This window comes from Sorex araneus, chromosome X (assembly GCF_027595985.1).
Source record: "Sorex araneus isolate mSorAra2 chromosome X, mSorAra2.pri, whole genome shotgun sequence".
In the NCBI taxonomy this organism is placed as follows: Eukaryota; Metazoa; Chordata; class Mammalia; order Eulipotyphla; family Soricidae; genus Sorex; species Sorex araneus.
The window spans coordinates 195,199,851-195,344,029 of record NC_073313.1 but is presented as its reverse complement, the minus strand read 5'-3'; the positions used below and the strand labels follow the sequence as shown (position 1 = coordinate 195,344,029).

General features: G+C 38.3%; 2 protein-coding genes across 2 annotated transcripts; both read right to left on the bottom strand.

Annotated features, from left to right (window-relative positions):
* Positions 1 to 15,047: 15,047 nt before the first annotated feature.
* Positions 15,048 to 23,291, bottom strand: TBR1 (T-box brain transcription factor 1). The gene is made up of 6 exons (XM_055122914.1): positions 22,439 to 23,291; positions 21,663 to 21,817; positions 21,162 to 21,283; positions 20,413 to 20,571; positions 19,279 to 19,340; positions 15,048 to 16,050 (listed from the first exon to the last, which is right to left on the bottom strand). The coding sequence occupies exons 1-6, from the start codon at positions 23,128 to 23,130 to the stop codon at positions 15,192 to 15,194; spliced, it is 2,049 nt and encodes a 682-aa protein (XP_054978889.1). The 5' UTR covers positions 23,131 to 23,291; the 3' UTR covers positions 15,048 to 15,191.
* A 5,293-nt stretch (positions 23,292 to 28,584) lies between these two features.
* PSMD14 (proteasome 26S subunit, non-ATPase 14) lies at positions 28,585 to 132,573 on the bottom strand. The gene is made up of 12 exons (XM_055122775.1): positions 132,418 to 132,573; positions 119,644 to 119,769; positions 116,682 to 116,733; positions 70,838 to 70,909; positions 70,509 to 70,628; positions 67,890 to 67,960; positions 66,355 to 66,505; positions 52,868 to 52,975; positions 48,516 to 48,590; positions 43,575 to 43,700; positions 31,408 to 31,470; positions 28,585 to 28,998 (listed from the first exon to the last, which is right to left on the bottom strand). The coding sequence occupies exons 3-12, from the start codon at positions 116,727 to 116,729 to the stop codon at positions 28,900 to 28,902; spliced, it is 933 nt and encodes a 310-aa protein (XP_054978750.1). The 5' UTR covers positions 116,730 to 116,733; positions 119,644 to 119,769; positions 132,418 to 132,573; the 3' UTR covers positions 28,585 to 28,899.
* Between the last annotated feature and the right edge of the window lie 11,606 nt (positions 132,574 to 144,179).

The window sequence follows — 144,179 nt, the reverse complement described above, 5'->3', positions numbered from 1 at the left end:
AGGAAGTTCATCTCTACTATAGTAATACTACAGAGACACACAGACTGGATATGTACTGCTGTCCATTACTACTATTGTCTCATCTAGTACTCAAGGGGTGAGAGAGGAGTAGTCAAACAACCAGTTTGGATATCTATTAACAAAACTCAAATGGTGGGAATTCCTGGGATTTGGTTCAGTTATTTCTAATATGTGATATTCAGTACAGTAAATATACCTCCCTTGGGTTTCTGTGACATCTCATGCAATAATGTTTTCAGTTTAAAAAAAAAAGCTAAAGGGGCTGGAGTGATAGCACAGTGGGTAGGGCATTTGCCTTCACGCGGCTGACCCGGGTTCAAATCCCAGCATCCCATATGGTCCCCTGAGCACCGCCAGGAGTAATTCCTGAGTGCAGAGCCAGGAGTAGCCCCTGAGCATCACCAGGTGTGACCCAAAAACCAAAAAAAAAAAAGCTAAAAGTTCTTTTTTAATTGTATTTTGTCTTCAAAAAGTTCATATTTGTATCATCCTTATCAAATTGAGTTCACTGATTAAACAATATCCTTTTAACTATCCTTTTGTTATCTAGTATAAATAAGAAATGAAAATAATCAAAAGATTGGCAGATGGAACCAAGTGAGAAGCAATATACACAGATAATCCAGAAATAGGAAATGCCTGAATTTTTTAAAACTTACGATACATAATTTCTAGGAAGCATATTAACTGGACAAACAAAATCAATAGCCTTTATACAAATAAAACCTGGAGTTCTCTTGGGGTCAGAGCACAGTAAAGCAGGCATGGGACCAGAGAGATAGATAGTCCAGCAGCTAGAACATTTGTATTGCACGCAAGTGATCGGAGTTCAATTCCTGACATCCCATATGGTCCCACCAAGCATTGCCAGAAGGATTTCTTGACTGCAGATCCCGGAGTAACCCCTGAGCATTGCCGGGTGTGATCCAAAAAAGGAATTAATTAATTAATTAAATAGTAAAGCAGGTAGGGTGCGTGCCTTGTACATGGACAACCTGGGTTTGACCCCAGGCACCATATATGGTGCCTTAAACCCTGCCAAGTGTCATCCTTGAGCACAGAGCCAGGAGTAAGTCCTGAGTACTGTTGGATGTGGGCCCCTCCCCATCTCAAAGAAGAAATAAAAACTTGGAGATCTAAAAAAAAAATTCTAGTGTACTTATTTAACTCTCCAGAAAGTTAATACAGTATTATCAAAATATGAAGTCTAGTTTTTAAAAGTATATGGAATTCAAAACAAGGAGTAAACTAAAAACTGTGCATTTGTTCTCTATCCCTTTACCATTTTTCAATCTGGGAACATTTCTAAATTTAGGAGTGAGCTATAATAAACCACGGTCAGATGACTGCCTAGTTTCTTGAACATTAATAAATACTTAATTCCAGCACAGATGAAATAATGTGTTTGGAGAGATGGGTAGTACACAGTGTGAAAAACAAGTAAAATCAATAACATTAGCTTTTTTGCTCCTTGGTTTTCTTTTACTTTATAGTCTCAGAACTTGCACAATTCTAAAGATTGAACAAACCAAAATGTTTGTACATAACAAAAACTATGCCTTTTCTAATACATAAATTTAACAAATCTCAAAATATATTTAACAAAGCTTTTTTCTTTTAACCTGTAAATTTCCCATTTCTAGTCCTAGAGCTGATGAATTTTCATATTTTAAATATTTCACTCAGAAAGCATATCTAATTTCATTCTATTCTCTAAACATTTAGGTATTATATAATGAGAAAACAGGTCAATTCATACTAATTCATTATTCTTAGGTATAAAATAATAGCAACTAATAACTGTACTTTAATGGATTTGAATCTGAACAAAAAATGTTTTAAGTGTTTAGTTGATATTTCTATTACAATACACTGACTACAACTCTCAAATATGTAAATTAATTTGTGACTCAGTTTGCTGGGTGATGTTCATATCATGACTCAAATGGAAGCAACCACTTGAAAATGAATGACTTGGTAGGTTGCCATGGACTATGAAGCTATTTGAGTAAGTAAGCTGCTTGTATCTGGCCTATTTAAGGGGAAAAAATTTCCATCTAACACATTTTGGAGGTAATCCCTCTATAATTGAAATGAAATATGGTTTATAGCTGGCTCTGCTACACTCACTTCCCACTCTAAAATTCTGTATTTTTTGTTCCATGGATTGGGACTATTCTGGATACTCTGGCATTTGCTCTTTTGAGAATGATATCAGATGTCAAATACACAATATTTCCAGATGACCTTCTAATTTCAGTCTACACAGATAAAGGGCACCTTATGGATCACTGTAAAGTTTCCAGAGAAAGCACTAATCACCATGTTTTGATCATGATAGGATGGAGGCATACAGATGCTGACTTCATGCAGAAAGTGAAGAAAACTCTTCAGTCATTTTTCTCTTATAGTCAAGGGGATACACTGTTTCTGAAACACTACATAACATCACTGTTATTTGTTATTTTTAAATCTATTATTTTTCTTTTATAGAAGTCGCTGTTAGCAGAATCTATAAAACAGAATCCATAATGGGACTGGAGAGATAGTATAGCAGTTAAGGAATTTGACTTGCACACTGCTAACCTGGTTTAGATCCCCAACACCCCATAATGGCCCCCAAGCTTCACATGAAGTGAGAAAGTGGTCCTGAATGCAGAGTAAGGTCTGAGCCCAGCTGGGCGATGCCACCCCCTCACCCAGAGAAGAAGGGAAAAAAAAAACAGAATCCATGAGACGTTAATAGACGTCTATTAATTTAGCAGTTACTAGACATTGCTACCACGTCTAGTAACTGCTAAATTGGGGGGGAGAGGGGAGGATGGGAAGTGGGGGAATTTACTGAAATACATAATAAAACCATTTTACCTTTTCTCAAATTAAAAAAAGTAATAAATCAAAGAGAAACCTAAAGCGGTAACTCTCGGATTCTGCCACACATAAGAATCACTTAACAATCTTTAAAATGCACTCACCCTGAGCCAGAGTAGGTCCCGCAAGCCTATCAGGAGAGAGTCCTGATCTTAGAACCAGAAGGAAGCCCTGGACACAGCCAAATTTGGCCCAGAAATAAACCCAAAAAAAGCACTTACTGATACCTAGTTCTAGAACTAGACATTCACATTCTGATATATTTGGAATGGAACGTCAATCTGGACAACAATTTTTAACAACTTCCCTGGTGGTTCTAATGCAATGTCACTGAAAAGTTGCTGCTACTCTCCTTTCCTCTATCCAGCTGTGCCTTTCAAAGAAAAAAAAAGGTTCCGGTGTGGGGGGACTGGGGAAAAAAAGGTCAGGGGCGGAGCAATAGCAATAGCAATAGCAGGGCATTTGCCTTGCATGCTGCCTACCTGGGTTCAATTCCCAGCATCCCATATGGTCTCCCAAGCACTGCCAGCAGTAATTCCTGAGTGTATGAGCCAGGAGTAACCCCTGTGCATCATGAGGTGTGACCAAAAAAGTGGAAAAAAAAAAAAGCAAAGCTCATGCTGAGTAGGAACATGCTTATTACAAAGATTAGCAATGACCCTATTTTTTACATCAGTATTTCAGATTTTGTTTTTGTTTTTCTAGGGTGTTTGTTTTTTGGTTTTTTGAGGGGTGGGGGGTGGGGGTGTTGGCTATACTCAGGGACTACTATCTCTCTTTCCCCTAAATCAGTACCTTAAAGTGTTTGCATGCAGGACACAGTCAGAGATCAAGAGAACACCAGAGAGAAATGCTACCCGTTCTGAAAAGTCTCTAGGAGACTAGCTCCAAGAGCTAGTGCACATGCCTTCCATACGTGTCCCCTGAGCACCACTGGAGGGACCTCCCAACCCTTGCAACAAGGTGAGAGCCCCTGACCACTGATGGGGGTGGCTCCCAAACAAAACAGAAAGGAAATAAAGGTTGTCTTATATAAGGATTACTTAATTTTTTAAGGATCAGAGAGGTAAGCACAGGGTTAAGGTGCTTGCCTTACATGCAGCTGACCCAGGTTGATCCCCAGCACCCATGTAAGAGTCGCTGAGCCCCTCAAGATTGGACCCAGAGCAGAGCCAGGAGTGAGCCCTGAGTATAGTTGGGTATGGCCCCAAATACAAAAGCCACAAGATTACTTTTAACTGCAGATCATAATGGGGGGGGAGGGGCAGGAATTATAGGAATTATACAGGATAGTCTCCCCAATCTTTAACCAAATATCACTTATGTCATATACTTAACTACACTATCAAACAAGTGATTCACTCTATCCTGTTAATACATTTAGTCTGGTATTCTAGAAAAGAAATATCAAGATGGTGCCAAAGCAACAGTACAGTTGATAGGGCACTTGACTTGCATGTGATTGACCTGGGTTGATCCCTAGCACCACATATGATTCTCTGAGCCCCTGAATGCAGAGCCAGGATAAGCTCTGGGCACCATCAGGTGTGACCCAAACACACACAAAAAAATTCTATCTGTAGAGATATAAGAAAAAAAATGGAGAACATTGTAGTCAAATTAATAGTATCACTATGCCAATGTTTTTTTTTCCTGACCTTGAATCATAGTGCATCAAAAAACCATGAAATGAAATTATTAACTAGATAAAAATCAGTTTTTGATTCAATAAAACTGAACACAGTAGATAGGGCCTTGCACGCGGCCAACCCGGGTTCTATTCCCAGCATCCCATATGGTCCGCTGAGCATTGCCAGGGGTAATTCCAGAGTGCAGAGCCAGGAGTGACCCTTGTGCATCGCCGGGTGTGACCCCAAAAAAAAAAACTGAACACAAAAAACAAAAGCAAAGTGTGCCAAATGTGGTAAGGTATTTTGTGAGACTTAGGAAAACTTTGAAAATCACTACTCTAAAGGTAGTTCTGCACAAGCTCAGAACATCTTTAATCTATAACAGGAAGTAAAGTCCTTTAAAGCTAAAAGATACATGAAGATTTTATTATAATTTCATTTTACATATAGGGATAGTAAAAGTTAAATAAAATGTCTTGTTTGCGTTCAGTGTTATTATACCTTAGAAGTCAAGCTGCTCCAAGATCTACATTTTCAAAACAAATCTCATGTAGGTGTTTTCATACTAAATTGCCATGGCACCAACTACAATTTTTCAGTTATTTTCTGTGAATATTTCTTTGACATCATAGCATTCTCATCAACTTCTTACTCAAATAGAAATTACACTGTCTGCAAATTGAGTAAAAATGTAAAGACTTACTTTACTGTGTAGAAATGAAAAATAATTTTCATAGATAAAAGATTGATAAAATGGCACTTCTTTAGGCTCCAATAAGCACAAGCTCCACAAAGCACACGCATAAAATCACAAAGTCGGGTGCCAGGAGATGGCTCTGTAGCTAAGCACCTGCTTTGAAAATGTAAGGTCTTGTCCTGTGTACTGCTGCATGCACCAACTGCAATGCTGGCAGCTCGGCTATTATGCCCAGCACAACAACTAATTTCCAGCCACACCACAGTCAGGTGTGTATAAGCACCACTGAAGGAGGTGGAACCTAGTGAGCACCACAACTGAAAAGATGTGCCAGCACCACAGTCAGGAGTGCAACCAACCTCCCAATGAGTATATGCATGAGAACCACAAAGGGGAACAGCTCCACCCCAACCCCAGCACCAAGCACCACACCATAGCCAAGCATGTGTGCAACCTCGGGAACCAAAACATCATCAAAGAAAAGGGAAGAGGGTGCAGAAAAACACATGACAGGGCAGCAGAACACAAAGAGCATTTTTTTAAATTTCCCATCTTTTTGTAATTGTATATTCTCAGCACTAGCCTCATTTTGATACTATTACAGACACATATACAGAGTAAAGGACTTTAAAATTAAATTACAACTTGAATAGCTTCAAACACAGGGACAGTTTCCTACTGAAGTGAAAGTATTCACTTTGACTTGATGATCCACTTGATGATCCAAGTAAAAGTATTCCTTTTGTTCTCTACTCTCGACTATGGTACTTAATTTTTTGTAGTTATGTTAAAAAAAAGGGGGGGGGAGGGAGCTAATACTGAACGCTTAATAAGATATACATAACTATGCAGCCATTTTAGTGTGTGTGTGTGTATGTGTGTGTATGTATGTGTGTGTTGCTTCTGGCAGTGCTCTGGGGTTATTCAGTACGCTCAGGATGAATCCAAGGTTCCTATAAGCAAAACTGTGCTCCAGCCATCTCTCTGGTCTCTGTACACTCATAAAAATAAATAAATAAAAACCTTGCCTTCTTGGGCCATGAAAATGGTTCATGCTTTATAAACAAGAGCCCCATGTTCAGTTTCTGGCACCACATGGTCCTCCAAACATAACTGGGAGTGGCTCCCGAACCTGTACTAACCCCACCCCCAAATAACCTCTTAAAGACGGTTGGCATGTATATTTCATCTTGGGATTTCTTCAGGGAGTTAAATTAGTGTCAACTAAGAAGAATTCAATTTTGAAAAAAAAATTATTTTAATCTTTCTTTGTTAAACTTTAAAGGAAAATAGAACATAAGTTGGTATCAGATGGTTCAAGGAAGGACAACAAACCCAGAATGTCAAATAAAATGTATCAGGCTACAAGAAATAAGAAACCACATAGGTGAAGACTTTTAGACAAAGGTTTATATTATCAAAACTAGTACCTGATCAGTCTTCCACCCCCCCCCAACTTCCATAATACATGCCTAGCCAGTTTTCTTAGAAGAGGTCTATAAGCTGTGAAAAACAAACCTATAGAAATCTATAAACTGCGTAAATTAAACAGAAATGCATGAAATAAAAGCTGGAAGAAAAAAGGGAAAGCAAGGAATTGAAGACTGTAATTCTGAATCACCCACAGAGCTAATTATGATTTAAAATAGCAAAGAGAATCAAGATTAGTCTGTAATAAGGGCATTATATTTGATTAAGAGCATGCTAGTAAATGTAGTAGAAAGATTTTAATGTCTGTGCAAATGAGGAAGCTGAATTGAAAAGGATCAAAGAAAGCATTGAAAGATGGGTCCTAAGTACAAAAGAGAGCAGGGCTAAATGGAGAGAGAGCCCACATAGCTAAGAATGCTAGGGGTAAAGAAGAGAACAGAAATACCAGTAAGAGACGAATATATTCAGTTGTCCTTTCACAAATACAAAAAAGTAATCAAGATAATAAGGTGAATATTGAGACATGGTGTGATTAAAGAAGCATACACGGGGAAGCACAAAACTTTAAGAAACCAATGTGAGAGATACTAAATTTAAAAAAAAAAAAAAAGATATTGTATCTGATGCTGTCCTAAAAATTCCACAATTGCTTTTGGGGAAAGCATAAAAAATTTGACCTAAAATTAGCAAACTGATGAATCAAGCATAGATTTTAAAAAGATTCAGGTTCAGGGTGGTAGCGTGAGAAAGGGAAAAAAAAAGGGTATGTTAAACGGGAAAAAAAAATGTTGTTGGCAAGAGAGTCAACAAGGGCAAAACGAGTGTCAGGGAGACAGCAGAGTTGGAGGAGGAAAGAACAAATTTGTTGAGGAGGAAGTCAGTATGTTTCTTTGACTTTCTCCACAGGAACAAAGCAGGATGTGAACATAAATTAAGAGAATGAGTCCCAAAGGTGAGTGATTTCTAATAGTTATTTAAAATACAGTAAATAACCAATATTTAGAAAGGATACCAAATTAATACTGAGGTAGAAAAAGAAACTATTGTAACAAATATATAGCATTCAAGAATAAGTAAACAGTTAAAATCTAAGTCCACATTACAGCTTCTATTTTCTCAAAGGAAGGTGCTGAGTAGTAAACATTGCTGGTATTTGATAAAATTATATCCAAAATTATGAATCTGAGTTCAAAGACACAACAGGTCAAAAAGTACTAGTTATCTTCAAAACATTTTAAATTAGAAATCATGATTGGGCCTTTGCTAAATTTCCAGCTAAGCAAAACCATTCAAAATAAACTATATATAACTAAAAAGTTCTCATAAATATTATTACTGGTTGCAGATGGCCTAAATTCAATCTATATAACCTGCATATATACTTTATTCATTGACATTCAAGGATGTTGAACCTAATACATACATATATATGAGATAGCTTAATATTACAATTATAAATATTAAACTAGTAAAATTATAATTCTCCAAAAAGCCCAAATTTGACTATTTATAAAGGGGGGAGAGATGATTGTGCTAATTCATATTTTATAAATAATCAAAGAAAATATTATATCCTAATGCAGAGGGAAAAAAACATATCCTGAAGTCTAAAAAGAATAAACTTTTGTTGACAAACAATAACCAAATCTGAACGTATACAGATCTGCATATCTCACTATTCAAAGAGAATACTTAGAATGTACACAAAATCCAAGCAGGTATATCTGAAATGGTAGTGCCTTCTACCAACTTGCAAAAGCAGCCTATTTGTGCCCACAAATGGCAGCCCAACAGGCAGTGACATCAAACTAGAAATGATGTCGCTTGTATACTATGCAGTGAAGTGCAGTGCTCTACTTGTTTGCAATGGTTTTATTTTTCAACTAGTTTTTATCACACTTGGCATGAACAAGGGAACATGTGCTTTGCTAAATTTGAACTTTTAAGATGAAACTGAATTAACTGAGAACCAAAAAATTGCTTCTGAATTATCCTAAGATTGAAAAATGCCTTCCCTTTCTTATAGGAATGGCAAACTAAAAAAGACAGACACATCTCTAAGTCTGAGTTAGGAAGTATGAACCTGGAAGGTCCTATGGTTTGAGATCAACACTATTTAATTTTTTTTAAGAACCTGAAATAACATTGTAATGAAAAGACATTTTCCCTTACAAAACCACTTGCTAACCTAAATATGCACTACACTGAAACTTAAATAAACCTAATATTAGCAACCAAACCTAATATAAGTGATATCTGCTTTGTATTTTTAAGCAAAAGTTTCAACTAATTTGTTATTTATTAAAACCCACTATAACCATACATGTTTGTATAAGTATATCTAAACATAACATTATAATATATAATAAAAATGCTAAGTACAACCTTTGCTCTAAAACTTAAGCTTATATTCTTTTCCCTACTAATATGAGACAAAATTAATATATCTCCTAAAATGATCACAGGCCTATTCCTAGAGAGGTCCTCTGCTTCTTTTCTCCTTCTTCACAAAAGGTATGCCAAAATACCCAAGTATAAATGCTGTCGTGCAGATAATTTTAAAGAGTTGAGACCCAAAATAATTTTAATACAAAATTCAAGCTATAAAGCACAGGGTTGTCTTTATAAGGAATCTAGTGATAAGTAATAGGTCAAGCAACCTGAATGAAATCAGCTTGTGGTGCAAGCTTCATTGTATTAATAATGTCACAGTTAGTATGTTTATTAAATTAAATATTACCAGCAAGGGTCTTCTAAATGCCATGTTCCTAATACCAGATTACATATTTATTTCAGAGTTAGCATAGTAAGAGGGGGAGCTATCACTAGAAGGACTATTAAGCCATGTTTTTTTTTATTATTATTGCTTTAATGGAGCTATTCAAATCAAATTTTTCACGCCATGCCTTGAACACCGCTGCAAACCATACTGTGGGTGTAAAATACATGCAAGGCAGATATAATCATTCCAGATGAGACCGGCGACTTGTACACCATCAAGTTTACTTTATTGTGAAAGCAGTGGGGTTTTCTTTCATGTGAATATATTTTTAAATACGTTGCAACCCAATTTACAAGCTGGAGAGTGGAATCAAGAAGACACAAATCTCAAAGCATTTGTATTAAACCAATGGCCAAAATCTTGCCTAATTTGCTTCTGTCTTCCCTAACTCACTGCATCTTGTTCTGGCAAAAGAAAATCTCACTATTCAAAAGCAAATTTTGTACTTGAGTTGTCACTTCAGTATAACATATATATTCAACTTGCTTTAAGTCTCGGCTATCTTTTACGAGCACCGATTTTACTGAGAGAAGCTAAAAATTTAGTCTTCTGCCTATTAAAATGAGTCAAGCAATTCCCAATACACTGAGTAAATTAAATATCTTTTAAATGGAAGCCCAAACTTGTCTTCAAAGTTGCTGGCTTCTTCCGAAATTCATCAAAAATTAGGAACTATTGACTGGGGGTGGCGAAGGGAGTGGAGATGGGGGCGGGGAGGGTGTCTAAAATTTGGTTTGTCTAAAAAAGTGATCCTACCTTAACACAGTATCTTAAGTCTAGTTTTCCGTTCCTATCCCCGCAGTTAAAATCATTAAACCATACACTTCACTTTTTTTAAGTTGAACCTAAGGACCGCCTAACTATTTATAAAGTCACTTGTGAGCACAAGGACGTTGTCCAAACACCGTTATTTGAGCGGCTTAAAGTCTCCCGGGAATCTAAATGCCCTCTAGTCAACAAGGCTTTTGTTTCTAGCCTGCACCCTAAACAGGAGGTAGGACATCTGAACGCAGTCACTGATAAAATACTTCACATCATCAACAACAACCCCGAAAAGTAGGTCAACCAAGTGCTTAGGAAGTAGGCTTTAAGAGAGGGTCTATCTGCAGGAGGCAAGAGGATCAGGCTCCCTACAGGCGATTACACCGGGAGAGCTCGGCTCCGTGCGGGAAGACCTAGAAGGAGGCGCAGAAACTGTTATTTTTGAAACACTCTTTCCACCGAACAGAAAAAAAAAACAGTGCGACTAGTCCGTTTCTGTTCTGCAGAAAGGAGCTTTCCCTGTCCTAAAGCCCTGAAGTCCTAAAGGGCGAGGTGACCCGGCGGGTGCTCAGCGCGGGAAGGTCACTGCCGCCTTCCCCGCCGCGGCCCAGGCCCGGGGCTGCCCCCCATCCACCCCCCAGCCTGGGCCGACGGGAACGAGGGATTCTGAGCACGGCCGGCCGGGACTCGGGGCCAGGATTTAGGCCTGGGCTCCCCGTCTACACCCACGGGGCCTGTGTCCCGGCCTGCACCCAGGCAGGGCCCGAAGCAGCAGGCCCCAGCCGCCCGCCGCACGGCGAGGCGACAGTGACTCGGGCCTCGGGGACGGCCCCCGCGCAAACGCCCAGGACGGCGGCGCCCCGGCGGCCCGAGGCCCAGGCCAAGCCGCGGCCTCGCCTGGCCGGGCAGCACCACCCGCGCCCTGGGGCCGCAGCCCTCGACCGCGCCGTGCGTCCTGCAACCGCCTCCAGGCTGCAAAGACCCGAGGCCGCCGCCGCCGCCGCCGCCTCCCGGGTTAAAGCATCGCGAGCGGGGCCTGCCGACTGCCGCCTCGCTCAGCCCCGGGCCGGGTGCTTGGGAAAGTGCGTCAAGATGGCGCAGGGTGTGAGGGGCGGGCGGGCCCGAGCCCTAATCCAGGCCCATCCCAACGATCGCCCTCCTTCCCTCTTCCTCCCTCGCGTGGAGCACACACGGGTGAAGAGGCCTCGTTGAACACCAGCGGAAGCCAGTGGCCGGGACTGTGCCTCTCCTCCTCCTCCTCCTCCTCCTCCTCCCGTCCTCGACCCCGACCCCGCTGCCTTCGTCGAGATGATTTTTACAGGAGCATCTCGCAATCGGCCGCGGGCCTGGGTTCCCACGGGCCCTCCCGAATCCCAACTCGGGTTTCCTGGGAACTAGCAGCAGCCGCGGAGACCCCCCCCCTCCCCGGCTCCTAGTGTCAATTCAGCAGACATCCAAGACTTCTTGGAAGCCAGGAGAAACGCTCGCGCCCGCGAGGGACAGGAACGCACAGGGCCTCCGAGGGGAGTGAGGAGCTGCAAATTTACCTCACGCTGACTCAGTCCACACAGCAGATGGTGGCGGAACTGCCAAGGAGCCGACCTCCCCAATTTTTTTTTTTCCCAAGTACTCCCTAATAGCTAACGTGCGTCTTTCGGTGGAAGGCACCGAGTTCCTGTGAAATCAGTGCTCCGCTTCTCAAAAGCCCCGGTTCCGCCCAGGACATCGGCTCCTGGACTCGCGGGGACTCTGGCGGGACGACTGCGGGGCCGTGCAGAGCGCGCTCGGGTGGGCGAGGCCCGCACCCCCGAGGCCTCCAGGCTGGGGGCTCGGGGAGGTGGGCGGGGGGCGGGGGGCCGCGGCTCGCGCACCCCGGAACCTTCTTGCCGCACGTGCGCCCGCTCCACTGCGGCCCTGGGCAGCCAGGCCGCAGGGGGCTCACACCCAAGGACGGGGGGACACTGGGAGTTTTAAGAAGGCACTGTTCGATCTCCCTCGCTCTACAAGTACCGTGTTTTGTACTTTTTCGTGCTCTTTTTTGGTTCTTAGGTGCGGGGAGGGAGAAAGAAACACAAAGGAAAATCAGCCATCGCTGTCCCAGGTGGCAGACGAGACTCCGCGGAACGCCGTCTAGTGGCGAGATTGTCCAGGCTAGGCGAATGAATTTGTGCAGCCCCCGCCCCCGCCTAATTTTCGTTTAATTGAAACTTCGAAGCTTCTTTGCAGGTCAAATTCCTAAAGGGACACAGGATGGATAATGGTAAATTGGGTCCCGTAACCTTGGGCTGGCCCAGGCTATGCCAGGATGTTGAGCTATTTGCCACCTCTTTCCTGGATCTATCTCCTCTGTCTGGAGACAAAAGTACCCCCCCCCCCAAAAAATAAAAAGAAGCAGCACGTCTCCAGGAGGTTAAGTCAGAGCTCTGAGCACTCCTTGACCAAGTTGCAGTCACCAGCTGAAACGTTTGCAGGTCTGCATTTGTTCTCAAGGAAAGGGGATCTCACTTGGCCAGAACTGGCATTGGTATTCCATTTAGAAGGGAGAGAGTCCCCCTCCCCCACGTACTCCCCAAAGCAAGTTTCAAGTTCCGTAGCTAAAAACGGACCGTTCACGAGTTTGTTCTATGAATCCTTCCCCCACTTCAACTGCGCCCCACCCCCAACCCTCCACCCGCAAACCCAAACCATCAACACCAAAAATGTAGGCCATTCTGTGTTTGCATTGACAGATTCGCCACTCGCCTCCAAGGCCTTGTATTTAAAGACCGGATTTTTCGACATCTGCCTAAAGCTGCGGTCAACAGCCTATTTTGACATGCATTTAAATGACGCCGACTCTTGCCCAAAGCCTTCTGCCTTGCTTTCTGAAATTGAAAGAAATTCCTAACTTCTTATTAAAGACTCCGTATCTGCTCACATTATTCCTAACTTGAAAGAATCCGATAGAAAAGATGGGGAAGTGCATATATTTTCTTGAAGGGAAAAGAGAGAGAGCACGACAAAGTGAAACAACTCTTAGGGAACTAAGTAATTGTAAATCACAAGGAAAACGTAACCAGTGATAGTGCTTTCAAACAAACTTAAGAAGAAAATGTGAGGAAGTTCCATTTAACAGACTACCCTATGCTGCAGTGGAAACCCACTATTCTTCCTTAATCCTCAAAAGAAGTCACCTATAATAAATTATTTTCAAACTGTAAACTGCTTTCAAACACCATAGTGTTTTACCAGATTTATTTTACTTGTTATACACAGACAATACAAACGAGCAAAAAACAAAACGTTTCTCAATGGAGTGTGTACTTGTATAAATTATTCAGTTCACAGACAAAACAAAACAAATATAAAAATCACAACAGTAGATTTACAGAAGAGCCAAAATATACACACGTTTAGACCCTGAATTCCTATTAGGAAAAAATCCCCCCATGGATTGGATTCTAGATTGAATATTGTGTATGATGCATATTTCACATTAATTTTAAAATACAAAAAAATTATAGGTTTGCTACACAACATTAGAAATCCTACTAATCTATTTCCAGGGGGTTGAATGCTTCTTATCAAATATAACAAGACTTAGAGTGGGAAAATAACCAGTCTTACTTGCATTAATGCTAAGTGTTTTCCCAAGGAAGTCAAATTTCAGCTGTTTCTAGGTGGCAGGGAAATCATTTTCAAAACTAAAATGCAGTAAAATATACAACTCACACAATTCATCTTCACTAGACTACACTATAGTTACCAACAATTCAGTCATCTATATCATTAGTAGAATATTCATTACAAAGATTTACAGCATATAAAGTAGAAGGGGGGGACTGAAAAGATATTCAGAAACAGTTTGTCAGCATATTTGGCACCTGCACAGACCAGTAATGAATTTGGCACTTTGGGGAAAAACAAATAAGGCAAAATAATATTGCTGATGTCGAGCTATTCTATTTAGAAGGAGGGGGAGGTGAGAGGGACATACAACTCTAGTTAACTTGGCTTTGCAGGCATCATGCCACTAATCGGCTTGCCTATGAAGAGACACCTATCTTTTACAGGTGTTTTGGTCAGATTCTCCTTAGCTATTTGTGCGCATTGGAGCACAGAGTAATTATTTCATGCAACGGATTGTGAAGTGAGAAACCCATCATTATCTATCAAGTATTTCACGTTTCCAGAGCCTCTTCGAATGTTAATTATCTCACAAGGAAATTTTCGGGAGGGGGGGCGAGGAAAAGGCAAAGAAATAAGAAGAGAAATGAATGAAAAGGTTAAGCATGAACTGGTTTTGTGCCTTGACGATGAGAATAAAAACTAGCCATTCATTACAGTAAATTAACACTATATACAATCATTTCACAGGCTTTGTTCCACTAAGATTATTAACATCCCTACCATCCATCCATCCATCCACTCGGGGATAAGAAAGGACGCGCTGGGTGGGTCCAGGTTCTAGAGTCAACATCCTATGGTTAATGGGGAGGCTGAGGCTTGGCGGGTCGGGATCTCTGCGGCCTGACCAGACTGCTCAGGTCTCCTGAAGGGGAAGAGTTTTCATTAGAGAGAGAAAGAGAGGGAGAGAGAGAGGGAGAGGGAGAGAGAGAGAGAGAGAGAGAGAGAGAGAGAGAGAGAGAGAGAGAGAGAGAGAGGGAGAGAGAGAGGAGAAAAGAGAGAGCAGAGGACGGTAGGGTGAGAGAAAAGGGGAAAGGCGAGAGAGTTAGGACTGTTAACTTCACTGAAGGAGAGTGAGTAGTAGGAAAACCAAAGAGGTTGGAGGTTGGTGCGCTAACTGCAGAAACTGCTGTGCAAAAAAAAAAAAAAAGTTAAGATCACACTTGGAGACCTGTCCTTGGTCGCTGCAGACGGTAATCGAGGGTCAGATCAAATGTAGGGGGATGCGCAAGGCGGGGTGTGGGGAGGAGGAGCTGGGGCCGAGCTGCGAGGGGCTGGCTTGGGGGTCCCGGGCGCGGTGGGGCGCGGGGCTGGGGAGGCCCGGGCCGGCCTAGCTGTGCGAGTAGAAGCCGTAGTAGCCGCCTATGTCCTTGGCGCAGTTCTTCTCGCAGTCCCGCTGGGCCAGCACCTCGCTCTTGAGCGGGGACGAGCTCTCGGACACCGGCGTGTCGGCGGGCGAGATCCGCCTCCTCTTGGCCTGCTCGTAAATCCCCGAGTCGCTCGAGTCGATGGACTTGATGGACGAGGGCGTCTCGATCCAGCTGGAGTCGGACAGGTCCTTGGGCTTGGCGTCCTCGGCGGCGCCGGGCGGCAAGGGCGAGCGCTCGGCGGCCAGGCCTTCGGCCTCCTCGCCCAGGTAGGGGTTGGCCCCCGCCATGCGCGCGGCGGCCGCGGCGCTGTTGGGCCAGCAGGGCAGCACCGAGCCCGACTTGGCGCCGCAGTACTGCGGGGGGCTGCGCGCGCCCCAGCCCGACGGGTCGGCGTAGTAGCCCAGCGGGCGGCCCGTGCAGCCGGCGGCCTGCAGCGGCAGCGCCTTCACGCCCGCCGCCGCGTACGACAGCAGCGTGGCCGCGTTGCCCGCGAAGTCCGTGGCCGTGTCGTAGGCCGAGGCGGCGAAGTCCAGCCGGTTGTTGGCCGGCGTCACAAACCAGCGCTGCGGCGACGGGGCGCCCGGGTCCTCGGCCTGCTGCGGAGACAGCAGCCCGTTGGTGTGCGGCACGCTGCGGTCCGTGCCCGGCCCGGGGCCCGCGCCCGCGCCCGGGTGGAAGCGGGCCTTGGCGTAATTGCTGACGAACTGGTCCTGCAGAAAAGAGCCGGCCATAGCGTAGCGGGCCCCGGGCACGATCTGCGAGCGCGGGGAGTCGTTAGGCGAAGGGGTCAAACGGTCCATGTCGCAGCCGGTGTAGATCCTGCGAGGGAAGGACAGAGAGAGAACCGAGGGGTGGCGCGGAGGTCCCTGGAAAAGGGGTGGGGTGGGGGGGCGCAGAAAAGAAGGCCACCTCCACTTGTCGCCCACCCCTGCGCTCTCCACCTGCAACTGTGCCGTCCAGGATGGAGGCAGACCAAAGGTCACAGTTTTTGAAGTTGACCCCAAATAAATTGTGAAAATGGAAAGGGACAATTTGAATGTTTGAATGTGTCTAGTCATTGTACACATCAAGAAGACCTCTCTCTCTCTCTCTCTCTTCTCTCTCTCCTCTCTCTCTCTCTCATTCTCTCTCTCTCTCTCTCTCTCTCTCTCTCTCTCTCTCTCTCTCTCTCTCTCTCTCTCTCTCTCTCTCTCTCTCTCTCTCTCTCTCTCTGTGAGGCAGGACAGGAGTACAGTAGGGAATTCTCGCCCCACACCTCCAGTATATGCATATGCATTAAGGTGTACTGTGATTTGCCCAGGGACCAAGGTGGTGTTTGCCCACTGGGCCTTTCCTCTGGTGAGAGTTTCTAAGCAAAAATTCTAAACAAGACACCCGCTCCCCCAACTGCTCTCTTGTTTTTCAGATCGCTTTCTGCCACAGATATAGGCAGGCTGGCCATCCAGGTAATCATGATCAAAGGTGGCCTCTACCTCATCTGAGACCCTAGGGTTGCTGCAGGTTGCCCCCCACAGTATTTGTCTATTGTTTCTCAGATGTGAGCCTTGAACCCACATCTATTCAGGATACACACAAGAAGACTAGTTGGAAACAAAGTCATCAATCAAGAAAATTCTTTTACAAAGAAGAAAAAGTGTTTCTTGCACCTCTACCCAGCTTCTAATCTGATGCTCTACAGGTAAAATACACTCAGGCAAACAAAAAGAGTCTTTGGGACAAACGATGACACTCAAGACATCACTATCTTCCAATCACTCTCTCATTAACTAACCCTTAAATAAGTTGACGATGTGCCAAGCAGGCACTATTCTCTGGGACTGAGCTGAACTCTCAATAATTTATTGAACCATTTCAGTAAGCCTCTAAAGTAGGTAGCATTATTATCCCACTTTACAGATGAAGTAATTGAGGCAAACAGAAGTTTGAGAAGCCTTAGCACAGACAGTACTCTTGTTATCAAGAATTACCTCCACTGAAATAGTCAAAGAGTAACTCCAGGCCCTAGGCCTAGAAAAAACCCATTAGATTTGAGAGGAAATCAGAGCTGGATCAAGATTGGTAGAAGTGTTTTCTCATACACATAAGCACATGCCTCCCTTTTTATTTAACTCACACATAATGTTTCAATCTTTAATCAACAGACTGTTTTGAAAGAGAGCCTCAGTCTTGTCAGACCTTAATCCTTTGGGGAGGAGATTCCCTGGTGAGTGGCCAAGCAACTCCCTAGTCCCCCTGAACTCTCATTGCTCTGTTTCTCCAAAAGTGAGCCAGACCCAAATAACCCAAATAAAGGGGAGAAGGGAGGGTACCATAAGTCATTCTCCTTTTTTCTATGCCCTAAAACCTAGAGTATCATTTATATATGCAAAAAAGGCCTTTTAGATTATATACATGTACTTATATAGCTTATTTATGCACATATACGGTGATTTAAGAATCAAAGGGAATTGCTTTTCTTAGGGAAGTTAGCCAGAGGAGGGGCAGGTGAGGGTTACATTGCAGCTGCTCGGGTCCATCTGCTTACTATACAAAATTTCCCTCCTGAAATTTCATTCCAGTTTCACTAAGAAAAGAAGAGGGAAGCAGGAAGGGAACATAATCAACAAGGAGCAAATATCTTCTCTGTTTACCACCACAATCTTTTAAAAAGAAAAATAGCAGTCTGCAGAAGATACAGTTTAGATGCCCATCCAGATCCCAACCCACTTGGGATTACCAAATTAATTTGTGCAAAATAAAATGCTTTGGAACAGATGTTCACAACAGAATTAAAAGCTCAAAATCTACAAGACCCCCTAGTATTGAGACCAATATCTCTGGTCTCCTGGGCCACACACTTTCTGCTGTGCCGGGTCCACATTTTTAAATTGTGAGGAATAGTGAAGCCAAGTTATTACTCTGGAAAACCATATTGATAAAGCTTGCTTCCTTTGAACTATTTTTAAGGTACGCACACGTTGGCTACAGAGTGTAATGTCAATGTCTCTCTTTTCCCTTTTTGTTATAAAAGCATCAGGAGGGGAAGCTGGTGTCTACCTGGAGATGGAATAGAAGGGCCACTTGTGTCTTCACATATGTAATCAAATTCTGGTCAAAGAGCTTCAACTTTGTAGCTCTATATCTCAGGCTCTTAATGCAAACTATGAGAGTAAAACACCCTTATTTTTTGTAGTCAGAAGACAGGTGGGGAATCCCTGCAATCTAGGTGTAGATTTTTGCCATGCCATACTATCTGAACTCTTAAACATTATCCCTGAACCATAAGCAAAAAATAGTAGAATATGTCCAGAAGGCATTCAGTTTACACCTATTGTTGCCCTCAAATGATTGAAAAGGAAAGGAGATAAGAAAGATAGGTAAGATTAGCCTGGAGCAAAAGGAACCAACACATTGAATTAAAACACATACCTCAGGTTTTTTTTTTTTTAAGGGAAAAAAACCCTTTTCTCTGAAGCTTATAAAATAATATTTAGCAACAGCAGCTGTGTCTTTCCCAAAACCTAAAAGGACTGTAACAGCAGCTCTGTTCATGAACTTGTCTGTGGTGGGTGCACATTGTTATTCAGTCCATGGTAAACTTGCAAAGGAAAAGCTATTACACAAAACTTGGAAATGGGTAAATAAAAGTCACATATGCCAAGGAGACTGTAACAACTGCCAGAGCCACATGCACTTTCAGGCAGAATCGGGCGGTTTCAGACATAGACAATCTGAGCTGAGCATCTGCAGCGACATATAACAACTCCTGCACCCAGGAAACCGGGGCAGTTTCCCCAGCCAGCCAGCCAGCCCCAGAGGCCCGCCAACAACTTTGTAATTCAAAAGAAAGCTAATTATAAGCGGAGGAAACATTTGACCTAAGTCACAGAAATACCAAATCAGAAGGTCATCACAGAGAAGGGGAACCATCCAAAAGGAAAGGAAACATCCCCAAAACAACTGCCTTCACACAAGTCTAGCCTCCATAAAGTCTTGTACATAACAAGCCATCTTTGACCTATAGCTCAATTCCACAACTCTTTGCAAAAAAGGTGCAAAATTACTTACGTATCATAATTATCCCGAAATCCTTTTGCAAAGGGGTTGTGATCTATTTTCAGTTGTGTAATCTGGGAAAGAAGAAAAGATTAATATAATCTCAATTTCTTTACAAGAGGGGTAGGTATTTTATGAACATGTCATTTGCCACTTTATATGGGGATTTAAGGGCCTACAATTTTATTAAATAGTAGCATTTTCCTAATTGAAAATTTTGAAGGAATGGATGGAAAAAGAATACAGTACCATGAAAGTTATGAGGGACATGTTTACATAAATGGTGGTTAAAACTAAAGGACTACTTTACCATGTGCTCTACCTTGCTTCAAATGCACAAATTAGAATCATTATATATTAAAATTATTCACAATGCACAACTCAGACAAAAATTTTTAAGGGGAACTTGAATTTATCACCAACTATTACCTATTTTAAATGTTTTACCATATTTCAGAAGCTTGATCACTTCTCATTCATAACTGGAATAACTCAGAAGTTACATTATAAAATTAGTTCTGAATTATAATAAAACTGTTATTCATTTCTCACATTTTCATTTGACTTTTTATTAAAAACCACCTTTATTTTTAGTAGTCAAATATCATTAAATTATTTTTGTGAACTTGCAAAAGCTGAAGAGGTAGGCACAGGGCTGCAGAACTTTTTTTCATAGCTCCCAGTAATTTGATTTATTGTAAATTTCACATATATGAATTGTGCACTTTTTATCATTCCCAAGTGAAGTTTATTTCATCTACCAGTTCTAAAACAAATTTTAAGGCAATGTCAAAACTTGCCAATAATAAAATGCACGGGAAAATTTTTGTTTTCTAAGGAAAACTGAGTTATTGCTGCTTTTAAATCGGATATAAATAATTTGAGAACTAAATTAAAATTCCCAATTCTAAGTGGACCTAGAAAACCTGGGCCACCAGTCTTAGTTCAGGTGACCCGAGACGGAGAATAAGAAGCATTTTCCCACTGACTTGGGGCTTGCGGGAGATACCCAGCAGATCCCCAGTCCTAGAACTAAAACGCGCAGCAGAACCAGCTGTTGCTACGGTTCGTTCCCCCACTCCCTCCGGGTGCCGGGAGCAGCCGCCGCCTCCCGCCGCCGCGCGCCCAGGTCCCTGACTTCCTTACATCCGTGTTCTGGTAAGCCGTGACGGCGATGAACTGAGTCTCGGGGAAAGTGAACGTCTGCACGCGGCCGGGCTGGCTGGTGTCTTCCGTGCCGTCCTCGTTCACTTCCACCACATGCAGGCGGGGCTGGTACTTGTGCAAGGACTGTAAAACCACCATCTGTCCGGCGGAGAGAAAACGGGGCGTAGGGTGGCGCGTTAACCGGGTCGGGGTGCGCGGGGCTGCGCGTGGCGGGCGGCGCTGAGCGGAGCTCGCTCAGCGGCCGCGGGAACCCCCGGCCGGTGACAGACTCGCTGAGCAAACCGGTTCTTGCTCCTCTAGAAGCAAGGGTCGCTCATGCCCGGCAGAAAAAACGCACCCACGACCGCGCAATTCTTTGGGTTCCTGTCCTAGGCTTGTTTTAAAGGAGAAACAAAGATATTCACACCTGCAAATTCTGTGGGTTTCCTAATTGAAATAAATCAAGATTGTGTGCCTGGGACAGTCAGGAAGTCGGGGGGATTGGGCGGGGTCCAAAGAGAACACCTTTACAGACCATTTGATATGATTTTCAAGAGAGAAAACAGAGAATTTTAAGTGTTTTTCATGAAGCAAAGAAACGTGAGTCCAGTTTCTCATGCTGATTTAAAGGGATGAACTGGATGTTAGGGAGGGGCAAGTGGTGTGTGTGTGTGTACGTGTGTGTGAGTGTGTGTAAGGGGATGGCTGTGAGAGTGAGAGATTGAGAAATGAGCGCTTGAGCCACTGACCTGCCCATTGTTGTTTGAAGCTCCTTTGTTGTTTGTAAGTTTTAATTTTCCGAAAGAGATTTCTTGACGCATCCAATGAGCCCCAGTGTTGGGGGAATCCGGATGCATATAGACCCGGTTTCCTAGAGAAAGAAATACGCCGTTTACATATGCCCCGGGGCACTGCCCAGTCCCAACTCCTCACCACACAGTGCACACACACGCGTGCGCGCACACACACACACACACACACACACACCACAGCACCCCTTGTTCCACTGTGAAGCCCATTAACTGGGGCCTTTTTAGGCCGCACATTCTTCCTATTAACTAGAGATGATTAAAATAGCTTTTGCATAATCCTCCCCCTTCTCGCAGCTCAGTCTGTTCCCCTATCCCCCTCGTTTCCTTTTAGAAGTCATTGGCCGTTTTAAAAGTCGCTCGAGCCAGTCCACAAAGGCTTTAATTAATCATTCTCACCTAAATAAGTGTCAGGGAAACGTGTTAATTGGAAGGACTTGCCTTGCACATTGGTGTCCGCTTTGCCGCAAGGAACCCATTTGCCTCCTTGAAACCTCCAGTGATTGGGATCCGCCAAAATCACATCCACAAAAATATTGTAATGAGCCGTGGGATCGAGACCAGAAATGTTAAAACTTAAAAAAGGAAACATGCGCCTATTTAAATTAAAGGAGGGGGGAGAAAACAAGGGGGAAAAAACATAAATGTTAAAGATTAAATACAAGAAGCGCGGCGCCAGATAGCAAAGCAAAACTTGTTCTCGGTAGCGTCGATGAGCGAACGTTCGCTGGTTTTGAAAAGGGGTGGTAAAGAGGCAAAGTAGGACTGTAGTCGGGGAGATCGGCGGGTGAGCCCGAGTGGGCAGTCGGCAGGAATTCCTGCCCAGGTGGAGAGCGAGGTCGGCGACCCGCATCTGCACCTGTCCGTGCAGCGGGCGTGATGCGTCCCTCCCATCTCCGGCAGCCGATGCTCCCCTCTCTCGCTCTCTCCCTCTCGCTCCCTGTCTTGCTTGCCTTCCTTTGGCTACTGCCGGGGTCTCTGACCACATTTATAGAGCGGGGTTCCCCCAGCCTTCAACAGCACCACGGCAGTTAGACCTTCCACATCCCCCCTTACCCCAAAACCAGCTCACTTCGGAAAGCCCCAAAACATCTTCCACTCCATTCCCGACCCCAAATCCTCGCTGCCGCCGCCGCCGCCGCCGCCGCGGTCACAACCCGAGTGCACTAGTCCCCGGGTTGCGCCTGGAGCCGCGGCATCCCAGACTGTAGTATTACCTTCCCTGTTTGGTGATGATCATCTCCGTTTGGTGCCGGTGAAATTTCAGCCAAAGGGGCCTGTTGCACAGGTACACCTGCGCTTTGCCGGGCACTAGCCCGGGCTGTGTGGAGGAGAACTGGTAGAACGGGGCTCCTTGGTAGGAGTGGCCGTACTGCTGTGGGTAAGGGTAGCCGGCCGCGGGGTAGCCCTGCGGTGAGGAGTTGGACAGCAGGCTGTTGTAGGCTCCGTTGGTGATGACCGGGTGGTGAGCCATGTAGCGGCTGGGGCTGCCGATGGAGAAGGCGGGGTGCGCCGGTCCGTGCTGGCCGGGGTACGGGAACATGGCACTGGGAGCAGTGGCCGCAGACTGTGGCTGGCTGGACTGAGAGAGGAGGTAGCGATCTGCAGCAGAGCCATCGAAACTGTGACGAAGCTCAGAGACCCCGTCCAAGACAGGAGAGAGTTTACTTCTCTGGACGTCCCCTGGTGAGTCCTTGGAGTCAGGAAAATTGTCTGTATCTGACTGATTCGTCATCCCCCTGGTAATTTTTTTCAAAGGTGAACTTCTCTCCAGGTTGTCAGTGGTCGAGATAATGGGATGATCGTGCAAGACAAGCTCAGATCCGCCTGAATGTGGGTAGCTGCTGCTCACATTGAGAAATTTCTTGGAGAGCATGATAGAAGGAGAAAGGCAGTGCTCCAGCTGCATAGCTCTAGAACCTGAACACTCGCCCTCCTGTCCCTGGTTTTTAAAGTCCTATTTATCATAAACTAGAAATCCACAGACCCCCTCACTAGACAGAAAGCACTTCAACCAGCAAATGCTTCTCAAAGGTTTGATTTACTTTTTTTTTTTCCCTGGGAGAAGAGATTGGCCAATTGACACTATGCAGCAATCAGAAAAGGCTCACTTTTGATCTCGCTGCTTGTGCAGCCGATGAAACGGCTCCTGCCATTGGTTAACTGCTGACAGTAATTTAATTAGATAGACATTAATTAGGATAATCACCTGGCTCCTGGTCGCGACGATCATGGCAAATTGAAGGGGATGATTTTATTGTTGGCTTGGGGGATGGGGAATGTGTGTTGGTTTTACGTGAGCACTGTTGTGTCACCTTTAAGCTTTGTGACCACTGCTTTAGGAAGATTCAAAGATGTGCAATTTACTAAACATTTTCCTACCTTCCCCCCCCCCCACACTCCCTCCTTCGGAGCTGAGGGGCGGAGGAGGGAATTCAATGATGCTAGGAGACTTTTCGGATCTGAATGAGCCAAATATTCAGTTGAATGTAACGATTTCAAGTGCAAAGTATACAAAGCGCGAGCCGGTGGCCTCTTCTCGCCCTGTAAAAGTTCCAGAGTCTGTCTTTTCCAGTTAATATAGAAAAACACAACACCTGAGCCAGTCCTTTGTGAACAGGTCCTGCGTGTCCTCCACAGCCCCCCTCCCACCCCCACCAGAAAAAGAAGCACACCTTTTAAATCACACAAATAAACAAATTACTGAGGCTGAGAGTCACAGCATGAAAGTGAATGGGTGGAGAGGCATATGGGGGCGAAACCCAGTAACTCACCCACCCATCCACCCACCTCAGGAAGGTTCAGTTTCTTGGTTGAGCACAGAAACAGTGACAATCTATGATCTCCTTTTTAAGTTTTGAAATAATCATAAGTTGTCAGGCTAGAGTGCCTTAATGTATTTCCAGTGAGGATTACTAGGTCTTTACTAAATATTTTATCAGCGAGCCTGGCTGCAGATTATCAGAAGAGCATCTAACTGGGGTAGGCGCTGTGCATCCTAGCATCCCACTGCACTTCCTTCTCTCTGAGGTACTGGCTTGGCGACAGGTTCAAAAAGCCTCGCCAGGAAGAGAGGGCCGGCCGAGTCCTCAGGCACATTGGGTTAATAAAATGCACTGATCTCTGGAGACAGAGTGGAACTGGTGTCAATACAGTGATCTCTACTTAAGACTCGTGTGTGTGTGTGTGTGTGTGTGTGTGTGTGTGTGTGCTCTATATAATCCGGAGAGGCGAAAAAGAATCCATGCCAGTAATTTTAAAAAGAGGGAAATTCTAAGGGGGAATAGAAAAAATAAATAAAAAATGGGATGTTGGCACAAATAAGTAGCACGAGGTTCAAAGCGACCCCGAGGTGCAGGAAAAGCGATCTCCCCGTACTGGCTTGAGAGAGAAGCCCAGTCCTCAGTCTAGATTAGAAGGCCAAGAACCTTTAGGTTTATCCTAAAGGCTTTATCCATTCTAAATTGCTGTTAGTGGCCCGACAAACGCCAGCCTGCCCTCCTGCGGCTTCCCTGGAACGCGGAGCGGCGCGGGAACGAGAGGGAGCGCAGCGCGCGAGCCAGCCGGCCGACAGGCAGGAGGACTCCGCTCGGGGACACTGCTGTGGCTGCGGTGGGGAAAGGCCACCCTCACGCCCACCCCATCTCGGTGCCGCTCGCTCCGACTCAGACCAGTGACCCGGCTCTGACTTGTATAAGATCTCGGGGCGGCACACGAAGTCTTCCTGGTACCCTGGCGAGCCCGGGAGGCAGCCGCGGCTCGGGAGACAGGGAGCGCTGGGTGAGCCGTGTCTGGCGCAGATCCCAGGGGCATACCCTACCAGCGCTGAGGTTGGGCCTGGCACCTCTGCCCAGGGGAGCCTGTGCCTTGCGAGGTCGCGTCTGCCCTCCTAGGGCCTGGCAGCTCCTAATGAAAAACTGCGCAGGGAACACTAGGTGGGTCCTCGGGGTGCGCAGGAGTTAACCAGACTCGACCTACGCCTAAGCGGGCGCGTATTTAGAGCTCTGCCTTGGTGGGCTAAGCGGTCCGCGCTGAGCCAGAGCTGCACCTCGGAGCGAGGCTGGGCGCCCTAGTTGCAGAGGGTACTAGCTATGTCCACCAGCAAGGCCCTGAAAGCACCACGCGGCCCTGGGCTGGGCAGGCTGGGTGGGCGGGCCTGAGCCTGGCAGTTTGATGACCAGATGTTCCATACTTAAGCCTAAAAATTTGGGGGAAAGAAAAATTATGCCTCCCTGATCCGTTTTTCCTTTCGAAAGCGAATCAGTTTCTGGTCAAGTAACTCATTAACCATCAGGTCCCAAGGCGTTGGGAATTAGCCTGAGGGGAATGGACAATAGGTAGCTATTACTTTGACATTTAGATTTCCTGGCCTTTAGGAGAATCCACTGCCATTTCTCCTGGAGGCTTTGCTCCATTTGGGATACGTTTTCTCTGCTCATTAACTTCTCTGTGCCTCAGTGCCTTTCCGATATTGACTGGATTGTCGTCATCCTTCCAAGATGCTACAATGACCCTTGAATATGCTGTCAAGCAAAAAGTAGAAATTTCTCCTAGGCTCTTTTTGAGACTTGTTATTCCCAGCGGCCTGAATTGGCTTATAAAAACTGGAAATGTCTTAAAATTAAATACTAAATTCATAAAATGTATTGATAGAAAAGGAACAGATTACACTTCTCTTGGAGATTTTTAAGGAAGTGGGCTGAGATAAATGGACACTCACTTTAGATGATTAGTACTCAATACTCTGATTCCTTACATAGAAGAGGAAGACTTAGAACTCCTTCATGCTTGAAAAGAAAAACGGAATCTCCTGCAGGATCAGCACACCAGCTATAGAGCCACACTTTTGTTGAGGGGCCTTCTCAAACTGTAAGGTGCATATGAACCATACAAGGATTCCTGATTGTGATTCAGGTCTGGAGTGGGTCTTAGATTCTACATAACTCCCAAAAGACCCAAATGCTCCTGGTTCAGGCGGATCACACTGAAAGGTAAAGCCAGAGCTTGCGATAATCACTAGTGTAAGTGAAAGCAGGGCTATATCACTATACTAGAAGCATGAAGAGTAGTGTTGCTTTAATGTAGGAGGGTAAATAGGTAGATAGGTAAAGATACAAAGTGCAAGGGCGTGTGTGCGTATTCACATACATAGTATGCGCGTGAGAACACACACAAGTCCTTTCAAAATCCAATGGTCTGGGTCATCAGGCTGCTGGTAAAGTAGCCAAACATCCAAGAGAAGCTTTCTCTCAGGGGTCTAACCAAACCAAAAAAGAGAGGGGCTAAAGAGACAGTACAGTAGGTAGGGAATTTGCCTAGCAACATGGTAGATCCGGATTTTGGTTCCTGCCACCCCATATTGATAGAATACATTCTATCAATACATTCCCGTCAGGAATGTTTCTTAAGAGCTTAAGAACTAGGAGTTAAGCCCTGAGTACCTCTAGGTGTGCCCACTACCCGCCCCCCCCCCAAAAAAAAAAAAAAACTAAAGAAAAGTTGGGTTTGCTATTCCCTCCATCTGGCAGTCCCAAATCCTGGAGATCAAACCCAAGGCCTCCAACATGCAAGTTAAATGTTCTTCTACTGCTGAACTACATCCCCGGCCCAGAAAATAGTTTTTACTAAAAAAGATTTTGATATTTTAAAACTGATAACTCTAAGTAAACCAAGTGGGGAAAAGAGGGGGTCTAATATGGTAGGACAATCAAGAACAAAAGGCAGGCACTGCATTAAGCCTTCTCAGTAACTGAACTCAGTACATATTTTCAAGAGACTGAAGAGGAGGAAAAAATGCAATTTAAGGGCCAGAGAGATAGGACAGTGTATAGAGTGCTTGTCTTGTTTGAGGCCAACCTGGGTGTAATCCATGGTACCACATATGGTCCCCTGAGCACAGAACTAGGAGTAACCCGAGGGCTAGTCGGCAGCTCAAAACCAAAACCAAAATCAAAACTAAATCAAATTGTTTTCAATCTGAAGGTTGAGAACAGCTCTTGGATTATTGCGCTCGTTTAAGAATATGTATGGAAAAATAATTCATTAATTTAACAGAATACCTGCCAAACAAAAGAGAAATCATACATCCAAAAAATTGGCCAGCAGAGGTTTAAATTAGTTCATAGGAAAACTTGTTTCCTTTATATCTTAGTCAAAAATGATTAGCAGATATAACCCTAACAATTAATGCATACACGTCTATGTAAAATAAACTATTATATTTAAAAGAGAAAACATGGGACTTGGAGTCTCAAAATGCTTGATACCATAAAAAAAATCAAATAAAGATGGAAATATACTGGGAATTCGCCACTTACATATTTTCAGTTTCTTACTTGGTTAATAGAACCCAGAATCATTCAGATAAGACAATAAGGTTTACTAAATTAACCTTGAGAGGTTAAATCTAAATTCTCAACCCCTAGTAAATATTCTTCTTTAAAATGTTTTCCCATATTTCTGGTGTTCCTGACAGACACAGTGATCTAGTGCTTGAGCTCGCCAGAACCATGCCTGCCAGTACTGGAATGAGGTGGAGGGATGCAGTACTGGAAATCTAACTTAAGGTCTAGGCATGCCCTGCATGTACTCCAGGTCTCTGGGATAGTTCCTTAACTTTAGAATCAAATATTTTACTTTTTCAGAAAATGGGGCTCTTGTAATTCTAGGAAAATGAGAACAATACAGTAACAAAGCTACTGTTCATATGATCATGATATTAAACTCACAGAGACTGCTTTTTTCATTTTGTTTTGAATACATTATATTTCTTCTATGGCTGTAGTAGTCTAGTTAGAGTTTGCACCAGGCAATTCCTAAACAATTGGAACACTTTTAGTGGAATGTACTTAAAAGATTCAGGATCAGTGAGGTAGTACAGATGGTAATATGTTAGCCTTGCACACAGGCCCACACAGGTTCAATTCCGAGCATCGCATAAGCACTGCCAGGAGTGATTCCTAAGTGTAGAGCCAGGAGTAACCCCTGATCATTGTCAGCTGTGGCCCAAAATCAAACAAAAAAGCCTCAATTAAAACTCTTAAAAAAAAACAAAATAAAACCAAGCAACAAACAAATCCTGAATGTATATATTAAGATACTAAGCACATATTACCTTGTGAATAGACACTTTTAATAAAATTTGTCAACATTTTTCCTAGATTCTTCACTAATGAGGTGACTGTAATGGTAATTATTTTACATTTGGAAAGTTTTGATACTACACTGGTTTATTGTATGCGATAAGATCTCAAAATGCAAAAGGAAGCACTAAGCTACCAGAACCTAGAATGTAAGATTTCTAGAATACTGTCAAATGTTACTATGTCAATTTCACCCAGTACCAAAAAGATCTCAGAAGACATAGATTGTAAATGTATTTTATTTTGTAGACAACAATCAAAATATATTTGTTACTGATTCTTTCAAATATTAAATGGGATCTTAACAAAATTTGTCCGCTTTGATGTATTCTTATACAACTTTGGAATCTGTAAAGACTCTGACTAAAGAAACAGACGTAATTGCACAACTGAGACTGAAGGTGTTATAGGGCTGCAAATGATGCCAGATGTCTTACATTTAACCAAATACACCTTCAGAGGTCCCTTGATTTTGATCATTAGGAACAATAGAGGAATATACACTGAAAGTATCACTAATAACTTTTTGCATTGCTTTATTTAAATACGACAGTATCCAACATAGCTGCTAAACACTGGACAATATTTGAAGTCATAAGTACATCCACATGTTCCTCCAAATGACGTTTGGGGTCCTGAAAGAAAGAAGGAAAAAATAAAGAACCATATTACTGATAGGCAAATTAGTTAGGTTTTTCAGAAGCTGATGAAAGAGAGCCAGACATAAATTTTTATGCATGTGTTGGCTTTCCTAATATATTACGCCATTCTTAAGATTTCAAAATCTCTGAAGTTAAAGAACTAATAATCATGCACTGAGATTTACATAATCAATGACTGTACCAAAAAAATAACCAGAAATTCTCTATAGCCCATAATCATCAAATTTAAAAAAACAATGAAATTATAAGCCTGAGTATGAATAAGCTAGTCATATATTTTGAATATCTGAGGGATCAATTAACTTAAAGCAAATAAATAAGAATTTATTGTGCACTGTTGTAACCATCTTACCTAAACTGTAATTTAAAAACATTTCAATGGAATTTGTATTAATTCCTCTATTAATTCCTGTATAATTTTATTATTTAGGAATAGTGTTTCAGTAATTCTAGAAATAGTCTTACATCAAAGCATTGTGAAAATTTTAAATATTTGAATAAATTCTAAAATATTAAGAATATCACATAGCATTTTGAAAAAATATCAAATATTATATAGGTAGAATTCATAAACTTTCACTGTAGCAAAAGAAATGAAATGAAAGTACTTAATTTGTAAATAAAGCTGAGGTAAATCAAGTATTCCAGCCAAATCAAAGGATTTGAAATAAATACGTTCAATTAACGTATTTTTTAAATACAGTATTAGAAAATATCCAAATCCAAATATTAAATCAGTATTAGAAAATGCCCAAAATTCCTAACTTGAAACAAATCTTCATCACTTGAATTTATTTCTTGGCTTTCTGGAGGTTGTTTTTTCTAAACTACAATTTCAACATACTTGATTTCTTTAAACAACCCAGAGATACAACATGCTACAAATAATTTCAAGTAACCAGACCATAATATTAAATTCTCTTTATTTCAAAAATAAGCCTTAAGGCATTTTAGGTGACGAGACTAAGAAGATTGGCAGGATAAAGGGATATTGGTTTGCCTCCATTATAGACAGTTTTGTTTTTTACCAAGTAGTAGGCCAAAGCAGTAAAATGCTTTATTTAAAAAAATGATTCTGATTGATATTTAACATTGCCAATTATGTATTTGAGTTTTATTTACATTTATACCCTTTATTTGCTGTTAAATAAAACTTATATCAGGAAACGATGGCCTCAGAAAATGTTTTATTAAAATAAGTTAGCAAATTCTATAAACAAGAGCAAATTGGTGATCTAATATGTATTAGCCTAAAATAAGTAATGGGAAGACAACAAGGACAAGTTTATCACACAGAATGAGAGAATAAGACAGTTAATTTTGGTTTTAGAGTTCTTGTTGATTTTAAATGATAATATTCAGAATATAAGAAGGTTTGATTTTACCAATTATGATAACTAAGTCAGAACTTTGCCCTTACTACTCTGTTGGGAGTAACTGATTTTGCAGTGAACTGGTAATATACTTCCCTCAGTTATCTATATTACTTCTTGTGGCAGCTGGGTGATTCTTAGAGATTTTCCATCCAAGAATGGTCCTGGCCCAAACCTACATAGCTTGTGAGATGTGATGGGATCAGAGCATATGGTAGGATGGCTGAAAGCAAAGACAGCTTAGTGTCTTGCATCTGAAATATCAAGATTCTGCCAACATCAGCAATATGATAACCATGTTCCATGAAATGAAAAAAAAAATGTAATCAACATTCTTTAAAAACAGTCTAATTAATCTGTAGATTCTTTTAATTGGATGGTGTGTTCCCCCATCTTCAGAAAATAGGGACTAAATTATATATTTATCTCAGAAAAGTGAAGAGCAAGTATTTAAAACCCTTAGTTCTTCAAGAATTAAACCCAAGAGTTCTAAGCTTTCTCAGAATATTAGTTATATACTTTAGTTTATATATTCATAAACAATAAACTTTTAAAATTAGCCTTTATATATGAAATACATCTACCATTCTATTAACTTTGCTGATATGATCGTAAGTAAAATTATTGGAAAATATCTCAAGATACCAGTTTCCTAATTTATTTCTAGTGAAATATTTTCATGATGGAGAGGTTTAACTGATTTACTTCTGTACAGTTGGCAGAGAATTTGACATTAAATAACCCAGTGGCACAAGGCTACTGAGATAATACAGGGGATAAGGAATCTGTCTTGTGCTCTGGTTTCAATACCTGGCACTACATATAGTTTGCTGAGGAATGATCCCTCAGCACAAACAATTCAGTGACCTTTAACATTAGCATCACGTTTACATGGCAGAAGAAAAATATAGAGTGAACAATAGAAAAATTCATATAAGCCCAGATAAAGTTTTAACTAGCAAAGAGCAAGTTATTATGCAACAGTATAACCTAGTACAGTATACCTCACCTGCTTGCCAACATTCTTTATTGCCAGCTGTTCAGGTGTCATCTTATCTTCTTCTTCTACAGCCTGTAAATGAAACACAAAGGACAGTTTTAAATCTAAATTTACTTTCCTCACTGCAAAAAAATCAACAAAAATAATGGTGATCATAACATTCATTCATAGAACACTTTATTCCGTGAAGAATTTATTGAACAAAAAGCAACTCTTCTCATCTTCAAACGACCTCAAGGGTAGTAAAAGAAAAAAGAGGGTACTAATAATTATTGTCACTATCATTTTGAAAACAGACTTAAGAAATATGTAAACGTTACTGAAAAGAAATCAAACTGATTTAGGGGTTGGAGTGATAGCACAGTGGGTAGGGCATTTGCCTTGCACGCGGCCAACCCGGGTTCAATTCCCAGCATCCCATATGGTCCCCTGAGCACCACCAGGGGTGATTCCTGAGTGCAGAGACAAAAGTAACCCCTGTGCATCGCCAGGTGTGACCCAAAAAGGAAAAAAAAATCAAACTGATTTAGATGCAGTGTCAATTATTCAGGAGATGTTTCTGAATTCTCTGAGGGACAGCTAAACTGAGAAGAGAAGTGGCCACTTCTGTTTGGTCTTCTTTCAAGGCCTTGTCCTTTTTTTCAATAGAGTTCTCCAACTTCTTATTCTTTTTTCCTGTGAAATCAACTTCTGCATACTCAGTATTTATTTACTTAAGAACTGGTAGCGGTTAAGATCAAATAATTACTGACTTTCAATTATTCTTTTTGGTTTTGGTTTTCAGGCAACATGTGGCAACATTAAAAAGCTATTTGGGCTCAGTGATGAGGGTTGTTCCTGGCAGTGCTTTGGTGGACCATGTGGTGGAGGGGAATTGAACCCAGGCTCCCGTATGCAAAGCAGGTGCTCAAGCACATCAGTTATCTTGCTGGCCCCAATTTTTGCTATTGACTGATAAATCATACAACTTTCTCCCCTAATAATATCATATGAGGCCAGAGAGACAGAGTACAAAGATTAAAGCCCTTGCTTTGCATGTCGTCAATCCTGATTAAACCCTTTGCACTCTATATGGACCCCTGAGCACCCAACTGGATGTGAACTAAAAACTCAAAATAAAATACAATAAAATGACTGCTCTCAATAAAAAACTACCAGGTAACTTAAATTTCTAAAAGTAACGCATGTATTCAGAAAAAAATATTTCACAAGTGCTTTAGTAATCATAGAGAATAATTTAGAATTTTCAACATAAAAATTACTTAAATTAAAAGCAAAATCAAACAAAACTTAAGTAACCTAACACATTATACAAAAAACAGTATCTTACTGACTTAACTACAAATTCTTACATGCACAATTATAAATTTTTCTAGCAGTTAATTCTGAAATATGTACAATAGATTAGTTTACCAAATTCCCCTTTCCTGATAATCACACCATCATAAGAATCAGAGAATTTGGGGCCAGAGTTATGACCCATGTTTGATCCCTGAGACCCCAAATGGTCCCTTAAGCTCTGCTTGGAGTGATCCCCGAGCAAAGAGCCAGGAGTAAGGAGCATCACCAGGTGTGGCCCAAATATGGCAAGGGGGGAGGGGAGAAGAGGATATCAGAGAATTTATTGAGAGATTAAGAAACAGCTTTCTTTGTAGTGCTCAGGGTTCTAAGTTCAGGGATCACTCCTGATAACTCTGGGAACCATATGTGGTAAGGTGTCTTACCCACACTGTTTAGATTTGTCCATGTCTGAGAGTGGGATGGGGGTGGGGGAGTCTCTCCATACCCTACAGTTTGGATTTATTAGTGCCTGAAGTTAGGATTCTGCATCAGGTAAAAATCCTAGTCTATCATTTATGCATAGCATCTAATAAATGGAAAACAAATAAAATATGAGGATTACCACCAAGATTAAGAAATACCACACCACCACATCACTTACCACAAAGATGGTTACAAAATGAGTGAGATAGCTGTGATAGAAATCAGGGAACCAAAATCCCAGAGAGGGTTAGATTTGGATACTCTAAACTTAATAATCTCACAGCTGCCAAATTTCTTCATGTGTGAACAATGAACACGTAGGAAATGCAATCATCAGACATTTCCCATAAACTAGGAAGTTTGGCTGCATTTCACACCTTCTTAATAGTTTTGTAAACAGAGAACTTGAAAATGAGCAAAGATGGCAAGTGTCTAATTTTATAAATGGACAAACTATCTAGAGAATTTTCCCAGTAGATCCTACTTAAAGAGAAAAGATGGCATTTTATTGACTGATTTATTAGGATACTTATCTATTTCATATCATTACAAAATAAATTTGATTCAAAAACTGAAAGGAGGAAAAACAAGTTAATAGAACTAGAAATCTAGAATTACCTAGACACAGAATTTGTTGATTTTCAGAATCAGATGTCACTCCTATTATTCTCAGTTGGTTAAAAAAGTATTTACTAAAAGTAAAATTCCTTCTCACAATATCAAAGTCTTACATACATAAAAATACTACAAAAATTGTTTTTGTAAGTTAAATTAGAAATAACAACACCATACATTACTGACTTAAAAGTTTATTTAATTAACGGAAGAAGTTCCATAAGCATGTACCTATACCCATTCAGTGATTTCAGCACATGCCAACAATGGGAGCTCACAGTATTAGGAAATAAGAGGTTCATGAAACTTGGCTCAAAATACAAATTTAAGTATAAAAGTTATTAAGGAGTATTGAAGTATGAATATATATGCAAATATGAATGATGGCAGGAATGCAAAGAAGTCAAGGTCAACAAGCACTGATCTTATTTAAAAGCTTAAATGGAATATAATAAGCTTTAATTCAAAAATTTAAAAACCTTTTACATCATTTAACCACTTTAGCAATTAGTTTTTTTCATTTCCAATAATTAAAAGAGAGTTCACAAACTCTTTGAGAAGTGCAGATGGTAAAAAGTACTCCCAGCCATAGAAGCCATCTGGAAAATGAGGAGCAGCTGTAGATTTAGGCATATACTAAGGTTGCAAACCCCCATGACAAAAGAGTAAGTACATCTTTTATATTCTTAGACCAGTTCAGACCAGATCATCACATCAAACCCATAAATATTTCCTCCATCTATGTTACCTATGTCACATGTTCTACCTGGACAAGACCAGGTTGTCTTCATTCATAGTTCTAATCTGGCTAGTCACCAGGAAAAATTAGGAAATGGTAGAGGCAGAAACAAACAAAATTCAGGCACAGGCAGTGTCCTCACTAGGGAACTTCTGTGTTTATGGCAACTTCTGTGATTTGGCGTCAAATTTTGCTTCTGCATTCATGCTCTTCGGTTTACTCAACCAACAAAAAAAGCACTGAAAATGTTTGTGGCTATTCGCACTAGAAACGTTTTTAACAGTTTATCAACATAGACCCCCAGATGGCTATCCCATCGTGCATGCTCTGCAGAGTTGTAAGAAATTCTTGGAATTTGGTCTGTTATGTTGTCATAATCCCTTCATAAGCACCCCTCCCTTAAAGTAAGTTTTTATCAAACCCATTAACCTCAATCTCTTTTTTCAGGTAATAGTCAAACTTCTCAGAAAAAAAACCCAAACTGTTATCTAAATATTACCATTTTATTTACCCTTTAATAAACATAGATTGGTACCTTGGCACGTCGTTAATACTCTTGAATCTCCACAAGGCTAATTCCAAAGGACTCAGTTTTTTTGTACTTCCTGAACACCTTTAGAACTAACTACTCAAATACATGTTTTCTATTCTTATCTTTTTACCTCTGCTTACATGGCACTGCCATACTTCTTATTCTACTTTATATTCTCTGAACACTTTCATGTTAGCTCACTCTGTAATGTGGCAGGTCATGTCATGCTCCCATTTAAGCTTAAGCTTTCTATAAAAAACTGTATGACAATTTTTTTTACTTCTTATTAATGTTTGAATAACTATAAATCTCAAGATTCTGTGTTTTACTTCTTTGCTCAATTTATCTAAGGTTAGTAATTATGGGGGAAGAGAGGTTAAAGAAACCTCTTATTACACACTTGGAAAAGTAAAATGAACAAACATGAAGCAACTGAGAAATATCTGAGAAAGAGTAATAGGTGTAAGTGGATGGAGAAATAGTTCAGTGTATGTGGGCTTGCCTTACATGCGGCTGACCTGAGTTCAATCTCTGACACCCCATATGGTCCCCTCAGTCCCTTCAGGAGTGATCCTTGAGCAGAGCCAGAGTGAACCCTGAGCACAGTTGGGTGTAATCCCCAAACAAAAACAAGAATAATATGTGTAAGTGTGGAGAACAATAAAACTGGCTTTACTATCATAATCAGTAATTAAACCTTGACATACTATTTCAAATATTAATTTATAAATTCTTTAAAACATCTTGTAAGTACTTCATCTACATTTAACTTATAAAGAATAGACACTATATCCTTTAGGGTACCACCACGTAATGATTTTATCAATTCTTCTATGAAAGAAATGTTATCTCTCCTTTTGGAATAACTTGTAAAACTCTACTATACACTGTGTATATCTTCAATATAAGAATTTTCATCATTTTGCATATTCAGTAACCACTATTAAATATTCACTGAATAAGGATGTTCCTACTTGTCAAGAAACTCATACTTGAGTTTTATGTTCCTTTAAGTTCTATACTAGCACGCGACAGGGATGAATGGAGACATTACTGGCACCCACTTGAGCAAATTGATGAGCAAGGGGATGACAAGCGATACAAGTGAAGTGGTAAGTTCTCAAATTATAATGCAGTACAAAACAAACCGAAAATGTGCACAAATATGGGAACACATAGGCCAGTGAGCAATGATATATATATTAAATAATCTTATCTCTGCAGACAAGGTGATGTTCATGATAATTTAGGAAGTCATTACTTTTTAATGACACATAAGAAAACTAGTCAAATTCAAGATTTATTAAGTGCTCTGAACAATATAGATTCTCAATATCTTATAGAGAATCTGTACATAGTAAAAATATAATTACTGAAGCAAAAATATAAAATAAAGATATGTGTAGTAGGTATATGTACATACATGTGAATGTATTATTAGAAACAGTAATTCAACATGCTGAGAAAAATTTCTATGAGCTTCCTAATTGTCTACCCAATATATACCTTTTCCCCCTATGTCAAATAATCCTGATTTTATTTTTAGAGGCAACAATGCTCTAAGGCAAAAGACTACAACTATAAGGTCTTTCTCAAAACAAAGTATGTCCACTTAAATGAGATATAATTAGAGGTGATGGGTAGTCTTGTGGAAAAGATCCCGGAAAAGAGCTGATCCTTCCTTTTTTCCTATTTCCCAGAACTCAACTGGGCTGGTTAAAGCTACAGCAATCAGTGAAACATGAGGGGTCAGGGTCTGAAAGTCAGTATAAGGATAGTAAAGCAAGAGAGAGGATTTCTGGTCCATGATGACTTTACAATTTTATACTGGTTTTGGTTGCAACAGACAAATACCTTAAGCTACTATTTAAGCCATTGTGACTTTGAGCTAACACAGACAGTCTTAGCTGTAAATAAAGGAGAAAAACTGACAAGCTGGTAGGGTGTTTGCCTTGCTTGTGGCTGACCTAGGTTCAATTTCCGGCACTGGATATGGTGCACTGAGCACCTCTCGAAGTGACTCCCGCCTGAGGAAAGCTAGGAGCAGGCTCTGAGCACGGCCAGGGAGTGGCCCAAAATGAAAATATATGTACATAAAATCTTAGATATAGTACAAAAACTGGAAGTAATTAAGGATTTCCAAATGAACTACTTCTACATCTCACTTTAGATGTGACACATTTTTTTTCTTGGGGAAGGGGGGGTGACAGTAAGTGGTGTAAACTCATATCTGGCTGCCCTGTTTGCAGGGATCACTCTTGGCTGGGCTCAGGGACCATAAGTGGAACTGAGGATCAAACCAGCGTCAGCTCTGTGGAAGGTAAGCACTTTACTGACAGCGCAAATCTCTCCAATGCTTTAACATAAAATGTTGAGTTTTATATCTATGTAAGAAAGAGAATCTCTGAAAAAGTGAGGGAAGGGAAATAACACCATAGGGACTTTTAATTTTTCTACATAAAAAAATAATAGAAATTATAAATATTTCTCTAATTTAGTACTTGTTAATTTTTCTCCTTCATAATAAATCCTTAAGAGAGAACATGCTGTTTGAAGAGTTATGTTACATTTAATTTGAAAGATAAAATTGGAGGATAGCCTTCAAAAATTATACTACTTGAACTTTACATCAGTTGTGCATTTGCCTAAACCATTACAAAAAAAAAAATTCAAGGGACTGGAGTGATAGTACAGTAGGTGGGGTGCTTCCCTTGCATGCCGCAGACCTGGGTTGATCCTTGATATCCCATATGGTCCCTTGAGCCCTCCCGGAGTGATCCCTGAATGCAGGGCCAGAAGCAGTCCAGAGCACAGTCAGGTATGGTCCCAAACTAAAAACAGAACCCCTACTTGTTTTTAAATACCCTTAATAAAACAAATTGCTGTCACATTTATATGTCATTTTACATCCCAATGAGTCTTCTAGATCTTTGGTTCAATCTATTAAAAAAAAAAAACCTACAAGGAATTTTAGGTACAACATATTTTGGGGATATAGGTCCTTTGTTATTGGAACAAATACTCTCTCCCTGACACAGAACACTGATATTTTATTTATTTGGGTTTTGGGGCACACCAGGTTTTGCTCAGGATCACTCTTAGGAGTATGAGGGATTATATGTAGTGCCAGGAATTGAACCTGGGCTGGAGGTATGCAAGCCAAATGCCTTACCCGCTGTACTATTTCCCTAGCCCCAAATGTTATTTTTATTGCAAATAAACCATGCTGCCAAGCTATCAACAATTTTAAAGCTCACTGACATTCTTAAATTAACCTTTCACAAGCTTGCTAACAGTTTTACAATATTAAGTCTTCCCATTTGGAAACAAGGCAATTTTTCAGGAGTGTTTTTAGTATTCTCCAAATAGTTCATATTAATATTTCTTATGGCAGGTATTCCTATAGATTTGATAATTTTGGATGCTGCTGAGAACTCTTTCACCTATTATGCTATTTAGCAAGTTTAAATCTATTAAATTGCAGTTACTACTAATGTAATTTTAAACTATAACAATTATAACAATTTTTTAGTCTATCTTCTGAAATTCTATGTTTGACTGCAAATATAACCTATGGTAAATATTAAGAATCTGGTCCCAACATTTAAATCTTATTTTGTTTTCCTTTTTTTTTTGTTTTCCTACTTAGCACAAAACAAGACTTCCCTATTTAATTAATAGCTACTGCAGTGAACCAAACAAATATAATCACATAATTACATATTTTACATGTAATCCTATAAATATACATCTAGATTTTCTTTTGGATTACTAAGTAGGTCAGTACCTCCATCTTACATAGAAACAGTCAGATATCAGAATTTACAGGACTACATCTTTTTAAAAAATGAAAAATCCTGTGTTTCTAAGTGATCCTTAAAATATTCATTATCAATTCACAATTTTTACCTTCACATGCATTTACAAATATGCTAATCAAACATAAATAGTTTTAAAACCTTGGCATGAGTACATAGATTTTGAATAACAGTTGTGAGTTTTGTAGTTCAACGATTAGAGAAACCAGTGACTAATAAGCAAGCAGAATCTCTGTAAAATTCAGCCTTAAAATGGAAAAGTAACCATCTTTCATTTTAGGACCTGAAACTTAACAATAAATAATTTAAATCCTAATCAACTGAAACCAATGGCCAACATCCATTATAAGCCAAGAGACTATAAAATCAAGCTCCTGGTAGAGATCGACTCAGAGTCTCTTGCCCTCCCCCCGCCCCCGCCTCTCGGAGTGGGTGGGTTGAGTTTCCCTGCCCGCCCCAAGCAGAGCCCCTGCAGCTCTGGAACTCAGCCACAGCCATACACAAGGCCCCTCTCCACACGTTCGGACGAGCCTCACGCATGAAGGAACTGGCAGAGAAACCCAGGTGTGCGGGACCCAGGTCTGAGATCTCTAAGCCTGCTCAGATCAGGACTGGGCCTCTTCCATCTGGATCCCTCATTTTCCAGTAGCTAGGTGGTCACACCCAGAAACTGGCCCAGGTGCCGTTTAATCCCATCAATGGCCAACATCCAGAGACTATAAAACCAAGCTCCTGGACATCTTATAGCGTAGTTCTCCCTCTCGGAGAACCTAGCAAGCTACCAAGTTTCCTGCCCGCATGGGAGAGCCTGGCAAGCTCCCTGTGGCTTATTCATATGCCAAAACCAATAATAATGATGGGTCTCATTCCCTTGACCCTGAAAGAACCTCCAAAGTGGTACTGCTGGGAAGGACAAGTAAAGAGATGCTTCTAAAATCTCAGGGCTAGGACGAATGGAGACGTTACTGAGAGCACTCGAGAAAATTGTTGAAAATTGACGATCAATGGGATGATGATGATGATGATGATGATGACCAAATGAAAAGTGTACATAACCTTTCTTTTTATATTCTATCTGTTACTAAAAAAAATCTAGCACAAATACAGAAGGAATTACATTCCCAAATCTGGACTATTTCATATCACAGCTTACACAGTTTTTATTCCATGACCAAACCTTACAATTTTCTGAGTACTACATAGATTTTAAAATTGTAAAATAGGAAAATCTTCTGTAGATGGGCAGCAGTAACCAAAAAAAGGTTATTTCCTGACAGCAATATCAACGTGAATTACTTCAACTTGTAATATCAGAGAAATGAAGGCCAATCCTACAGTTCGCTGAATAATGTCACAATTTTTAACTTATAAAAAGTCAAATCTTTAAATATGATTATGTAATTATCTCTCTAATCAACACAGCATGAACAATTAAACTAGAAAACCTATAACCTATGGAGATTTCTAACTCCAACATGACATATAAACCAGGGTAGACTCCTCAAAGTCAAATCTAATTCTACTGATATTTATTATTTTTTACTATTATTGGGTTTGTGGGTCATATCTGGGTGGTGTTCATGGCTAGCACCTTACTGCTGGTGGTGCTCAGGAGACCATATATGGTGTCGGAGACCAAACCTGGGTCAGTCACGTGCAATGCAAGTACCCAAACTGTTATACTGTTTCTTTGGCTGCTGAAATTTATTTTATATACAACAATCCAGTTTTTTCCCCAAAGTTCCATTCGCTCAAAAGACTGGCTGCTACACTTGGCACATTTACACACTGCTTATGGATTATTAGTATTTTCGGTTTTTTCTTTGTGAATGTGTTTAATTCAGAAACAAAAATCTTATTTTTGATGAGACAAAAAATAATCAATTTTACCTAGACTCCCAAAACCTTATACTCTATCTCTTATCATTAAAATTTTTAATCCTAAATTTCTAAACGCTTGTTTTAAAATTGAAACTCATCTCCTTCCTTAATCCTTCTACCTAACTAGTAACATCACCAGTACCAACATGAATTTAGGGAAACTAACTGGAAATCTTGAGTTCGTCTTCAGATTCCAACTTTTTCATTTCATCTTCTCAACTGGCATAATGTTTTGCTTTCTATAATAATAGTTTTGTTTCCACTATCTCTATCCCTGAACACTTAGGTGTTAGGTGCTATGAAACATCTACTACACTGGCTATTTGTGAACCTTTCTTACTGCCTTCATTTTTCTGTAACTGAAAGCAACATCCCTATTTGTGACTGTAATTTGGTATTTAACATGTTGGTGACCATAATACTGTTTAATGCTTATGTTTTATAATGTTTATGGAGTGATAGCAGAGCGGGTAGGGCATGTGCCTTGCACACAGCTGACCCGCGTTCTATTCCTCTGTCCCTTTTGGAGAGCCTGGCAAAGCTACCGAGAGTATCCTGCCCGAATGACAAAGCCTGGCAAGCTATCTATGGTGTATTCGATATGCCAAAAACAGTAACAAGTCTCACAATGGAGACATTACTGGTGCCCGCACGAGCAAATCAATGAACAATGGGATGACAGTGCTACAGTACTACAATGAGCTGTGAGCTATATGTATGTTTGTAAAATATTCTGTGTATATAATCAAAACAAAAATGAGGGACTGGGTCAGTAGTACAGCCAGCACAGAATTTGCCTTGCACATGGCCAAACTGGGTTTGATCCACAACATCTCATTATTATAGTACTTCAAGCACAATCAGGAGTAATTCCTGAGTGCAGAGCCAGGGAGTAATCCCTGAACATTGCCACATACGACCCAAAAAAAAAAAAACAAACCTACAAAATTGAGTCAAATGAGGAAAGAAAACATCACATATTAGAAGGGAAAATATTATTTCATAAAACTTTTGCTATAATTATACACAAACACACACACATTTTATGTACTACATACATGTTTGGCCAAGTGTTTTGCCCAGAGAGTTGGCAAACAAATGTGTCATCAGTTAAAACGTGTTCCCCCAGAAGATATGCTGAGATCCTAACCAAGCTCAGAATTGGAGTTATGCTACATAAGTCAAGAAACGTCTACAACAGAAATTTAAAAAGGAAAAGAAGTATCCTTCTCCTAAGGCTTGAGGGAGTATGAGCCTGTTAATACCTTGATTTTAGACTTTGGGTCTCCAATAAACTTGTTACGGTGAATATCCATTTTGGGGTCATATCAATAGTTCAGAGAGTAGGTCACTTGCCTTGCACTCAACTGACCCAAATTCAATCCCTGGCATCTCAAATGGTCTCCCAAGCACTTCCAGGGAAAATTCCTTAATGCAGGGCCAGGAGTAACCTCTGAGCATCACCAAGTATGGCTCAAAAGCAAAAAGTTAAAAAAAAAAAAAAATATGCACAATTCACTAAGAATGTGACTCAGTAAAATGCATGCATTGTATAAATGAGTTCTGGGTTTGATATCCAGTACAGCAATGAATAAATACAACTTATAATAATTTGGCATAGTAGCTTTATGGAATTAATACACAGAAATTACATCTTAGTCATGTTTCAAGAATTTTTTCTAACTTTAGAATTTCAGAAGGATAAAAATCCATGAATGAAGCCATTATCATAACCACGTGTATTTTAGTATATGATAAGCACTTCTAGAATATTTTAAGACAAAACTCAAAATTTTTGTTTTGGGGGGCCACATCCTGCATCACTCAGGGACTACTCCTGGCTATTCTCAGTGTCATATGTTGCTGGATATCGAACTGGGTTTAACTGCACTGCAAATTCTACTACCTCTCTGGGCTTGGAGCCAAATCTTTTTATTTTTAATATCCTCATGTAAAATGGTTTCTTCTTGCTACTTTTCTATACATCATCATTTTTTTTCCCTTTGTAGCACTAATAATGATATATTACACTGCATTTATATTCTCATTTTCTGCTTGTTTCCTTAATAAAAAGCAAGTTCTGTGTGGACAGGTCTTGCTTCTATGTGCCTGGCACATAGCAGGATCAGACAAGTTCATAAATAAATGACAGAGAACACTTACCTATTTATATTTTTGCCTATGTCCTTCCTCCTGTCCTTCTCTTCTAAACCAAAGAATCCTTAGAATCTGATGAGATTTCATACATACACATTTCTCTCCTCTCCTCTCCTCCCTCTCTCCCCCCCCCCCACATATATATCTGGTAAGATTTCAAACCGTTCTATACATGCTACCACAGGGACTGGCAAGCTATATACTATGACCCAAATCTAACCAGCAGGCTGTAGTACATAAAGTTTTTATATACCATCACCCAGTCATATAATACTGTTTGTGGCTGTATTTATACTACAGAGGCAGAGCTGAGTAATTGTGACAGACTGGAAGGTCTGCAAAGCTTAAAATATTTACTGGATCCACAAAATAAGGCCTCTTTTTTAAAACTATTTATATTTATACAATGTTTGACATTTAATTACAAACTCTCCAAGGATTATTAAGAAACTAATGCTAGGGAATGAGGATATGGTTCAGAAATAGAGCAGTTGCCTTATTATCTGTGAGGTCCCAGGTTCTATTCTTGGTACCACATGGCTTCCTAAGCACCAACAGGAGCAACACTTGAGCAAACACTAAGCTGGAAGTAGTCCCAGAGCACTGCTGGGTATGGCCCAGAACAAAACCCCAAACAATAAAAGATATTTGTGTTGGAATTAGGTTTTACCTTATTGTAATTCTTGGCTAATTCCAGCATTTCTTTTACCACTGATTCATTGTGTTTACAGTGTTCACTGTAGTCTTGAAGTGTCAAACCTTCCATCCAACTCTTCTTATGCAAATTTAGCAACATCTGGAAAATATGAAAACATTATTTTCCTTTATTGAGAGTATTTTCTTCTGTTGCCTTTGAGAAACACTTCACAGAAAAAACCTGACATTTTAAAATCAATTTAAATTTAATTTTTAAACAATTTAAATCAACCTTAAAAAGAATTATACAAATCCAACTCCCAAAGCCTTTGCATTTACTATCTTTACAGGGAAGATTTTTTTTCTCTATCTTTGCATTTTATCTTCCTCACTTTTTAAAAGATAAATGACTTCCTTGTCCAATTCACTCTCCACTGTCTTAAATAATTTTTCCCATTAACTTGCTTATTTTTATAATACTGTCAACAACTGAGATTTGTTTACTTGTTTACTATATTTCTCTTACATGAAACAGAAATCAAGAGGGCAAAAATTTCGTTCTATTTCACAGGTGCCTAGATACTAGAACACTAATCATTGCAGACAATAGTATCTCCGAATAAACAAATGAATAAATAAAACTCTATTACACAAGGGATTTGTAATGGTCCAGCTATCAAATGACAAGCACACCTAGGATGCATGCCCAGCACGTGCCCAACCTAAGTTTGATTCCTGGAATTACACTGCATCCTTGGGCAACTGCACTGAATGCTAACCTGTTTGGCCAACAACTGCTCTTGGAGGCCTGGGCTTCCCGAGTACTGCCTGGGAGCCCCCAAGCCAAAAGTAAATTAATTAATTAAAAATTAAAACTTCTTCACTGTGAATGACCCCTAGTGGTACTCAGGAGGCCATATATGTGCTGGGAATCAAACCAATGCCCTTGTGGCAGCAGCCACATCCAAGGCCAATGCTTTGTCTTCTGTACAGTCTAGACTTTCTCTCTCTTTCTCTGGCCCCAGAAGCTGTCTATTTTAAATAATAAGACCCATTAGTCAGAAAACTGCAACCATATATGGAAGTCTAGAAAAAGTAAAAAGTAACAGTATAGAGGTATGCAGCTCTATGTGTACAAAATTGTTTACATGTTGGAAAATACATTTCTCGTCAAAGCACCTAGAGATTTTTCAAACATGAAAGCTCAAAAATTGCCTCTTTGAAGACAAGGTCGGCAAAACCCTCCACGATATTGAAGATAAACGTATCTTCAAAGGTGACACGGAACTAAGCAATCTAGTAAAAACAGAGATCAACAAATGGGACTACATTAAACTAAAAAGCTTCTGCACCGCAAGATATACAGTGACCAGAATACAAAGACTATCCACAGAATGGGAAAGGATATTTACACAATACCCATCAGATAAGGGGTTGATATCAATGGTATATAAAGCACTGGTTGAACTCTACAAAAAGAAAACATCCAACCCCATCAAAAAATGGGGCGAAGAAATGAACAGAAACTTTACCAAGGAAGAAATACGAATGGCCAAAAGGCACATGAAAAAGTGCTCTGCATCACTAATCATCAGAGAGATGCAGATCAAAACAACCATGAGATACCACCTCACACCACAGAGACTGGCACACATCCAAAAGAACAAAAGCAACCGCTGTTGGAGAGGATGTGGGGAGAAAGGGACCCTTCTACACTGCTGGTGGGAATGCCGGCTAGTTCAGCCCTTTTGGAAAACAGTATGGACGATTCTCAGAAAACTAGAGGTTGAGCTCCCATTTGACCCAGCAATACCACTGCTGGGAATATATCCCAGAGAGGCAAAAAAGTACAATCGAAACAACATCTGCACATGTATGTTCATCGCAGCACTGTTTACAATAGCCAGAATCTGGAAAAAACCCGAATGCCCCAAAACGGATGACTGGTTGAGGAAACTTTGGTACATCTATACAATGGAATACTATGCAGCTGTTAGAAAAAAGGAAGTCAAGAATTTTGTAGTTAAGTGGATGGGCATGAAAAGTTTCATGCTGAGTGAAATGAGTCAGAAAGAGAGAGACAGACATAGAAAGACTGCACTCATCTATGGTATATAGAATATCAGAGTGGGAGACTAATACCCTAGAACTGTAGAAATAAGTACCAGGAGGTTGACCCCATGGCTTCGCGGCTGGCCTCACGTTCCGGGGAAAGGTCAACTCAGAGAAGCGATCACCAACTACATTGTAGTTGAAGGCCATGTGGGGGAAGGGAGTTGCGGGCTGAATGAGGGCTAGAGACTGAGCACAGCGGCCACTCAACACCTTTATTGCAAACCACAAGAGCTAATTAGAGAGAGAGAACAGAAGGGAATGCCCTGCCACAGTGGCAGGGTGGGGTGGGGGGGAGATGGGATTGGGGAGGGTGGGAGGGACACTGGGTTTACGGGTGGTGGAGAATGGGCACTGGTGAAGGGATGGGTTCCCGAACTTTGTATGAGGGAAGTATAAGCACAAAAGTGTATAAATCTGTAACTGTACCCTCACGGTGATTCTCTAATTAAAAATAAATAAATTATAAAAAAAAAATTGCCTCTTTGGTTCATAGTGAAATTTAAAAATTAAAAAAAAAAAATCCTATACTAGCATCCCAAATTCTTTTAAATTCCTCCCCCCACCATCTTCTCCACAGTGTTCTAGAAAAATGTAACCAGTGGGAAATTTGGCACAGTTGCTCCTCTCTATGCTATAAAGTCAAGCTATATTTGATAACTTGATTTTCCTGCTATTTCAAAAGCAGCAAATTCCCACACAGTAGCTAATATTCCTATCACTCCTAGGCAATGATTCTACTAACAAAGTAAATCAATGATTCAGGTGAAGTTTTGTGTCAAGTATATATGTCGATTGGGTAAGAGTATAGGTAGATTTTGTTTGGTACCAAGCAAGCATTTAAAATGAACTCCAAAGAACATAAACATAACATTAATCTATAATTGTGTGTATGTGTGTGTGTAAGAGTGCACATACATGTTTCTTTCATGTCAAGAATAATGCCTAAATTTTGGGGCACTAAATATAAAAAAGGAAAAAAATCTTATAGGTCTGAATAATTTATTAGTTATCCAGATTAATCATTAACTGATTATTTCCAAATAGCGCTTGCTAGGTATCACTCTGATAAAATACTTATATCTAAATAAATCCTCCATGACCTATATCTATGTATAGTTAAAAGTGTTGAAACTACACTTGAAGCAATCTACTTAATCTATCACTGTAGAGATCAAAGTTGGAACAAAAGCAAGCAGCTAAAGAATTTTTTTTTTTTTTTTCTGCCACAACCTGGCAGTGCTCAGGGCTTATTCCTTGTTCTGTGTTCAGGGATCATTCTTAAGAGGTCCTCAGGAGACCATACAGGGTGTCAGAGATAGAAGCCAGGTTGGCCACATGCAAGACACAGTGTTCTAGCCCCATATATGGAGACTTGTAGTTCTCCATCTCATCTAAAGAAAAGGGGAAACCAGTCTCCTGCAGCCCCTTTACTCATCACTATGCTCAAGTACCCACACTCTTTGTGTGTGTTTGTAGAGTTTAAACCAGTGGTTATCACACTTAAAAAATTTTTTCTAACAAAAATCTTATATAGCACTATATATAAATAAAATATATACACATCTAAGATTAATCTAACATGAGATTTTTTTTTTGTTTTTTTTTGGGGGGGTCACACCTGGCAATGCACAGGGGCCACTCCTGGCTCTGCACTCAGGAATTACCCCTGGTGGTGCTCAGGGAACCATATGGGATGCTGGGAATCGAACCCGTGTCGGCCGCGTGCAAGGCAAACACCCTACCCGCTGTGCTATCTCTCCAGCCCCTAACATCAGATTTATATAGATTAAAAATGGAAATTAAGTAGACATGTTAAGTCTAACTTAGTTTCCCTCCTGTATACACCATATGTACTAGAATTCCCTTTTAAAGAAACCTTGTTAACTACTAATTACTTATCGTGTTTGGACTTCAGAGTGCTCTTAGGAACCAAAGCTTATTGGATGAAAATAGTACTGTGTTCATAAAAAGGTTTTTAAAGTCTTTCTCAGATATAACTACAAAAAAACAATTTGGAGGACATGTAATAGTAAAGGAAAAAAGCAATTTTGAATTTTAAAGAGCAATAGGGGCCAAAGAGATAGAACTATGGGTAGGGTGCTTGTCCTGTAAGCAGCTGCCAGGGTTTAATTCCCAGCGGCATAATGGTTCCCTATGCTCCACCAGGAATGATTCCTGAGTGCAGAGCCTGGACTAAGCCCTATGTCACACTCTACTCACCTCCCACACCACAAAACAATAGGGAGACAAATATTTGGCATTAAGGAAGAGGAATAAAAAGAAGCAATCCCACAATATTTGAATAATCCTAAAATAGTAGAAACAAAGGAATGCTAGCCAATCTACTAGATGCTAGTTAAATGAAAAACTAATCAAAATTGGAACTTGATATAAGGAGATACAAAGTCAGCTCAAAACATTTGAAAGTCCCAAAATGCATTTCCCTTTAAGCTCATTTTTTGTTTAACTAGGTAAACATGGTAGCATATATGAAATCTAATTTATTTCTCTTAAATCTTGGAAAGTACTTAATAATGCAATTAAAAAACTTGGTCTAATGACTAAGAGAAATTAACCAGAAAAATCACAATGCTAGAAGTATTTTTGAAATTTCTCACAAAAATCAAACCAGAATGTTTTCTACTTTCTCTCCTACTTCACCATCTACAAAGATGGTAAACTGACATTTAAACCAATTAAACCATTTCTTTCTTTTAATTACATAATTCAAAAAGAATGAAAATATATATGCATCCCATCAAATGAAAGTGGGAAATCCAAATTTTAAAAACTCAGAAAATAATTTAAATGGCTTAATAAAGATATTTTTACTTTCCTAAGATTAAAAGTTAGAACTTACCTTCTGTTCAAGTTCATTTTTCCGATAGTTAATTGTAATGGAATAATAATGTCTGTTTAGCCCATGAATTAATGCCTAGATAAATTAGAAAAAAGACATTAATGTTTTTCATCTCATAAAATATGTATCCTATAACCTTAGCTCTATAGACTTGAAGAGTTGGGGGGTAGGGGGGCCATGTGATGCTAGTAAGCTCAGGGTCCTGTTGCTAGACATATATCCTATTTAATCTTAAGGATTTTTTCCCTCACCAAATTTAGAAGTGATGTTTAGAGATATGGTTCACATATTCTTCAAAGCTTCATAGTGCAAAGCACATAGTCACAAATTTTCATTGCCTAACTTAAAGTTGAAGATAGGGTTTAATGCCATCACAATCCAGATAAAAAAATAAACTTCATAATTTGAAAAAATATATACAATTTATTAAGTCTGATATGATGATTCTAAGAATCCGCTTTTTGCTATTTCAAAGGGCAAAAAAGGGCATTGAATTTTTTTTTTTTTGCTTTTTGGGTCACACCCAACGACGCTCAGGGGTTACTCCTGGCTTTGCATTCAGGAATTACTCCTGGCAGTGCTTGGGGGACCATATGGGATGCCGGGGATCGAACCCGGGTCGGCCGCGTGCAAGGCGAACGCCCTACCCGCTGTGCTATCGCTCCGGCCTCAGTTCTTTCTTTTTTTAATTCCACTATGCCCACACAAGAGAGCCTGGCAAGCTCCCTGTGGCGTATTCAATGATGGGTCCCATTCCCCTGACCCTGAAGAGCCTCTAATGCGGCACTGTTGGGAAAGACGAGTCAAGAGAAGCTGCTAAATCTCAGAGCTAGGATGAATGGAAACTTACTCCTAGCAAATGGATCAATGGGTGACAATCATATAGTGATACAGTGATATACTTTGTTACAACACAACTTAGGAAATTCCTGGATTAAAAGTCTTTGTATTTGAAGGATCAAGATAATAATACAGTACAGTCTTCTTAAACTTTGTTAACAAATAACACCCTACCAAGTACTAAAACATGTTAGATATGTACTGTGACATTCTATTCTTACATCCCTAACATCTGCTACAGTATGTGCTATGAAACCCCATAAGTGGAGTGACTGAAAATGGCTTATATATGATATCAAAGTTCTAAGAATATCTATTAAATCCTTATTCATTCCAATAATCCCTGGATGAGTAAACTAAGTTTCTCAGTGAGCAAAATTTTCTAAGTGCATAGAAATGCTGTATCATACAGATCAAAAACTAAAACTAATCAAGATATCTATCCTTAATGCATACTTACCTTATGTAAATTAGGAAGTAAATCTTAAGTGAAAGAAAAAAAAAGAGGTACCCAGTTCTCTCAGCAGACACAACCTGGCTGGAGAATGGAGCTTAAAACTACAATTTCAGGAAAAAAAAAACTGCCTTCTATCCTTGTGCCTTTATGCAGTGAATGCCCTAACTAGGTAATTCTATACAGTGATCATAAAGTTAATAAATCTACAGTCAGAAAATGCAGAACTGGGATCAGAGACATAACATAGTGGGTAAGGCACTTGCCTTGCATGCGTCTGACTTTGATTTCATTCCTTGCACCATATAGGGTCCCCTGAGTACCATCAGGAGGGATCCCTAACACGGAGCCAGGAGAAAGTCCTGAATACAGCTGGGTATGGCGCATCCCACCCATCAAATTAATAAAGTAATAATCTTAGAACTTCAGTGATGCATGAGCAAACTATAAAACATAAATATAGGCAGTTTACGAGAACATTTCACTACATTAGATGGAACTAGGTAGAACCATATTTTCTTGCAGGAATGCTAACATGAGTTGCTAAAATAAGATTCTTTAAGAATTGCTTCCTACAAAATGACTAAGTAAGATAGTCGAAAGTAAAAATATCTACCTAAATCATTTATTACTGACATTGCCTCTAATATCGAGAAGATATATATTCAATGCCACGCAAAATCAGGTTATTATAAGGCAGTTCATGAACTATATAATAATCTTATCAGCTGAAAGCCAAACTCCTAGAAAATTAAGGCATAGTTAAGATCTAAAGAAAAAATATTTTCCCCACATGGTTCCATAAGTCCAGCTAAGAGTGATTCTAAGCACAAAGCCAGGAATAAGCCCTGAGAACTGTCAGATGTGGCCCAAAGTTAATATAACTTTGGGGAGAAAGTTAATATAAGGTTCTCTATGAGACTTATTTAATGGTAGATACTTCAACATACTTCTTGGTTATTATAGTATATAGTTACTGGCACTATAAAAAATATTCTAAAGGCATCATTTCACTGTATAAAGTCTAAGAAATAAAACACAAGGACAAATCCCATAATCCTAGTACCTAAAGGTAATAATTACCAATACATTGTAAATAGTTAGACAATTAAAAAAAGTCTACAATGTTATCATAATTTTCCCCCACTACCTTGAGACTAATAGCAAAGAAATCAATATTAGAATCCCCATAGTGACCACAGAAATATTGACAATTGTTGTTGGGTTCCTAGTCTAGTATCTAAAAGTAGGTTTATGAGAAAGCGTCCTCTTAAATGAACCACTTTCCCTTAGTTTAAAATTATGTTAACAGATAACATTAAAATTTCTATTTTAGGTATCATGAAATACAGGTTCTTCAGGGCTGCTATTTCCCCCTATTGTTACCATCTATCTACTCTTAGAAATCTAAAAAAAAAAAAAAAAAAGTTTTAAGGTATGGCTTTATCCTATAACTTTTTGAATTGATCCCATGTGAGTGTTTTAGTATTGAAATAGTCTTAAAACTGTAAGGCACCCAGATAGATGTCATTCTGGTGGGCGCTATATAAACTGTGAGATAAATGTATTTACAGATTTTAATTGGAAGGCAAAACAAACTAAATTGAAAGGAAAAACAATGTTGCTGCAGCTACTATATACACATATCATTTTACAGCCTGCTTCAAAAGTTCCATCTTAAATTATATACTATATGGTAAGATTAAAAAATAATGGATTGATGTGGAGAGAAACATTTTAAAATTGACCTTTTTTAATTTTTAGGGTTAAAAAGCAGCTATCATGGCTTGAAATTTGCAACAGGTGGCTGCTGACTTGCAATTAGTAAAAACTTCTGGCAGAAAAATACTATGCAATAATCATTATGATCTTGGATTGTGAGATGCTACTTAACCTTTTGCAGAAAAAAAAAATAATGAAGCAGTATGCTGCTATGGGGGTTTATAAGAAAGGTCATTATCACTGGCTAAACAGGTCCAATAATATATTCTCTTGGAACATGCAAGCCTGGGCTTGTCTGTACCCAATCAAAAACACTGGTAGCTTATTTCATACTCATTAAACTTTGCAGCTTTCCCTGACTTGTTAAAAAAAAAAAATCTTTTTAAAAGCAACACACCTAAATCCTTTCCAACAAAACATTTCACTGTGATGAACATTTCAGCTGCATGACTGCTGCAAAGTGTCTTTATTATAAAGTTATCAGAGTGTAACCAGGGCTTAGCCATGTTAACTGTTAAAGCCACAACTCCCTAAAGATAACTGAATGACAGAGCAAGGTTGCAGAAGGAGAGTGCCAATAGCTACTATAATGTCTTTGTCCTGTGTTTTCTATTTAACCAAACATGGTGTTTCTGTCTTTTTAATTAATCTTCAGAGAAGCAATTAACTATATAGACACAGGTTGTGGTGCACTTAAAAACACATTTAAAATAATTTTTGCAGACAATAAAGATTTGTGTAAAAACAATGAGGCATGCAAATGATACACAGAAAACATTAAACACTCAGGAGAATATTAAGTGTCTGAATAACTGTAATGATAGAGGTTGATATTACAAGAAAGAGTAAATTATAAATTCTAATCAAAGTAATATATAGATGCTATTTATAGGATTCATTTAAAATATTGGCATTAAACAACGAAAAAAGGTAGAGAATTTAAAGTACAACAAAGTAAATGTTTCTAAGGATCTCTTGAAAGCATACATCAATTTTCCCATAATTTGCTGCTATGAGAAAGTCTACTAATCAACCAAATAACCAATCAACAATGATGGCAAATATATTCTATCTGATATTTCTAACCACTCTTTATTACAACTTTAAATATACAAAAATAGGTCACTATTAACTTTTATTTGGCTCTCCAAAAGGGTATCCAAAATTGTTAGGAAAGTTTATTAATGCCTATATATGAATAAATCTGATTTTGCAATAGGTCAAATTTTTTTTAAGCATAGAAAAAACTAACTACAAATGGCTAAGTGTTAGATCCTAAAATGTCTTTATAAGAGGTTTTAAAAATGTATAGCGGTTTTAACATTGTGGGATTTACCTGGATAGATGGCTTGTTTAAGTGACCCAGATTTGAAGTTGTTTGTCTTGGTTCATGTCCTAAGACCATCATATTAGCATTGATCAGTCTGAAGGCATCAATAACAACCTGTAAAAACAAGGTGTCAAGTCAATTCTTTTTTAAAAAACAAGTGATGATGCCAAGCAACAGTGGACAAGGCATGATCAACTTGCATCTGTTTCTGGCCTATTTCCAGAAAATCATTTAATTATAATATTAATAAAAAAGAACCTCCTGCTGACTGTGCCATCAGCACACCACCCTCTATCTTGTAATGTAAGGTGACACCAATTATTGCAATTTTCATAAAGCAGTAAAGAAAAATATTAACATTGCATCTTTATTATTGAAATATGTCATTACTAAACTTCCATCAAATAGCCTTCATTGGTGTGCACATGTTTGTCACCTAAATTTTACTTAACCAAAATGAATGACAAAGAGAAACTAAAACTGAAAGTGAGCACAAGCTAAGGGACCACATCTAAAGCCCAGCCCTGTCACATCAATTATACCTCCACAGTACTTGAAATGACAACAAAATTACAACCAGCAAGGTACTTGCTCCACTATTCTCTTCTAGTCAGATACCTTGTACTTCTTTTGACTATAAAAGACTTTATACCTTGTCTGATGGTCTTAAATGTCCAAGTCACTGTCAAGCATAGGAGGCACAATACAAGAAAACCAAGGTCATCTGTACTTGAAGTCAGGAACATGGTATAGAATGATATGGCCCTAAGTTCATAGTAAAGAAATAACAATAGGTATCCTCTTTTTGCTAAGTGCATTCAGTATTCTGTATAGAAAGTCTTTATGTACTTATATGATACAGTATCATCTATTAGCTCTTACATACTAAGAGAACAAGAATCATACTTTCCCTATGCTGTTTTCGGTTCGAAATCATGAATTTGAAAGTATTTAAACTTTTAAACATTGTCAAGTTTTATACTAAGGCATTGGAATTTTAAGACAAATTTAAGTTTCTGGGGGTGAGGGGAAGAGAATTTTATTTTATTTTATTTTACTGTTTTGTTTACTGGGTCACACCTGGTGATGCACAGGGGTTACTCCTGGCTCTGCACTCAAGAATCACTCCTGGTGGTGCTCAGGGGACCATATGGGATGCTGGGAATCGAACCCGGGTCAGCCACATGCAAGTCAAAAGCCCTACCCGCTGTGCTATCGCTCCAGCCCCCGGAGGAGAATTTTAAACTACCTAGAGAATAAATATTCATGACATAAAATAACATTAAAACAGGATAATATAAAATCTTTAGATTTGCCTTTAAAAGTGCTAAAGTAAGATTTATTAAAAAATATTTTATGAAAGCTATGATCAACTATATTTTTTCTCACTTGTAAAGTTACTGAAGATTATGAAAGACAAAAAATAAAATTTTGAAACTAAGTCAACTAAAATCCAATTGTCTGAAAATTTCTTTGTAGTAAGTTTAATATTAAGCTCTATGTATACTAAATAAGACTTCAAGAAAAGATCTTCCTTTCTACAAGTTTCCACAAAGGATCAACAGTACAAAAGAAAACCCACTTAGACCAAAGCACTGACAAGTAAAACAATGTAAGAACTTGTCCATTCTTGGAGGAAAAAAAATTAATTTTTCTTTGATTTCCAGCAGTGTGAACTTCCCCAAAGATTCGCCCTGCCTCAAAACTAAGTATATTCAAAATATGCATGACTTAATAGATTTTTCAAACACACTAACCGTAATTTTAAAAAATTACAGTAAATATAATCCAGACTCAACTTTCGCTTTCATGTATCTGGCATAGGTTTATAGTTGTACTTAAAAGTTTTCCTAGGGCTGGAGCGGTTGCACAGCAGGTAGGGCATTTGCTTTGCACGTGGCCAACCTGGGTTCGATTCCCAGCATTCCATATGGTCCCCTGAGCACCATCAGGAGTAATTCCTGACTGCAGAGCCAGGAGTAACCCTTGTACCTCGAAGGGTGAGACCCAAAAGGAAGGGGAAAAAAAAGTTTTCCTAGTCATAGTTTTCCACAAAGCAAAAATAAGTAGTAATAGCAAACATATTTAAATCAGATATAAGAAAAACTTTCCAACAATTTTTTTAAAGTACGCAAAATAAAACTGAATTATAAGAAAGAAAAGTGCCTCTCTCAATAGTCACACGATATGTATAAGCACACAATTAAAAGTTGGCAACATAAATATTAGTGGTAAAATATTTAAGATCAGTTTTGGTTTTAGAAAACTTTGATTCCATTTTAAGGTTTCAATAAAATTTATAGAAAAATAATCTATAAAACATGAAAATCCCAACATATCCCAACAAAATGCCTATATACATTTTTACACTGAGTCCTTTCAAACCAAAACAGTGGAGAGCAATATGCAAAAATTTCTAGAATATTTAAGCAGGTGTGAAACTTCCAAAGGAGGAAATAAAAATAACAGCTAAGTAGATATAATTTGCTAGGAAGTAAATCTGAAATATAAGTTATGTAACAGAAAAATACATAGATTAACATACTAGTCAACTTATAAATGAAGGTCTATATGAATTGATATGCTTAGATGGATAATTCCTGAGTAACAATATGATAGCCAATAGAAAACAAACACTTAACTACACTAAGATTAAAGGAATTTGCTGCCATCACTATAGCAACTGTCTTAAAGCAACTAACATGCTCAACAACCTGCAGACCAAAATTAGCCTTAGCATGCAATAAAATATAAATATGGCAATATAGTTTAAATTTTAATTTCTGTACAATTTTATAATTGCTTTTTTGCACTGTGAGAATAAGTGGATTTCTCCTTTAAAGCAAGCTATCAAAATAGACTCATTAATGTCCAGCACACTAATGAGCAATGGGTGAAGAAGGTGTTAATTATGCCACAGTAAGATTCAAGAAAAAGCCCTAGTGAGCACTTGAAGATGTGTATAAGCTAACGGCATTATGTATTTATAGCATGATTCAACAGAACGACAGCAAAATGGTCACTCTACTATGGTTAAGACCGAAAATTTAAATATTCTGAACAAGGACTAATTATGGCATTGATTAAAGAAGGCCAAAAGAAATACACTTTTTGGAGCAATACGACTTTTCTAAACAGTTTATTTGAAAGTATATGTGTCATTAAACTAGTTCAGTTGTCTTACAAACCCAAACAATAACCTAACCAAAAAACTTTGCACAAAAACTACTCCCACAAAACTTGACAAAAACACCCAGCTAAAGTATGAAAGATATTTTCATGAATGATACCAGACTTTTTATCATTTTTTTCCATGCTGAAATCCTACACACCACACTGAATCTCTACTCACTAGTCTGACCATTTAATTTTTTCTGCTGGAACAAGTGCCTTGAGACTTTTCAGAGGTCACTGCAACAGTAGACAGCTTATAACAAAACCATTAGCAGTTTGGCTAGCTAAGGGAAACCTCTTACTTTCCTTTTTTGTTTATTATCACTGCATGAATCTGCAGCATATGATAGTTTATAATTTCTCAGGCTTGTTAAATTCATGTTAAAGGTCTGTTTTCTTGTTGAATAAATTTTGTTCATATAATGCTGCCTATTTCATACACTCAGTCTTTAATAGCACCTTTGGTCTATGCGCAACTCACAGATCAAAACAGAGGACTAAAATAGGGGTTGATGATGCTATTTACATGTGTGATTCCTGCTGTCTTCTTGTTAGTAGCTTTAATATAATAGAAGACCTTGTCTGTTTTGTAATTAACACATCTTTACTGGAGAGATATTTGGAAGTGATTGCTGTGAATATACTGGTTAGTAAAATAAACACAATCACACACCACTTTCTGTTATCAGACAAATTTGTGAATTGTACACATTATACTCCAGATCAACAAACTGTGATATAACAGCCAAGTAGAAGACACATATTTATATAACCCTTTATTTTTCTGAAAATATGTATTCACTCTGACCTTGCAAATATAATTAGCTTGTGGGATGTGCAGATTTCAGTACCATGGTTGCTTTACTAATTGCAACTCTTGGAAATAGATACTAAATATTTGGAAGCTGCCAATACAAAATAAAAACTGCATCTTTTTTTGTACATCTGTCTTAGCTTATAAAAGCAAAATCGTTTTAAAAACAATACTGTGTTCCACATTTATTCCAAGCATACCCAAGGGTCAAAGACACATCAATTCCATTTTAATAATAATCTAGTTTGTGACTTAAAACTTTTATTTTTAAATTCAGTTTAATCCATAATTTGGCTACTTCATGAATATAGTATAGTGATTTCAATATGCTATTTATTTTTAAATTCATAGTTCTAATCAGCGGCTAGTTCACTGAAAGATTAAATTTCTTATATACCAATCTATAGTTCCTAATTTTTACATATCATAAAAAGCTGTTTTAAAACTATAACTCTTAAAATTAATGTAAAATTTTTCCATCTCTTTTAACTGTAGCTCTCTTTTGCATTTCCAATTACGCCAGTTACTATGGAAAGTGTTTATATGTTTATTTACATAAGCTGTATTAAAATATTTTGGTTTTTAGGGGGAGCCACACCCAACTGTGCTCAGGATTTACTCCTGGAGGGCCTTGGGGGGACCATATGAGATGCTGGGGATCAAACCTGAAGGGTCACGTATAGCGCAAGTACCTTACTGGCTGTACCTATTGCTCCAGCCCATAAAATAAATTACTTTAAAAGCTTGAAAGAAAAAACTTAAAAAGTCTAAATCAGTATTTAAAAAAAAGAAAAGGAAAAAGGGGGTGTAAAGAAGGTACAATGTAGAAGCCCTGGATTCAAGCTCAATCCTTGGCACATGGTTCCAAAGTACCCACTGGGGAATGCCATGGTCCCTCTCCTACAGCTCTGCAGTGTCACCTGTGCCCCCCAAACAAAGGAAAATAAAGCTACAATTTAGTTACCATTTAGGGTTTATATTTAAAAGCACAAAAATTCACTACCATTTAATGTTTCTAAATGACTATAAAATGCTAGGTGAAGAAAGAAAAGCAACACCCTATATCAAATAGCTTTTATCACCTAGAAATGATACATTATCAACTGCTTAGATTGTTCCTAGATACTTTAAAAATTAAGGTTGCATGTGACATGGGAAGTTCTGCTGGGGTTTGTGACCACTTCGTTATTTCTGCTGTCATGCACTGCCAGACATCCAAAAACATCTTATGTCTCTAGTGAGCCCACAGCATAAAAAATTCAGAGAAATCTTACTTTTTATGCCATTTCCAATGAAAAGCACTAAGAACTAAAACTGACTCATGCCAAATGCATATCACTAAATTGCTGTGATTTCTTAGTTTCAAGTTTGCAACATTGAAATTATTTATAAAATGTCAATTTTAGCTCTGGAAAAGAAATTCCTGTGTGTATGTACGTTTTCTTTCTCATCCTTGGAGAATTGCTTACGGTAGCTAGAGATCTGCAGTATAACTTCAATATATTGGGAAAAAGGGGGGATGGGGTATAACTAGCATAATGTACTTTTTTGACAAGTGAAGACAAGCATCAAAATTCAAATAGTAAAGTAGCAAGTTTTAAATGTATGTGCCTAATGAAAACAAACTGATAGTTAGAAATCAGCATGGCAAAAGGTAATTATATATTTTTAGATTTATGAAACTCTGAAAAGAATATACTTAACCCACAAAATATAGTTAGCAGAATCTTTTTAGAGTATAAGCAAAGCAGTCAGGATGGAATAGGGGTTTAAAGGTTAGGACCACTTTGAAGTCAGAATCCTCCTGAATTAGAATTCTTGTTAGTTGCTAGCTAAGTAATCTCCAGGACAGTTATTTAAACTCTCAATATCTTGTTTTCTATCAACGGTACCTAACAGAGTTGGAATACTAGTTATAAAACCGACCCTCTCTCTCTTAATGCTATTAACTGAAGCACTCTAAAAGTTGTAGTTTAGATCATCTTCTAGTACAACTTGCTTATTAACAACCTCCATAAATTTACTTTTGGTTCCTGAGGGGTTTGGGTTGATCCAGATCACATCTGGGACTATTCCCAGGCTGAGTATAGAAGGAATACTAGAACCTAGCCATTCCAACCAAATAAGTGATTTCTCTACCAAGGCCAATTTTGTCTCAGGGCTTCCCATTAACCTAGTTGAAACCTTCTTGGAACTTATGTCATCTGAGATAGTTCTTCCTACCCAAAACACCTTTCCATTCTTCTCATAATAGGTTCAGACCTCTACTGTAGTCTGAGGGGTTGACTCTGTATTCATCACAGGTATTTCCTGAAACTGACCTCTTTCCCATACAATACCATCTTGGCATAAGCTTCTTAAAGCACCAAAAGTACAGTAGACAAAGCAGAATAGTGCTACTGCAATCCATTAAGAGTTAGGAACAAGTCAAATCGAATAAAAAAATCTGGTATCTATGGACACTTGGCACACAAAAATATCAAGAGGAAATTAGGGACAAACATTTAAAGACATCCATTGTCTCGCAAAAACTCCCAATTAAAACAAACAGCAGCTTTGCTGAACATTATTTCTTTAAACAAAGATTAATTATATTTACAATTCTGATATTTTTATGATAGGTATTTCTAGAATTCTATGTGACAAGCTAATAATGACTATTCAATCAGTCTCCATAACATGAAAAAGTGATTTGGATTCCTTTTTACCAGGTTTCTATACTTTACTTGGCCCACTGCTCTATTCAGACAAAGAGAGGGGAAAAAAAAAAAAGAAAGAAAAAAAGAAAATAAACTACTCACCAACCTGTTAGAAACCTACCTTTTCATGCAAACAAACAGAAAAACCACCTCTCCCTAACTTTTCGAGGCTTACTTACCACCCCCTAAATCATCCCAGCAACCCCAGGGAAATTAAAGTGGCAGTACTGCCTGCTTTGGGAAACACTAGCAGACAAACTAAAGCAACACAATTGATATACTAATTGGCAGTTCCACATAAGGAATAAAAATACCAGAGACTAAAGACTGGAGAGACAGAATAGGGGTTAAAGTTCTTGCCTTACACACACACCTGACCTGGGTTTGATCCCCAGTACTGTATATAGCTAGGGGTGGTCCAAAACCAGACACAAGATATTAGGGACTAGAATTTAACCATGCTAGTTTGGTTATAGAAGGGCAGATGATGAGAAGACAAAGGAGACACACACACACACACACACGTGTGTGTGTGTGTGTGTGTGTATATACATATATATACACACACATATATATACATATATATATGGTTGTGTGTTCTTTAACCTAAATTTCAAAAAAGAATGCAAATATATCTATCATTCTACTGTCAATAGGCCAAGTCATTTCATAAAAAATACATGTGAGATAGGACTGTCACTTTTATGTATTATTATTGGGCTTGTGTGAAAAAATTATTTTGTCTAATCCTTTCATAAAAGGAAGTAGGAATCAATGTTCTCAAATTAAGGACAAGAAAGTGTGGCTTAAATTAAGAATCTAAATAAACTGTGATAACACAACTAGTAAATGATACCACTAGTTTTCATGTGACCAACACACCCAGCACTCTTCATCACCAAGTATCTGATGTAACAGTTAACCTAATAAAAAGAAGATTACTACTACTAGGTTCAGTTTCTTGATAGCAAGGTCTGTTTTATTTATCTAGAAAAGTACTCGGACACACATAAAATGTTAAAGAATAAATACTGGGGGGGAGGGGAGCTCTGGGTAAGTATATAGAATTTTTTCTTCCCTTCAACAAAAAGAAATACCATTCAATGGTTGGAGAGAGTACAGAATGCAGGGTGCCTCCTTGCACATTGCACTGAACCCAGGTTGAATCCCTGGCATCCCATATGATCCCCTGAGCGAACCAAGAGTGACCTCTTGAGCGTAGAGACAAAGTAAATTCTGAGCACTGCCAGGTGTGATCCCACCCCACACCCCCAAATAAAGGGAAAAAAATCCACTCAGGGGTACACAGTACAGCAGTTAAACTACTTGCTTTGCATGGCGCTGACCTGAGTTTGATTCCAGGCCCCATATATATGGCCCCCAGAGTGCAGGGGACAGGAATAAGCCCTAAGCACTACTGGATGTGGCCCAAAGTAAAACAAAAACAAAAAACCCAAAACAACAACAAACTCCCCTCACACAAAATCTAATTGTTAGCTTTACATAATAAATACTTCCCAATTTCTTCTGCTCAGATCTGAATTAATGAAGCTTTCTTCCATAGCATACTAACAGAAAAAGTAAAAAACGAAAAACTAAAAAGTCACAAAACAATGACTTGTGTTTAACCTGAAATTAAAAAAATTGCATAGCATAAAGCTATTTTGAATATAAGAAGTGGTGGTAATAGACATTAATCAGTTTATTAGCAGTCTAGTAACAACCATTAAAGAGTCAACCGTAACTTAGAAGAGCATTTACAACACAATCTCAAAGGTCTATTTCTGTTTGGTGGCACAAAATTGACATTAAGGAGAGAGAACAAAACTTATTTCACTTAGTGCATGCTGGCCACACAGAAGTGATCAGTGAGTGTCTGTCAAAGAATGATTAAACATCATTTCATTGGGGAAAGATAGGAATTTAAGAAGCAATAGTCAAGAGATAATGGAATACTGTTTTAAAAGTTTCCTGTATTTTAAGTAACAAAGATGCACTCGAACTAATCTAAAACAAATTAACATTCTAAGAATGTATAGTATATAAAATCCCAATAAGTTAATCCAGATATTAATATAAAAGATCAAAATTAGAAGAACTACATTGTTTGTTCTATGTAATACCTGCTTACTTCTGAACAAACACTGAATGTTCTAAACATATGCAATTTCTGAACATATCACCAAAATGTCAGAACTAATATAATTTGTGTTTTAGGAATACTACAGGCATTATCTCCAATAATGCTCTTAAGAGATCCTCACAGATTAAAACTGAGAGCATGATGAAAATCTTTAATAAATTAAAAAAAAGGAAAGCAAACGAAAGATGATATAGTAACAAAAAGATGGTATGCTCACAAAGCTTTACTATAAAAAGAAATAGAATTTTTATATATTATATTTACTAGTTTCTCTTTCAATGAGGAAAACTAGAAGAACAGGTACACCACAATCTCTATCCAGTCTCTCTAATCCCCCAAAGCCTCTTCTTTATTTATATCTTGTCTTTATAGTATACTCATTCACATATACTTGGGTAAATATGTATGTATATATATGTATTTCAAATAACATGAAAAAGTAAAACCATTATTTGCCATTTAAAATCTTAAAACTTCTAATACAAGATTTTTGTGTGTGTGTGGAGAAGGGTGCTCAAGGCTTACTCCCAGCTGTGTGCTCAGGGATCACACTGGGAACCAATAAGAGATGCTGGGGATCAAACCTAAGTAGGACACCAGCAAGGTAAGTGCCCTACACACTGTACTATCACTTTGACCCCTCTAATACAAGATTTCTTGGTGAAGTAAAACAGTTACCTCTGTATGACAAAAAGATTTTAAAATGTAACTTTAAAAATTATCTGAGGTGCTGGAGAGATAGCACAACGCCTAGGGCGTTTGTGTTGCACTCAGCTGACCAGGGTTCCAGCACCCCATATGGTCCCCTGAGCACGGCCAGGGGTAATTCCTGAGTGCAGAGCCAGGAGTAACCCCTGTACATCGCCAGGTATGACCCCAAAAAAGCAAATAAATAAACAAATAAAATAAAAATTATCTGAAAATAAAGGCAATGTTCTTAGTATTTATTTACATTTTCAAAATAGAGAATAGATATAAGGATTGTTAGAAGTGAGGTGGTAACATGAACATCTTACTGAGATAAACCCCAACTAAATGTGCCTCAAAAGCAATAATAGTTGTACGCTATTTTTATAACTCTGTACAGGGGGATTGCTTTTTATTCCTTAAGAAAAAAGTATAGACATATTACAAGTTAAACTAACTTCTGAAGTTGCTACTGGATCAAGTCTAGTGGAGTAAACATGTAAGATAATCAAACATTTACCTAAGAAATTATCACTGTGCGACTCAAAAACTTAAGCTTAGAAATATGTAAATGTCTCTTACAAAATAAACAAAACAGAATCTAAAATGTATTTCACTGATTAGTTTACAGCAAAGTTCACAAGTAATTTCCCTAATCTTTATATATTTGTTTTCTTGTTCATTTTTTGGGTCACACTGGTGGTGCTCAGGACTTACTCTTAGCCCTGGGCTCAGGGATCATTCTTGTTTGCACTGGTAATAAAACTCATGTTATCCACATGCAAAGTGTCTTACCATTACATGATTTCTCCTGCAAAATCATTATCTATTAAAATTATCAAAATATAACCATTCATTTTTATCTTTATCATATAAAACACTTTATAAGATTACTTAATACACAGTGACTAAATTCTTAGTGTTGTGTATTTAATAAATCATTCTGTCATCCATTCGTCCCTGTTGTGTGCTAGTGCAGCCCAATGGCGTCTGCTCGCTCCAGGAACATGAAAAGATGAATGGAGACGTTTCTGGCGCCTGCTCGAGCAAATAGATGAGCAATGGAATGACAAGTGATACAAGTGTACTTAATAATTTTTGTTGGTGTCAGGATTTGGTCCTGAAAAACTCAGATTTAATGTTTGTTCTCCCTCACAATTAAAAAAATTTACCGGGTTGATAAAACAAGAAAAGATCACTTAATATATAATACCTAATATAAATAGGACAAAGAACTATAAAAATTTGAAGAGAAAATATATATGTACGGTTCTTTTCTCACTTATGCTCAGATGACACCTATGCATACGAATTAAGAAAAGCTCTGTCATATCCTCTAGTACTCACTTTCCACTCTTGAATCACTCTATCATTCATCACTAATATTAAAGAACAAATAAAAAGTTTAAAGTCTAAAATTTTATAACTATTGAGCTCTATCACTGTTCTACTGCTTAATGTTAGGATTTTGACCCTAAATTTTTATCCTCTGATAAAACAGAATGGTTCCATTTTAGTTACTAAAAACTAGGTAACACTCGAATTCACAAAAATGGGAAAAATATACAGGAAAGAGATACTAAGCAGAGACCCAATATAAATCATTTGCATATAGCTTGTTATCCAACTCCAAATATGATTATTGGCTTATTTAATATTTTGACAACCTTAATTAATCACAAGTAGAAAAAATAATGGTGGGAGAATCCAGTTACTTCTTCATTTTCTTTTAAGTCTTAGCTTTAATCCTTTTGATAAAACTTAATAACCATTATTAATTTTCAATATTTATTATGAAATAATAATAAAAACAAGAACTAGAAACACTACTAAAAGAGAGTCCATACTTAGTAACATTCTGATCAAGAGTATATAAGTGTAAAACACAAATAACTTGGATTGATATTGAAACATTTATTAAGCATTTACTGGGATTAGGGATCCAACTAGAACCCTTTGGTCATGGTTTTATGAACAATTAATTTCCTCCAGTATTCTGAGAGGCCCTAACACTGAGAGAACTATAACCCAACTCAGAAACCTTTATAGATTAAGTTATGTTATTGACAAAGAACTGAGTCCTCTTTTTTTAGGTGATGTAATTACATGATTCTGTACATTAGGCAGAACTAAATCTCAATGAGCAATGATAGATATCTATACCAGATTTTTTCAAAACTGTTTTTCATGACTTCATAATTTTATTTTTAAAATGCTACATTTTACCGGATAACATCACATGGTAAAAATATTTTAATATGATGCATGGTTTTAACATGAATTTTGATTATTTATAATGCAAATTACTGTCATAATAGTTAAACTAAGTCTAGAAACTAAAATACCATAAACACAGTAAATAAAACCAAAAAATAAAATATTCATTTTATCTACACTTTATTTGAAGACTCATCATTTAAATTAGTATTTTTTTCAAAATTGTGACCATAATGAACAAAAAATTAGTCATATCTACTATCATAAAAGAGAAGTCATAAAATTGAGCTTCAGTTATTACTTGTAAAGACTATATAGTTGGGTCTTAATCAGTAACTGTTATGTTTCTAAAACAGAATTACTATTTCAATGGGTCAACTAAAGAGTTACTAAAAAGGCACCTTAATTATTAGAATTTAAATATTATATTGTATTTTAATAAAAGGTCAATGGTCTTCAACTTCTTTGTTAAGTAAAAATACAAGTAAAAAGGGAAGTATGCAAATTGAACTAGAGCAAGCACAAAAAAGTTATCCATACTGAATTGTCTAGAATACCAGCTTCTATTTTATTTTTGTGGCTAGTTTCACTCTCTGAAGAGCTAAATCACATCTAATAAGATCATGATTTAGAGAAGACCTCAATTTCTAGTCATCAAAATAATATGATGTCAGAAAGTATTCAACTTCAAATTCATGATAGATAAAACCGCCCATGTTTAGTTTGTTTGAGCTTGTGAGCAGATGTAAATGTAATCTGCAATACTATCAAATGCCAGATCTCATTGATAGCAAGCTATTATTTACTTTTAAGTGCTTTAAAAATTATTTGTAAAAGCTGCATAAAGAAGTATTTCATAAATGTATTGTGATTTTATTTTAACAATTATTCTACACTACAATGGAAGTAACATGCTCAAACAAGACACCTCAGCAGTATTTTAAAGCAGTAACCACCTAGCCAATTTCTGTATGTTCTGTAGTTTTTCTAATCCACTCTCCCTGTGGTTGAGCAAAATCGAATTGCCTCTCACATTTGCAGACAGCTCTGTGAAGGTGATAATAGAGCTGCTCCCTGCTGTCATGAGGCAGGAAATAGGAAAATGGCATATGGGGCTAGAAAGAAAGAAAAATAAAAAAAAGGAAAGAAAGAAAAAAAAGGAAAAAAAGAATGAACAACAAAAAAGATCTAAACAAGAACAAAAGAGATTTCAACAAAGAACAACTATAACCCAGTATGTTTGTAAGTTAATCTCTTTTCAGAATCATTTAGCATTTTTAATCATTCATCTGTGTCCTCACTCTAAACATAAATGGTTGCTACCAAGTCTTGCGGGGCAAGTTTTCATTGTCTAAAATATTTGAAATGTATAACTTCAAAATATAACCTGTACAATATCTATAAAATAGAACTCTCTATAACTGGATTTTTTTTTATGGTATCCTAATTCATTTTAAATGAAAGCAAGGATTGATCGATGTCTAAGCTTAGTCTGTGAAATAAAAAATAAATTAAACATGATAAGAGCTAACAAAAGCAGAAACGAATCTCTAAATAGTTAAATTGCTAGTAATACCAAAACACATTTATAAACTTGTACAGAGGTTTAAAAAAAAAATCACCCACAACATATAAACATAGACAGGGTTTACTGGTGTGTGTAATTAAGAATCTTGCTTTAAACAAAATAGAACTTTATGTAATGTATCTGTAAACAGAATGGGGCAGTAGAGGCTAAGAAACATAGAATCTACTCTACCTTTCCTTTTACACTCTGAATGGGATCCACAACCACTGCCACAGCTCTCTCCGACAAGGCTTCAAAGCTCTGCTGAGTGTTGATATCCACACCAGAAAGCCAACAACCAAAGCCAGGGTGACTGTGATACCAACCAACAACCATCTCAGGCCTGAAACAAAGAGGGCATTCAGCTGTTCAGAAAGGAACAAGTATTACATTTATGATATGAAAAGAAACAACACACTAACAGGGTATAAATTAAGAAAAGATGAAAAACACACAGGTGTGAAAAAGCACCATTAGAACACTGAAATCATACACCACATTATCCAGAAAACATGGAAATGAGTAAGTGTGACAAAGCAGTGCTATCATTAAGAGATACACATTAGCAGTGGTAGATAAGGCTTTCAGTTTTTCACCTTGTTACCACACTTTCTCAGAGCCAGTTTTTACCCTTTCAGCATTCAAGTAAATATCTACTCTTTAACTCCTTAGCTCTGGGAGTTGGATTTTCCAGGCAGAGTACATTTTTAACAATGGACACCAGGATCCACTGTTGTGAAAGGATTAAATATCAATTAAACCAGCAGTAGAACTAGGAACTCAGTCAAAAACCAATTTGCACTCTTCTGCTCAGCTGCTGGGCCTTTTCCTAACATTAATTTTGAAGTTTCTTCCACAGTAGAAGAATTTGAGCAAAAGAATGACAACTATAGAGATTTAATCTGGAAGGACTACCTAGATAAAACTTGAACAACTGGATTATACTTTTCTGGTCTTTAAAGTTCATAAGCCTACATGTTTAATATTTGTTAAATATAACATTAAAAATCCAATCTATAACTCCCTAATATATAGGACAAACAAGCTATTTTCATTATAAAGACTTGATGGTGGGCTGAAGAGACAGTACAGAGGTAAAGCATTTGGCTTGCAAGCAGTCGACCCAGGTTTGGTTCCTGGGACCACATGTGGTCCCCCGGGCTCTTCAGGAGTGACCCCAGAACACAGAACCAGGAGTAAGCCCTGAGCACAGCAGGGTATGGGTCAAAACCCAAAAAGACTAGATGGTAACGCTAAACAGACAAGCACTAAACAGAGAAAAGTGAGAGCCCAAGCTTATTAACAACTGACAACCAGGCATTTTAGTTGTTTTGGGGGATTATTTTATTTTATTGCTTTTTAGGTCAGACCCAGCAATGCTCAGGGGTGACTCCTGATTCTGCACTAAGGAATTACTCGTGGTGGTGCTTGGATTATATGGGATCCTAGAGACTGAACCCGGGATGGCTGTGTGCAAGACAAATGCCCTATCCATTGTACTGTCGCTCTGGTGCAACAACCAGGAATTTTAATATAAAGAGATTTCTGACTGATAAACTCCTTTGACTTAGTGAAAAAGATATGATATACATGGTGCATAGCACTGATACTATCTCATAAATTATGTGGCTTCCACCCCCAAGATTATCCATAAATGTGTGTAATTTTGAAATATTCTTTTAAAATATTTCCCATTATCTATATTTATAGTCATTAATACTACTTACCTTCCTGTCTGCTTCAGCATGTCCAACATTTTAGCTTGGAACACAGGATCAACAGCTTCCACACTGACACCCTGGTTTAGAAAGAAAAATAATTAACGTTTTATAGAGGAAAAACACTCACATTATAAAGTAAAATTTCACTGTTTCAGACTCTTGGGGGAGGGCTGAAACCATCCCAAGGGGGGCGAAAGTAGTATCAGTACAGTTGAGAGATGCTGATTAATTTGTTTTTTACCCCTGAAAATTGTGCAGAATGGGAAGTGGAGGTCAGGTTAAGTCTGATAACTTTTTATGTAAGTGTACAAAACACTACTCACATGGATGGAAATAGCAGAACGGTTAAGACAAGGGCTTTCCAAGAAGTTGACCTTGCTTCAGTCCCTAGCACTGCATATGATCCCCTGACCACTGCCTGCCAAGAGTGACCCCCAACCTCCAAATGAAACTAGTTCCCTAAATCTACGTATATTTTTGTATGGAACCAAATACTTTAATAGACTTTGATACACATACTTAATACAGGCTTATATTATTCACTTAAACATAGTAATCAACAAATAAAATTCAAAAGTGTGAAGTAACAAACTGCTTTTAATGGAGGTAAGATAATTTCCAGAACCCTTTTAAGAGTTCGTGACCATGGCTAAACCAAATAATTGAAACAGTACACACACACACACACACACATTTTTTTTTTGACTGCTCTACTGGCTTGATCTAGCAGCATATATATAGCATATATATTTCCTAATGGCATCCTTGGATATTTTTAAGCACTGTTTCTTTCCCATGGCTCTACAACTAATCAGGTATTATAAAATTTGCTTTGAAAAAGGAAAGCTATTAGTTTCTTACAGTTGTTTTGCTTTTTTAGTTTGTTTTGGGTAGGCGATTTGGGAAGGAAGTTTAGTGATTTCATTAAGACAATTTGGTAGATTAGAAGGCTGAAGGGAAAAATACATTTTTAAATATTATTTTAAATACAGAAGTGTTCACACACACCAAATAAAGAAATAAAACCATCTCCGTTGGAGATAATCATTAAGCAGACTTTTAAATTTTGAATCACTTTGCTACTTCAACCTAAAGAAGATACTATAACACATAAGATTTAAAACATATTATATTCCTAGTAATTATAAATAAGTATACACCACTACAGCTCATATAAGGCTTTCTTATAGCATTCAAAATTTAAAACAAACCAGTTAATAGTAAGCGCTTCCTTCCTACAAAATAGTACTTTGAATTCTACTTGAGCATGTATCTATCCTCGTGCAATCAGTTACCTACAGGATAAAAGTGGTTTTTAAATTTTTTAAAAAATTGTTTAAAAAAAAGTGTATGAGATAGATATTTCTATACTCAATATAGAAAGTTTGTCAACTAAGACAGAAGAAAAATGTTCAAAATCTACTACATAGAGTAGTAAGTGGATCAGAATTATATCATGCAATATACATTTATAATGAAATAGTAAAAACATTTATGAACATTTATTAAAGTGCATATGTATATAATGACCACATAGTCCAAAAAAGTCAGTGAATTTTATTATGCATTCCACTTTTTGAGTATATGAAAAAATACAGAAATATTATGGTAAGTTTTAAATCTAAAGTCAATATTAGCAAATAACATATTAACCATGCCAACATACCAAATAAAAATGCTTATTTAGTGAGCATATTCAGAAAAATGTAAATTAGTTTACTTTAAGAAACCAGTATATTTTTTAATGTTTCATTATTTTACATTCAGAAATACACTGCATTCTGTAGAGACTATTATTTAAGATGCACATTCATATATATTGTGTTATTTTAAAATGTTTTTCTCTACTATCTTATCAAATTATAATTACAGGAAACAGAGTGAAGAGCTTTAGGACAACAATTTCCTTAATTCAGATTTTTATGTGGCTCCATAAATATTGCATATTAGAGAACTATCCATCAGAATATATTCAGATATTTTTCTAGGCAAACATATAAGGACTTGTTTGTTATTTCTGACAAGGCAGTAGAATGGCTATTGTCTTGACCATTTTATTTAACTCAAGTGTACACCTATTTCAGTGCAATTTATTTTTAAGAAAAAAAGAGAAAAGCTTCCAGAAATGACGAGTTTCAAACATAAATAATAAGTAATTTCAAAATCTGTAAGAACATGTTTCCTTTACAAATTATCATATCTGAACAAAAAGTAAGATTTTCTAGTTTTTTACTAAACATTGTAAATAAGTAAATGGCCACATTTCCAAACAATGAGAATAAAACAAAGATTTGATATTGTATAAGAATGTTTAAAATCTTTTGACTAAAGTGATCAAACAAATCAAACAAGTACCTAACCACCTTAGAATAATAAATTCATTATGCCATGCTAATTAAAGCTGAAGACAAGTAAAGGGACTTATAAACTAGTACCATTCAGTTTGTACATCTACAGGGAACTCAAGATACACTAAATAGATGATTTAATTAAATACTGCCTCCTTTTATAATTACTTTATGATGATTCTCATATCAGGAAGAGAAACAAAATGATGAAAAGTAATTTTGCAAGGAAAAGAAAGAAAACCATTTTCTTCTAGAAGACAATCATGTAAGTACTCACCGTTCCTGACTGTGGCATAGCAAACACATCAATCACTCTGACAGTGTAGTCATCAACAAATTCTCCAAGCATTAGACCCATAACTTCCATTGGAACTCCAGCACGACCATGTTTTAACATCTGTTAAAAAAAAAAGAAATGTGAACATAAAATTGAGGTCTTTAATTTAAAAATCAACAACAACAAAACATGCATTTATTTCCGTGGAAACACTGTTGATGCTTATAAAACAACACTTTATATCTGAGAGAATTAAGGAAAATACTCTAAAGTTAAAGATATAGTGAAGACAACAGAGCTCTATATAGTTAACTTCACGTAGTCCTTACCTTTAACAGAGCCAGGGAAGAGATATAAACTTGTTCTGCTGTGTCCACTGCAGGAGCATCTGTAGGTGGCCCCTAAAAAGAAGCACATCCATTACTATAAAAGCACAGGGTTTATAGTTTAGACAAACAGCAAATACATATTCCAGCAATACTAGAAAATAAATATAACATATTACAAAGTAATAATTCAAGGTTATATAGGTTATATAATAACTATAACCACTGCTCCAAAATAACTATATTATTAGATACATTTCTTACCTCAATGTAAATTTAAAAACACTAATAAATTACTAAAATCAATGGAAGAAATCAACAAAAACAGCAAATACTCTGAGTCTGGTTTACAGCTACAAACATGTAGATTATAATTACGGAGTCTCTGCAAAGATCGTAGGTATAACGCAGAGAGGGAGGGCAGAAGACTTCTAATCCCTAGGTGAAAGAACTGTGAACAACATATTCTGCACTTCACCTGATCAAGTTGCTCCCCTCCCCCTATACAATAAAAATTTTAACACAAATGGCCCAGGTGTGAACAAACTGATTGAGACAGGTGAATCTAACATAGAAATATACGCAAATCCTGACTAACACCTATAAAAGAAATATTGCTATCAAAATTAACAGAGACTAAGAAGGTACCATGTCTCTGGAAGGACTCTTCTTCATCATCCTCTTCATCAAGACCAAAATGAAAACCAAAAATCAAAACTCGAAAACATTTCAATAAGATGTCTACTGTTTAATTCTGCTGCAACCAGCACACAAAGAACAATTGTTCACTTTTAATAGTGGGCAGTTTGGAAACTAAAATAAGATATAATACAACTGCCTGGTTCTAATTTGGTTAAATTCCCTTTCCTTAACAATAATTCTATTACACAAAGTACAGTTGACAAGCTAGCTATCTAAACTCTAAGTCAATATCCTATCTCAGTTTCATGGATTTACTTACTAAAATTAAATGCTTTATTCATTGCATTTCACACCTGTGAGTTTGTGTGCACTTTTTCTTGACTATATGCTAAATTCTGTGATTTGGGGAAGGGGAGCTTGTTTAAAAGTTCATAATATTTATTAGAAGCAGTAAGTTTAAAAAGAGTCTAGAATAACTTTTCTCTAAATATAAGACACATACAAAAAAAAAACCTCCTTTCTGAATTTCCTCAGAGAAAAGAGAGCAGCAAGAGAAAAACAAGAGTCACATTTAAAGAACCCACTAGAAAACTATCAGCAGGTACAGCAACAGAAATTGCAAAGTCAGAAGGGAGTGGTCAAGCTATACTCAAAGTGCTAAAAGTAAGACATTCTATCAAGAACACTCTAGTCTGTGTTTCTCTACATAATCACTGCAATTTCATGCAAAACTGTGTTTGCAAAAAGAGCAAGCTCTATCCACTCTTAAGTTTTTGTTCTTAAAATATACTGGAATTATTTAAAAAGAGGGTATAGACCTTGTATGGTGAAATATTGGAAGAAGCTATAGAGTTACTTAGAAAAATAACAGTACAGGAAATTCATTGACCTACCAAGACAAAAAATTAAAGAACTTCTATAAAAGAGAAAGCAGCTCTATTTGGAAGTAGCAAGATATCTACTAAAAACAAAACATAGGAGAAAAGAAGAGTAATAATAGAGACTTCTAAAATGAACTCTAGATCCACGTTTTCAATTCAACTTAGAATTAGAAGTTATAATTAGGTTATAAACTTAGAACCTGAGATGTAAACCACATACTAAGATCAAAACAAAAATATCAGAAGAAACAAGAAGAAGAAAGGGACCCAATCACCACGTAAAGGCAGTTATCAAATTACAAATGAGGGAGTAAGTGAATAACAAAGTCATGGTATCAAACTGCAATAACTTCCAAAATCCACTTAGAAAAACAGCAATCAATCCTCACAAAAACTTCTTCCTCTTTTACTATTGCTGTTGTCCCTGCTGTGGGGCCTGAAAGTCTCTTCTTGGGGGTACCAACCACTGTGTCCACTTTAATGTGGGCATTGTCAAAAACTGAACACACACCATGCAAGGAAGACACCCAATCACCGACTCAAATTCCCAGGACTCCCAATAAACTCTTTCAAAAAAATCAATAGTTAAAGCACAGGGCTTAAACTCACAATGTGCTTCATCAAGAACAAATGGATAGAAAATCTGAGCACTTACTGTTTAGAAAAGACACATCTGAGCTTCAGTGATAAGCAGAGGTTCAAAGTAAAAGGCTGGAAAAATTCATACATGTAAATGACAGCCCAAAAGGGGCAGACAATTATTTCACTATAGATTTCAGGCTTAAAAAAGCGATAGGACAAGAGACGAGGGAAATAGCTGGGAGGCAGGAGCACATGCTTTGCATGAGCCAGCTCCAGGTTCCACTCCTGGTACCACATGGTTCCCAGAGCACAATAGGAACAAGCCCTAATAAAAGAACTGGCAAACTGGCAATAACCCAAGGGTCTTAAGCACAGGCTTTACTGATCAGAGGCCAGGGTCTCCTGAGCACTGCTAGAGGTTACCCTGAAGTACTGAGCTGGGAGAAGCCCCTAACCACAGCCAGGTGTGGCCAAAACAACAAAATAAAGTCATATACCCTATGGCTACCATTAGAGCCTACCATTAAAAGAATAACAGCAATAATAAAACTTAGAGAAAATAAAAAAGAACTCAAAGCTACAATAAAAAAGGTGAACATAACCAAGAGCTGACTCTTTATAAGAATAAAATGGAAAAACCTTTAGCTGGACTCACAAAATGAGAGAAAATCTTAAAAAATAGTACAAAAATGAAAAGGGAAATAGCATTAAGAAAGTACATCAAGGGGTACAGCAGGAAGGACAAACCCAAACTTGAGTTCGATCCCCAGCATTCCATACAGTCCTCCCAAGCACTGCCAGGAGTAATTTTTGAGTGCAGAGACAGAATCAAGCCCAAATCAAGAGAAAATATAAAACCTAAACAAGGCAGACATAAGGAAATACAAGCAGGGGCTGGAGCGATAACACAGCAGGTAGGGTGTTTGCCTTGCACGCGGCCAACCCGGGTTCGATTCCCAGCATCCCATATGGTCCCCTGAGCACCGCCAGGGGTCATTCCTGAGTGCAGAACTAGGAGTAACCCCTGTGCAGCACCGGGTGTGACCCAAAAAGCGGGGGGGGGGGGGGAAGAAAGAAAAGAAAATACAAACAGAGCAGCCAGCAGTGAAGAATCCGGGCCAGTGGGCACCGTAAGCTGGAGAATGCTCCAGACCCCAAACTGGGCCAACAACACCGGGGTGCCAGATGGAAAAGGTGCAGCCAACCTGCACTCTCTAGATGGAGTCCCAGCGACACTGAGCTTCTACTAACATGGCTCCGATATGTGGGACTGGGATATCTCTCCAAACCGTGTGGCCGCATAAGCTTTCCTGATATACAAAAAAAAATGGCTCCGCCATCCCTGAGCGTCCATTATCCCAGAGGCACAGAAAACAATCTCGGAACTCAGCGGCTGCTGGCAGATATACTGGACAGTGAACTAAGCTACAGCCCCATGCAGCCCTGGGAGGGGAAGGGTTTCTGTCCCTCGGTCTTTTCCCCTTTGCGGCACCATGGCGACCACCACCGTTCAAAACCAATTGGACAGAGAGGTAGGAGCTTGCAGTGATGGGTCGCATGGGGTATCTCGTGATGGGGGGGAGAAGCAAGAACTGGCCCTGCTTCCTGCCCAAATGAGACCCGGAGTGGTCACCCACGAACAGCTCCTCTGCTCCTGAACAGCCATGATCCCAGAGGCACACAAACCAATCTCGGAATGCAGCGGCTGCTGGCAGAAATACCTCTAGTCTGAATACCAGAATTCCAAATCCGGGAGACCGCTTTCGCGACTGTGCAACATCTTATGCTCTTTGTTATCGACAATAGAAAACATACGATCTAATGATGCCATTCCGACAGGTCTGACTGTTGGGGGAAAAACTCCAAATAATGATAGTGAGTTTTCTGTCGAAAACTGAATGTAATCAAAGTAAGGAGAGAGTAAAGTGAAAATCATCTGCCACACAGGCAGAGGGGGAGAGGGAGGAGGGTATGCTGGGGTTCTTGGTAGTAGAACATGTGCAGTGGTGAAGGCACGGGTGTTTGATCATAGTATGACTCAGATTTGATCCTAAAAGCCCTGTAACTGTTTTTACAGTTACTCAATTAAAAAAATTAATAAATTACTTAAAAAAAAAAACAAAGAAAATACAAACAAAAAATGAGTTCCATGCCCCAATCCCTCAAAAGACCGTATCAAATGACTTCACAGTGGGCACCACCTGACAATAGATAACCTATTATCCATCCTTTTCAAGCTATTCCAAAAAGTAAAAGAATTTCTTTCAAACTTTTTTTTTTTTTTTTTTTTTTTGCTTTTTGGGTCACACCTGGCGATGCACAGGGGTTACTGCTGGCTCTGCACTCAGGAATTACTCCTGGCGGTGCTCAGGGGACCATATGGGATGCTGGGAATTGAACCTGGGTCGGAAGTGTGCAAGGCAAACGCCCTACCCACTGTGCTATCGCTCCAGCCCCTCAAACTTTTTTTTTGATGTGAATATTGAAGACATCTCTCCCTTCCCTCCCCCTGAAAAAACATACAGAAGAGGCAAGTGAGGGGAAGGAAGGAGAAAAGGAAGGGAGGAGGGAAAGAAGGGAGGAGGGAAGGGAAGAAGGGATCCCAACAAATTTGTAGTGAACTGAATTCAGTAGCACATTAAAAGAATGATGCATCATGACCAAATAGGACACATTTCAGGAATACAAGGAAGGATCAACATAAAAAAAAGTAGTATATCATAATTACAATTAAAAAATAAAATGAAAAGAAAACAAATGGAGAGAGAAAGCTTCTGACAAAAGTCAACATCTATTGACAAAAGGTCTCACCAAAATAGGGAGAGAATGAACATACCTCAACATTAGTAAAGGAACTACAAAATCAATGTACAAAATCAGTTGCATGTTTAAATGTAAGCAGCCAATTAGAATAAAGGGATCAAAAAAATTACTATAAACAAAGTACAAGGAGGTGAAAGACTTAACACCAAATGCTATGTCACTATAAACAAAAACAGAAGACACATGGAGATGGCATTATATCTGTACTTATAAACAGGGGTTAAGGCACATGAATTGGAATGTAGTCAGCCTGAATTCAATCCCCAGAACCACAAGGTCCCCAAGATTTGCCTAGATGACCTCACAATGAATCACTATTAAACGCAACATAAGCCTTACTGTTTAGAGCTTGGGAGGTAAGAAGCAAACGTAAGAAGATGCCTCATTCCTCCCCTTTGAGCTTTCTTCCTGGCCCCAGTTTCAACAGAGAACTTAAAGGGTTTTTAAAACAACTGGAGTGTCAAAGCAATAGTACAGTACAGTAGGTAGGATGCTTGCCTCTCATGCAGCCGACCCCGGTTCAATCCCTGGCATTCCATACGGTCCCCTATGTACTACCACGAGTAGTTCCTGAATGCAGAGTCAAGAATAACCCTGAGTACGCTGGTTGTGGCTCAGAAAGTAAAAAATAAATAATTTAAATAAAATAAAAATTATTTTTTGTGCCACACCAGGTACTGTTCAGGGGTTATTCTTGTCTCAGAGCCAGGGACTACTTCTGGCAGTGCTCAGGGGACCATTCGGGGTGCCAGGTACTGAACCCAGGTTGGCCACATGAAAGAAAAGTGCCCTGTCTACTGTATTATCTCTCTAGCCCCTAGTAAAAATAGTTTTTAATTTTTTTAATGCCTGAAGGCCAATAAAGATATTACTAAATACACAGGGCCTCAGGAAACATGCTTTCACTTATTCTCCATGAAAGAAGCTCTCGCATAACTGATTCCCTCCTCACAACCCAAAATAGAACATTAAAATGGAAAAACAACTATATACAAATATCTGTTAAGATCACTGAAGACACTTAAAATTAGAACTAGATCTACATGATTTATTGACCAGGATCCCAAACCATACACATATAAGTAAGTAGATGGGGCTGTGGAAAAATACGATGTCTACATTATCCATAGTACATTAGGAGGGTCAAAACAAGTCTGTTTTAAGTGTTGGATTTGTCAATTATATAGATCAGGATTAAATAGTCTTCAGAACAACAATAGAAATAAATAAAAATCATACCCACTTCATAAAACCAATGAAGAAGAAAAACCAAAGATAACACTGGCAATAAAAAGTTATAAAGGAGGGCTGGAGTGATAGCACAGCGGGCAAGGCCAAATTTGCCTTACACACGGCCGACCTGGGTTTGATCCCCAGCCTCCTCTTTGGTCCCCCGAGCACCACCAGGAGTAATTTCTGAGTGCAGAGCCAGGAGTAACCCCTGAGCATCACCGGGGTTGACCCAAAAAGAAAAAAAAAGTTATAAGGAATTGCTGAAGGGAGCAAAACAAAATTAAGAAACATAAGGTTAAGATCAAATATACTGATAATGATTTTAAAAACTATAAATTAAGCACCTTACTATGTCTTTAAAACTGGCTTTTAAACGGAAATTCATGTGCATACTTCTTACAAATAACATTCAAACAAAATGATTGGCATAGTTTGTCTAAGCTGCATTTCATTTTGTAAAAGAAGCCATAATGGCCACTAAGTTTTACTCAGTCTTTCTTCAATGATATATTTATTACATGAACAGATTTCCCAGTATTAAATCATCTTAGTAGTTCTAGAATAAATTATTCAAATTTTATTTACTTTTTTTTCTCAAGGATTTTGTTTCCCTGTTAATAAGTAAAATTGGTGTAGCATTTTCTTTTAGTTAAACCTGTCAGATTTTTATATTTTCATGCTAGATTTACAAAATGAATTGGAAAATTTTATAATTTTACATTTGTTATAAAATATTTATATATACAAAACAACTTCTATCTCAGAAATTTGGAAGAGTTCATTAGGAAAACATTTGGCACAGCAGCAGTTTATGGAGATAATTGTTAAAAACTTTTCAGTGATAAACTCATATTGATTATCTCAATTGATGCTGAAAGTAACAATAGAAAAATCCAATACCATTTCATGATAAAACTAAGTTTCCTCAGCATAATATATCTGAAAGCTCACAGTGAATTATCATACTCAGTGGTAAAATACAAAGTGTTTCCTTTACAGCCAAAGTAAAAAATGGTGCTTTCACCACTTTAATTCAACATAGCACTGCAAGTTCTAGTCAGAGCAATTACAATAAATAAAAAGGTGTTGTTTCACTTGGGGAGCCCCAGAAGGGGGTAGGTGAGACCATTCCCCGTCCCAAGTGACCCAGCCCCAGCAGTCGAAAACCTCCAGAACCAAGCTGCAGCCATGCTCATGGCTGCTCTCCACATGTGAGTTTCACCCATGAGTGAATCTGAGGTAAAACCAGGTATGCGGGACTTTGTGACTGAGAACCCTGGGTTCAAGGGGCGGGAACGGAGATCCTCTGCCCAACCCAAACCTCCAGAACCCAAATGTCACAATGCTCAAGGCCTATCTCTACAGGTATGGACGAGCCTCATCCATAAGTAGGTCTGCTGAAAAACTCAGGTATACGGGTTTTGTGAGCAAAATTTCCAGGCTCTCTCTCATGGAGCAGGGGATGGATGACCTCTCCCTATCCCCCTGTTCTTCTGGAAGCTTGGCAGTCATGCCCACAAACTGCCTCTGGTGCCATATAGGCTGGCCGTGATCCAGAGACTCACAAATAAATCTTGAAAGAGATGAACAAGCTGAAAAGATGCCTCCAGACACCAAAGTCACCATGCAGTTAAAAATTTAACTCTAGCTGTATCACCTTTTTGAAATTTTGGAATTCCTGGAGTGACATCTCATAGGAGTAGCAAACAACATTGGACGGGGTGTAAAATAAAAGGCAACTGATCTTGATAAAAAAAAAAAATTAGCACATAAGGTTCAACCTGTAACAAGATAGCAATCTCTTTTACAAGGGCTTAATGGTGAGGATGAGGTACAACAACCTTCGCACACTTTCTTCTAAGGAAATCTTTTTTGATCATTTTTAGAGAATTACTCATAGCAAGCAATACAAAATATTCTGTCTCCTATCCTATCCTACTCCTTATATATGTTTCTCTTTATGCCAATACAACATCATTCTGATTGTAGTGTTTTATAGTAAATTTTGGAGTAAGAAGTACCATTTTCCTGGTTTTGTTCTTTCATTTTTAAAATTTCTTTAGGGTTTTTGTTCCTTTATCTATCTATCTATCTATCTATCTATCTATCTATCTATCTATCTATCTATCTATCTATCTATCTCTCTATTTTTTTGCTTTTTGGGTCACACCTGGCAATGCACAGGGGTCATTCCTGGCTCTGCAATCTGCACTCAGGAATTACCCCTGGCAGTGCTCAGGGGACCATATGGGATGCTGGGAATCAAAGCTGGGTTGGCCGAGTGCAAGGCAGATGCCCTACCCGCTGTGTTATTGCTCCAGCTCCTGTTCCTTATTTCTTAAGAGTGTTCACAATAATTTACTACATTCAATATTCCAACACCAATTCCACCACCATCACATGTTACTCATCATCGTTATTTAGAATTTTTCCAACTACCACCTAAGCCTTCTCCAATAGCAGGTCTTAAATAATTTGCTTTGTATGGAGAGTTATTATTGATGCACATAGTCTGGGGCGGGGAAAGGGGGGGGGGAATGACTATCTGATCTGGATGAGGAAACTCCAGGTATAAACAAAAATGAACAAATAAAACAATGTAAAAGCTGGCAACATAACAAAATTATTAAATATAAAAAAATTAACATAAAAAAACCCTAAAAATGTAGCTGCCCCACTAATGACAAAAAGTCAACACACAAGTTAAAAAAGTAAAATCTTAATGGAAACAAGGGCAAAAAATATTTTTTAAAAAACCTAATTATATAAGAAATACATGATAAAACAAACACACACAAAAAGTCCAACCTCACTGCTTGACCTTTAATTAAGAAATGCCAATTAACACACTAAGATGCTGTTGTTTTTCTATCAAATAAATTTTACACTGCCCAATTTTGGAGGGGATATATAATTAAAGAGAAACTCCACAATGTTTGGAATATGAACTGGTATAATCTATTTTTTTTAAAAAAAAACCTCAGCAATGTCTATCAAGAGCATTTTAACTTAAAAAAAAAAAATTGACCTACTTCTGTACTGTTAGGAACCAAATAAAAGAGATCTTCCCACAAACTAGAAGGCTAATGACCAAGGTCTTTCAATGCAAAAAGCCTAAGAACAAAATAATAACCAAAAATTAAAGAACACTGTTGAAAACTCCTTTTCTCTGATATTCTGATGTTACTCATGTTAAACCCAGCAATATTACCTAAAGTTAATAAGCCCCCAGCTCCACTTCAGTATTGAATATGCTTTAACTTTTACAATCCTGAATGATTCTTACAATTTCAAAGAGAGCTATCAGAAAAAGAGCATGGTTCTAATATGTACACTGACATGGAGACAGATCTCTTTTTGGAGGCTATGATAATAGAGAAGGTAGTTAATGCACATGACAAAACACACACAGTATTTTTTTTTTGCTTTTTGGGTCACACCTGGCGATGCACAGGGGTTACTCCTGGCTCTGCACTCAGGAATTACTCCTGGCGGTGCTCAGGGGACCATATGGGATGCTGGGAATTGAACTCGGGTCGGCCGTGTGCAAGGCAAATGCCCTACCCGCTGTGCTATTGCTCCAGCCCCAGTATTTTGCATTTTAGAAACACACAGAGCAAAAAAAAAAAAAAAAAAAAAAAAAACAACTTTGGAGCACTTAATACAAGGATGGGCAGGAATAATATAGTGAGTATGTAATTTGCCTTGCATATGGCAGACCCAGATTCGATCCCCAGCACACCCTTAACCCCTTCTCCCCAACACACACACACACACGTTTTTGGTGAGCTTTGACTGTATGTTAAATACTTCACTTTACAAATCTGAGCTGTAGTCTGGGAAAGTAATTTAATATTGCTATCTGTAGGGTAACTTGAATGCAGCCGACTCGGGTTCGATTTCTTCGCCCCTCTTGGGGAACCTGGCAAGTTACCAAGTATCTCACCAGCCCAGCAGAGCCTGGCAAGCTACCTGTGTTGTATATGATATGCCAAGAACAGTAACAGCAAGTCTCACAATGGAGATGTTACTGGTGCCCGATTGAGCAAATTGATGAGCAACGGGATGACAGTGACAGGGTAACTTGAATGAAACTTGAGCATTTTTCAACCTTTTCAGACCTGGAGACCAGCACCTGTCTTGCATATCAGCCCAAAGATTAGCAGTTATAACCAAAGTTGAACACCAGTGGTTTTTACCTCTCCACACATGTGGGCTGACACCGGTTTGGAGATCAGTAGTTGAAGACCATTGGCTTAAGGTATAAAACAGCCATTTTTAATGTATGAGAAGTTGTCTAAGCCCAGAATAATCACTTTCATAAGTAAATCCCTAAATCAGATGTATCATCATCACCTGCAAATTTGTCGTACATATTTCCTTCTAGGGGGAGTTGGAGATATGGGTGAAGAACCAGAGATAGAACCTGGTCATATATATAATTCTAACTTAAGGCACAAATGAAAAATATAGGTGAAATTTTTTTGATTTTCTCTTTCAGTCTTTGTATTAAATCAATCACCAAATTTTAGCAATTCTGACTCTATTCAGGTGTTATCCTTCAGTGTAACACAGATTTTTTAAATACTAATTTTTGGAAAGGGTTAAAAAAATGGTATCCATAGTTTTACACATAGGTAAATACACATCTGAAGTATACTGCACATCCAAAATTGCTATACTAGAGAATATTAGAAATCCCAGGGTGAAAAACACGTTCTTTAACCTAAAATACTCTGAATTATCCAATGGGTCACATTTTCCTCTAAGAGAAAAACTGGAGGTTTTTTCAAGCTCTGGAAAAAAATGTCATTTTTTAAAAATGTGAGGCAAAGACCAATGTCTAACTTTTAGCAACGTAGAAATGCGTTCATTCCACTACAATGTACCATCTCATCTTCACTGTACAAATCAATTTTTATAGTGTAACGTCAGTTCCCTTACACGTTAATAACTTTATAATCCTTTGCCACCTGAAATCATGTTGAACTAAACAAAATAGGAACAAGACTTGGGATGTTCTTCAAAAGCACTGAAGTATAACCATTGAGAAAGAACAAGGCATAATTTCCCTGTGTTTTCTGAAACTTAGATGGGATTTTGTAAAGCAAAAACACACTACAGGCTTTACTTCAAATACAGTATAAAAGATCTTTTTTTAATAAAAATCTACTCCAAGAAATTTAAGTAATGCAAAGAACTTGGATTTTTAAATCACAGTTTATGAATGGCAGAAAAATGGAACACGGAAAATGCATAATTTCCCAACTTTATAGAAAAAATAGAATCATGGTGAGCTGGAAGGATGGCACAGCAGGTAAGGTGCTTGCCTTGCCCGGTCAACCTGGGCTCAATCACTGACACCACTTATAGTAGTCAGAACACTGCCAGAAGTATTCCCTGAGCACTGCCAGTGTGGTTCCTGCCTCCTCCCCCTCATTAAAAATAAAATAAAATTGTGATTCCATATAAATGTAAAAATTACTTCAGTATTACTTTATTTTAGAGAGCTGAGTAAATGTAAACAATAAAAACAGGTTACCAATTCAATACAGAGAAAACAATGTCAATATGAAGAATTGTCAGGTATTAAGAGGGTCCTAGACAAGTAAAGATGCTAGAGCATAGGTCTGTTAAAGCATTAGCTACATAATAATAACAATAATAATCCAAGTAAAGACATTTAAGGAAGAGAGATAGAGCTGAATGGTCAGAGTAAGGAGGTGCTAATGGATACAATACAACTACTGGAGTTGCTACCCAGTAGACAGACATAATGACGGCATTGTATCTCACCTATAGAAAGTTTTCATATCCTGTTAACTACTCTAGTCCTAACTTTGTTACTTAAAATCACTGACTTTAGTGAAAAATTATTTTACAAATAACAACTGATACAAACTGTTTTACGTTAGATTTAGCTTTTTGTTAGGCTGCTTACATTTAACAAAAGTACACATAGTCAATATAATAACAAATTATACATGCCTCATTCATATGATGAGAAAGACCCTTAATAAATATAAAGAATTTATATCACTTCAATCATCTTTTATTTACTGAGAAATAAGCTTACTAGATTTAAAATGCAAAGCTACATGTTGGGAAAACTGACGTAGAAAACTATAGTATAAGTCAAATGAAAACCTATACTAAAATATTTGACTTTTAAAATCAGCTTAGGATATAATTATATATAATTAATGGAGAAAATATTTTATTTCTAAAACTTATTCAACAGTATAGTTGTAAAATTATTAGCTTAAATAGTGTCTGAACCATTCAAATTAACTACTGACCTTGTAACAATGATTTTACTAAAACAAGTACAAAGTAATTTCTAAGAGATTGAACATGGTATTATTTCAAGGTCCCTTCATGAAAACTATCAGAATAACTGATGGCACCAGTATAAAGCTGCCAAAGCAAATAAATAAATAAATAAATAAAACAAGGATGAAATATCTGAATGTGCTGCATCTTTAGGCCATATTATATTTCAATTAACAAAGTTACATTCTTCTCACTACATAAATCCTCAATACTAAATTCCTATGGGCAACAGTTTTGAAATCACTTAAATCTGACTATTCAAGATAACTGTTTTAGAGGGTATGTGTGTGTGATCCATATCTTTCACCAAGTATAGAGAGCCACCCAGCAGAATAGTACGAAAGATAGGTATTCCTTAGTCATGAACATAAACACAACCAGTGATACAAAACCTACTACAGATTCTACAAAAGTATCAACTATACTTCTATACCATGACTTTACATCTGCCACAGTTAAGAAGATAGAAATGAACATTTAGGTACAAAAATTGTCAATGTATTTAAATTACAAGAGAAAGGAGTCTCCCACCCCCTCCCACTACCACCATTTAGAAGGTTAAATTCTGATCCAGCATAAAAAGCTGTGACTTTTACTTGGGCAGCCCTTGTTGACTAAGTGTAAAAAAAAAAAAAAAAAAAAGAAAGGCATTTGCCATTATAACAAGATAAAAACTAACGCCTCAAAGTGTTACCTACTCAGGCCTTTTAACAAATTTGTTAACACTATTAGTTATATTACTCCACCTTTCTCTTAGTGTGAACTGGTATCAATTATTCAGTCAACTTTATTATGTTATTAAAATACCTACTGATTAAATAAGAACTGTCCCTTAAAACATAAAGTAAATAGTAACACTGAACTACAGCATTTCAAAAATGTCTAAACTCAGAAGTTTTCTTAAGAAACAATATAAAATATTTCCAATTTTGTGTGAGGAAGAAGATGCCCTGCAAATAAAATATTATAGAGGCTATAATAGATTTAAAGCTGTATGTTTACAACTGCATTATATATTTTAAAATATGTATTTTCCAAGAGAAGATAAAGTTTATTAACAATGGTTACATTTTAAAAACATGTAAAACCTCGACTAGCTGACAAAATAATCCCTACTTTACGGTATCCGATATAACCTTTGACTTCTGTCAAAAATGTTTTCAATCTGATGAGATGATATCTTCAGTTTCCCAATTAAAAACGCTTTTAAAAAAATTGAACACAAAATGAAATAAGCAATTCAAACACGTACAAATAACTACCACTGTATTGTTTATCTTTTACCCAGCAAGGTAAGAAACAACCTTTTAATACTTTAATTTTGTGAGTATTAAACAACTAGTGTGAAAAACAAGCTGCATGTAAACTATTTCTACTGCCTGAGCTTCAATGACTAGCTGAGGCAACCTGTTATAGGAGGTGTTAATTGGCAATAGGAGTACAAGTCAGAAGCATGTTCCCCATCGTCCTAACCCAGCAAGGCTAGGTCATTAAAGTGGAAATGAATTCTTTCATGTCGACTTAACCCTTTCAATGCACAATTTCAGCTGTTTTCCCTCAATTAATTTAAAAAACTTGTTACTTTTTAGAGTTAATAATAATAATAATAAAAAAAAAGTCTATCTCCCCCCCTCAAAAAGGCCCCTTGGCTGACAGTTCCAACAACTATATTATTCAGAAAAGAGGAAGAGAGCAAATTAATTGCAATGCAACATTGGAACTCTCCCCACTAAAAAAAAACATATAAACTAATTGTATTTGCTTATTTTAACACTGAAAAGAAACAGACTATAGTGTTGAGAAATAGCTTGGAACCATTTAGTCACCCAGGGTTTGGATTTACATGTCTTGAAGCATACAATGAAAACTTAATCATATTAAACTTGAGGTAGAATATTCTTTTTAATTCCTATAATGTGAACACAAGAATCTCCAATACTAAAATTTTCAAACATATATGAGTTAAACACCTTTCTAATTATGTTTCATTATTCTGATAAGGTGCACAGTCACAGCATATCCTGATGAATAGTTGCCAAAAAGCCAAAATTCCTTTTATGGCATGATCTCAGAGGTTTCCAGATGGCACATTAATTCTTAAAAAAAAAAAAAAAAAAAAAAAAAAGACAAAAAGGAAAGAAAAATAAGAATGGAAATGTCAAAATAATGATGCACTGCTTTTGAAATGCATGTTTATAAATACTCATATTCCCATATATTTTAAGCATTTAAAATAAGGCAATTATATAAATGATATTCTAAATATTATTAACATATATGTTGCATTTTTCACTTTTGAGAATTTTGTATTTTCTTTAATAAAAACATAGTAAGAACTTAATATGAGACAATCTGTAATATTTAGCACAATGTACCTTGTGATAAATCAACAAAAAATTACTAATACGACATTATTTTACACACTGTTAAAATATAGTTGGACTCTTCAAGAAGCTATAACCAAACACTATGAGTCTGCTTATCAAAACGTGATCATCTAGGATTTAGAACATTGTTTCCCAAAGTGAATGATAACGTCCCCCTGAGAAAGGGGCCTAGGGTAGAAATGGGGGAAAGGGGGTGCTTTCTGTTTGTTCACTTAAAAGAAAGTAGAATTCCATGGGGGCGGTGAGTAATTTTTTTCCTGAAAAGTGCAATGAAGTGGGAAACCTCTGGTTTAAATAGCAGTGGCCAATAGGATAGTCTGAGGATGTCAAAAACAAGGGAATTATATCATTATATCTATTCCTGGGCTGAAGCGATAGCACAGCGGTAGGGCGTTTGCCTTCCACGCGGCTGACCCGAGTTCGATTCCTCTGCCCCTCTCAGAGAGCCTGGCAAGCTACCGAGAGTATCATGCCCGCACGCTAGAGCCTGGCAAGCTACCTGTGGCATATTGAATATGCCAAAAATAGTAACAATAAGTCTCTCAATGAGAGACGTTACTAGTGCCCGGTCGAACAAATCAATGAGCAACGGGAGAACAGTGACAGTGCAGTGCCACACATTATTAAATACCCCTTTTTCTACCTCACCCATTTCCTCTTTACAAGCATTCCAATTATTTGACAAACACAAATTATTTGAGAAGTTCCTACTTCTCTGAAAACTGACTTTTAAAAGAGATAAAAAAAAAAAAGTCTACTGAGCAATACAGCAAACCTGATAGGTTCCCCTGGAATCAATATTTTGATAATATAGAAATTTCAATGAGGAACAGCCACTGGGGCCAGTCAATATAATATGTGGGAGAGATGACACCATTACCTTGCAACATGGTGAACCTGGGTTTGGATCCAGCACCAGAGATGTGTCCCCTAAGCCCCTCCAGGATGCTAGGAGTGATTATTGAGCACAGAACTGGGAATAAGCCTTGAGGAACCAGGTGTTGTCCCCAATCCAACATACCCGCATACCCATAACAAACACACAAAGAAGAACTGATGGTCTACTACATAAGCCCGACTATGATATTTTCTTTATTTAAGATCACTCTGGATGATGACTTTGAAACAACTTTTGCCTAATTAAAAGAAGTCCCTCTCTCTCTCTCTCTCTCTCTCTCTCTCTCTCTCTCTCTCTCTGTATATATATGTATATACATATATACACACACACAGAGAAATATAAAATATAAGAGTATCATCACTTTAGAGATCTCTGAAACTTTTCACAGAATGTTCACATCCCAGGTGACTTTCACTGTTACTATAGCAATAAGGAAAGCACAAACACATTGTATCACCATTTCTGTTATGAAGAAGCATTACTGGGCTGGATCAAGCTCAGTGGACTGGTACACATGATTTGCCTATAGAAAACTTGAGTTCAGTCTGTGGCATCTCATGATCCCCTGGCAATCGTTAATGGTGCATACTGTTGTTGTCCACTAGATTAAGAAAGATTAAAAACATATAGCAAATAATCATCACAATTGACTTTGACCAATTTTCTGATTAATTCAATTTGCCATTCCTTTTTATTGCACAGTAACACAAAATAAATTTGTATTATTTATTTAACTTCCCCCAAGGGGGCAGGTTAGAAGTGGGAGGGAACCTGGGGATATTGGGATAGAGGGAAGAGGATATTGGTGGTGGGATTGGTGGTGGAACATTGTATGCTTGAAATAACTCTATTACGAACAACTTTGGTGTCTTAATAAACATTCCATTAAAAAAATTTTTTTGCCAGTGTCCAGTGGCACTTTTTACTCTTATACAAGTTCAATAGCAATACTACTTATGTACTTAACAAAACCTGTGAAATGCAGTCACAAAGGTAGTACTGTAGTACTTAGGAAGCATTAGCTCAACTTTTAAACGATACTACGCGAAGACTTATACTGAATGTTACACATACGGAATCAGAAAGATAGTACAGCAGGTAGAGCGCTTGCCTTGCACACAGTCGATCTGTGTTCAAACCCTGGTATCTGATGTGGTCCCTTGAGCACTGTGACCCCTGAATGCAGAACCAGGAGTAGCTCCTGAGCACTGATGGGTGTGATTCCAAAACCAAAACAAGGAATGTTACACAAAGATATAGACTGTGTATTTTTATTTAGCCCATAACCATTCTTTCAACAAATATTATCAGGTTATTCTTATGATTTCCACAGAACAGGTTTCAATTAGAAGAGAAAACTGTTCAAGACTGAGATTGGTTGGATCAAAGGAGTTGAAGATTCAGTGTTTGTTATTGTAATCAGCTCTAGAACCACCAGCAGGTCTTGAAAGCAAAGCCTTGGGTTGTTAAAGAATGCTAAAAGCCCTACTACCTGTGGGTGAGGTGCAACTTGCTTCATATTTTTCAAATGTTAATGATCTCATCTAATAAAACAAGAAGACCAAGAAACAATTTTTAAGAAAAAGAGTACCAATCAGAAAAGAGGAAATCACTAAGAATGGGTGACTGTGAGCATAGATAAGAGAACAACAAAAAAAAAATCAGAAAGACTTGGGAAATCTGAGTACTATACACATGAACTTAGTATATGATGAATCAATCTGATGTGGTACAAGTCTTAAAAATATATGGAGGATATAGGTAATACGCAAGGAGCTAGAAAGTGAGCATATATTTAATAACTTAGGTTTGGTACCACAATGTTAAAAAAAAAACCCTGTTTTTTTTTTTTTTAATGTATTCTCTTATTGAATCACCATGTGGAAAGTTACAAAGCTTTCAGGTTTAAGTCCCAGTTCTACAATGCTCGAACACCCATCCCTTCACCAGTGCACATATTCCACCACGAAGAATCACAGTATACCTCTCCCCCACCCCCCCACCTCCCCAGCCCCCCACCCCGCCTGTGTAACTGATAAATTTCACTTTACTTTCACTTTACTTTGATTACATTCAATATTTCAACAAATATTATCAATATTTCAAAAAACTCACTATTATTATTTGGAGTTTCTCCCCCCTAAAGTCGGACCTGCTGAAAAGGAAGCATCTGATAATTTGTTTTCCATTGCTGAGAACGAAGAGATATGAGGACAAGCGGCAGCACTAGCAGCCGCACGAAAACCCTAAGTTTTGAAGCATAATAAAAACAGATATTGTGGCCTGGCAGCTTAAAAGGGCTGAAGCATCTGCTATTACATACAAGAGTCCTAGGTTCAATAACTGGCAATGCATATTTCCTGGAGCATTGAAGCTCCCAAGAAATGCTTGAGAGTGACCCCCAAGTAAATAACAAAGAAACGTATTTCAAAAATGCCTCCCAGAAGTAAATAAGCAATGAACAGGGTCAATAAATTAAAATGTTGGAGAAATGAAAAAGTATCCTTGACTGTAAAATTTGACTAGGGCAGCTAAGTAAATAACAAGTTAATCAAGATAGAACAAATTCTAGGCCATATCCCAAACCACTAGAACCCAACAGGTATACTACAGAGCTCTGGTAATAATAAACAGTGAAATGGATTTGTCTCATTTTAACTAATTTTGTTTTTACTTTTATTAAAAATACTTCAAGATCTCCTTATACAATTCAAAGTTAATTCAACGCAGCTAAAACGTATTATTTGTGAATAGAAGTTTGGCCTGCTGTAAAAGGAATAACCACTATATCACTGTCATCCCGTTGCTCAAAAGGAATGACTACAACTATAAACACAATGATCAGCTATTCACTCAAAATTAAACATACCAACACCTTAGTTGTTCTTCATTCCCAAGTAGGGAAACACATGGTAATATTCCATGTACCAGAGAAAAATACATGGTAGTCAAATTTGTGTTGTAGCTACAAAGTGTATGTATATAGTTCCCATGTATTATTTGTGACATGTATTTAAAAAAAAACTTATCTGTTGCTTATCAAAAGTTCAAATTTAATTGGGCATCAGTATTCTTGTTAAATCTGACAAACCTACCCCCAATTCCAAATATTTTCTATTCTCAGTTTATATTCTAAGTCTCATTTCCATTTTATCTATTCTACCGAACATAAGCCAGAGGCAACTTTATTACTACTATATAGGTCAAAAACCTTTTCCGAATCTGTTGCTAGTCTTTCTGTGGGTCAGAGATAGCTCAACTGGCTAGAGTACATGTTTTGTATCAGGAGATCTGGATTCACTCCTTAGCACATGGGTCCCCATGGACTTCCGGTAGTAACCCCCAAGCACTGAGCCAAGAAAGGTGCCGAAGTCCAAACAGCAAATAGTGCTAAAAATGGGTGTCTATATTAGGGGTAATTTTTTTTTTTTTTTTTTTTTTTTTTTTTTTTTTTGCTTTTTGGGTCACTCCCCAGCGATGCACAGGGGTTATTCCCGGGTCTCAGGAATTACTCCTGGCAGTGCTGGGGAACCATATGGGATGCTGGGAATCAAACCCGGGTTGGCTGCGTGCAAGGCAAATGCCCTACCCGCTATCCTATTGCTCCAGCCCCATTTTATAACTTTATTTTTTAAAGCTTTATTTTTTAAAGTGCTATTTAAGTAAGTAAATAGCACTTTAAAAAATAAAGCACCCTCAGCAAAATGGCTGATCACTTTTCTCTAATAAAAAGAGCACAAACTAAATTTACAAATTAGTGAAAAAAAATCAATTTTTTTCCAGAAATCAGCATCTACTTTGGAATATCTTCTCTCCAGATGCTAAAATAATTATCTTTTAACCAGCAAGTATGTCTTTTAGTTTAGGCAAGGAAAAAAATTCCATTTAGAGCATCCTATACACATGGTCCTGCCAGTGTCTACAACTCAGCCACTAGTCTCAGCTGACAGTGGACCCTACCCCGAGCAGCAATTGGCATTGTACTAGATATTCTCCCCTAGACCCTCTCATGGTGGCCTAAATCCCCACTAAATAAAACTCTTAGTAAAGACATGGTATTCATTTCTCTGTAACTTCACACAGGAGCTGGATCAGTGTTCTACACACCATTACTACTTCCTGATAAACTAATAAAATGTGACATGTTAAAAGAAGACCACTAACTCAAAGAATTCTACACTAGAAAAAGATTTCTGCACGTGCACACACACGCGCGCACATGTACACAAGATACTCAATCTCTTTATAAATAAACGCAGTTTTAGCTTGCATTTCTGCTCACTATCTCACTCACAAACATGCCAAGGAAGCAGGCATTCTGATGCCTGTGTGAGCCAAGCATACTTAAAAATGCCAAAGGCAATCCTTTGCTTGTGTGGTCTCCAATAAGCACTTTCATATTCTCTCCCCTAGAATGTTATGGACATACAAAGGGCAGAATAAATGAGAGGCTAAAGAACAGAGAACGAGTATGCTCAGAGGTACTCCAAAAACAAAAGACTGAGAAATTAAACCAATTAGGCAGCAAACTGGGCACAGCAGATATTCATTTACAGAGCTGATCATTCTGAGCCCTAAAGTAGAAAGTTGCCTTCCTGAAAGAGAGGCCAATGAAGCAGGCATGTGAGCAGCTGAGAGAAAAGAAAGCCAAGTGACAACTACCCACAGAATAAACAATGAGTATTTTTTTCCTAACTATTAATTTTGGCTTCTTCTAAAACTTTATAAAAATACTTGAGATAAAAAAGATCTAATAAATAATACAAAAAGCTCACTGCCCGGCTTTGAAATGAAACAAGTGGGAAGCTCCTGCGTTCCCTTAATTGCCCATACATAGTCACGATTCTAATTTTGGTGATTATCATGCATCTCTTTCTACTTTCAATAGACAAACACACTGAAAATACATACCATTATTCAGAATGATTTTTAAGTAGCATCTACAACTTAGTAAGAATGCTTTAGTTTTCCACTTGCTTTTTTTCATCCTGCTATTATAAAACAACCATGTTGATGCACTGTAGCACTGTTGTCCCGTTGTTCATCAATTTGCTCAAGCGGGCACCAGTAACGTCATCATTGTGAGACTTGTTTTTGGCATATCAAATATGCCACGGGTAGCTTGCCAGGCTCTGCCACGCAGGCGGGATACTCTCGGTAGCTTACTCTCCGAGAAGGACAGAGGAATTGAAACCGGGTGGACCGCGTGCAAGGCAAAACACCTTACCCATTGTGCTATTGCTCCAGTTGATATGTGAAGACTATTCACTTTCATCACTTTACAAAATTCATTTAAGCAAAATTATGTATGTTCTCATACTAGAGGATAATTGGTTGTTTGAAATGATTGACATTATAAAAAAAACAGTAAACTATGACCTATGGGTTAGCCACACAGCTGTTCTTAAAAATAAAGTTTTTGGGGGCCGGAGCGATAGCACAGCGGGTAGGGCGTTTGCCTTTCACGCGGCCGACCCGGGTTCGATCCCCGGCATCCCATATGGTCCCCCAAGCACCGCCAGGAGTAATTCCTGAGTGCAAAGCCAGGAGTAACCCCTGAGCATCGCTGGGTGTGACCCAAAAAAGCAAAAAAAAAAAAAAGTTTTTATTAGAAAAATACCCGACTCATTCTTATGGGTTACTAATGACTGCTCTGGCAACTACCATTAAAGAGAAATGTAGTATTATAAGACCATTACCCTAAAATGTTTACAATCTGGTTCTTAAAAAAATCTAACCCCTTTTATAAATAATGCTGTTATGAATGTCCATGTGGGAGACCTTCTTTAGGGAATATAATTAGGAACATATTTTTTAGCTTGTAGGTAGGGAAATCTTTATCATCACTAGACTATTTAGTACAAAACTGTTTTCCAAAGTGGTTGAACATACCACCGGCTTAAAACATATTTATAAAGCATTTGTGTTTCTTTAAATTTCTGTATCTTTTGCTCATTTAAAAACAGATGTGTCAGGGCCAGAGAGATATCACAGCGGGTTGGGCACTTGCCTTCCATGTGGCTGACCTAGGTTCAATATCCAACATCCCATATGGTTCCCCAAATCTGCCAAGATTAATTTCTGAGTGCAGAGATAGGCATAACCGCAAAGCAATGCTGGGTGTGGCCCCAAAACAAAAAACAACAACAAAAAGATGTCTTTTATTCTACTAAATATATATTGATTAAAATGTTGTCCATTAGATTAGCTATCTTTCCCAAAGTGGTTGATTTGATTCTTACATTTCTTCCTATTTCAGTTGCATCTGAAAAGTAAGAAAGACTAACAATAACTCAGCTTTATTCAGTTATAAAGATTACATAAGATATATATATATAAAGTACTTATAACAATGCTTGGCACAAGTACATACACAACAAAAAACAATTTAAATGGAGTTTTTTAAAAAGAAAATGCATTTTAAACTTCACTGTAAACTTCTTAATTTGTCCATTTATGCCATTTTACTTAGTAAATCCTGTTCTAATATTCAATTGTAGATGTTCATAAAACAATATTTCAACTTATCTTCATTTTTCAAATCTAAGAGGTGACTTTTATTTTTTTTTTAAGAGGTGACTTTTAAAAATAAATGTGAAAAATACTAAGTAAATAACACTAACTTAATTACACAATAATTGCATTAAAGGTGAATGATCCAACTGCCTCAAGGAAAAAGCCAAGACTATCAAACTAGATTTGTAACAAAAATAAAAACATGTAAGAGCTACATATACGCTACCTACAAAACAGGTGCTTCTAGTATATAAAGAATCAAAAGATTAATAGTAAAAGATATACCACATTAACACCACAAAGAAAGCTGTAGGGCCTATGTTAACATCAAACAATTATAGAGTAAAGCAAATTACAAAAGATAAAGGTCACTGTTATACATAATGACAAAAGGCCAAATCATGATTATTTAAAGAGGCAGAAAAAGGATATGACAAAGTCCAACATCCATTACTAAAGAAAATTCTGAATATAAAAAATGTTCACCAAGGGGCTAGAGCCATAGCACAGTGGGTAGGGTGTTTGCCTTGCAGGAGGCCAATCTGGGTTCGATTCCCAGCATCCCATATGGTCCCCTGAGCACCACCCTGAGCATCAGCATCTTTTGCCACAAGAAGTCTGTTTTCTCTATGCCCTCTCCCTCTGTCTCAACCCCCCTCCCCACTAGTCCCCCCAAAGGTCTAAATTCCTTTCAATAAAAACTATTTTGCTTCACAAAAAAAGGAAAGAAGAAAATAAAAAATTTCACTAAGCATCAAAAATTGAGACACTGGCCCTAACAGATAGTAGGTGTGTTTAAGCTGCTTGCCTGGCATGCTGCCAACTCAATCCCAGCATCACCTGATCACCTGGCTCCTGACTCAATACTTAAAATGTAAATGACAAGATGTAAAACTTCTGTATACTGAAGACTACAAAAATTTGCTGAGAAAAGACATTATAAATATACTATGTTCATGAATCAAGACTCAATATAATCAATGTGAAAGTTTGATACCATCAGCCAAAATCCCAGCAGGATTTTACTGACAGATGACTGACCTGCCTGGGGCCTGAGAGACTGAACAATGGAAGGGCATTTTTTTTTTTTGCATGCGACAGAACCAGGTTCTATCCCCAGCATCCCGTGCATCCCGCATGGTCTCCTAAGCACCACCAAGAGTAATTCCTGAGTAGAGAGCCCTGGAACATAGCTGGGCATGACCCCAAAATGAAATAAACAAAAGAAATTGACATGCTTAGTTTTAAAATATTTCTGTGAAGATGCAATGAACCTTAGAATGGCCAAAATGATGCTGTTAAACAGAAGAGTTGAATAAAACAATCTTGTCTCAAAACTTACTTCTAAGTAGGATATTTAAACATATGGTATCCAAGATGATGTTATTTGGTAAAGATAAAAAGACAATGGAACAGAATAGAGATCACAAAGTACAACTATATAATAATAGACAACTGATTTAACAAATGTCAAAATAAAATAGAGAAAAAATTCTTCAACAAGTGATGTTATAATAAATGAACACTCACACAATACTTAATTGTTCAAAATATTAAACACAATCATGTTAAACATGGTCATAAAATACAAAATAGACCACAGTCCTAATTGTAAAATAGTAAACTCTAAAATTTTGATAAAACATAAGAGAATATCTTTGTAACTTTGGATTGCTTAGCATACTAAGGTATACACATGGTATACAGCATTTTTGTAAAAAGTTCTTCAAAGTAAAGAATTCTGCTCTTTTTAAAAAAGTCAAACATGATATGGATCAAGGCAGGTAGATGGGGAAAGGCCCTCATCAATAAAACTTAGGTCAACAGAACTTCTGGGAGGAAAATCCTAAGACTGATCCACCCTGTGGATATAGAAAACAGACTTGATAAGGCCTTCAGCAGAGGATGAGGAGGTTGGACCCCTCCCCATTAAGTTCCTCAAACCGCAGAACTCTCCCTTAATCTGATTAAAATGTGATCCTGCCCCAAGAAGACTCCAGAACTTCCAGATCAAGACAACCCGAGAAGAGCCTATAAAAGACACCTTGAACAAGGAAGGGTGCGCATATGCTGCCCGAGCCCTGTGCTGCTTGCGCCCACGTGGCCGAGCACATATGGTGCCTGAGCACATGTGTCGCCTGCATCTCTCTTCTTAGAGATGTGTACTTTTATGCTTTCCTATCTAACACTGGAATGTGTGTAGGGGCTCTCTCCGCCCTTGGAGAAGCCCGCGTTCTCTCTTGAGCGCATTACTCTGTCTCTCTTACTCTCCACTCTCTCCCACTTTTCTCTTCCTCCTTCCCACCAAAAACTCCCCAAATAAAATCTGTTTACTTCACTGCTTGTCTACTTCTGAAATTCTGTTCTGCGAGTGAGACAAGAACCCTGAAAACCCTGGTTAAGGCCTGGGACTGGTTTGTCCTGTCCTGCAAAGAGCAAATCCTCGCTCCAGCCTGAGTCTGTGGCTCCAAGAGGAATCGGGTGGTGAGGATCAACTCCCGTGCCAAGAAGACCAAGCGGACCTCAGGTGTGGCCTGATGGCCACCTGGTGGGGCTGGCGGGACTCGGGCCCATGCCGAGCAGGGGCTCATCTCAGACTTTATGGATCCTAGTCTTCCCAGGGGATCCTGGGTGCCAGAGGTGGAGTGGGAGAAGGTAACTGTCCTCTCCTCCTGACTCACGTGAGCCACCCGTGGGGTCACTAACATCAAGAAGAGTAAATAAAGGGGCTGGATCGATAGTACAGCAGGTAGGGCATTTGCTTTGCATATGGTCAACCAGAGTTTGATCCCTGGCATTCCATATGATCCCCCGAGCACTGCCAAGAGTAATTCCTGAGTGCATAGCCAGAAATAACCCCTGAGCATCACTGGATGTGACCCAAAAAACCAACCAAACAAACAAAAAGAGTAAATAAGCCATGGACTGGGATAATATATCTGCAAAGCACATATTCGATAAAGAAAATATACTTTAATACTTAAACTATTTTTCTTAAAAACATACAAAACTCACTAATAAAACAGTCCAGTAAAAAATAGACAACAGACAAGACACACAAAGAAATCTTGGACCCCAGCAACTAGCTGCAGAGATGGTCCTGGACTTGGCAATAGGCCTTTGCTGGGCTGCTCCAGACAGGGGCAGGTGCTGTGTCCTGCCCCCCGCCTGCCCTCTAGGAGCTCTGGCGGCCACCATTTTCTAGAAGCCAGAGACTAGCTCCAGGTACGAGTTGCAGTGCTGGCAAATCCCAAGTCTGGAGGGACAGGGGAGGAGTAGGTCTTCCACCCCCCACCCGCCATGGGACACCAAGATGACGCCACATCCGCTCACTGTCTACTTAAGTTCCCACACGGCCACAATCCAGAGACACACAAAGGAATCGCGACCCGAGCAACTAGCTACAGCGATTTCTTAGAATTCCTAGAGCGCCCAGCCACTCTGAATACAAAACACATTGTCTCCGCACTGCATTTTCGGCAGGTATGAGGGGTGGTAGGACTGGTCTCAAAATATCGAAGGTAACTAAAGTAGAGAAAGAGTTTTTGCAAACTGTCTGCCACACGGGCAGGGGGAGGTGTGGAATGGGGGGGGGCGGGGGGCTGGGGAATGCTGCGGATTTTGGTGGTGGAAAACGTGTACGGGTAAAGGGATGGGGGATTGGATGACCATATGATCAAAGTTCAAACATGAAACTTTTGTGACTGTACCTCACGATGAATTAATTAAAAATAAATAATTTTTAAAAAAAAATCCACAATACTGACATCCCAGTAGGAGCACATCAAATTAGACGGGAAAGTAACATAGAAGCCAACTAAACTCAAAAAACCACCACAATAACAGAAGGGTTCAACTAGCAACAACAACAACAAAAAACAACTTTGTAACCCCTCAGACAAGGACTTCTTGACCCCATGGTGAGATTTAATAATTTTCACAAACTATCTTTTCCTTAAATATTTTTAAATAATTGCATTATCTATTTAATTGTGACAAGCAATGCAGAGTAAATTATTTTGTGCCTGCTAAGGGGGCAGGCTCGGAAGGTGGTTGTGGAAATGAGGACAATGGAAGAGAAAAGGTCACACAGATGGTGTAATTGGTGATGGAACATGAATGCCCATAACAACTGCTTTATAAACAACTTTGTAAACCATGATGTTTAAATAAATTTTCAATTGAAAAATAAAAATTTAAATAATACAAAAATAGACAACAGACTAAAAACTTTACAAAATTTTATAAAACTTTATAAAAACTAAAATATATAGATGGCGGGCAACTAAACATAAGAAAGACAACATCATTAGTCGTAAGAAAATGCAAACTAAAACTATGATAACATTCTATTAATACTAGAATGGCTATAATGAAAATGTCAACCATGTCAAGAGTCAGTAAAAATGAGAGGGAATTTTAACTCACACATGTTGGTGGCAATGATATACGAACAACCACTTATGAAAAATAAGCATTTGTAAAATAAGTTAAACATTATACGCCATGTGAGCTAAACATCCCATGTCTGGGAGAAATGAAGAATGCACACAATACATACACAAGTATGTTTATAGCCACTTTATTTCTATTAGTGCAGCCCCAGAAAACACTGAATACTCATGAACAGATTTTTTTTAGGGAGTCATACCCAGCAGTGCTGAGGGCTAATTCCTAATAGTGCTTGGGGAACCCTATGGAGTGCCAAAGATTGAACTGGAGTAGGCCACATGAAAGGCAAGCGCCCTACTACTCACTGTAGTGTCACTCCACTACTCCATGATCAAATTTTTAAAAAAATATATTACACTGATCTAATGAAGTACTGTAGCACTGTAGTCCCATTGTTCACCGATTTGCTTCAGTGGGCACCAGTAACATCTCCATTGTGAGACTTGTTGTTACTGTTTTTGGCATATCGAATACGCCATGGGTAGCTTGTCAGGCTCTGCCATGCAGGCGGGCGGGATACTCTTGGTAGCTTGCCGGCCTCTCTGAGAGGGATGAAGGAATCAAGCTGGGTTGGCCACGTGCAAGGTAAACACCCTACCCTCTGTGCTATTGCTCCCCCAGTCCCAAATTAAATAAATAAATAAATAGATAGATAGATAGATAGATAAATAAATAAATAAATAATAAATTACCGGTATTTCCAAGAAACTTTTAAAAAGTGTATGGGGAATGGAAAACAAATTGTCAAATGCTTCCTTTTCAGCAGGTCTGACTTTAGGGGGGAGACTCTCCAAACTATAATAATGAGTTTTGTTGAAATATTGAATGCAATCAAAGTGAAAGTAAAGTGAAATTTATTAGTTACACAGGCGGGGGGGCTAAGAGTGGGGGGGCTAGGGGCGTGGGGGGGTTAGGGGTGTGGGGGTGCGGGGTGGAGCTATACTGGGATTCTTGGTGGTGGAATATGGGCACTGGTAATGGGATGGGTGTTTGAGCATTGTATAACTGAGACATAAGCCTGAGAACTTTTTAACTTTCTACATGGTGATTCAATAAAAAAAAATAATAAAATAAAATCCATTAATGAAAATGTTAGTATATTAAAAAAAAAAAAGAGGGGCTGGAGAGATAGCACAGCGGGTAGGGCGTTTGCCTTGCACGCGGCCGACCCGGGTTCAAATCCCAGCATCCCATATGGTCCCCTGAGCACGGCCAGGGGTAATTCCTGAGTGCAGAGCCAGGAGTAACCCCTGTGCATCGCCAGGTGTGACCCAAAAAGCAAAAAAAAAAAAAAAAAAAAAGTAATCTAAGATAGCTATGTAAATGAATACAAGGTGGAGACTATACTTAGAATTCTAAAATAGGCTAAGTAAAATCTTCAGAATGCTCTGCCATTATTTAATATTAAACAGTGGCCCCTGGTCTTGTTAGGGCCTCATTCTTAAAATGATAATATAGTAATGCTATTATCTTCTATCCCTAATTTGAGCTCCTGGTACCATTCTTTGAGTTCATTATATATTTCCTGTCTAATAATCACATAATTCTGCAATGCGGATACTACTAGATAACCTCCTGGAATCAAAGTGATCAATGTAAGTGATGAAACCCAAATTCAAAGTTGAAACTCGAACATTCTTTCAAATTAAGTTAAACCTACATTGAGTACACAGTAACTCTTATCGATGGTATGAAGAAAATTTTCAAAAAATATATATGCACACACTTATGTCCACTGAAACACTTCATACATTGGCTAAGATATGGAAAATGTCCAACAACAGGTGAATGAATAAAGAAATTGTGGCTGAGGCTACAGAGATAGTACAAAAAATAGAATAGGGTACTTTGCATGCAGCCGATCAGGTTCAATCTCTGGCACCACATATGATCCTGAGCACTACTGGGAGTGATCTCTGACCAGAGAGAATCAGGAGTTAACCCTGAGCGCCACCAGGTATGGTTCAAACCAAATATTTTAAAAGTTATGGTAGGAGCTGAAAGGACAGTACAGGAGGTAAGGTACTTGTCTTGTAGCTGCCACAGCCACGACCCTGGCTCATATCCCTGGTACTACATATGGTCCCTGCATACTGATAAGTCACTCCTAAAAACAGAGACAAGAACAGCCTCTGGCACCTCCATGTGTGCACACATCACTACATCCCTCCAAAGTTGTGGCCAATATAAAAAACAGGATTTTGTGTATGTTTAAGAAAAGATGAAATCATGCAATTAGTTGTAGTAAGGATGAAACCTGAGAGTATCATGTTAAGCTAAATAAGCCAGAGGACAGAGACAATCTCATTTATTTATGGAATAGAGATTAAAAAAAAAAAAGGAGTACCGACATTATTGAAGAGTAACAAACCTTTGGCCTGGATTATAAAACAGCAAAGAGAGTAGGGAGGGAGAATGAAGATGGGACCAGACATGACATAGGACATCAGTAGAGGGTTACGGGCACTATGTTAGTGATATGGTGTAGTAAATCTGTACATCAATCAAGTATATGTTAACATACTAGTACAAGCATATTACAGAAACTATAATTTAAAAAAATATTTTAAAAAGAATGGTTTAAAAAAGTGAGACACTACAATGGTGCTTCTAAATTGAAAAATAGTATTTGGCCAAAAGAGAGTGAAACTTGCCATTTGCAATATGGATCGACCAAAAGTGCATTATACAAACTGAAATAAGACAGAAATAGACAAATTCCTTTTGGTCTCACTTTCATCTTATAAAGAAGTACTGTCGTCCCGTTGTTCATCGATTTGCTCAAACGGGCACCAGTAACGTCTCTATTGCGAGACTTCTTACTGTTTTTGGCATGTCAAATACTCCATGGATAGCTTGCAGGCTTTCTGGGAGAGACGGAGGAATCGAACCCAGGTAGGCTGCATGCAAGACAAAAGCCCTACTCACTGTGCTATCACTGAAAAAAAAGAAGAAAAAAAATCACTTACAATAAAAAAAAAAAAATCATGGGCTATTATCCATAATCTGGCAAGCAAGGTTAATAATATTGTACCACATATCCTAAAACTTAGTGAGAGATTAGATCTTCGGAGTTATTTCAATAGTGAGAGATAGTAAACTGGTAAACATGCCTGCCTTGCATGCAGCTGACCCTGTTTCAATCTTTAGCACTACACAAAGTCCCAGGAACACAGAGCCAGGAGTAACTCTTGAGCAGGAGTAACTCTTGAGCACTGTCAGGTGCTGCCTCCAAACAAAAAACAAAAAAAGTTCTCTTTCCAAGGAGGGGGAAAAAATCAAGGGAGTTGGAGAGGTAGCACAGTGTCTTACAGCAGCTGCCTTGCAAGCTTATGGTCATGAGTTCAAGCCATGGGTGTGCCAATTGTGCTAAATCCTGGCAGCTGTGCTGTTTGAGAATATGTTGTCTGGGGATCACCGGTGCTGCAAGTGATTTCTAGCCCCACAGCTGCCAGCTGTTGATACAACCACAAAAAGGGTAGCACCATGACAACCTCTTGTGACACATCAACAACTCTAAGTGAACAGAATGCTACCCTAAGAATGCTGTTACCTTGCAACTAAAGGAGTGCAAACATCAGAGAGCAGTGGCCAACTATGCAAAGATGGCAAACTGATATGTAGCCCCAGAAACACAACTAAAAAACGTGCAGAAGCACAGCCAGGCATGTATACACCCTGGTCATTGCAACATTAACACCAAACCAAACCTTTTTTTGGTTAAAATATAGAAAACAAGCTAAGTGTGTGTCAGTAAAAAACTGATTAAATTATGGTGCATTTGTAAAATGCATTAGCAGTCATTTAAAGAAAATGATGCAGTTATATAGGTATGGGTAAGGAATGAGATAATCTCCAGGTTAAGTCATTAAATATGTATACAATAATGTCCAATATAGTGGTTATTGATAGGAGCTATTTAAAGTTAAACAAAGTTTAATTTTTTTATTATTATATAGTTTTGGGTTTGGGGCCACACCCGGCAGTGCTCAGGGGTTACTCTTGCCTCTGAATTCAGGAATTACTCCTGGTGGTGCTCAGGGGATCATACGGGATGCCAGAGATTGAACCTGGGTTAGCTGTGTAGAAGGCAAATGCTATACCCTATGGTCCCTAAAGTTGAGTAAAATTTTAAATATTTAATTCCTCAGCCATCATATCTTCACCACTAAAGGGTTTAAATGGCACATGTGCCTAGCGGCATTAGGAACTATATATAATTAGGTATATATTTCCATTTTCAAAAGGTTTTATTGGATAGCACCAATAAAGTTTATTTTTAGAAGGATAGTAACTGAGAACTGTAGCTCTTTCTAGACTGAAAAAGGCAAGGGCACCTATTTAATATAAACATAATTATAATATATGACATGTCATACACTACCTATTTAAAAATACCTTGTCTAAAAGCCTGATGGCAGGCATGAGACCCAAATTGAATCCTCTAAAATGCCACCTGCTGAGGGTGATCCCTGCCACACTACTGTTCCTGATTCCCAGCATAACATATATACAAGAACTACAAACAAACAAAAACAAACAAACATAAAAAAAAACCCCAAAAGACAAACAAAAATAACCCCCGGCTTTCAAGTATCACAACCAAGTTCGCTGAAGCAAGCACCAGAACTACAAGGGGTACTTCAATCAAGTGTGTGACCCACAGCAAGCACCACAGCCAAATAGAAAGCTAATAAAAGAAGTGCCCAGTTGTCAAAACTGCAATGAGGGAAAAGAGTTACAGACTTGTTACTTCTGAGGGTTAAAGGGAACACACACATAGGGGCTGGGGCTGGAGCAATAGCACAGCGGGTAGGGCATTTGCCTTGCATGAGGCTGACCCGGGTGCAAATCCCAGCATCCCATATGGTCCCTGAGCACCAACAGGAGTAATCCCTGAGTGCATGAGCCAGGAGTGACCCCTGTGCATCGTCAGGTGTGACCCAAAAAGAAAAAAAAAAAAAGGAACAAACACAGAAGAAAATTTTTTACAAAGTATAAAAGGATCTCTGGTCAAAAGTACAAAGGAAAACTATTCTTTCAAGAAGGCAGCTGCAGGCCACATTGTCACATCTATTTCTTTTCTTATAGTATAAAGTTCTTTTAAAGCTATAGAGTCTTTAAGAGCAACAATCTATTGCCCAAAGTCACTTTTTTTGACTGTTCTATTTCTTCAAATATGATACACTTTAGAGTTACTTACTGTTACGCATATACTTGACTTTCTTACTTTTTTTTTTCTTTTTGTGGTCACACCCAGCGATGCTCAGAGGTCACATGGGATGCTGGTAATTGAACCCGGGTCGGCTCTGTGCAGGGCAAACGTCCTACCCACTGTGCTATCACTCCAGCCCCGACTTTCTTACTTTTTAAAATAGAGAAATCTGAGCTAGAGAGATAATAGTCCAACAGGCTAAATGCATGCTTTGTTCGATCACCAGCACCAAATGGCCCCCTGAGCACTGCCAGCAACAACCCCTGAACAGAGGAAGAGTAGTCCGTGAGCACTGCTAGGTTTGGTACACAAACCAAAAATAAAGGAACAAAAGGGAAACCTACTCCTATACAAAGTTATCTATTTACTGAACATTTTTATTAGGAATAAAAGTAATAGCTAAGCCATAAAGAACATAAAAGTCAAGGTGGCCAGGAAGTCGAAACAATCAACTAACATATTTGAATTGACTCTTTCTCTCACTATGGTCAGCTGGGGGAGGGTTAAAAGTCTGATAATGGTAACAATGTGAAAAACTAGTATTCATAAAAAACAAGTAGGAACAGATGCGAAACCATCGTCTTAGTTGCACATTCAGTAATACAAAGAAAATTCTTAAAAAGTCTTTCATAAATACTTGCTCATTTTCAGGATACTAATTTTCAGGATATACTATAACAGCAATTTAAAAAACTTCACTTTATTTAGTAATTAAAATTTATTTTTATATATATTTTGAGCAGAGAGAAATATTTTCCTTTAAAAAAAGGTATTTAATGGTAATATTCAAAAGGGTAAAATTTGAAATAGCCACTCTTCAGTGTCTTTTTTTGGAAAATTCATGCCATATAGGCAGGATGAGGGTAAGTGGGGGTGTTGGCGGGAGGGAAACTAGGGACATTAGTGGTGGAAGACATACACTGGTGAAGGGACCGCTACTAATGTACACTGTATGACTGAAACCCAATGATTAACTTTGTAACTGTGTATCTCACAGTGAAAAAAAAGTTCCATATTTAAATGTGACAGTCATAAATAATGCATTATCACTCTCCCTTGATTGACCATGGACCTAGTCTGGTTCCAAATGTAGCTTCTGCTACTGCACAATACAAACTGCCACTCACAGTGAATATGGACGGGTCAGAGATGGGTATCAGGAGAGACAGGCAAGCTGGTGTCCAGAAAGTAGCGAACACCATGAGTATATTTTTTTTCTTGAGAGAGAAGAGGGGAAGAGTCATACCCAGCACCGCTGAGGCACTTCTAGTTTCATGTTCAGGGGTTAATTAATCCTGACAATGCTCTGAGCACATATGTGGTGCAAGGTAATATTCAAAAGGGTAAAATTTGAAATAGCCACTCTTCAGTGTCTTTTTTTGGAAAATGCATGCCATAGAGGCAGGATGAGGGTGAGGGACTGAACTGGGGTGAGGCACATAAAAGGCTAGTGTCATAAGCCCTGTACTGCATCTCTCTAACCTAAAGGCCATAAATTTCTCCCCACACACAAACTGGTGGGCAGAAACCTGCCCAAATTTTAGTAATCTAGGTTTGTAGGAAATGAAGAAAAGTATGGAATAGTTCTATCAGATAGAAAAGTCATCCATGGCCTCCAATATCTACTCACAGCTACAAACATTTACAGCCAGTTTACTAAGAAAATTTTCCACAAAATGTAAAATAATGCAAGGAAAATACAGTATAGTAAGAATTATGACACTTATTTTTTAAAAAAGTATTATTCCGAGTTAAACAGGTTTTAAACATAATAACTACCAAAAAATAATTTAAATCCCCAAGAATTTATGAAACAGCTGTTATGGTTACTCCGCACAACTGCTACATGTAGAAATCTCAACACTTATGTGGCCTAGACAAATTTATATTTATTTAATGGAAAAAAGACACTCGAAAATGAGTTTATATTAATGGAAAAGTGCAAAGAAACTTGCTGATGTGTGCCAGCTCCATGGCCCACGGGCAATGAGCACTGTCTGCCTGTGCCAGTCAGATCACCAACTGAGATTACTGTGAAAACTCTGAAAGAAGCTGTTAGCACTCTGGTTTAATCTCAGCACAGGCCAGAGCAGCAGATTAAGCAGAACTTTACATCAGTGGCAGGTCTCCCAAGTTCTCTTGATGCCACAGAATTCATAAGTGGGATCAGCATGTTCTAAAAAAACATGGTACTGCAAAAGAAGGGAAAAAAAAAAAAGGTTCCACAGCATCAAGCAGTGTAATACTTGAAACCCCATCATCAAAGTGACAGTTTTCAAGTGCCATTTATGATGCCCCAGTCTGGAAACATCCCAGCTAACCCATCTGATCAACAATTTCACAGATGGAAGCACTTGATGGCTAATTGGCAAGTCTATTATTCAAATAAAACAGCTCACTGTACCTCTTCTTTCATTATTACAAATCAAGGTACAAGAAGACTGGTCGTCAAATTAGCTTAATAAGCAAATCCTCTTTCTCAAAACAAGCTTCATATTTTTAGTTAAAAAACTCATTTTGGCAATAATAATCATATTAATAGTAAGAAAAATGTCTTATAAACTAAAAGGCATAATGTAAATATTTTTCTCAAGTTGTACTATGGTATCCTATACCTTTATTAATATTGAAACTTTCACTCATTCCTTATTTTAAAAACATGAACCAAATATTACATGTCAAAAAAAAAAAAAAAAGAAACCCATCTGGGATACTTTAGGCTTCCTAAAGATTTTAAAGCAAACATCTTACTCTTCATCCATATTTTACAATAAAAATTTTAAGATTAAAGCTCTTATTTCATTAAGTAACTAACATATCTACCAAAGGAAAATTTGGAAATAGAATGGGTATTTTTTTCATCAGAAAGATTTGTGTTTCCGACAAAAATTACTCAGATCCTGTGAAAAAATGTAGTGGCTGTCAGAAGGAACAGAGAAAGAGGACATGAAAGTGGATGGAAGGGGCATATCATATTCACAGTGATGGCATGAAAGGGCAATTTAAGTTGACACACACGTCAACATGTGGAAATGGACTCCCCAAATTTTATTATTTTCAGTCAATAAAATTGGTAAATCAACAAAACTGGATTAAAAATACAGAAAGATACGTGTTCCAACTCTACCTCTACTTTCTGTTAATTCCATGTCTTAAATCTGAAATAATCATCTCACCCATATAGAAGTGTTGTGAATATTAAATGAGATGAAACATGTAAAATAAAACACATTAAAACATGGGAAGAATGCAGCATGAGTCAATTTAGTTCTCACATGCTCTCCACTCAACTTCTGTATGTTCAAATTCAACAAAAAAAATCCTAACTCCTAATACAATTGTTAAAACATAGATACACATATTTGCTCTCGGTCCTAGAATCTAGTGGTGACAATGACATCTTATATTCAGAATCTTACTATCTCCCTAGGAAGCTGCACTCTTTGGAGCAAGATGAAATTTCAATGAAGAGTCAGAGAAAGACTGAGCTATAACACACTCAAAGATCTCACTCAGTCAACAAATAGTCATTATGGACCAAAGTGTCCATAATGTACAAATGGGTATGCCTCTTGCCTTAGACGTGGTCACTCTAGGTTCAATCCCGGGTATCCCATATGGTCTCCCGAGCCTTCCAGGAGTGATTCCTGAGTGCAGAGCCAGGAGAAGACCCTGAGCACTGCTGTGTATGGCCCCCAAACCAAAAGTCATCATCAGGAAATGTGTATAGGACCAGAACCTGCACACTTTAAAACAAAATGAAGGCATGTATCAACTAATGTAAAATCAAAATCCTCTTCTACTGTAATATAGCTACAAAGGTTTCTTAAAACGTATTCTACTAAGTAATGAAGGGACTGGAGCAATAGCACAGCGGGTAGGGCATTTGCCTTGCACATGGCCAACCCAGATTCAATTCCTCCATCCCTCTCGGAGAGCCCGGCAAGCTACCAGAGTATCCCGCCCGCACGGCAGAGTCTGGCAAGCTCCCTGTGGCATATTCAATATGCCAAAATCAGTAACAACAAGTCTCACAATGAAGACGTTACTGGTGCCCGCTCGAGAAAATTGATGAACAACGGTATGACAGTGCTACAGTGCTACAACGGTAATGAAGTAAGTAGTGTCCCATAAAATCAAACAACAGAATATGAAACGGAAAGTGATATTTTTCCAAACCTAGGTTTTGTCATTCTTCCTACTTTTGATAAAACATTTTTTGGTTTTGATAAAACAATCACAATTGCTTCCAATTACTCAGTCTTTGGTGTTTATAACGCTGAGAACTAAAGAAGAAATTAACAGTTACCATATATAAGAATGTAATCAAGTCAAAAAGAAATATACATACAATGAAAGAGAGAAAAGTATAGTTCTCATCATCATCAATTTACTCTTTATTATCTCTAAGAACCCCCAATAGTGCCTGACACAGTATTCAGTCTGTTGGAGAGAAGAGCCTGTGAAATCACTGGCAACAATCTGAGAGACAGCACTGGGAAGCTGCCCAGTGGAGGAGAGCAGTGCTTCCAGGGCACTCAATCCAGATAATACACCATAAGGAATCCCCTGGATATATCATGGTAGAAAACACTAACCCCATCTGAACAGGTTTTGTGAGTAAGTACTTAAGAGAACTGCCCAAATGATTAATTAACATGAACTAAAAATGTGAAAGTTACGTTATTCAAGTTTAAGAGAGGAAACCCGAAGATCAATGTACCAGATGTGCAATACATCCTGTAAATCAAGTATGTAACAGAATGTTGAGGAAGCAACAGACATAGATTGAATTTTTGTGATCATAGTATTCCATACTTATGGACTACTGAGATTATATTGCAGTACTGTGGTTTCCTGAATGGTACAGAGGCATCTTCTCTTGCCTCTCATGCCTTATGTCCTCTCTACCAAAAAACATTTTAGACATCACAGAGCAATCAAGGTCTTGACTTTAGATTTGAAACTTAAATTGTTATTTTTCCTCATAAGTTTGATGATTTCATCAGAATGTGATTAATTTTGGAACACAATTTGACTGTAACTGAAAATATATCACTACTCCCCTTATGTTCTAAAGAACTCACACAAAGTCATTTATGGTAATTTCATATCAAAATAGAAATTTAACATTTACAAGTGTCAGAGACCTTTCCCACTAAAAGGCCAGTCTCAACTAGAATGCTCACACAAAATGACACAGAATAACTAAGCACCCATTAAGAATTTGTTTCACTTTTAATTATTTGAGAATGATCAAGAATATACTTGAGAATTCTCAGAAGCACATTTATTATAGAGCTTTATATCAATTCAGAAGAACCATCTACACTTACAACCAGAGAGACTATGCTTTAATTAAGCTTGATCTTGACCTTGCCCTCTTACCCGCCACCCCCCAGCATCCCCTCTCCGAACACCCCTCATGCTAGCTAGTCTTAAGCATGTCTTCTGATATAAATGAATGAGTTTCCCTAAAAGAAATAAATGAAATTGCGGAATCACAGAAACCTATTATTTTCAAGGTATGGAATTGTATTTAATTTTTGGAAAAATCATCATACTCTTTTCCAATTCAAGACATTCAATTTTATATTCCTACACAGGATTCTAATTTCTTTGTTCTCAAAAACACGTGCTTTACTTTGTTTTTTTATAAGAGACATCCTAATGGGTTTTTCTTTCAAGATATAAATACTTTGTTTTCAGTTAGGTCTTAAATTCATATGATATATACACATATATGTGTGTATACATATATGCTATATGCATACAGATATATTTTAATAGAAAAGGACAATGAAATTTATTATTTATTTGGGGGGCACCACACCCAGTGGTGCTCAGGGGTTACTCCTGGCTCTGCACTAAGGAATCACTCCTGGTGGGCTTGGGGGACCATATGGGATGCCGGAGAACAAACCCAGGTTGGCTGCTTACAAGGCAAGTGCCCTACCAGCTATATCATTAAAGAAATTTAATTATTAGATTTCCCTCTATAAAGAAAGCTACTGGCTTCAGATTATTTAATAAACAGATCTCTTTGTCCTACAAATTTCATATATACCAGAATCTATTTCTAGGCTTTTTATTTAATTATACTAATCTACCTATCTCTATACCAACATAACACTAATTGAACCACAGTGTTAAAATGTATTTTGATATTTGGTATAGCAACTTTCTTTTTCCTTTTTAAGAATTCCTTTACTATCTTGGGGTTATTTTCTCCCATATGAATTTTAGAAAGTTTTCTAATTCCATGAATATTCTGGTTGGTATTTTTAGTAGAACTTCATTGAATTTATGATTAATTGGAGAGAACTGGCATATAATATTAAGAATCCACCCAAGGGGGCTGGAGGGAGAGAGAGAGTAAAGCAGTGAAGGTGCTTACCCCAGTTTGATCTCCAGCTCTGTACATGATTCTCCAGCACTCCCATGGAGCAATCCCAAACACAGTGCCAGGTAGCACAGTAGGTGGCCCTGAGCACCAGCATGTGTGACCCAAACCCCTACTACACCCCCTCCAAAAAAAAAAAGAAAGAATCTCAACCAAGAAAACAGTACTAACACATTTCACCATTTGGCATCAGATTTTATGCCAAATCTTTTATCCTCCCCCCAAAGTGGGGTGTGATCATTATTTTTAAGTTGTACAGGTAATACTTAAAAATAGGTTGTAGCAATTACATACTGAAATACAGTATTGCTTCATTTATTAGTCATCTGTAATATTTCTATATTAAACCAGCCCATTCTATAAAACATGAATACCTGGCTTAAAGATAGTATAGGGGTTAAGGCCTTGCCTTGCACTCAACCAACCCAGGTTTGATTCCCAGTGCATATGATCCCCTTAGCACTACCAGGAGTGATCCCTGAGTACTACATCAGAAGCCCTGGGAACTGCCAGGTGTAGCCCCCCAAACAAGACAGAAAAAAACAAAACATAAAAACATTAGGGTCAGAGCAATAGTACAGCAGGTAGAGTGCTTGCCTTGCATATGGCTGAACTGGGTTCAATCCCCAGCATGCTATATAATCCCCCGAACCTGTCAGGAGTGACCCCTGAGTGCAGAACCAAGAATAAGCCCTATGAACTGCAAAGTGTGGCCCAAAAAAGCAAAACAAAAAATGGGGGGTGGGGGGGGAAGAGACAGTACGGTTATCAGGTGCTTGCCTTGAATGAGACCGACCCAGGTTCAATCACTGCCCTCCTATATGGTTTGCCAAGCACTGCCAGGAGTAATTCCTGAGTGCAGGGCCAGGAAAAACCCCTGAGCATCACAGGGTATAGCCCAACATCCCCAAAAAAACAAAACACAAACCCTAAAAACATTAGCCCCAAACCTAACATAAAAAATTAATTGAAAGATCATTTCAACTCCGAGGTCCATAACAAGAAGCTGAAAAAGTGATCATTAAGAGTTAATGTATCAGCATCATCATCATCATCATCATCATCATCATCATCATCATCATCATCATCGGCATCATCATCATCATCATCATCCCGTTGATCGTCGAATTTCTCCAGCGGTCTCAGTAATGTCTCCATTTATCCTAACCCTGAGATTTTAGAAGACTCTCTTTACTCGTCCTTCCCAACGATGCCACACTGGAGGCTCTTTCAGGGTCAGGGGAATGAGACCCAGCATTGTTTCTGGTTTTGGCATATGAATACACCATGGGGGAGTTTGTGGGGCTCTCCCACGTGGGCAAAAAACTCTCGGTAGCTTTCCAGGTTCTCCCAGAGGGAGAAGTAGGCTGTAAGATGTCTTATAGTCTTAAGAGTTAATCTATCTGTACGTATATATGTACGTGTGTGTATGCGTATGCATGCATGTGTGCATATACTTACACACATAAAATCTGTGCATATGTAACTTGGGGACTCGTAAGTCATAAAGATCATATTCAATTCATGAACCTATTTATAATCACTTGAAATAATCTTTCAAATGTAGCATACATCTCAATACTTTCAAAACATTACAATTCACCTACAGTACTTGCCCTTGTTTTTGCATCTGGAAATTCCTGAGGTTTGTCTAAGAAAGAAAAACTGACAACCTATAGGCAATACAGGCCAGTGTTTGTGCCTACTTTGATCTGTGTTTCTTAAAAAAATTGAAGAACAAAAAATCAGAGCAGTTCACACAAAAATCAGAGTATTTCTGACTTTATTTTAAAACACATAGGTTGCATGTCATTTCGCTCCAGGACAAAGCTTAAAACAGCTGTGTGTTCACTTTCAGACTCCTCAATTCTGAGGACAGAGAGATCACACTGATTCATAAGGCTTCCCCATAAATGGAACTTGTTAACCCCCAACTCACATTCTACCAATCAAAGCAAAATCATTGTCAGACTAACTTTAAAAATAATAAAAAGTTGAGATGAATAAAATTAGAAATATTTCACATAAAATGATCTTCAATCTCTTCTTCCTCCCATCTGATTTGCAACCATTAGAACAGCCTTATAAAAGCAGGCTTAATTATCTCACAATTCCTATGAATATAACGCTAAAACAAATGTGTGTATAAATACACACAGATATAAAACACCTTCACACAGCTAAAACACTAAGTATAGTATTCAGTGCCTTTCATGACAAACTCCAAATTGCAATGCCAACTTTTCTCAATAATTCTCTTCACATAGATATTTTTCAGCATTTCTGAATATGCCTTTATTCCAAAACTGAGATTATACCTTCAATTCAGTCTTATTTCCCTGTTTCTGTAAAATTAAATCCTATATTCACTATACTGAAAAAAATCACAATATAATAGTATTTACTCATTCATATAGGTACCACTCTTTGTGTCTGGCGCATTTAAACATTAATTACTAAATAATAAGGGTCCTAGGTTAAGTTGCAATGTTCGTGTCTACCTTGGTATATTCAGTATAGCGTAACACCTGCTTAACAAATTAAAATACAAGATACTAAATGACACAGTTTACTTAAATTTCATGTACTTTTAAACTTATCTTGACTGTTTCTACATCTGAAAAAAGACCCAGAGATCTAAACTAAAACTTTTATTAGACACTGGATACTTTGTTTTGGCTATGTCCACCTCTTGCGTTTAGTTATCAAGACCTGAATTGAAATAGCTATGCAAAAAAATAGTCAAGCAGCAGTTATCACTTCATATCTTCTGGTAATTTCATTTTTGTAAACACTGTTAGCAAGTAAGTTAAAAAACAGTTGAAATTTAAAATTATCAGTTTATACATTTTAAGTTTTAACAAAACATTTGTTTTTGCTTTAAACCACTGGTAAATTACAATGCAGCAGGAATAAACGAGCTTAATAATTCCAGTGCACCAGAGGTCAAATTTTAACACAGAAATATGTAATATTTTTAAAAACACCTTAATTTAAAAAAATGGACACCATAATGAAGAATTCAGAGGGGGACATAATACCACAATTAACCTACTGGATGCAAAGTCTTAAAACACAGTGAAAAACATGGAATACTGAAGTCCTGTTAAAAGATAACTAATAGTAGATGTGACAAGTGTAACAATTCCAGTATAACGGTGAAGGGTCAGAAAAGGGTTAGGCAGATTTTCCACCCTGCTGAAAGGCCTAACCGCCTCTACCCACACTTTGACATCCTCTGGCATATAAAAGGCGCTGTTCCACATTACTATAACAAATCTCAAAGAGAAGCCAAGTCACTGAATTGTCTCAGCTCCATAGCTCCTGGAGCGCAGAAACTTCCAAATACTGACAGCCTAATAGGAACACAGCAAATTTGATGGGAAAGTTGCATATAGGCCCATTAAGCTTAGTCAGTGAAAACAACACAAAAGACTAAAGCAGCACCAATAAACTCAGTGAATTTTCAATGTCTTTAGTAATACCATTGTGAGACAGAACAAGTATCACAAATTCTTTTATTGATTTTTTTTATAATTTCATTTCCCACTTTGTTGTATAATATAGAGTATATTATCTTGTGCTTACTAAGAGGGGGGTGTTGGGAGGTGGGTGGGAAACTGGAAATACTGTCAAAGGGAAGGTGGAGGGATGGTCACACTGGCGGTGTTAAAACACTGAATGTCTGAAACTGAGTTATGAACAACTTTGTAAATCATGGTATTTATAATAAAGTGTTAGGCATTGAAAAAAACACTAGAGATGGATAGCATGTAGTCTCATAAGAGTAAGTGAAGATGAGGGGCTGGAGCAATAGCACAGTGAATAGTGCGTTTGCCTTGCACTCGGCCAACCTGGGTTCAATTCCCAGCATCCTAAATGGTCCCCCAAGCACTGCCAGGAGTAATTCCTGAGTGCAGAGCAAGGAGTAACCCCTGAGCATCGCCGGGTGTAACCCAAAGAGGAAAAAAAAAGAGTAAATGAAGATGAAAAATTGAATATATAAATAGCTCTGAAATTGTAGAATAGAAAAAAGTTGAATGGCAAGATGCAATGAAGTTTTGCTGTATACTGAATGCAGGAAATTAACTATCTTCCTATTAAAGAAAAGGGTGAGTGGAACAATAGAAGAATAAGGGAAAGAGAATTAGTACTGGAAAATAAATGCCACTTCTATTCAGAAAAGTAGTTCTTAGAAAAGATGAAGAACCCTATTCTGCTCATCCAATTTTTGTTTTAAAAGGTGCATGAGTGAGGGGCTGGGCAATAGCACAGCAGGTAGGGCATTTGCCTTGCACATGGCCGAACCAGGCTCCGATTCCCAGCATCCCATATGATCTCCTGAGCACTGCCAGGGGGAATTCCTGAGTGCAGAGCCAGGAGTAACCCCTGTGCATCGCTGGGTATGACCCAAAAAGCAAAAAGCAAAAAAAAAAAAAAAAAAAAGGTAGATGAGTGAGGCCAAAAATATAGAGACTGGGTTAAGGGGCTGTCTATATCTTTATATCTTGCCAACCCCTGTTCTGATCCCTGGCAGTACATATGATCCCTTCGAACTACCTCCAGTCACACCTGAGCCAAGAACCAGATATAGCTGCTGAGGACAACTGGTATATTTTTTTATCCCAATAAATAAATAAATAAACAAATAAATAAGGCACCAACAAGTAGCTTAGTATATGGTATATAAAAGAAATTCTGCCTTTACATAAGATAGAAATACTTTTCCCACAGATTTTTCTGAGGGATAAAATAATTTGTCTCCTTTTCACTTTTACTGGCTATGCTATTATCTAACGAAGAGTATTATCAATTAAAAGATTTTAAGATCTTGTTAAATAGAAACAATATCTCTAAAATATCAAAAGTAAGTTATATTCTAGGCCAAGGAAAAGTACATAATATTTAAAAGCTGGAACATGCCTTGCAATGCACGAAAACGGGAGTTTAATCCCTGGAATTACATGGCGCCAGTGGCTCTCAGACACTACTGGACCCATGCATTAAACCTAAGTATCTCTGGGAGAAGCCCTCAGGACTCTAGAGCACTGCTTGGATTGCCTCCAAACAAAACAATATTATTATACTTGCTTATTCAGAAATAACACAACATTTCGTGTTAAAGAAGTAACACTGCATGCAAAAACAAGAGTAAAATACAATTTTAGATAAAAAATTCAATCCTTAAACACCTAAAATTTGACAATAGCACAAAAAAGGAAACATTTTTTAAATTTTTATCTTTATTAATCAAAACATGGTAAGTCAGATTCTCAAGCAATGTATTTCTAAGTTCAATTAACTAGAAACTGAAGACACAGGCTGATTAAGTGATCAGGAAACTAAGGAGAGGCTATTGGACCAATAAATTTTCATTTTAATGCATTGGTCAACAGCTGTCATTAAGACTGGTGTTTTTTTTGGGTTCTTAGTCACACTTGGGTGGTGTTCAGGGATTACTCCTGGTGGGCCTAAGGGCACGAAATAGGGTGCCAGAATTAAAAAAAAAAAATTGAAATTGAATTGGCCGCATACAAGGCCAGTACTGTTTGCTGTACCATCTCTCCAGCCACGAAACTATTATATCATGTCAAGTCACTTTTTAGCATGGATTCCCAATATGGATATAATACTGTATCCAATGTTTATGAAAAGTTATTTCGGTATTTTAATTTGATGCAACTTCCCTTCAGAATACCACTACTGCAAGATATTTAAATATAATTTGCAGGTAAATTTGTAGTGGAAACCAATCACTGCAGCTTATTTCTGATTACTTGCATAAACTGGTAGTTCTAATTTTAGAATTAGGGAAATTAGTTATATGAAATGTTTTTGAAATTAAGGGAAGAACTACAAAAGGGTCTAGTTCTGAGATGTTTTAGGCCTTTTGAAAGAATGAATTATAGGGTTCAAGAAATACTACAGGAGATAAGATGCTTGCCTTGCATGCAGCCAGCCCTAGTTCAAATCCCCAGGACCATATATGGTTCCCTGAATTGAGCCATAGACCACACTAAAGCACAGAGTCAGGTATACGAGTTCCTTCTCCCCAAGGAATGAATTATATAAATCATACAAAAATAAAGACCATTGAAGAAATGGGCTGGAGCACATGATTTGCAGTGAGGAAGCCCAGGTTAGATCCTTGGCATTACATGTACCCCAGCACCAACAGAAGCAACATCAAGCACTGACTCAGGAATAGCCCTGACAATGCCACCCCACCAAAAAAAGAAAAGAAAAGAAAATTAAAATAATGGGCAAAAGGAATAAAGATCAAAACTAACAAATGCTGGGGCTGGAGAGATAGTATAAAAGGTTATACTATCTTAGTTAGTATAAGTTTGGTTAACCAACTTAACCAAACTTGGTTAGCATGCAGCTATGGTAGCTGCAACCTGGTTCAAATCCTGGCAACTGTATATGGTCCCCAATGTACCACCAAGAATGATCTCTCTGCAGACAATCAGGAGTAAGCCCCAAGCATAAGCAGGTGAGGCCTCAAAAACAAAGAGCAAAGACTCTCACCAATATAAATCACTGAATGATTCCAATTTTCTAAATGGAAACGCTAGTCATAAATTATCATAGACTGAATTTATGAAAGGGCCTTCAAAATACTAAAAAATTTTTGAACTCTCAAAACTGTGTCTACTTGGAATGAAGAAAGATAAAGTCATTGACAGTGACGTAAGTGATATAAAATAAGGAAAAGCTGAAAACTAAGTTTTTAAGGTAAGTTACAAATATATCCCCAAACTTTGATCACAAAACAATGCATTACATAAAAAACTTAAGACAGAAACAATAGTCATGTCTTTTTTGAATGAAGGACTGGAAAATAATCAGTGCAAAACTCAAAGGAGAGGAAAAAAAAGTCTTCTTTAGCTGAAGCGGAAAGAACATACTGAAGAAATCTAGAGAGGCCATCTGTCTAATAGCATGGAATCAACTATATGATAACCTGAGACTCACTTAAATGTAGAAAGTAAATATATGTGTGTATACATACCAAATTTGAAGCAGAAAGATGTATTACTTATTGACATCCATATATCATAATTACTGAAAGAAGTTATTGATGGTTAAGACTGTGTAAATAATCTATGGGTCAGTTTCATGATCTTGCCAAGAGTATGTCATGGCTATTTCCCCCTGTTTTCCTTGTAAAGTCAACACTGTAAGTCCAGATAATAAGATATCTTATGTCCTTTTTTCCTTTTATAAAAGAAACGTTTTATAATCTCATGTATTACCGAATTTTAAATCAAAGAGAAAGCTTCTAAGAGGAAAATAGAAAAGCAGAAAATATTCCATACATGTCAGTGCTACAAATCAGCAACCAGCAATAAGATTCCTTACCAGAAGTTTTGTCTATGAGGTTCATTCTCTTGGAGTTATTTCTTTCTCTTCAGATATCTTTAAAAAAAGGCTTATAGTTTACATATAAAGAAATACTGAGAGTTATATACTAACCTGGCCCAATCCAGGCATACCTCCTCCAAGTCTAAGAAGTCTGTCCATTTTTCTAAAAAAAAAAAAAAAAAACAGAAACAAAGGAAAATGTTCCTAAGCACAAAAGTGTTTACTCAATTGCTATCTATATAATTCACCTTCAGTCACTCAGTATGTCAAAAATATTGGTGGTAATTACAACACAACATCAGACTTCCTGTTAATTAACACCACATATTAATTCAAGAAGCTGTCTTCCATGCTAATTAACAGACCTTATTTTACAGCTTTGGTTTTGGGTTATCCCCAGTTTTAAAGACAAGCAATCTTAGCATACTTTCAAAACTTTGCTATCATTAAGTTAATTATATTTTCTTATTGTTATCTAATAAAGTACCTGAATGAGGAAAAAGTGCCTGAAATGCTTATCATATGTATGATTGAATTTCCTTCCATTTGTCCTGAGTGTACAAATAAAATCCTCACTTTTAAATTAAATTTTAACATCCTCATTAGTAAGTTCTGTGCTAATTAACTTACAGCTTGTCAGTTATCATCAAAACTACATGTGAAAGACATTGTGAGCAGATTATGGATCTCTGAATTAGCATCAAAGGCTTTCTGAAAACGAACTCATTATACTAAAAGAAATATTATAAAGTAAACATTAAATGCATTAAGATAGTGTTCTAGAACCTACACAGATATTTTGTTCTTTTTCAGATATTGTGAAGATATACATTTCCTTCAGGAGAGAAATTCAGTTGCTGTTCTCAATTATAACTTTATAGTTAATCAATATAAAGAAAATTAACTTTGAAGTATGAATTTAATTTGGTGTTTTAAATGATTTGATTTGATTTTTTGTTTTTTCAAGCCACGCCAACTGTGCCCAAGGCTCAGGGATCACTACTGGAGGACACAGGGACCAAATGTAGTGCTAGGGATCAAACTAGGGTCAGCCACATACAAGGCAAGCACCTTCCTCATTGTACTCTCTTTCTCTGGCCCTACTGTTCTTTTCCTTTTTTATTAACATCTGGAAAAAGGACACAGTCTGATAACCTCAGAAAACTTGGAAGAATTCAAGAGATAGTATGCTAATAGACTCCAAATTGAAAAGTGATGAATAACCCAATTATACAAATACTGCTGTCACTAAATATGACGATGAAGGAATTTTTCTACTTGTAAACTGCTATGCCTTAAAACTGTTCCTAAGTTAATGCTTTAGAAAAAGTATAACTACAATTTATATTTTAAATTAAATGTTAACAGATCATTCACCCATGTTGCTTTACTAGTTAGAATTGCTATACAAACTAAAATTCAGTGACGTACCTAGATCTTTTTCTTACTAATTATATGTGAAAAATCCTACCATCAATTTAATCTCATGGATATATAAAATGCAATTATCAGAAACTTGACTCCAGTCTACAGGCAGGAAAGTACACAACTGATACAGCCATGGAATTTTCTCCAAGTTAAAACTCCCATATAACAATCACCAAGATGAAGAAATATTACTAGCAACTAAAAATACTCTCATTCCCTCTTAATCTCCATCACCCTACAAAGGAAGAACTCCAATATAGGTTAACTTTCCCCTTTCTGAATTCTACATAAATAAAGTCATATGCTTTCTTTGTGTGATTGTTACATCAACAAGTATGTAAGATTCACAATGGAGGGGCTGGAGCGATAGCACAGCGGGTAGGGCGTTTGCCTTGCATGCGGTTGACCCAGGTTCGATTCCCAGCATCCCATATGGTCCCCTGAGCACCGCCAGGAGTAACTCCTGAGTGCAAAGCCAGGAGGTAACCCCTGTGCATTGCCGGGTGTGACCCAAAAAGCCAAAAAAAAAAAAAAATTCACAATGGATAGTCATTTAAAAACACAAAAGGATCTATTAGTCCAGACAAAACTTCAATTTTATAAATATCAACTTATTCCCTATTAGCAACATCTATAAATAAAATCCCCATCAACTTCTCACACAATTCCTCAATTCAATGATGGCATTCAATAACTTACTTTTTATTGGGGGAGACAGGTCTGTTTGGGCCACATGGTGCCAAGGGATTGAACCTGGAGCTCCTTATAAAAATCAAGTTCTCTAGGGGCTACAGCAATAGCACAGCGGGTAGGGTGTTTGTCTTGCACGCAGCCGACCCAGGTTCAATTCCCAGCATCCCATATGGTCCCCCGAGCGCTGCCAGGAGTAATTCCTGAGTGCAGAGCCAGGAGTAACCCCTGTGCATCGCCAGGTGTGACTTAAAAAGCAGGAAAAAAAAAAAATCAAGCTCTCTAGCCCTCAGAGTCATATCCCCAGTCCTCAACACAATTTTTGAAGACTATCCCCACCCCTGCCAAAAAAAAAAAAAAAAAAATCTGTGGATTTAAAAATTCTAAAGACGTCCCTCTAGAACATGTTATCAAAGGGAAAAAAGTCTCTAAACCATTTCAAACTTACAAATTCAAAAAACTGGAAAAAACAAACACCACATATACTTAGACATTATATATATATATGCCAGGCCAAAGTCAATTCCCAGCTGTGTTCCGTCTATCTGTTCTCCCCGTGTTGTTTCTGATGACTTTACACAGACTCCAGATGCTGTGAATATACATGAGCGAAGTGGGGAACAGAGGGAAAGAGAATCTGGCAGGTCAAACTTGTGTTTTAGCAAAATTTGATATCTCAGCAAACAAGAAAAAATATTTAACAAACAAAAACACTTAAAATAATTTTAAGTGTTCAATAGATTAAATTTAAAAATGAACTCTGACACATTTCTAAATCACATTTAAAAAATAGTCTCTAGAAAGCAATTAACAAAACAATAGTTATCTAAATGACTTTTTGATACTCAAATCTGGTGGCCTATCACACAATTTTAGTTTGTATATTAAAAATCATGTACTTTCATACACTTTTTAGATCCTGAAAGAACCAGTAAAATACATTCTCAATTCTTACCTGGTCAGTAACTACAAATCTTATGCTGAAAAGCTTCAATCCGCTGAATTTGACAGGTTCCTTTTTTTCAAGCTCTTGCTAATACTGGCAGGTATACTTTTTCCCAGGTCTTTTCCCCTTTCTCTCCTAGGAAAAAAACGGATTTTGCAGGGAGGTAAATAAGATATAATTATTTTAAGCAGCACAAAAATATGCCAAGAGCATAATAAAAATTGAAACAATAAAATATTTAATCACCATTTCCTAAAAGTCTAGAATGAAATGACTACTCCCGAGAGCAACAGCACATAGAGATTAGGCCGACATCCAAATTTTGGTTTTTTGAGAAACTATTATTATTTTAAAGATAGAAATCTCATGACTTTGAGACTTTCAAAGTTTTTTGTTCAAAGAACAAAAAAACTACTTTGCTATTTAAAAAAAAAAAAAAGCCTTCTAGTGTGAGGCTGGAGAGAAAGTAAGGAGGTAGGGCTATTATTGCCTTGCAAGCGGATGACTTGGGTTCACTCCCTGGAACTCCATTTGGTCCCCTGAGCCAGCCAGGAGTGATCGCTGCATAAAGAGCCAGGAGTAAGCGTTGAGCAAGGCTGGGTGTGGCCCAAACTATGAACCAGCTACTTACAGGTTTACAGAACATTACTGAAAAATGTATCATAAAATTTCAACACATTTTCCCAAATATCTTGAACACTATTTTATTATTCTAGAAATTAGTTCATCACATCTTGATCAATTGTTCCCTAGTATATATAAAAAAAGACAAATTTTATTAGGTGGAAGAATGAAAAACTTGTGGGGCTGGAGCAACAGCACAGCGGGTAGGGCGTTTGCCTTGCACGCGGCCGACCCGGGTTCAATTCCCAGCATCCCATATGGTCCCCCGAGCACCGCCAGGGGTGATTCCTGAGTGCAGAGCCAGGAGTAACCCCTGAGCATCGCCGGGTGTGACCCAAAAAGCAAAAAAAAAAAAAAAGAATGAAAAACTTGTTCAAAATGATACAATAGCGAAACACATTATAGTTACTACATCGCCTTCCATTCTTTCCACATTTTATTTTATTTTTATTCAATTACCATGAGATAGTTACAAAGTTGTTCATGATTGGGTTTCAGTCACACAATATTCCAACACCTGTCCTTCACCAATGTACATTTCACACCATCAATGTTCCCAGTTTCCCTCCAGGCACCCCCATATTCTACCCCACCCCTCTATCCCTCAGCCTGCCTCTACGGCAGACACTTTCCTTCTCTCTCAAGATCTATCTTTTGGGCTAGTATATTTTGTAATACAAATACTGAAAGGTTATCATGTATATCCCTTTACTACCTTTCAGCATTTGGTTCTTATCCAGAATGATCATTTCCAACTATCAATGTCACAGTAATCTCTTCTCTGTCCTAACTGCTCTCCCTGCCCCAACTTATGGCAAGCCTCCAACCAAGGACCAGTGCTTTTAGCCAATGTTTCTACTTTCCTTGGGTATTGGCCTCCTACTATGTTTTTTAAAATATCCCGCAAATGGGGCTGGAGCGATAGCACAGCGGGTAGGGTGTTTGCCTTGCACGCGGCTGACCCGGGTTCGAATCCCAGCATCCCATATAGTCCCCTGAGCACCGCCAGGAGTAACTCCTGAGTGCAGAGCCAGGAGTAACCCCTGTGCATCACCAGGTGTGTCCCAAAAAGCAAAAAAAGAAAAAAACTTAAAATATCCCACAAATGAATGCAATCTATGTCTGTCCCACTCCCTGACTCATTTCACTCAATACTCAACATGTTCATCCAATTACAAACAAATTTCCTAATTTCATTTTTCCGGATGGCTGTGTAGTATTCCATTGTGTAGATGCACCATGGTTTCTTTATCCAGTCATCTGTTCTTGGGCATTCAAGTTGTTTCCAAATTCTGGCTATAGTGAATAGTGCTGCAATGAACACTTAAGTATTGATGGCTTTTCTACACTGTGACCACTATGATAGTGACAGTGATAGTTGGAAATGATCACTTTGGGCCCCGACAGTCTATTTCTAAGAGTGGTATTGCTGGGTTGTATGGAAACTCAATTTCTAGCTTTTTGAGGAATATCCATATTGTTTTTCCAAAAGGCTGGAGCAGTTGGCATTCCTGCCAACAATGAAGGAGAGTCCCTTTCTCCCTGCATCTACACCAGCACTGGTTCTTCTTTTTTCACTGAATCACCGTGAGATACACTTGCAAGCTTTCATGCTTGAGTTTCAATCATACAATGATCAAACACCCATCCCCCCACCAGTGCACATTCTCCACCATCAATGTCCCCAGTATATCCCCCCTTTCCAACCCTTCCCCTGCCTCCAAGGCAGAAAATTTCCCCTATACTCTCTCTCTCTACTTTTGGGCATTATGGTTTGCAATACAGATACTGAGAGGTTATCTACTTTCAGCACACATCTCCCATTCCAAACGATTCCTCCAACCATCACTGTCTTAGTGATTCCCATCTCTATTCCTGCTGCCTTCTCCCCCAGCTCATGAGACAAGCTTCCAACTAAATAGGGCAATATTCCTGGCCCTTCTGTCTACTGTCCTTGGGTGTCAATCTCATATTATGTTATTTTCTATTCCACAAATGAGTGCAGTCATTCTGTCTGTCCCTCTCTCTCTGACTCATTTCACTTAGCATGATACTCTCCATAACCATCCACTTATAAGCAAATTTCATGACTTCCTCTCTCATAACAGCTACATAGTATTGCATTGTGTAGATGCACCAAAGTTTCTTTAGCCAGTCGTCTGTTCTGTTCTCGGGCACTTGGATTGTTTCCAGATTCTAGCTATTGTGAACAAGCACGAGTTGTTTTTGTTCTTTTTGATGTGTCAGTCTCTGTGGTATATCTCACTGTTGTTTTGATTTGCACCTCCCGATGATTAGAGCACTTTTTCATGTGTCTTTAGGCCATTTGTATTTTACTGAGGAAGTTCTTTTCATTTCTTCTCCCCATTTTTTGATGGGGTTGGATATTTTATTCTTATAAAGTTCTACCAGTGCCATATATGCCATATATGCTCTACCAGTGCCATATATTAACCCCATATCAGATGGGCACTGGGAAAATAATTTTTTCTATTCCGTGGGCTGTCTTTGTATCTTGGTCACTATTTCTTTTGAGGTGCAGAAGCATCTTGGTTTAATGTAGTCTAATTATTTATCTCTGCTTCAACTTGCTTGGTCAGCGGTGTTTTATCTTTGAAGATGTCTTTAGTTTCAATGTTATGGAGGGTTCTGTCTACATTTTCCTCTAGTACCTTATGGATTTAGGTCTGATATTGAGATCTTTAATCCATTTTGATCTGAATTTTGTGCATGGTGTTAAGAGGTCTGAGTTAATTTTTTTGCACGTAGCTGCCCAGTTTTCCCATAGCACCTGTTAAAGACGCTTTTCTTTCTCCCCTATCAAAGATTAAGTGATCATATATTTTAGACTATGTGTAGGGCATTTGCTTTGGACTCGGCCAATCGAAGTTCTATTCCTTTGACCCTCTTGGAGAGCTTGGGAAGCTACGGAGAGTATCTCGCCCACACAGCAGAGCTTAGCAAGCTCCCCGTGGCGTGTTCGATATGCCAAAAACAGTAACAAGTCTAACAATGGAGACGTTGCTGGTGCCTGCTCGAGAAAATCAATGAACAACAGGATGACAGTGACAGTATTAAGATATTCAACTTTATTCCACTGGTCTGCAGATCTGTCTTTATTCTAATGCCATGCTGTTTTATTTTTCTTTTACCTTTTTCTTTTTAGGTCACACCCAGCGATACTCAGGGTTTATTCCTGGCTCTGCATTCAGGAAATACTCCTGGTATTACTCGGGAAACCATACAGGATGCTGGGACTCAAATGGGTCAGCGCATGCAATGCAAACACCCTACCTGCTGTGCTCTTGCTTCAGTCCCTACCATGCTGTTTTAATTACAATTCTTTTGCAATACAGTTTAAAGTTGGAGAACCCATCTTCTTTTCCCCAAGGATTGCTTTAGCTATTCTGAGGATTTATTGTTTCTTACAATCTATTTCTTTGAAAAAAGTCATGGGTATTCCTATAGGAATGACACTGAATGTATATAATGATCTGGGGAGCACTATATTGCCATTTTGATTATGTTAATCCTCCCAATCCATGAGCAGGAGATGTGTCTCTATTTCCTCATTCCCTCCTTTATTTCTTAAAGTAGCATTTTGTAGTTTTCTTTGTATAGGTCCCTCACCTCTTTAGTTAAGCTGATTCCAAGGTACTTGATGTTCTTCAGAACAATTGTGAATTGGGATTGTTTATTACATATCTCTTTCTTCTCTTTCATTATTTGTATAAAGAAAATCCATGGACTTTTGTTTGATTTTGAAACCTGATACTTTACTATAATAAATCTATTGTTTCTAGGAGCTTTTTTTGTAGTCTCTGGGATTTTCTTAATATCATATCATCTGCAAATAGTGAAAGCCTGACTTCTTCCTTTCCCATCTAGATGCTCTTGATATTTTTTTCTTGCCTATCTGCCAAGGCAAGAATTTCCGTACTATGCTGAAGAGTGGTGAGACAGGCAACCCTGTCTTGTGCCTAATAACCCTAAAGTAACCTTCCATTCTTATGCTGCCCAAAACACCAGTTCATCTTTCAAAAAGATAACTTAGAGATACATCTTCTAGTTCTTTCCTTGAACTTCCTTCACAGTTAAGGTTCAGAATTTTTCATATTTTGTGCATATCAAAAAGATTTTCACAAGAAAGTTATTTGTCTGTTATAGAAACAACAGGTGAATATAAAGAAATAGAAAACAGGCTCGAGAAATAATACAGTGGGTAAGTACTTGCCTTGTCTGTGGCTAACCTCAGTTCAATTAGCACCTCAAATGGTCCTGAGCATTACCAAGAGTGATTCCTGAGTACTCTGAACACCTTTGCTCTCTGTAGCACTTTTGTCCAGTTGTTCATCGATTTGCTTGAGCAGGCACCAGTAACGTCTCCATTGTGAGACTTGTTGTTACTGTTTTTGGCATATCAAATACGCCACAGGTAGCTTGCCAGGCTCTGACGTGAGGGCGGGATACTCGGTAGCTTGTCAGGCTCTCTGAGAGGGATGGAGGAATCGAACCTGGATCAGCCTCATGTAAGGCAAATGCCCTACCCACTGTGCTACCAGTCCTTTGCTCTCTAGTCTCCAATAATGACCCAAAACTGATTGTTTATAAGACAAGGTTTTTTAAATTTTGCACTAACACAAAATTTTTTTTTTGTTGTTGTTGGAAGGGGCTGTCAAATGCATTACAGGTATTTAGTAGTAACTCTTTAGTCCTGCTATCCACTCAATCTGGTAGTACCAACCAGTCATGATAGTCAAAAAGTATCTCTAGACATTAGCAATGGACTCAGAATGATAAAACTACTTTCAGTTGAAAATCACTGATATAAACAAAATCTCAAGACTATGCAACTTTAGATAACTATACAATTGTATAGTTTTCTCAAACTTAAAGATAATTGAGTGCTGAAAATTTTGACAGTTCTTCGAAGTTCATCAGGTAATTCCACTCCAAGGATTATCTATAAGAACTGTCAACGGATATTCAGAACAAGTATAAACATGCACATGACTGTAACATGTATGTTTATATATATTACACATTTCAAAGATTTAAGGATTTAAAAATATTTGACTACAATTAATTTTATTGACTTACCATTAGTACATAATGCAGTATCACATAAAGTTCAGGAGCACAACTTCACACCTCTGTGAGTGTATAAGCATCACCGCTCTCACCAGTGAAGTTTTAGTGCCATTTTCATTATCAGATTAAACCCCTTCTACCCTCTTCTCCATCCACTTCCCCTAAATCTCTGGTAATCATCTTATTTTTACAAAATAATAGACACTGAGTCGTTTTTATTATGATCTATTTTCTTTGGTAGCTCTATATTCCATTTGAGAAAAATCTTCCTGTACTGGTTTTTCACTTTTAATTCCACTTAGCATAATAACCTCAAATTCCATCTATGTTTTGCCAAAGGCAAATGTTCTTCTTTTCAAATAGGTACATGGCATTTCTTTGATATATGTGCCACAACTTATTTTTCCAATCACCTGAAGATGGGTATTTAGGTTGTTTCTATGTCTCCACTATTGCAAGTAATGCTGCTATGTGTAATCTTTTTGAATTAGTATTTCCACATTCTTGGGGTAAATCCTAAGGAGTGATATTGCTGGATCATACTGTATATTTTTGATTTTTTGAGAAATCTCAATATCATGTTCCATAAAATGACACAATTTATATTCCACACCAATAATGTACAAAAGTTCATTGTTTCCCTCACCTCTCCACTACTTACTTGTTTTGGTTTCTTTTTTTTTTTTGTCTTGTGTGTCATTATTCTACATTGTCTTGTTTTTGTGTGACACTTGGTGGTGCTCAGTCGTTACTCCTGACTTTGCAATTAGGAATCACTCCTGGAAGTGTTTGTGGGATCATGAGGTACCGGGATTAAACCCGGATCAAACACAGATCAACTGTATGCAAGGCAACTGCCCTATTCACTGTGCTATGGCTCTGGCCTTGTGTTTTTGGTTTTTTGTGCCACATCCAGCAGTGCTCAGGACTTACTTTTGGCTCTGCACTGAGGGACCACTCCTGGTGGGCTTAGGGGACTAAAGGTGGTATCAAGGATAAAACACAATTCAGCTGTGTGCAAGGCAAGTGCCTTACCCTCTTCTCTCCAGCCCATCATTTTTACTCTTTTTGATAAAGGCCATTCTCCAGTGTGAGGCAGTATCTCATTGTAGCTTTTAAAAAATTTCTATTCCAGAAATTTCTATATGATCATAGAAATGTTCAGTTTATAGTATATTTTATTTTGGGGCCACACTCGACTGTGTTCAGAGTTTACCTCTGGCTCAGGGAAAACTCCTGGTGGTGCTTAGAGAACCACATGGGGTGCCAGGGACCCAACCCAGGTCAGACATGTTCAAGCAGTCACCTATCCCTTTGTACTATTGCTCAGCTCTGCACTGCACTCCATCATTCAAATGCCCCAAACTGGCATTTATTTCACAATAAGTCAATTATGCATTGTTGGGTTTTTTTTTTTTTTTTTGCTTTTTGGGTCACACCAGGCAATGCACAGGGGTTACTCCTGGCTCTGCACTCAGGAATTTCTCCTGGCCGTGCTTGGGGGACCATATGGGATGCTGGGAATCGAACCCAGGCTGGCCGCGTGCAAGGCAAACGCCCTGCCCGCTGTGCTATCACTCCAGCCCGTATTTTCTTTTTAACATGCTCGTTGCCCACCTATATGTCCATTTTGCAGAAGTGTGTATTCGAATCTGCACACACACCTTTTTGTTTCTGGGCTATATCTAGTGGCACTCAGTGGTTGCTCCTGGCAGTACTTAGGAGTCTATGCAATAGTTCTGTCAAGGATAAAGAAAAAAAAAAAACCCACCAGAAATCCTGTATACAAAACACGCACATTGGAGAGTTTAACTATCTTTCTCAACCCAAATCTGCACACATCTTTATTGGACCTAGATGGTAATTTCTCCTTTTTTTTTCCCCTAGAATGTTTAATTTAATCACCAAAGCCACAATGTTATTCATGATTGAGTTTCAGCCATACAATGTTCCAACACAAATCCCAAAACCATGTCCAGTTCCTTCCACCAATGTCCCCAGTTCTCCCTTTCTATTTTTTTTTTTTTTTTGCCAAAGGATGTTTAAGAATTAAGAATTCAGATGCTGGTTATAACACTTATTATTATGAAGCATAGTATCCTTCAGGTACTTCTCTCTGCCTGTTTCTCCTTGCAAAATTAACATATTCACCTCACAGTTGCTTAGAAGGTTAAAGAAGATAATGGAAGATAAAAAAGATAAAAAGATAAAAAATAATCTGCTACAATGACATACATATAGTAAGTAATGAGGGGCCAGATAGACAGTTCAGTAGGTAAGGCAGGGAAGGTTTTTGCCTTGGAACTGGCCAAACCAGATTTGACCCCTGGGACCCCATATGATTCCCTGAGCCCTATAAGGAGTGATCCCTGAGCACATAGACAGGACTCAGCCCTGAGCACCACTGGATGTAGCCCTCTCATAAAACACAAAACACTAAATAACAAATCTGAATATGGCCAATAGCACCACCATCCTCTGACTATAGCTACAATTCACTCAACCTCCTTTCAGTTTGTCACTTAGTAACTTCCAAAACTCCGGGCGTATTTCACAGAACTAAATTAAACACAACAGTATTTTACAGAATCTGGCAACATTCATAATATTAAAGTAGTATACTATATAATAAAAGGCAATTTCTATTTTTTACAAATAAAAGCCTTAGGAAAGGTATATGGATCAAAACCAAATTCTACGCCTATCACAAAACAAAGAACTCCAGAGCTCATTTATATGATTAGCCTTATTTAAACACTCAGATACTTTTTTTTTTTTTTTTTTTTTTTGCTTTTTGGGTCACACCGGGCGATGCACAGGGGTTACTCCTGGCTCTGCACTCAGGAATTACCCCTGGCCGTGCTCAGGGGACCATATGGGATGCTGGGATTTGAACCCGGGTCGGCCACATGCAAGGCAAACGCCCTACCCGCTGTGCTATCTCTCCAGCCCCCACTCAGATACTATTAATAGAGAGTTTTAACTTTTCCCAGTAGCACACATATTTAGAATACTAGTAGGTAAAGAACAGTACAAAGAGGTATCAGCAATTTCAAAAGGTTGATACTTTTCTATTTTCCAATTGAGTTAAATATCTGATAAGACTCTCGTGTTAGATGATATTCACACTGGAATGAAAATGAGTGATCAGGTATTTTTAGTAAATGACATATGAAATCATGGATAGCTGAAAAACAGATCCTTTAGTTACCTAAACAGAACTTAGAATATGAATTCTGTTTTAGAGGTCATACCTTGAGGTGCCTTAGTACCTGGTTCTGGAGACTATTCACAATAATACTTGACCCAGTAGTGTAGACCTGAGAGTTCAGGGCGCAGGATTCAGTCTGGGCAGCACTGGGGGGACACCAGGACACCCTGGTCCTGAGAAAGTGTCATAAGTTGCTGGGGATCAAACCCAGAGCCTGTCACATACTAAGCATGTGTTCTGCCACTATAAGCCATATCCATGACCCCTAGAATTATTTTAACTTTTTAATCTTTTCACAAGGCTGTGTTCCAATAATTCATAAAACTCCAAAAAAAATTAGTGAAGATAAATTATGAAATTTAGCTATTTTTCATTTTGCTTCCTAATTTCTGTTTTTAACTCCCCAATCTATTAGATATTAAACACTATTGTCAGATTGACACTAAATCTCTTTAAAAAACAATTCATGTACATTATCTCACTGTATTTCTAATCTCTCTACCCTCTGTGAAAAGAACTTTTCTCCTCACAGCACACTTTTGTTTTTTTTTTGCAACAATAGGGATCAAACAAACCCAAATCCTCACACATTTCTAATTTCCTTAAAGGCAGAGTCAACATTAAACTATGTAAATAAGATTTTGAAAGCAAATTTCCCTTAGTTCATAATGTAGCACTGTCCTCCTGTTGTTCAACGATTTGCTCGAGTGGGCACCAGTAACATCTCCATTGTGAGACTTGTTACTGTTTTTGGCATATCGAATACGCCATGGGGAGCTTCCCAGGCTCTGCCAAGCGTCGGGATACTCTCAGTAGCTTGCTAGGCTCTTCAAGAGGGATGGAGGAATCAAACCCAGGTCAGCCACGTGCAAGGCAAATGCCCTCCCTACCTGCTGTGCTATTGCTCCAGTCCCCAGTTCATAATAGTTAAGATGAAATTATACACACACACACATACACACATTTTATGCTCTTTCCCACAACATTCAAACAAAACATCAAATATACGTGTGTGTGTGCAAAACATCAAATATACGTGTGTGTGTGTGTGTGGGTATGTGTGTGTGTGTGTGTGTGTGTGTGTGTGTGTGTGTGGAGAGAGAGAGAGAGAGAGAACATCACTAAGAACCTGCCTGGAACAGTCTAAAAAGCCTGGCATAAAATCCCATGAAAAACACAAAAGGAAAGAATACTAGTGTAGAGCTAGAGAGGAGCCTATAAGACTTATATCTGAATCCTGGATTCATCACCTATTCATACTTTAGACCTCATCTATAAGATGGGGACAATACAGACCTTATTCTGTTCTACAAATAAATACAAAGCGCTATAGTGCCTGGAACACTCATAGGAACTTGGTAACTGTTACTATTACTACTGCCTTAAGAGTTAAATGGGATGAGCACTGTAGCATGGTCTTCTCATTGTTCATCAATTTGCTCAAGAGGGTACCAGTAACGTCTCCATTGTGAGACTTGTTACTGTTTTTGGCATATCGAATACACCACGGGTAGCTTGCCAGGCTCTGCCATGTGGGCAGGATACTCTCAGTAGCTTGCCGGGCTCTCCGAGGGACGGAGGAATCGAACCTGGGTTGGCCGCATGCAAGGCAAATGCCCTACCCGCTGTGCTATCGCTCCAGTCCTAAATGAAAGTATAATCCAATTATCATTTCATATAAAATACTGAAGTATGATAAAGCAGAAATGTCAAAACAAGTATAAAATGCAATGTTTATAATTTGTAAGTAAGAAATAATGAGTATCCAGGTGAAGCTTTTGTAAGTGGAATATATAAAGAACATGGCAACAAAACTGAAAACTAATATATATTTTTTCTTTTGGGGTTGCACCAGGTGATGCTCAGCGGTTACTCCTGCCTCTGCACTCAGGAATCACTCCTGGCAGTGCTCAGGAGACCCTATGGGATATCAGGGACCTAACACAGGTCGGCTGTGTGCAAGGCAAACACCCTACCCTCTGTACTATCACTCCAACCCCACAAATAAAATTACTGATGCCAATTTTCAAATATGGGTACTGAATTCAAGGACTAAACAGAAATTTACAGGATGTGTGAGGAACAGGGAGGTCAAGCCTCACAGGTGACAGAACCTGTGTCTGGTCAATGATTGGCTCTTGGTTCATAGCCTGCAATCTTGGTCCCAGAGCAACAGCAGAGTGTAGCTTTGGTGGCCTCTGATCACAGGGCTCAAGCACTTGGAGCATGACTGCCATTAAAAAGAAAAATTAAATACAACAAAAACTTCCATCAGAGAGGTTAAAATCTAATTTCTTCTTTTTTTTTTTTGCTTCTTTTGGACCTTCCCCCCCCCCCCCCCGCAATGCTCAGGGTTGACTCCTGGCTCTGCACTCAGGAATCACTCCTGGTGGTGCTCGGGGGACCATATGGGATGCTGGGAATCGAACCTGGGTCAGCCACGTGCAAGGCAAACGCCCTACCTGCTATACTATAGCTCATTCCAGCCCCTAAAATCCAATTTCTATGTTATAACAACAGTGTATTTTATTCATATTCACCAAGCACCACAGGTGGGGAGTAAAGAAATGGGAAGGAAATAATAGTTCACACTCAACAGGTTAAAGATACTGACAATGAAACTTTGTTAGTTTATGTAAGTCTGTTCTAGGGCAAATTCAAGACTATATTCATGCTTTTCACTAAATAATACCAAAAACATTTTAATTCTTGAGTCATCTATTTCTTAATCCATTCATATGTACAACAATCTATACAATTTAAAACATAGGTGGGGGCTCCCTGGCACTGTTGGGGACCATCAGAGCTAAAGCCCATTACTTTAGGAATAAAACCCAGGGCCCTGTACACGCCAAGGTGTACTCCAGTCCTTTGAATTACATCCCTGGCACATAAAATTTTAAATGACAAAACAAGAACATCACCATTATGTTTATCATCTCAAAATTGTATTCGGTTATTTCTGCTTACTCCATACTATCAAGTAACATCACTAAGCAATAAAAAAATTTAAAAACCCACTTTTGGGGTAAGTAAAAAAAAATGTTCAGCCTTCAAATATAAGTCGTTAACTTTTATTCCCCTACTCCCATGGAAAAAATTTGGTTTACCATGAGAATTTCAACAACTTGTCGTTCGGTCACCAGATTTATACTCAAACTCTTTGGAAAAGTTTACACTCTGACTGGCAGGAAGTGAAGTCCCGAGCAAATTAAATCCCATCAGGTAACACACAGAAGCAGCCTGCGACTTTATAGCAGAAAACAGTCCACCAGCAACAACTCAACCAGGACAAATGGAAGGTGAAGTTAAAAGACCTGGCAGGAGTCAACACAATCGTGAAGATATTCAAGGTTAAAAACAAGTGCACGGTGTGAGGAGGAGGGGGAATTGTTTGGTTTTGAAAGAGGCTGAAAACCCAACATCAAGATAAAAGCGCCACGGCCTAGCCTTTGGGAAAGGGTAGTGACAGAGCAAACAAGCACTCCAAGAGGAAAGTGACTGTTATTCTGTCCACCTGGCTTCCTCGGGCCGCCTTGAAGTTCTCCAACAATAAAGCACGAACGCAGGGGCCCATCAACACGGACCGGCCCGGTTAGGAAGGAGCGATGCCCCAGACGTGAAGAATTCAGCTCAGCAGAAACACAGGCAGCAAGAGGAGCACGTCCAGCCCCAGTTCTCCCAGGACGCCGGACAGCCCGCGAGCAGGATGCAGGAGCCCGGGCTCCTCCTCCCAGGGCCCCGGCCCGCCAGGGGCGACTCAGCCGGGCAACGTGACTCAGGAAAGCACGGGGCTGGCGGCGGCCTAGCGCGGCGATCGCTCCGCAGACCTCCGGGACCTGCCTACCCTGCCTTACCTGACGGAAGACGGGAGCAGGAAGCCACGATCGGAACCTCTGTCTCGCTGCTGCGATGACGCGGCGGCGGCGGCGGCAGCGGCTCGGACTCGGCCGGGCTCAGGCTCCGCGAACCGGCGATGAATCAGCCCGATTCCATTCAAAAGAGTCGCCCGGGCTTCCGCCGCGAAGCACTTCCGGGTTCGCAGTCCTGCCTCGGCTTCCGTTCCCCCGACGGCCAATTGGAGAGACGCCTCGAGAGCCGGCGGGCGTCCCCGGCGGAGCGGACGGGACCGACGGCGCGAGCCGCCCGAGTTCCCTCGCCGCGAGGCGGAGCCGGGGCGGAAGTTCGCGCCGGGACTGCGCCCGCCCCTCCGTCATCCTGCTCGGCTGCCTCCCGCCGCCGCGCGACCCAGCGGCCGAGAGCGTCTCTGGCTGCGGCCTCCTCGGCCCAGGGGCAGACGCTCCTCTGGAGTTCACCGCGGAAACTAAGAGTCGCTCGGACTGAACTTAAGTTGGTCGTCTGAGAAGCAAAATGGAAGGAGTACGAAAAGGGACAGACATTCTTTTCCGTAGTGCACTGGGAATCACCTTGTCGCGACCTGTCTGCGGGGTTGGATTTCAGGAAAAATCAACTCTTCCCAAACGCTAAAGAGTTTAAATAGGTGATCTTTAGCGTTTGGGAAGAGTTGATTTTTCCTATCAACTCGATTTAACTTGGCCGGTCTTAACGGAGTCATTTACGTTTCTAAATGTAATTGGCACCAACAGCGTTTTATTTATGATCATGCTCCTTGCTCGGTTTTCAAAGAGCATGACGGTCCAAGAAGTGACAAGTTTATTTCCAGTTTAGTAGAATCCTCGGTTTGAGGCAAACTGCCTCTTTGTCTAATCTGTTCCAAACAATAACATCTTAACGCATTCATAAATCAAAGCACATCGTGATGAGTCGACTGGATGGACAAGAGACTACAGTATATGAATCCAAGATTTTTGACTTCAGTTACCAAAAAAGGGGCTGGGTGGGTAGAATCTCTGAAAACTACGTATGGTATTTTTAATCGAAGGGAGTTAGAGTGGTGAGTGGATTTTGCCCTCACTGAATGTGCTCAGGGACTCCCGCCTCTGTGCTCAGAGGGGGATTTGTGGTTTTGAGGAACCCGAATCAGGCGCATGCAAGGCAAGCACTTTACCACTGTGCTCTCTCCCACAGATAATATTTATTGTGCTGGGATTTACTTCATTTTTTCCCCAAACTTGCCTCTCTCTCTTTTTTTTTTTTTTTTCAGCCTAGCCGGTGTCATACTCTGAGTTCCCAGCACCACATAGTTCCTCTGTGTACCACCAGAGCACTGATGGGTGTGCCCCATTCCTCTTTTTATGGGTGGCTCCCCCACAAAACCAACTATGTTACCCTAATTCCTGTTTCTAATAACCCCTTAATCATACTAGAAACTATGATGTGTCTAATCTGTAAAATAACATTTTTACTCCACAACTGCTCTTCCTCTAGTCTCCCTCCAGTCTTCAACACAGTTCTTTCTGAAATGCTCAGTGATGTCCTTGATCTCACTGCCTCCACTCGGTTGATCTAAGCTCCAAAAATTCAAAGAATTTTCAACTTGTTTGGAGCATTTCCTAAAAGGTTCACAGGGACACTGAAAATCTGATACATTTCAAGGAATCTAAAAAGTACTGTGTGTGCTTAGGTTTCTATGCATAGTTAGGGCTGTGTGAATGCTCAGGAAAAACCCAGGAACACCCCAAACTTTTTATATAGTCAAGCAAAAAGTGATGGCTAAACTAGAATTACAAACTTCTTTTGTATGGAATGTATAAGCCCCTCATGAAAGACTAGAAGATTTATTGATTGAGGGTTATTAAGAAAATCTCTTTCCAGTCATTAGGTGACCACTAAACTGATTGATCAGTGATTTCAGTGGTAAGACATAACAAAGAATGCAGACATTAAGGAAAAAAATTGAAAACATTATTCAATCAACAACTACTACAATAAACAGAAATAATTGAAAACCCTGAGGAACATGTAGAATCTGGTTTCCATTATTATAATTTATTACTCAAGATTTCCAGTTTTTAGAATAAAAATATTTTATGTATTACACGTACAAATAAATAGATGTATGGCCTCTGTAAAGAGGAGAATCAGAAATTATCTGAAAAAAAGTCCATAAGTTAGACTTACTAGATAAAGACTTTACATATGGTATTTTAGGTTTACAAAACTAAACTGTATCTAGAGAACCAAAAGAAAGTATGAGATGAATATTTACCCATATAATTTTTACCAGTAAGAAGATAAAAATTATTTTGTTAGGAACTGAAAAGAAGTGGGAAGGACATTTACCTTGTATGAGGCTAACTTGTGTTCTATTTCTGACAACACATGTAGTAACCTAAATACCAGTTCTATTTCTATACTACATATGATACCCTAAATGCTACTAGGATCTCTGAGCACAGAGTCGGGCGTAAACCCTGAATACCAATGGGTGTGCCTCTGCCCACCCCCATGCGCAAAATTGTGGAATTGAAAAATGTATTGTGAAGTGAAATTTCCATTAATGGATTCACCTGGAGATTTTAGCAAGTGAAAAATCATCAAATTTGAATATAGGTCACTTATGATTAGTGTATGTAACAAATAGGAAAAAGACACGAATAAAGCCTCAAAGGCCTGGGAGGCAACGGGAGTCCTCAGAGAAGAGGAAGAGGGAAAGATGTATGTAAAGAAATTTAAAAAAACTTTGCAAATTTTATGAAAAACTTTTAACCTACACATTCAGGAAGTTTAACAAACTCCCAAGAATGATTAAACTGAAAGAAACCCACCCCGTAGACATATTATATTCAATTTTTATAAAGCCAAAGGTGACCACCAACACCAACACGACCACTACCACTGCAGGACCCAAGCAGCACTGCATCCTCAGTCCTTCACTTTGAACCACCAGCCTGTTTGGCCAATAACTGCCCTGGAGGAGGCCCCCAAGCCTCCTGTGCACACTGCTTGAGAAGCTCCCCCAAAAGTTTAACTATCACTTTATTACTGGATCACTGTCATCCTGTTTGTTGCTCGTCGATTTGCTTGAGCAGGCGCCAGTAACGTCTCCATTCATCCATGTCGTGTTCAGGGTCAGGGGAATGAGCCCCATTATTGTTACTGTTTTTGGCATATCGAATACGCCATGAGTAGCTTGCCAGGCTCTGTCCAGGCTCTGTCGTGTGAGACTCTGCATAGCTCTCTTCTGGGAGCTTTGTTTTATAGTCTGTATTTTGGCTGTTGATGAGATTACATGGCACGGGGACAGTTTGTGGGTATGGCTGCCAAGCTACTGGAAAATGGGGGCCCTGAGTGGAGGAGGCCCAGTCCCGAAGGTTTACTATAGCAACGTAAAACAGTGGAATTACATGTTTAAAATTCTTGGGATTGTGGAGGTAAGAAGGAGACTCTCAACTAGGAAATCTATATTCAGGAAAAAATCTTTCAAATATTTAGAAAGTAAGGGCCAGTGGGAACTCTCAAAGTACTGGAGTACATGCCTGACATGGGTATATCATGGGGTTCAGTCCCCAGCACTGCCTGCCCTCTGAGGACCTGAAGGTAGCCCTGGTGATTCCAAGTACTACTTGGAGTGGAGACAACCCCCAAAATAATAAACTAAAACAAAATAGAAACAATAGGCGATAACTCAAATCCACATGAAAGACTAGAGAACATAAAAAAGTATCTATATAAATAAATATAGAAATGACACTGTGGGGGCCAGATAGCTCAAAAGACTGGAGTGCATGCTTTGGATGCTGGAAGTCTAGGCTCAATCTTCAGCATTAGTTCCCTGAACATGCTGGAACATCCAAGCATCGAGTTGGCTAATGAACCAGAGTCACCAGTAAATATAACCAAACATGGCCAGGTTTTGGCCACAGAAAACGAGCATAAACAGTTTTTAAAAAATTCATAGGGGCTATCATGCTGCCAGCAGGTCAACCTGTGCCTGGGGGATGAGTGCATCAGCAGCCTGATGATACCTTCAGACTTCCAGATACCCCCAAATTGCTGCTGTGCCTTTGGCCAGACCCCAACAACTTGGGGCAAAGTTTACCAAGAAATTAAACAGCCAAAAGTTAGGTATGTGGGAGCCATGCCCACAAACCACCTCTGGCTCAGCTATATAGCTCATTTATTGGCCTTATTTTAGAGACCCATAAATCTCAAAAGAGATCAAAAGCCCCTGTTAGGTCCAGCAGTGCAGCGCAATGCGGGACAGTGGGCGTGCCCTGCAGGGCGTATGCCAATTATTTATTTCTCTGGAAAAAATGGAAACAAGGGCCAACATCCAGAGACACACAAAAGAATCTCCGAACCGAGCAGCTCACTGCAGACCCTAATTATCTAAAATTATCTAATTATTCACCAGACCCTAATTATCTAAAATTTTAGAATTCCAGGAGCATGCAGCCACTCTTGAGGCCGTGCAACATCTTATGCTATTCATAACAAGCAATACAAAAGAGAGTATGGGGGAGATTGTCAGCCATAAAGGCATGGGGAGGGGAGGGAGAGGGAGGATACTGGGGACCTTGGTGATAGAAGATGTGCACTGGTGGAGGATTGGGTGATTGATCATTGTATGACTGAAACTGTAACAAGAAAGCTTTGTAACTTATCTCATAGTGATTAAAAATGATAATAATAATAGCACTGTAGCACTGTCATCCATTGCTCATCAATTTTCTCGAGCAGGCACCAGTAACGTCTCCATTGTGAGACTTGTTACTGTTTTTGGCATATCGAATATGCCATGGGTAGCTTGCCAGGCTCTGTCGCGTGGGCAGGATACTCTCGGTAGTTTGCTGGGCTCTCCAAGAGGGATGAAGGAATTAAATCTGGGTCAGCCGCATGCAAGGCAAAAGACCTACCCACTGTGCTATCGCTCCTGCCCAATAATAATAATAAAATAATAAAATAAAATTAACATTCTGAATTTAAAAAAAAGTAATGTGGAGGGGCTGGAGCAATAGCACAGCAGGTAGGGTGTTTGCCTTGCATGCGGTCAACCCAGGTTTGATTCCCAGCATCCCATATGGTCCCCTGAGCACCTCCAGGGGTGATTCCTGAGTGCTGAGCCAGGAGTAAGCCCTGTACATTGCCAGGTGTGACCCAAAAAGCAAAATAAATAAATAAATAAAGTAATGTGGAGTTTATGACCAATTCAACCAATTTAATCAGTGGCTGAATAAACTGCAGTACTCATGCATTAAAAAAATCATAGTTCATTTTTCTCATTGATTTTATAAAAATGACTGTGTATGTCAATAATTAGATATCTGTGAGGATGAACTTAATGATATAATTTATCAGAAAATACAGAGGAGAGGGGAGGGAATGAAGCTATAATGTAGCAAAATTTTTAAAATTTTGTATGCTGTTTAAATTCAGTTGGTAACATAGGGACCAGAGCAATAGTACAGCGAGTAGGGCGCTCGTCTTGCATGGGGTTAACCTGGGTTCAACTCCTGCATATAGTGCCCTGAGCCCCTCCAGGGGTGATCCCTGAACAAGAATCCCTGTGCCAGAAGTAATCCCTGACCACTTCTGGGTGTAGCTCCCAAACCAAATAGATAAATAAATTAATATACTCTAGTTGTAATATAGTAATTTAATCCACAGAAGCTCCCAGAAGAGACTGATGCAGAATCTCCTGCCCCCGTGCCAGGCTTTCTTCACTGGGGCCCCTTGGAAGGGGGCGGGGTTGAGTTTCCCTCCCTACCCCAAGCAGAGACCCAGTAGCCAAAAACCTCCAGAACCCATCCACATCCATGTTCAAGGCCACTCTCCACACACTTGGACGAGCCTTACACATGAAGGAACCAGCAGAGGAACCCAGGCATGCGGAACCCGGGGCTGAGATTTCCAAGCCTGCTCGGATCGGGACTGGGCCTCCTCCACCCAGAGCCCCCCATTTTCTAGTAGCTTGGCAGTCACATCCACAAACTGTCCCTGTCCCCCCTCCCCCCTGCCATGTAATCCCATCAATGACCAAGATCCAGAGACTATATAAAATAAAGCTCCCAGAAGTGCATGACCTCTTATAGTCTAGCTATATACATTCTTCGTCCCTCTCGGCAAGGTACCGAAAGTATCCTGCCCACACAGCAGAACCTGGCAAGCTCCCATGGTGTGTTCAATATGCCAAAAACAGTAACAATAACAGGTCTCATTCCACTGACCCTGAAAAAGCCTCCAATACGGCATCGTTGGGAAGGATGAGTAAGTAGAGGCTGCTAAAATCTCAGGGCTGGGACAAATGGAGACATTACTGGTGCCTGCTCTAGCAAATTGATAAATAAGAGGATGACAGTGATACAGTGAATGCACAGAACAGTGACTGAAAATACTCAAAACATACATTAAAGTTATACACTAGAAAATACATATTCACAACAAAAAGCAACAGTAATAGAGAAGGAATCAAAGGACAAAGAAGACACAGGGCATTAATAAAACTAATACCAAAATGGCAACATCATTAATTGAGTGGGTTAAGCATTTTATTTAAAAGACACAGATTGAAAGATGGGTTGTAAAGAGCTACATGCAATTTATAAGAGATACATTTAGATTCATAGACATAAATATGTTGAAAATTAAAAGATGGAAAAAACATATATCCCGAAAATGGTATAAACAGCTTAGACATTGTCCAAATGTTCTGGCATATTTATTTATTTCAAAATACTTGGATTTGTGGAGGTGAGGGGAAGACTGTCAACTAGGAAATCTATATTTAGGAAAACAATATTTCATTGTTTTAAATGATTAGTTTTTTTTTTTTATCACCCCCAGTAGTGCCAAGGATTTACTCCTGGTTCGGTGCTCAGAGATCATCCCTGGCAGTGCCTGAGGGAAAATAAGCAGTATCCAGAATCAAATCAGGTTAGCCACATGCAAGGCAAGTCCCATTAACCCCTATATTATCTTTCAAGTCCTCTGGTATATTTTTTACATAGCTAAAAATACAACTACCATAAATTAAGATACAGCCTTAAAGTATAATACTGAGAAATAAAAAAGAAACTACTGATACATGCAACAATACAGGTGACCTACCAAATGTGCTGAAGTAAAGAAGTGACACACAAAATAATACACATAGTATAATATAATTTTAATGAAATTCAATGTAAATCAATGAAATCAAATAAATAATTACATAAAGTAGATCCAGTACATCAACTAGGCTGGAGTGTATGCCTTGCATGCAGGAGGTTTTCTTTCAATCCCGGGCACCACATATGGTCCCCTAAGCCCTGCCAGAAGTAGTTTGGAACAGCTCCCGAACCAATTAATAATAAAGGAATGAACAAATAGACATCATGAGAGCAGAGTACATAGCCTGGCCAGTTAGATATTAAAATTTGCTGGAGACTAGAGAGATCATATGGTGTTAAAGTTTGCATGTAGTGATCCAGGATCAGTCCCAACATGGTTTTAAGAATTCAAATGATTCCCCGAGGACTGCTAGAAGTGATCCCTGAACACAGAGCCAGGAGAAAGCACTGAGCACTACCAGGTGTGGCTCCAAAATAGAACAAACAAAAATTTTTAAAAATGTTGGATATTGAAATAATGTTTGTCCAAATACTATTTTTTGCTTTGAGGATTCAAAATTATCAGAAGCATTGTAATTAAAACCGCTCTTGAAGTAAGTTCTTTAAAAACAACAAAATTCATAGATTTAAATAGTCACTTACCTGGTATGAATATTGTATACTAATACTTAAAGTGTTCATGATTTGTGTTAGTCCTGAAAACAGCTCTGGAAAACACTAGGATACATAGATTTGTGAAAAGTTTGACATATTCCCTAAAACTATAAATTGCAAAAAGTTCACATTATAAAATGTAATGTGCATTCATCAGAGAGAAATTTTCTTGCTCATTTGCTTATTTATTGCTCATTCTTAACAGGTTTGGAATGAATTGCTCTCACTAATGCTATCATTACGTACCTGTTCAAAATGTAGAAACTTTATTAAAAATTGTTCTTATTTGTAAAGAGTACTACATGCACATATACATACGACTACTTTTATGTATAAATTTTGACTCATTCTAATAAAAAGCTAATTTTCAGATATCCCAGCTTTATTATTGCGGATATCAGAAAAGGGCTTTTGCTATTTGAATTTTAAGAACTGTTTAGAAAGAATTTAAGAAATACGTTGTTTTCTGATCAAAATTCAAGATTGGTCCTAATTGTTATTCCTAATTATAGTTTTTGAGTTTTGAAGTTTTGAGTATTATAAATATAGATTAGGACAAGAAAAAAGAAAAAGGGGAAAATATTTACCATTTAAAGTACAGTGAATTAATTTAATGTATAAGGCCAATAGAATAATTGTTACTTCTGCCAGATGGTATTTTACATTTTGATAAAAAGATATATTCTTAATCATATATGTCAAGGAAAAGAGACCATATGTTGCTAAACACTTCCAATTTGTCATTTAATTTAAAAGGCATTACTGATATTGCCATAAATTTTTTGGGTGATGTGGTCTAAGAATCTTTGGTGTCAATAAGATTTAATCCTTTCAAATAATTTTTTTATTTCTCATTGAATATTTGGGTAAATAATTCAACAAAGATATTTCTTACCATCTACAAAGATCCCATAAAGAGGGTAAATCATATCTAGTTATTATATGTTACTATATTTTTTGGATAACAAAAGCATAATTTCTATTTTAAGAAGGCTCTAAAATTTAATTTTCTTTATTTTGGAAAGATAAAATGTACACCAACTAGGATTATTTCAACTTGATGTACCTTAAGTTCAGAAATGTACTATGATCTTAAAATTGAAAAGGAAGTGAGTATTTATACTACAAAGTAAGTTTTTTCAATACAAAAGGTTTAAAACAAAAGAAACATCAGACATAGAAATAAAAAAAATGGAAGAAAGAGCAAGTGGTATTGAATATACATTGAAGAAGGAAATGGAACAAGGAAATTGATACTAAATGTTTATTAAAACACGTTTTACATACCTTTGTCTCCTCTGTTGCTTTGAAAATAAATTGTTCCTCCTCATGGATAAATTTATCTACTCTGTACATTCTCTTTTTAGTATTTTTTTTATTGTATGACTATATCACTATTTATCCATTCCTTAGTTGATGGATTTTTATATTGTTTCCAATTCTTTACTTTTATGAATAATGCTATTGTAAAGATATCATATGTTCCTAATTTATCTGAGTTAGAGATTCTAAAGACTGTATACCTAAAAGTAAAATAAAACTTTCTACCTTTGTTACTTATTCTACAATTATAAACATTTGTACAATCTAGATAGACCTGAAGTTGGGTGGAAAAATATGGAACCCAAAGAAATGCAGAACACAAGGATTATAGGCATATTTTGAGTACCTGTGGTTAAAATGAATGCTTTCCTGTGCAACAGAGAAATGGGTCCAGCAGTCAAAACATACTTATTAGATCCATCCACAGTCAGAAATCTTTATCTTCTAATTTGTTCTTGTCATTCTGGACCCAAAGCATTTATGGATTCCATAATATTCATGCCATCCTTCACCTTACCAAAACCCACATGTTTGCCATCTAAACACTTAGTCTTGGTAGTGCAAATGAAACACTGGGATTCATTTGGATTTGGTCCCGCATTTTTGCCGTGGACAGAATGTCAAAACCAGTATATTTCAGGATGAAACTCTCATTGCCAAATTTCTCTGGTGGATTTAATGCTGGTGCTACTAAGACGAGTGACGTCAGCACCCTGACATTAATCATGGGATGATTCTATGAAAACAAGAATCTTATAACCAAATCCTTACTCTCCAGTGCTCAGAGCTTGATAATTTTCTGCTGTTCTTGGAACTTTGTCTGCAAACATCTGAAAGCAGACGTGTTCCAAAAGCTTGCTAGACAACAATGTTGAGCAACAGGGTAGAGTTGGCATGGCTGAGATATGCATATAGTCAATTTTACTAGATAATACCAAATTATATTCCAATATGATAATCTTTATCATTGCTCTGTATAGTAAAATGATTTTTGTTAAATTTCTTAATTTTTGCTAAACTAATGGTAATGAAGTGATATATTGATTTTGCTTTAATTTGCATGTTCCTGGTTACTAATAAGGTTAAATATACTTCACATGTTTTTAGTCATTATATATATTCAGTTCATTACTCGAACATGTTCCTTATTATGAAGAAATTTATCATATTCATACTTTCAACCCATGCATTTTTCACTTCAATAAATTTAAGAACAACTTAAATTTAAGATCAGATGAGAAAGATCATATAACTGGCTAGTGGCAGCATCAAAATTCACAGTAACCAATGGTTCAGAGGAAGAAGGGTGATAAACCAATTTTGTGCAAATGACACTACTTTCTACATAACAATTTCATTTTTCTAAGATGTGAGTGAATATAATTTTATATATTATGACACCTTAACCTGAATTCTATACTTTAAATTACATACGATTATCCTCTTTCTGAGCCAGGCAGATAGATGATGACATTGGAATGCAGTGCCAAGGAGAATACACCCAGTAGTAGTGAACCTTGATAAATTATAGGTTTGGTCATTATGTTTGGAACAGAGCACATTTGTTAATAAATAACCTTCAAATTATGATTTGGGGATGGAATAAAGAAGTTATGTGGTATAATACTTTCAGATGATTCTAAACTATTTGTACACACACTGTGATATATTTATACATTGTCTAAAGTGATTATAAGGCAAAAGTGAAATACAGTCATACCACAGGTGGAACACAGGATGATTTTTAGAGAGTCCATAGACATTTTTTAATTTTTATTTATTATTTTTTTTATTGAATCACCATGTGGAAGGTTACATAGTTCTCAGGGTTATGTCAGTTATACAATACTCAAACACCCTTCCCTTCACCAGTGCCCATATTCCATCACCAACCACCGCAGTATACCTCCCGCCCCCTCCCGCCCCCCCCAGTCCCCGCCCTTGTAAGTGATAAGTTTCACTTCGTTTACGCCTTATCTTGATTACATTCCATGTTTCAACACATAACTCACTATTGTTGCTGGAGTTTCCCCCCCCAAAAAAAGACAGTCCTACTGCCAAGGAAGCATTTGATAGTTAGTTTTCCATTGCTGAGAATGTAGAGATATTAAGTCCCGCTGTTTGTTACATAACTTTTCATTTTTTTCCCCCTCTTCCCGCGCCACCGAGTTCATGCCTGCTTAGTAATCCTCATAGTATAATTGACATCACGCTGCCTGACAAAGGGAAAAAAACCGAGAAAGATGGTTATTTCCTGTCATCAGCCAGTGTGGGGCTATGGCTTAGTTGATAGTCTAGCAGCATGTCAGACATTTTTTTAAAAAAAAACAAGAGAGCATATTAGACTTGTAAATTTTAAGTTTTGGGGCCACACCCAGCTGTTCTCAGAGATTACTCCTGGCTCTGTGCTCAGTTCATTCCTTGTGGTGCTCAGGGGACCATATGTGGTGCCAAGGATTAAACTTGGGTCTGTTGTGTGCAAGAGTCTTACCCACTGCACTATCTCTGTGACCAATAAAACCTTTGTTTAGAATACCACATTCAGCGCAAATATTGTGAGAGTTTGGAGATTTAGTACAGAGGATAGGGGGGCTCCCCTTGCACACAGCTGACCCAGGTTTGATCTGCAGCACCCTGTATGGTTTGTCTCCCAGTCCCCTCCAAGACTG

Bases quoted from the DNA above. Each gene is read 5' to 3' on its own strand.
- TBR1 (XM_055122914.1), bottom strand. From the start codon at position 23,130: ATGCAGCTGGAGCACTGCCTTTCTCCTTCTATCATGCTCTCCAAGAAA. The intron at 21,818-22,438 runs GTAATACTACAG...TAATTTAAATAG, and splicing joins ATCATCACCAAACAGGGAAG to GCGCATGTTTCCTTTTTTAA. The intron at 16,051-19,278 runs GTAAGTAATTTT...CTTCCCTCGCAG, and splicing joins TTTCGGGATAATTATGATAC to GATCTACACCGGCTGCGACA.
- PSMD14 (XM_055122775.1), bottom strand. From the start codon at position 116,729: ATGGACAGACTTCTTAGACTTGGAGGAGGTATGCCTGGATTGGGCCAG. The intron at 70,629-70,837 runs GTAAGGACTACG...TTTTTTTAACAG, and splicing joins CTTCCCTGGCTCTGTTAAAG to ATGTTAAAACATGGTCGTGC. The intron at 31,471-43,574 runs GTAAAACCTAAT...TTTCATTTACAG, and splicing joins TAGCCAAGAATTACAATAAG to GCTGTAGAAGAAGAAGATAA.